A 144,179-nucleotide genomic window follows, 5' to 3' on the forward strand; every position below is an offset into this window, starting at 1 on the left:
AACTCAGTATTCAGTCCTATCACGATCTCAATTACAGTTACGTAGTCATGTATGTATTCTCATGTTTATGTTAGTCAGTCAGTTAGTATTGTTCATGCGTATGAACCATTTGCATTCAGCCTACCTCACTTGCATACCAGTATATTCAAAGTACTGACGCATTTACGCTATGGTGTCTTATACCATAGATTTAGAAGTACGAGCTCCAGAGAACTAGTAGAATCCCAGTTCAGCGATCAGAGTTAGCAGTGAGTCCTCATCCTTCGAGGATATGATGATCACATTACTATTTTAGTTTTCAGTTTATTTCAGTAGTAGGAGTTAGTTTGGGACATATCCCATCAACTCCTTATTCAGACAGTATAAAGGCTTTCATACTATAGTATGTCAGACAGTTATTTCATATTTGTTTTGGTATCTTTATACCACTTTCAGAAATTATTTTATCAGATGTTTATTCAGTTTGAAACTTATGGCCTTTCTGTATATGTTTCCGCATTTATACAGAATATTATGCAGTGTTTAGGTACAGATATCAGTCATGGGTTAGCTTGTGGTTCTTCGGAGTCATAGGCATCGTGTAGCATTCTGGGTACCAGATTCGGGGCGTTACAAACTTGGTATCAGAGCCTAAGGTTCACTAGTTTCCTAGGAAGTCTGAAAAGCCGCATCTAGTAGAGTCTTGTACATGCGTGTGTTGGGCACCACACTTATGTGCAGGATTCTATGAGATGTTTTAGAAATAGTTTCCCTTCTTTCATGTCTCAGATCGTGCTATAGAAAGGTTCTTTAAGAAACTCTTGTAGATTCTCATCATGCTTCACGCATGTCAACTTTACCTTACTTTCAAGGTAACAGAAGCAGTGAAGCTCGAGGCCTAGAGATAGGGCTTTTTCAGACAGACCCTACAGTCAGTTATGGGATTGCCCATAAGCTCAAAAATATCCCATCAGTTCAGTTATGTTCCAAAGTTGTACAGCTCTTATTCATGATCATGAGAACTCATATGTCATTAGATCCCTTCTCCGAATTCTATGATAGCATATGACCTAGAGTTAAAAGCATGAACTCAGGAGTTTAGCAGTAGTAGAGTTGGGATAACATGATCCAAGTTGAATAGATGATGTATTCATGGGGATAGTTGTACTAAAGTGAATCAATAGGCTTGAACGGTGCGAGCAAGAATTTAAGTTTATTGACATGATATTAGGCTTGAAGGTGTGGATGTGATATTAGTAGTATATGAAGAAATAGAAACAGATGATGTGTTTAGTAAGGTAAGCATGTGTCGAACAGAGTGTAAGTATATGACGATGATTGCGATTCGGTTCAGAGTTTAGTAAAGTATTTACAGACTTATGATAATGGCTTAAATCCAAAGGGGAGATGATAGATCGAGTGACCCATTTCAGGCTCCCAGATTCTAGTGGTAATGCCAGTATGTATAGAAAGTAGTAAGGGAAGACGATTCCCGACCCATCCTTATCTCAGTGCAGAGTTTTGCACTTCAGCTATTACGAAATCCACTCAGGCCTTGCGTGTCAACTCTTTGGTCACGAATCATGCTCATGCATTTTTCCGTAAATTATGTATGGTTTCCATTCCCAGTATAAGCAGTCCCAGTTTACCCCGCAGTATGAATTAGTTCCATGAACACAACCTACTTTCACGCACTTTCCACATATTGTGTGCACTTTCAATTCCCAGCATAAGGAATTCAGTTCCAGCTCCATCGGTGTTATGAATCATGTCTCACAAATTCAGAAATTTTAGACTCAGGTTACGCAGCTCATGACCCACATACTCATGTCATGCTTTACAGTATGTTCAGTCCACATGACTCATGCTCCAATTCTAGTAAACAGCCAAACTCAGATATACCATCTATATCCTCAGTTTAGATCATTTTGGTAAATCCATATTATTGGTATTCTATTCCTCAAGCTTCAGTTCAAGTATCAATTTCAGTCAGTATCTATTCATGCTTTAGGTCCTCCTGATTTAACCCTTCAATGAGCTCTCTCTGTGAAAATAGTATAGTAATTAGCAGTTGCTTAGAAGATAGAGAGTAAATGATTCATGTTAAGAGGAGATTTTTGCATGCTTACTTTACACGAAAGTGCAATTATGATGATAGGCTTGAATGCTGTAGTAGCGTGCAAGTAAGTGGCTAGCAAGAGGTTACATTTATAAGTTGGGGAAAAGTATAGAGTGTGAGTATACATTCAGATCCTTGATTTATATCAATTCTCATCATGCATCTATCCAAATTTAGCTACCATCTCAGTTATAGTTTCAGTGTTTAGTTTTAGTAATCAGCATTCAGTCCCAGAATCAAATACTTCAGCACCAATCTAAACATCAATTATCAGAAATTCAGTCTAGTTTCAGGATAGCTTGACAATGTTATAGTTATCGATTTCTCCGTCAATAGTACCTCAATACCTTAGTTTACAGAATGTTCCCAATCACATCAGACGCTTAGCCTAGCATTCTTGAGGTAATACAGTTTTCATAAATCCATGTCCAGTTATCTCATGTTACTCAATCAGTCCTTATCTCTTATGCATAATGCTCTGCAGTTGCAGTCCAAATATTCATGACTAAGTACAGTTCCGTCCTACAGACTCAGTATTCATCTATCAGTCCTTTAGTTAATTGGATAAGTTAGAATGGTTATGCATTCGTGCTCAGCACCCACGTGAATCTTTTCGGTAGTCTTAGTTATAGTGCAAGAGGCTTAGTCATTTCATCTTAAATGGTGTTCGTAGGCCTCAACTCATGTTACTGAATCTCAATCAAGTTATAATCTTCTTACTCAGCTGTCGTATACAGAGAAATTCATACAGTTTGGTTTCCATATCCCCAGCTATGTGCTCTTGCCAAAATCTTATGAAAGTATGTAATCATTCTAAGATGAACTAATCAGATAGGTGCAAGCTCAGCTCAGTTCATGTATCATGCCTCAGTCTTAGATCTCAGATAATTAGTTACGACAAAGTTCCTAGGTGCCTTGTGCATCGCCTCAGTTTTCCTCAGCAGCTCAGCCGAGCCAGTATTCCTCAAGAAACCTAGTTTCCCAAGGGGGAGATACGCTATAAACCCCAAAACTTTCATGACAAGAACATCTCATTCATTCTTCTCGAAAAAAATCCAGTTTAGAGTAGAGGGTACTCATAAGTCCAACCTCAGCTTTAGGCCAAGTATTCAGAGGCTCAGTTCAGTTCATGATGTTCAGTTCGTATATCATGTATCAGAACAGACTCAGTTATTTTCTCAATCCCCAATATGTCGGTCCCTTCAAGATTCTCAGTCGTTTCGGCAAGGTAGCTTATGAGCTCGAATTACCTTCAGATCTAGCCTCAGTTCATTCAGTCTTTCATGTTTCTTTGCTCAAGAAGTGCATAGGTGACCCATCAGTCGTAGTCCCTACTCAGAGCATCGATGTTCAAAACAGCCTCTCTTATGAAGAGATTCCAGTCGAAATCCTAGACTATCATACTCGTAGATTGAGGAACAAAGAAGTCCCTCTAGTTAAAGTTCTTTGGTCAAATCAATCTGTCGAGGGAGCTACTTGGGAAATAGAAGCAGATATGCGTACCAAGTATCCTAACATCTTCCCTGCCAACTTAGATCAAGTTCAAGGTAATAGTTCTTTTTAAGCTTACTCAGTATCATGATTAGTATGCATCACTAACTTAGTATACCATGATAATCTTGGTATCAAGTACCACCGAGTATTCAGTCATGCATTCATGTATCAGATCAGTTATATAGTTATGCATCAGACATGCATTCTCATTGTGAGAAAACTTAGTTCTTCAGAACTTTTATTTATGCATTTATGAATTAGTTACGCATGCATCAGATATGCATGTTCAGTATGTTATGTTCTGCTTGTCAGTCACATCCGTCATGAGATCATGTTCCAGTTACTCATATTCAGTTTATGTTTAGTTTATTGTTTCCCCTCTCAGTCAGTCTCATTTGAGGACGAATATTCTCAAAGGGGAGATATTGTAATACCCGTGCTTTTTCTTATCTTGAAAATCATCTCAAGGATGTTAGAACTTGCTGTGAAATAAGAATTTATTCTTATACATGTGGTATTTCCATAGATTTCACTTCCTATCACGTGAAAAATTGAATAAGCTTTCCATCGATATATAATTCGCCCAAATCCGACACCCGGGCGAAGAGTTAGAGCCTTTTTAGAGAGACAGTGCATCACCTAAGCCTTCAGCGCGTCGCGGAGATAGCTCAAATGACAATTGTCAATTTCTATTGTTGCCCCGCGATAGTGGCGCGTCGGGCCAAACTTCCTGGTCTCAAACAAGGTGGCAACGTGATAGCTCCGCGTCACGCCACCATCCAGATTCCCAATTGTCCAGTTCCAGTGACTTGGCGCGTTGCGCCAAGGATGAAGATTGGGAAATTTTCTCAAAAATTAAATACGTGTCCTAAGGTTAAAAGGGTCAATTTCCCACCCTATATAAGCCTTATAACACGAGATTTGGCCATAATTCAGCAACTTATACTATACTCTCAAAAACTCTCAAGAACAAGCCCTAGGGTTATCATAGAAGATTCAATTCCAAGGGAATTCACCGTCAAATCTCAAGAATCTCTCCGTCAATCTTCATAGAATCACGAACTAAGGTATGCGTAGTGTTCATTCATGGACTAATTTTGTCTATGAAGCCCAAGAATCTCTTTTCTAAGTTTAAGTCTATGGATTTCTTTATGAATTTCATATTGGGTTTGTTTTGTTTATGTTGAGAGTGATCAATTGAATTCAAATCCATGTTGGGTGATCAATTTTTTGTGGAATTGATTTGTATAGATGTATATTCATGTGAACCTATGAATAAACCCTAGATGATGAAATTAGAGACGAATCGTGATGATTGTTGTATAATGTTGTCTGCATGTGCTATGTCTACCATGTGTTTGATTAAATGTCTAGATGAAGGAACAATGTCCAACTAGTATGACATCATGAAATCCACATGTAGGTATAAGCTTATGCATATCACATGTTTGATGAAGTGCTTCAATACATGAATTATGAATTGTGTTGTTGGTCATGTGTTCAAGTAAGCCATGTTATGTCTATTTCTTCTCATCGAGTCTTGCGGGTACTTGTACCCGAACATTTAGTTGTGTTCCTAGAGCCATGTCATGTTTTCACGATACTCTCAGTCAAGCTATGATCCATAGAACTCAATCAGTCATGTGACTCAGAAATCTCAGTAATCTCAGTAGTTCAGTCATCTCAGTGATCTCAGTACTCAGTAATCTCAGTAATCTCAGTATTCCCAATAAGTCTCAGTAACCTCAGTACTCTCAGTCAGTCCTCAGATCTCAGTATATTTCGTCAGTCAACGGAACTTAGTAAATTCAGTTTAGCTCCGCTAAACAATACCACTAGTATCAGTTCAGTTCAGCTAATCAGTTCACTTCAGCTAATCAGTTTAGTTCAATTCAGCATAATTAATCAGTTCAGTGTCTATTCAGATAGGAGTAGGAATTAGCACCGAGTGAACCTAAGAATGGGAACTCACCTGTTATTTGAGGGTGCGATTCTTAGAAGCAATCCTCGCGTTCCAGAACTATGTAGCCAGCATAGGTTAAGACATCGTAGCCTACTATATGAGGGTAGATATGGTGGCTTAACCTGTTATATGAGGGTTCCCACTGTTCTCGCTAGAGTTACCTGTTACATGAGGGTTCCTCATATGTTGTCCTTACCAGTGGCGCGATATTGACACCCTTCCAATCAGGGCACAGATTGGACCCCATCTCAGCTGTTATAGCACAATTGGAGCATGTCGGTTAGATAACTACTTCCCACAGTCTCAGTTACAATCTCAGTCTCAGTAAAAGAACTCAGATAGTTCTTCAGATTTCAGGACTGCTAGATACAGTCAATTCAGATACAGCATGAAACTCAGATAGTTCTATCAGATTCAAGACTGTCAAATATAGTCACTCATGTTATCAGTTATATCAGTTCTCAGAACTCATGCTATCAGTATTCAGCTTCAGGACTGTTAGATACAGTCAACCAGACCAGTTCTTCATAAACAGAACTTTCAGACACAGTTATTCATGTATCAGTAACATAGTATCAGTCCCTCGGTATTCAGTAATACAATATCAGTCTTGTTCACTCATCATTGACTTAGATGTCTATATCAATAAACTTATTAGTCAGAACTCAGTATTCAGTCCTATCACGATCTCAGTGACAATTACGTAGTCATGTATGTATTCTCACGTTCATGTTAGTCAGTCAGTTAGTATTGTTCATGCAAATGAACCATTTGCATTCAGCCTACCTCACTTGCATACTAGTATATTCAAAGTACTGACGCATTTACGCTATGGTATCTTATACCATAGGTTTAGACACACGAGCTCCAGAGAACAAATAACATCCCAGTTCAGCGATCAGAGTTAGCAGTGAGTCCTCATCCTTCGAGGACATGATCATTTTACTATTTCAGTTTTTAGTTTATTTCAGTAGTCGGAGTTAGTTGGAAAAATGTCCCATCAACTCCTTATTCAGAAGTTATTTCAGATTTTTTTTGGTATTATTATACCGCATTTAGACATTGTTTTATCAGATGTTTATCTAGTTTGAACCTTATGGCCTTTCAGTACATGATTCCACATTTATATAGAATATTATGCAGTGTTTAGGTACAGATATCAGTCATGGGTTAGCTTGTGGTCCTTCGGGGTCATGGGCACCGTGTAGCGTTCCGGGTACCAGATTCAGGGCGTTACACACAACCACTGAGAGACGCTCTATTTCTTCATCAAAAGCTACACATGACTACAAAAGAAAAAAACATAGAACAATTTTTTATTTTTAAACATAAATGTATACTAACAAGAATACTATGTATATTTACAAACAACAAGAACACTATTGTTTTTTCAATTAAAAAAACTATTTGTACAAACCATTTTTATATTATGCTATGCAGGGTAGAGATTATCCCACTTTCAAATCAAATAATGACTTCAATTCAAAGTTAATTACGAACCCTAATATTCCTATTTAAGTAAAATTTGTCAAAAATATACAAAACCCACAAATTATAATATCTTGAAGATGAAAATTACCACAAGTTTGTCCATCTTTTTCTATATATCGCGAGTTTGAAGATTTGAAAGAGATAGCAACAAAGAAAGAGAGAAGTACGATGAAGAGAAAGAGAAGCAACGAAAAAGAGTTAGGCATTGGAGAGGAGAGATGCATTCAAGCGCATTAGAGAGAATAAAGATGAGTTCAAGGGCAAAATAGTCCTTTTGATATGGCAGTAAAGCAATGACGACTTTACCTAAGGGTTTTTTTATTTAGGGTCACATATACAAAGCCACCTAAATTTGGGGTCACCACATGTAATTTCCAGTTCCCATACCACCACTGTTTTGCTTGAGCTACATCATGCCTTCAAATTATAGAAGAACAGAACTTCTAACCTTTAGAGATTAACAGATAATTAACACACATCAACATTCACCATGTAATAAAAAAAGAATTAGTGGGGCCAAGAGCTTTAAGTGGATCTACGAACTCCACAACCCAGCAAGATCAAAACCTTCATTTGGTTCCTTTGACGTGGTAGATTTTCTACAGGTCATCACCTTTATAGGATTGGTTTGAACATTGATCCAATGTGCCACTTCTGTGACCTCCGAAGTGAGGATACCAATCACATATTCTTCTCCTATTATTATACTATTAGATTCCGAATGAGATTACAAAAGCACAACAGTGCAAGTGCTAAACATTAATACTCTTAACTGAGAACGAGCTCAACGCTTGATATGTTCACAAAAAGGTAAGCTTTTTAACAATTGGCCTTGGAATATCCTAACTCCTTTCTGTTTATGGAATATCTGGCTGTGGAAAAGTGGCAACCTTTTCAAAAACAACTGCATTCCAACACTATTTCTAGAGCCATTGAATTTCAACTTATGGCTACCAACAAAAAATACAATGTATATACCTACTAATTTGAAATGGAAACCACATGTTGGCGGCAAGTTTAAGCTCTACATTAACAACTAAGCACAAGGTAATCCCAGGCTTGAGAGGCTAGGAGGTGTTTAGAAATTGTAGAGGAGACTCAGTTTTGGCAACATGAAGGGCATTCCCCACACCACCACTAACTTGGTTGAGCTACTTACATTGATCTAGGGCCTTCAAATTGTAGTAAAAGAAAACTTCTGCACTCGAGAGTTTTAACACGGACCCAAGTGAAATTATTAACAAGATCACATATGGGCATTTACCATATAACAAACATCATAACATCATAGTTTCAGCGTAGATCTCTAATGCAAAAGCTAGGAGCTCCAGCGCCCACACATATATTAAAAGAGGAAAAAAAGTTGGTTGATCTGTTGGCAAAGAAAGAGGCAACGCGTAAAGTTTTTGACAGCCCAAGATTTTTGGTTATTCGTCCGGTGTTTGCCGTAGATGTACTATCGGTAGACGTTTCAGGAACTACAGTTCGTAGAGAAATTTCAATTTGTAATATTAGCATGCAAGACTAGCCATTGCACCAAACAATTGGCATGCTATACCTGAACAACGTATTTGCATGATTTTAGTAAATCACATATAAATAGTCCACTTAACCGAAAAACCAGAAAAAAGGAAGATAGGTAGGGATATAAAGTAGAAAGCTTTGTCCATGTATCTCTGATATTTTTTTTCTACTACTCAATTGTTGGTAGATTTTGCAGCTTTGCTTATTTTGTACTGCTGGTCAAAAGGCAAGTGACGTGCTAGCTGCTTCAATATTAACGTTAGCTTTGTTATGAGAAATATGTGAAGATCAATCTGTTCTTAAGAAACCAAACATTCTTCCATGCGAAGAAAAAGAAGACCCCAATATTAGTAGAGGAATTTACATCCAAACAATCAGTGGGGTAATTATAGGGGGCAACAGTCCTATAAAACCGCACTCTTCGGTCTCTAACGGGCTCGTAAAGGAGCATGCCATAGGCGATCAATAATTTTCAACCTTGAAATGTTTTATTTCCACCATCAGTTGACGACAATTTCACAGAATCTTCCATGTAGAAGTAAAGGCGACCAAGTGTAACAGAATGAATTCACTTGTTTTCGCAACTTTAATATTAAAAGTTGAACCTGTTTTTTTACATCAAAGCACACTACTGCATGCATCCAGCAGAAACATACTCGGGGGTCTTAAGAAAAATAGCACAGAATTTTTTCTTTTTTAAAAAAGGGAACTTAATAGGGTGGGGGTGCAGAGAACGCTGGCTGCTCTCTTCTTGAGAATCAATTACATACCTCATCTCGCAAAAGGTTAAGCTTCAATTTCTAACAGAAAAATAAAATCGAAGACCCAACAATGCATTTTCACTAGCCAAGAACTACAAGATCACCCTTTTCATTCTGGGGCGACGGAGGGTGTGCCATTGGTGTCATTTTTTCATGCTTTTCCCGAATATCTGGACAAAGCAGCAATCAATAGGATTTACCTAATCCTACCTTCCTGAAAGGAACAGACACACACAAAATGGAAGGAAATCTGATAGAAGATATGCAGAAGAGATGATTACAGGAAAGCAAAGTAGTCGCAGTTTCAGGATGAACATATACCTGGAATGTTTCTTCAAGCAGCCTAATTTTGAGAATCAAAGAAAGATCAGGTACATTTACAGGAAAAGGGATGATTAAATACAAAGATAGATACCAACGATTAATTATGAACAAAGACCCAGCTTGAATACAAACAAATCATTATAAACAATATAAACATATTATACGAGGAACAGAGACTACTTACACAGAGAAAACTAACAAATACTGCTAAAGCTCTGAAAGAATTGCAGGAATATAATGTGATAGTTCTGCAGTGAGAGACTGGAACCCATTTACAAGCTGAGTATGAAAATCCTGATCTTCTTCCCCGATCAACCTAAAGTGTACTCGAATAGCACGTTTGCATACAGCCATAAATTCAAGAAGAGCAGCAATAAGTTGTTGTAGCTCCTGTGAACGCAACCTAGTTGCAGGCTCACCAGAAAGGAAAGCTGTGCAGACGCTGAGGACTCCACTGTTAACCTATAAAAGTTTTAAACTTAGTAAATAAACTCCAGCAAGAAAACCAGAGATGACATAAATGCACTGTTAGACGGGAACTATCAAGTTCAGGGAGCAACTAAAGATAGACTGTTTTAATACAGAAAATTTGCAGATATATTCAGCACCTACTGGTAAGAATCAGGTGATGTACTATAAGAATAGTGAATGTACAAAGACATGAACACTCACTTGAACTGCAACTGAGCCTTGAAGAATCCTCTGTAAACTCTGCAAACGGGGAAGTTGATCACCTTCTGAGCTTCGAGGCTCTTCAAGTTCATTCCTTAATGCAGCTGTCCTAGTTTCAATCATTCCAATTGCGTTCTCAACTGGGGAGAACTCAAGGGATTCTGATTTGATAACCAAGAGTCGATTCACTAGGGCAGGAAAAGATCCCTCGGTCTGCAGAACTGTTCGCCGCTTCCATTGGTCTTCCAATCCTCCTTGGGTCTTTCCATTTTTAGTGAAAGGGGTATCAAACAAAAACCGATCAAAGACCCGAGCACGGACACTTCCCGTAGAGAGAGAGAATATTCTTTCCCTTCTGCTTCCTAAATCTTCATCCTCCATTACGGGATCAACTGCAGTTATTTGCAGGTAGCAGACTCCAAGCTGCAACTCATCTGCTTTGACTTGCCTCGAATCAGGAATTATGTGTAATGTAGTTCCTTCCATTCTCGCCTCGTAGATATGGCTCAATTTCTCCATTATGTCACCTAATCGCACATCACGAGGCTCTCTATAAACATATTCATTCCTGTCCAGCTTCCCAAACTTCTCACCATAAAATCCAACCCTATAATATGTGGCGTCTGTGAAAGGTATAGGACTTGACTCCTGCTCAAGGATGGACTCGTAGATATTAGTAAGTGTAGTGTGGCATTTTGCAAGCTGTCCATATGCCTTCCTGCTTTTATTTACCGGGATTACAAGTTCTAGAATGCTTGCACAGAAATGGAACAGCTCAGCCTGATGAAAAAGCTTATTTGCAAGCTGTAAGTACTTCACAGCCGAGTCAACTGTGAGTTTTGATGCACCATATCCCTCCACCTCAGCTGCTGAAGCCTCAGAAGTGATGTCACTGCTGACCATGGGGCATATTTTGCGTAATGCACTCACATGATCCTTGCTCCAGACACCATCATTCCTACACACAAGTGCCTGAAAACAGATACATATCAGCATCACTGCACAACATATATCTAGTCATGTTCCAACTTCTAAAAGTCAAAAAGCAATGTTGATTAGAAGATTGCTTCATGGAATCATATGCCTCTGAAGACCCGGTAGACTTGGTTCAAGCATTCAATATCTGACACTATTAACTTTTAGGGGTTGTTTGGTTGGGAAACAAGTTATGCTGGGGACTAGTTATACTGTAATTAGTTGTCCCGGGATAAGTTATCGTGGTATTATGTTTTAGTGATTGTTTGGATCCTATCTAAGAATAGATAGTTTGTTTACAAAAAATACCCTTCGCCTTATTTAGCTTAATATTTCATGTTAAATTACTTATTTTGTCCTAAATTCTATAAAATGTTGATAATCCTATTTTTTTTAAAAAGAATCATCATCAAAAAACATGAAAAAGAATTACTCTCATCTTGCATTATTTAGTATCATTATATTAATATTTGAAAAGTTGAATTGTATTTTTAAAAAAAATTAAATTTTCAAACATGTTTAACTATATATTAAAAATAATTTTTTATTTAATAATTAAGCATGTACTTAGTTAGAAAAGGAATGTCAAGATACTTTAATTACTTGTCCATGATAAATTTGTTAGGAAAAATAAAAATTTGAAGTAAGATTAATAATTACAAAATACAAAGACAATAAAGCCTTGGATCAACATTGAATTTGATTGTATAAATAGTTAAGTCCATATAATTGGTCAAATTTACCAAAATAAACGAAAATTTGTAGAGTAATTAAAATTTAAATTAGGGATAAAATTATCAAAAAAATTTAATGTAAGAACTATCAAAATTCCACGTTCTCTCTTATATATAGTAGTAAAGTAATATATATATATATTTTAAGTCCATATAATTGTTCAAATTTACCAAAATGAGCGAAAATTTGTAGAGTAATTAAAATTCAAATTATGGATAAAATTGTCAAAAAATTTTAATGTAAGAACTATCAAAATGTTGCGTTCTCTCTTATATATAGTAGTAAAGTTAACTATCAAAATGTTGCGTTCTCTCTTATATATAGTAGTAAAGTTGTGTGTGTGTGTGTATATATATGAAAAGTGATAATTAAAGGATTTGGAGGGTAATTTTTTCATTTTATGACTTTATCCCGAGTTATAATATGGTGTGATTATTTGTCACTCCTTAGGTGAGGTGGGATAACTTATTCAGGTACTATTTATTAACCCCGGGATAAGTTATCCCAAATTTGACAACCAACCATAGCATCAAAAAATTTATTCCGGGACTATTATTTTATTCCGAGATAAGATGTTTTAATACCTCACACCAAACGACAGTATCATTTTTGTGTTGCAAAAAACCAGGTTAACTGTAATTGAGTACAACAATAACAAATCTAGTATATTCCCATATAATGGGGTCTGAAAAAGGTAAAATGTACGCAGTCCATACCACTACCTCCGAAGAAATAGAAAGGTTGTTTCAATAGACTCTCGGCTCAAAACAACGGACAATAAACAAAGTCGTAGTAAAACATGAAGCAAAATGGAATAACAGAAATAGGAAGTAAGACACCCACAAAGTAATACCATGACACTAACAAGCAACAAACCAAAAGCACCTACCACACCCAAACTCTCCTAACTAGCAGCTCCAACCTATGGACGCAGCCCTAAGACAACTAGTCTGGCTACACCAAAGCTCTCCTAACAAACGGCTACGACTCACCCACACGCACTAGCCTTCTAATCTATTTCGTGTCCTCCAAACCTCCTTCCTATCTAGAGTCATGTCCCCAGTAAGTTGTAACTGCTCCATGTCACGTCTAATCACCTCCCTCCAGTATTTCTTCGGTCTACCTCCACCTCGCCTGAAACCATAACCATAAGTGTCAGGAGAAATAGATGTAGATGCACAGGCATCAGGCAGTACCAGAGGAAGACTTGAAGCACATCTGTAGAGACAAAATTCATATAAAAGTAACTATCCCTCAATCTTAAACTAGCCAGGTCGGCTCTACAAATTCTAAATAACTACTTCCCTTCAATTGTGACTATCTGTTTGTAACACAATAACTTGTCTTTTAGGACAAATTATGGATTCTTCAAAACTACACAGATATTTAAGGTCACACACTTATCCCTTCAATAACATATAATCTCCAAACAAACTACCCAAATTTCTATCAAACGTCAAGCCTAATGCAAATTTTGCTTTTATTTGGTAATTAAATTTTAAACTAATTGGTAGCACCTAAATAGATTTTTGCTCCAATAATGTAACAGAATACTTCAAGTTATATATTGAAAATTAGACAATGCTCCATGCAATTCATGTAAAACACTCCTCTTCGTCATTCCCATGGTTTAACACAGTCCTAAGTCATGGCAATTATAATAGGGACAACAACACAGCATTCAAAGAAGTCATTAAGTACTTCCATGTCTCTTCTGGGAAAGAACTCTATCACTCATTAATAACTCTATCACCCATTAAGAGTATCATCAGACTAAGAAGGCCCTCCAATCGTCAAAGGGTGTCATGAAAGACCTACTGGTTTACACCACATACAACATGGAATCCTTATCAACAATAACATATCCAGTATATTCCCACCAAGTGGGGTCTGGAGAGAGAGGGTAAGTGTACGCAGTCCATACCACTACCTCAGATGTTAGATAGAGAGGTTGTTTCCGATAGACCTCGGCTCAAAATAAAACAATCTAGACAAGAAATAGTAAAGGGATAAGATACAATAGAAATCAACATATCCAATAACACCATATACAAGATACACCAAATAATACACAAATGATACAACATCCTAAACTCATACTAACCTTCTACCCTATTCCGCCTCCTTCACAACTTCCTATCTAGGGTGATGTCCTCGGTAAGTCGGTAAGCTGAAACTGCTCCAAATCATGTCTAATCACCTCCCTTCAATATTTCTTTGGTCTACCTCTACCTCGCTTAAAATCATGGAGATATTTGCTTGCTTGCTCGATACTCCAGATACTCATTATATTTCTCTTCAGAAAACTACACCCATTGATTACGTGTGGTGTTACACTGAGCAACATGAGCATTTTTTTTAGGTGTTCGACTTTTAAATATGATATCATTACTAGATAATTTAAATCTGCGAATATCTCTATATTTAAATAGTATAGATGTGGGAATATTCTCAAATCCCCACAATTAGGCACTTAGAATATTGTATAATATTCTTATTAGTTCTTATTCCTTATTTACACTCTCTAACACTATTTAAACCCACGAGCTTGAGCGAATAATCAAGACTCAAATTCTCTTCTCTTCTCCCTTTAATTTCTCCTGGTATCATAACCCTCCTTTCTCTAATTTTTCTTATTTTTCTCAAAACAGATTCTACAAAGCAAAATTGCAGAAATAGATTCTGCAAAGCAGAATTACAGATCAGATTCTGCAAAACACAGAGTTACAGAAACAAAAAACTGCAAAACAGAGTTGCAGAAATAGATGCTGCAAAACAGAATCGCAAAAATAAAAAGATCTTTGTCAGTTTTTTGTCACAACTGGTTTCTACATCTTTTTTATCATAAATCATGCCTCCACACGATAATGACCATCCTAGATACACAACAAATATGGCTCATAGCGAAATGGTATTTTGCCCACAACAGATTTCCGGGATGGATCATCTATATCTCTCACTTTAACCACAGAAGACTATATTGACTACCTACAGTACAAAGCAAGCATCAAGGCAACAATCATCAACTTCATCAGTTGATTGCACAATGCAACCTAGTAACTCCTTTGCTTATGTTACACAGTCTTCATCTTAGGAACAATGGATTCTTGATTCTAGTACTTCAGACCATATTTATGGTAATAAAATACTCTCTCTCCTCTTACTACCCCTTCTATCCTCTCTACTGTGACTTTGGCTAATGGATCAAAAAGTGTAGTAAAAGGAATACGTATAGCTGACAGCCTTTTATATCTTTAAAATCAGTTCTTTTTGTACCTGAATGTCTGCATAATCCTATTTCCATTAGTAAATTAACAAAAAAACAGAAATGTGTTGTAACCTTCCTTGATGATTTTCTTATTCTGCGGGCCTGGGACCGGACGAATAATTGAAAAAGGACATAAGTCATAGGGATTATATGTATTATCCACCCAACAACCACATGTTACTTTCACTTCCACTACTACTAAATTGCTCCATAATCAACTAGGTCATCCGAGTCTCTTGAAACTACAGAAGATGGTTCGCAGGTTATCTAGTCTGTGTTTGTTAGAATGTGAAGCGTCTCAGGTTGGGAAGCATACTCGTTCCTCCTTCCCAAAGCGCATTAATAATGGGACCACCTCTATGTTTGAAATTGTTTATTCTTATATATGGGGTCCAAGTTGTATCAACTCTTCCTTAGGTTTTCATTATTTTGTGACTTTCATTGATGACTATTCTCGATGCACGTGGTTATTCTTAATGAAAAATAGATTTGAGTTATTCTCCATCTTTCAGAAATTTTGTGCTGAAATTTGCAATCAATTTGGTACTGCCATTAAGAAGTTAATCAGTGATGATGCCCGAGAATATTTTTCTACCCCTTTCTCTTCTTTTATGTCATCTCATGGCATATTGCACTCGTCTTCACGTGCATACTCCTCAACAAAATGAAGTTGTTGAGTGTGAGAACAAACATCTAACTGAAGCAACTAGGACATTACTTATTCACAATTATGTCTCTTTATGTTTTGGGGGTGATGCCGTTATTACTGCCTGTTATTTAATCAATCGTATGACTTCCTCTGTTTTGCAGTACTTAATCCGCCATTCGGACCATAATTTGTTTCCCCTTCCTTGCACTTGTTTTGTTCATAACCTTACCCTCGGGAAAAACAAACTTCAACTCAAGCCTTTTAAATGTATCTTTCTCGGGTATTCTCGTGTACAAAAAGGTTACAAATGCTTTAACCCCTCTACTAATAAGTACTTGATCCCAGCAAATGTTACCTTCTTTGATTATTCTCCATAATTTTCTCCTAATATGGAAAATCTAAAGACCATATCAACCATTCTTCTAATTCAACTATTCCACCACCAACTTCACCTCTTTCTCTCAGTGTTGTAAATGGCGGACGCCTCGTCGCCAATGGCGAATGGCGAGGCGAGCCTATGTTGCCACTTCAGTCCATGGCATGGCGAAAATCAAAAGGCGACACCTTTGCGAGAAAGGCGACGTGGCAGGGCGGCGACAAAGGCGTCGGCTTTTAATTGTTTTTAAAAAAATTAGGGTGTTAGCTATATAAGCTAATTTTAGGGCTTATTTACACATTTTAACACTACCAACTTACTAATTGGTGATTGTGGTTGCTACCATTCATCTTGATTCCGGAGACCAACGACGAACTCCGGCGACTTCCGAAACTCTGGAAAGCAGTGATTTCTATTTTTTTTTCTTCTTTCTTCTTCTTCTTCTTCTTAATCCAGCAACTGGATACGTCTTTTGGTGCTATTATTTTTTTCCTTCCTTTTTTTACTTTTTCTTCTTCTTCTTCTATTTTCCGGTCGGCATCATCTGTAATAGTGAAGAGTACAAGTTAGGAAAAAAGGAGGCTAAATTAGCAGTCATTTGAGAGTTTGTATAAGAGGTTAGAGAAGAAAGGTGGGGAGAAAAGGATGTTTAGGCTTGCCAAGGTTAGGGAGTTGAAGGGTCATGCTCTGGACCAGGTGAAGTGCATCAAGGGGAGGATGGCAGAGTTTTGGTGGAAGATGATCTCATTAAGAAAAGATAGCAGTCCTATTTCCATAGGCTCTTGAATGATGAGGGGGATAGAGGTATTGTGTTAGGGGAGTTGGAGCATACCGGAGAGTGTTGCGACTTTGGCTTTTGTCGGCGTTTTAAGGTAGATGAGGTTAGTGGGGCTATTCGCAAGATGCGAAGGGGCAGGGTGACGAGGCCCGACGAGATTCCGGTGGATTTTTGGAAGTTCTCTGGCGGGTTAGGGTAGAGGTGGCTGACCAACTTGTTAACAATATTTTCAAGTCAGCAAAGATCCCTGAGGCGTGGAGATGGAACACGACGATTCCTTTATATAAGAATAAGGGTGACATTCAGAGTTGCAACAACTACCAGGGTATCAAGTTGTTAAGTCACACGATGAAGATTTGGGAGAGGGGGTGAAGCGGAGGTTGAGAAAGATTGTATCTATTTCGAAAAATCAATTTGGTTTTATGCCTGGTCGCTCCACGATTGAGGCAATTCACCTTGTGCGGAAGCTGGTAGAGCAGTATATAGAGAGGAAGAGAGATCTTCACATGGTGTTTATTGACTTGGAAAAGGCATATGATAAGGTCCCTAGAGAAGTTCTTTGGAGATGCTTGGAGGCGAGGGGGGTCCCAGTGGCGTACATCAGAGCGATTAAGAATATGTATGAGGGAGCAAAGACTCGGGTAAGGACAATGGGAGGAGATTCTAAGCATTTCCCGATCTTGACAGGGTTACACCAGAAATCAACTCTTAGTCCGTTTTTATTCGCTTTGGTGATGGATTTGTTGACGCGAAATATACAAGGCGAGGTGCCTTGGTGCATGCTTTTCGCAGATGATATAGTTCCGATTGATGAGTCGCGACAAGGGGTTAATGATAAGCTGGAGGTTTGGAGACAAACCCTGGAATCTAAAGGTTTCAGGTTGAGTAGGACCAAGACAAAGTATTTGGAATGCAAGTTTAGTGACTCGAGGCAAGAGGAGGAGGTGGTAGTGAAGTTGGATTCTCAGGTGGTTTGCAAGAGGGATAGTTTTAAGTATCTTGGATCTACGATTTAGGAAAATGGAGAGATAAATGAGGATCTCTCTCACCGTATTGGGGCAGGTTGGATGAAATGGAGGCTCGCTTTGGGAATTTTATGAGATAGGAAGGTGCCCCTAAGCTAAAAAGGCAAATTCTATAGAGTTGAAGTCCGGCCTACTATGTTGTATGGAGCGGAGTGTTGGTCGATTAAGAATTCTCATATCAAAAAGTTGAAGGTGGCGGAAATAAGGATGTTGCGTTGGATGTGTGGATTCACAAGGGTTGATAGAGTTAGGAATGAAATTATTCGGGAGAAGGTGAAAATGGTGTCAGTGGAGGATAAAATGCGGGAAGTGAGGTTGAGATGATTTGGTCATGTGATGAGGAGAGGCATGGATGCTCTAGTTCGCAGGTGTGAGAGGTTGGCCTTGGGAGGTTTCAAATGGGGTAGGGGTAGGCCGAAGAAATACTGGAGAGAAGTGACTAAACGTGACATGGAGCAGTTACAGCTGACTGAGGACATGACTCTGGATAGGAAGATATGGAGGAAAAGCATTAGGATAGAGGGATAAGGGTGTGGATGAGTCATAGGCAGTATTTAGGTGGACTTTGGTGTCCTTTGGTAATGTACAAATTTTTTATGGATGTCATGTTATTTTATCATGTTCTATACTTTAGATGCTTTCGTATATTGCCTTTTATCTTGAGTCGATAGTCTATTGGAAAAAGCCTCTCAACTTTTTTAGAGATAGTGGTATAAACTGCGTACACTTTAACCCTCCCCAGACCCCACCCCAGTATGTGGGAATATACTGGGTTTTTTGTTGTTGTTGTTGTTGATCATTTGTAATAGTGAACTTGTGATATACACTGCCATAGTGTTACCGTAACAGTAACAAGTGGTCAATGTCATTGCTTAATTCTCAATTCTTATAACTTATTATGGTAATATTAATATAGTAATATACTAACTAAATTATTTGATCATTAACAGCTTTTAATTTCAATGGCGCCCCAATCTACTAGTAGCAAACAAAAGGACATAGGATGGAATTATGATATACAAGGACTGACAAAAGATGCGGTGATATGTAATTTTTGTCGACGTACCATAAATGGCGGTATTACTCGATTCAAACAACACTTGATAGGTGGAAACAAAAATGTAAGGATATGTCAAACTTGTCCGGCAAACATTAGGGATGAAGTAAAGGCATTTGTTGATAGCAAAGCCACAACAAATCCAAAGAATCAACGATATATGCCATTCTCGAGTGGTGGTAGTGTATCATCCTCGGCACATGTGACGAAAGGTCCTATGGATAATTTTTAGCCACAAAAGCCACAACATAACACCGGCTTTGAAAAGGCGAGAGTAGGAGGAGGACAAGGAATTAATGATACAAAAATTTTTAAGGGAGCGGGCGGTAAGTTCTTTCGCTGTATGGATGTATGATGCAGACCTCCCATTTAATTGTGTTAATTATGATTCATTTACTAACTTCATAGAAGCGGCAGGACAAAATGGCCCGGGAATGGAGCCACCTACCTATCATGAAGTAAGAGTTTCTCAATTAAAGTAAAGAAAGTTGATGAACTTGTTGAGAAGCATAAAGTGCAATGGCAAAAGTATGGTTGTTCCATTACGATGGATAAATGGACAACTCGTAATGGAAAAATGATCATTAATATTTTGGTTAATTGTCCGATAGGGAGCATCTTTCTTGGTTTTGTTGATGCTAGCAATGAGTCCACCACTGGCACTAGGATGTACAGCTTGTTTGAGAAGACAATTGAGGATATTGGACCGAAAAATGTTGTACAAATTGTAACTGATAATGCCAGTGAGAATGTAAAAGCGGGGGAATTTATGAGGGCTGTGTACCCACATATCTGGACTCCATGTGTTGCTCATTGCATCAATCTGATGTTGCATGACATATTCAAGATTAATCCATATGCCTTAGGTAATCCTTAACACCTCTTTTTTTTTTTTTTTAGTTATTACTTATTACTAAAGTCTAAATAGTTATTAAGCTAATGGATGAGAAAAATATGGTGAAACCGGCCAAGACAAGATTCGCAACAACCTTTTCAACTTTGGAAGCTATGTACAAACAAAGGAAGAATTTGAGAACCTTGATCATCTCCAATGAATGGACTTCTAGTAAATTTGCAAAGGAAGTTTTGGGGAAAAAGTTTCTGCCATGCCATTCTTTATTCTGCATATATTTTTGGAATGATGTAGTCAAGGCTCTTAAAGTTTGTGGTCCTTTGGTCTCGTTCCTTCGCTCGTTGGATGGGGAAAAAAGACCCCCAATGGGCTATATGCTTGAAGCAATGGATAAGGCGAAGGAAACTATTCAATGGGGGTTTGATGGAGTTTTGAGGTATTATGAGAAAGTCCTCGAAATAACTGATTCAAGGTGGACTGACCAACTCAAGCGACCGTTGCACTCCGCCGGGTATATTTTGAATCCGGGATTGTACTTTAAATCAATGATGAGTGAGGAGAAAATTGCAAAAGTGTGGGAGGGTTACTACACTTGTGTTAAGACGATGGTCCCCGATCTTTCCACACAAGATTTACTACTTGCTGAGCTTGCTAAGTAAAGAGTGCGGATGGATTGTTTGGTTCTGGTCAAGCTGTTAGAGCCAGAGACACAAGGTCACCGGGTTAGTGAATATTGAATTGGTTTAGCTATCTTTATTTTAAAGCACTTAAGTTAATTGACTTTTTTATACTTGTTAACCTTCAATTTTTTTCTATAGTTGAGTGGTGGTCCCTATTTGGCAGTGCAACTCCAAATTTGCAAAGATTTGTCATAAGAGTTCTGAGTTTAACTTGTAGTGCATCTGGATGCGAGAGGAACTGGAGTGTCTTTGAACATGTGAGAACGAGTTATTATATTCAACTTTCTATATTAAAGCGATTATTATTCAAATCTAATTAGTAACTACTTTATTATGTACAGATTCATTCCAAGAAGAGAAATGGGCTTGAGTTATCGTGTCTCAATGATCTAGTGTACGTTAAGTATAATAGAACATTAGCACGTCGCTATGATATTCGCGACACCATTGATCCTATTATCTTGGAAAATATTGAAGATGCAGATGAATGGTTACTTGTTAGCCCGAAGATCAAGAAGATGAATTGGTGTATGAGGAAGGTGATCTTAATTGGGGCACTGCTGGTATGGCAGCTGGAGCTGATGAAGATAATATCTATGGTCTAAGGAGAAAGTCAAGTCAAGGTCACATGACAAGGGAAGAGGAAGAATCCGAAGAGGAAGAAGATGAGGGGCAATATAATGAAATGCATGTCGGAATTGAAGATTATGCAAATCTTGAAGAATAATACACTTGTTTTATGGATATTGAATTGTTGAGTCATTTAAGTTCTAGACTTTTAGTATCTATCTACTATCATTCAAATATTTCCTAATATATTAGTGTTATTGAAATTTTGATCATTTATATATTATTTTAATTTTTTATACTAATTGTTGTCGTACATTCAAAAGGCGCTCGCCTCGCCGCATGGCGAGGCGGGGCCTTGTCGCCTTTCGCAGTCCAAAACACTGCTTTCTCTTAAGGTCTATTCTCAACGACCCCAGCCTCCTCCCGAGTTTGCTAATCCAACTAGTATTTCCAACTCTGATACAGGTATACAAAACATTCTTGGTGACTCGTTACCTTCTCCAACAATGTCTCCTGCTCCGATCGAGCACTCATTAGAAGATCTTCCCATTGCTCTTCGCAAAGGTACTAGAACTACGACCAATCAAGCTCTTATTTATACTTATTTAAAGTTATCATCATTTGTCACCCTCAAATCATGACTTTATTACTAGCTTAGCCACTGTCAAAGTTCCTAAGACTGTAAGCATTGGTTCATCCAGGTTGGCGTCAAGCTATGATTGAAGAAATGACCGCTTTGCATGATAATGGTACTTGGGAGCTTGTTCCTTTACCGAAAGGCAAAACCATAGTTTGATGTCGTTGGGTATTCACAGTTAAAGTAGGTTCAGATGGAGCTATTGCTCGTCTCAAAGCAAAACTGGTTGTTAAGGGATACACTCGGATTTATGGCATTGACTATTAAGATACTTTCTCATCGGTTGCCAAGATGGCTCCAGTTCGTCTACTCATATCTATGGCAACAATGAAACATTGGCCCCTTTTCCAGCTCATAAAAAATGAATTCCTTCACGAAGAACTGGCTAAAGAGGTTTATATGGAGCAACCACTAGGATTTGTTGCTCAAGGAGAGTCTGGACTAGTATCCAGACTTCGTCAATCTCTTTATGGTCTCAAGCAATCTCCTAGAGCATGGTTTGGTCGTTTTCGAGCTATTGTCCAAGAGTTTGCGATTACTCGAACAAAAGTTGATCACTTTGTTTTTTATAGGCATTCATCTAATGGCAAACATATCTTTTTAATTGTTTATGTTGATGATATTGTTATCACAGGTGATGATCATGAAGGTATTTCTCAACTAAACATAATCTTTCAAGTCACTTTCAGACTAAGGATTTGGGAAAGCTGAAATACTTTCTAGGCATTGAAGTAGGACAGACAGGTGATGGTATTGCTATTACGCAAAGAAATTATGCCTTAAGACATTTTGGAAGACGATAGTATGCTAGATTGCAAAAACGTGGACACTTATATGGATTCAAATACTAAGCTTATTCTAGGACAGGGGGAGCCTCTAAAAGATCCTAGCAGATATCGGAGACTTGTTGGCAAACTCAACTACATTGCGATCACACGACCAAACTGTTGTAAATGTAGTTAGTCAGTTCCTACAATCACCTTGTGATAGTCACTGTATGTAGTGATTCGCATTCTGCAATATATCAAAAGCTCTCCGGGATAAGGTTTATTGTATGAAGACAAGGGACACACTGACATTGTTGGGTATTCTGATGCAGATTGGACTGGGTCTCCTTCTAATTGGTGATCCACTTCAGTTTATTATGTTCTAATAGGCGGTAATCTAATATCTTGGAAAAGTAAAAAGCAAGATGTTGTGGCTAGATCAAGTGTAGAGGCAGATTATCGAGCCATGGCATTGGCTACGTGTGAGCTTCTATGTTGAGACAACTTCTCGAAGAATTAAAGATGGGAGGAGTTGACCCGATGAAATTGATTTGTGATAACCAAGATGCATCACACATCGCTTCTACGGTTGTATTTCATGAAAGAACGAAGCATATTGACATAGATTGTCACTTCATTCGAGAGAAGATTGAGTCGGGATATATCTTCACAAGTTTTGTCAACTCGAAAGATCAATTGGCGTATTTAAGGAGAGGTGTCTTGGTGCATGTGAGCATGTCACAAGTTCACTGTTACAGATGATGTGAGCCGCCGAAAAATATAAGAAAAAAAAAGATAAAAATAGGAAAAAAAATAACAACACCAAAAGGCATATTAGTTGCTGGATTAAGAAAAAGAAAGAAGGAAAAAAAATAGAAAGAAGAAAGAAGAAAAAAAAAATAGAAATCACTGCTTACCGAAGTTTCGAAAGTCGCCGGAGTTCGTCGCCAGTCGCCGGAATCAAACTTGTGAGATGAATGGTAGCAGAGTTGGTAGTGTTAAAATGTGTAAATAAACCCCACCTAATTTTTTAAAAAACAATTAAAAGGCGTCGCCTTTCTCCCGCCTCTCCTTGCCTCGCCACGTCGCCTTTTGTTTTTCGCCACGCCATGGACTGAAGAGGCAACATAGGCTCGGCTCGCCTCGCTATAGGCGACGAGGCGCTCTCCTTTTACAACACTGGGTGCAACGTGATTGAAATGGAAGCTCGCCTCGGGAGTCTTGTGTGATAAGAAGGTGCCTCCAAGATTAAAGGTAAGTTCTACAGAGTGCCAGTCCGACCGGCTATATTTTATGGAGCGGAGTGTTAGCCAGTTAAGAACTCCCACGTCCAAAAGTTGAAGGTGGCGGAACTGAAGATGTTACGATGGATGTGTGGACTTACCAGGATGGATAGGGTTAGAAATGACACAATTCGGGTGAAGGTGGGAATGGCTTCAATGGAGGACAAGATGCGAGAAGTGAGTTTACGTCGGTTCGGGAATGTGATGAGGAGGGACACGGATGCTCCAGTTCGGAGGTTTTAGAGGTTGGCTATGAATGGTTTTAGGCGGGGTAGAGATTGGCCGAAGAAATATTGGAGAGAAGTGATTAGGCAGGACATGGGGCCATTACAGCTTAAGGGGGACATAACCTTTGATAGGAAAGTGCGGAGGATGCGTATTAGGGTGAGGGGTAGCAGGTAGGAGTACGTTCGTAATAGTAGGGAAGAGTGCTCCGTTTTTATTCGTGTTTGTTGAGTCTTGTAGCTTGTTGTTCGCGGTATTTTGGTGATGTCTATGATTTCGTATTGTTAGTTTATAATATCGCTTAGTGGGTGTTTCGTTTCCTTAACTATCTAATGGTGTGATATCACTTTTTGTTGGTTGCTTTTATGATTGTTGTTTGATTATATTTGTTATTTGCCCTAACCCGGGGGTCTATCAGAAATAGCCTCTTTACTTCAACTAAGGTAGTGGTATGGACTGGGTACACTTTACACTCCCCAAACCCCACTTTTTGGGAATACACAAGGTATGTTGTTTTTGTTGTTGTTGTTGAAAGATCAATCGACGAATATTTTCATAAAATCCATACGAAGATCCAGAGTTGACTATATTTGTGGCAAGCTAGGAGCATATGACTTATACGCTCCAGCTTGAGCGGGAGTGTTAAATATGATATCACTACTAGATAATATAAAATGAAAATATCTCTATATTTAAATAGTGTAGATGTGGGGATATCCTCAAATCCCCACAATTAGGCACTTAGAATAGTGTGATATTATTATTAGTTTTCTTTCTCATTTACATTCTCTGTAACATTATTTAAACTTACTTGCTTGAGGGAATCATAAAGACACAAATTCTCAAACTCTCCTCTTCTCCCTCTAATTTCTCATCGACCATGCAAAGAATAGCATATTCCAAGAGTATTCCACCAAGCCTATTACAATGACTACATTTAGGTCAAAAATAGCATATGCCACAAGTGTGTCCAAACCTTTTACAATAACTACACCTAGGTCGAGACCTTTGAAAACAACTCCCTCATCGATTCTTCATGGACTGTGACATTTGATTATCTAATCTCCTCATTAAGAGTTCAGACTTAATTACAAGGCTAAACCAAGCAAAAAAATTGGAAATATGTTGCCAAAAAAGTTTTGGCTACAAAGTTCTGATTTCACAAGATGTCTTTTAGGGTTGATAGTTTTTGGCACCAAAATTATGAGAATACGTTGTATAAATCGAACATAAGACTGTATCAGTTGTCGGAATCTTAAAATAAAGTGCTCCGTCGCCACAAAATTAGGTTTGTCTGTCGAAACATAATCAGAATCAACAAATAACCATATGGGCAGCCTTGGACTGAAGAGGTGATCCTACTAGAAAGAGTTCTAGAGAACCTACAGGAAAAAGTGGTCGAAAACTGCCTCACGCGCCGGCGCGTGAATCTGACGCACTAGCCGAAGAACTGCTTCTAGCGGTGCGTGTTGCACCTGTTTTCGGTAATCCTGGCTTGGGTTTTGTTGCTGGAAAAATCCAAAACTAGTGGTGGGTTTGATTTTCTAGAAAAAAAAAAAAGAAAAAGAACACACTAATGGAGAAGGTTAGGTCATCGGAAAATTGCACAATGACAATTGAGCTGGAATGATGTATAGCGATACTTTTCTCACCAATGCTCTGATCACTAGAATGACGTTGTAATACTTGTCTTCCAGATATCTTCACCAATTTCCACACTAATTCTCGTATTAATTACATCTATAACAAGGTCGGTACATATTGACTTGTATGCGCCAGCTTAAGGGGGAGTGTTAGAATTGGAGTAGAACATGAATAGTATATAGAATCTTAGTTGAAAAGGGAGTGTAATGTAGTGTCCTAATCGAAAAAGAAGTCCAATGTAGTGGCAACTTCTTTTCCCTTATCGTATGAGCTTGAAGTACTAACCCTTAAACCATAAAGACGTTCATCAACTCCACTTGCCTCAGCAACAACACTCCAAGTGAAATTAGTATCTCCATCAAAAACTAATTCATCTTCAACATTCTCAATTCCAGTTAGCTATTCATTGGTATCATCAATGTTGTCCAAGCTAATTGGATCAAATCCAATTGCGAACGTTGTAACGACGCCTCAAAGTTCTATTGTACTTTATGAACACCAAGTCATTGAGGCGTTTTAGAGTTAGTCTATTCCTCTTTTTGGTATGGATCTGCAAATAAATATTGGCAAGTCAAAAGTCAAGACATTTGAAATATAATATACTTATCTCAATATATTAAAGTTTTTCTTTAACTCTTACGTGTTCGAACACGCTTCAATTTCTTTCACACCCAGATGCGCTACAAGTTAGACCCAAAATTTTGACGGCGAGCTTTTGTAACTCTGGAGTTTTTGAACAATAAAGTCTCGTCCATTCAACTATTAAAGTAAAGTAATTATTCAAAATTAGTAATCATAAAGAAAAAACTTAAAAGTGTTAATTTATTGAAAACATAACTACATAAGAGTCATTCACCTGGTGACTTCTTGCCTCTTTGTCTTATGGCGGTTGCAATACCAAAAATTCCCTCGGCATTCTGATAAGAACTAATTTGATCGGTTATTCTATCTTGCATATCTTCATCAACAACCATGTTTGCAATGCAAATATGAAATCCCATCATCAAATTCTTATTCAGTAAATCATCCTCACGCTTATAATAAAGTGTTGGATTCAAGATAGTGCCAGCTGCATGCAATGGTCAGCGGAGTTGATCACTCCACCTTTTATCAATAATCTCAAAAATCTTTGCATATTTATGCTCCTCAATGAAAAAGCTTTTAATAGCCTCCTTAGCCTTACTCATTGCTTCATAAATGTAACCCATTGATGGTTTGGCCTCACATCTACCAAACGTAGAACTGTAACCAAAGGGCCACATATTTTAAGAGCATAAGCAACATTATTCCAAAAGTGGAATGAAAGCATTATTCGTGCAGCTTCTTTTCCCAACACTTCTTTTCGAAACTTACTTTTATTCCATTCTTCTGAAATGAACCTGCTTCTCAAATTTGACTTTGGCTTGAACAATCACTGTAAGGTCAAGAAAGCAGTAGCAAATCTAGTTTTGCCAGGTTTCACTAAGTTTCTTTGATTAGTAAATCTTCTCATCATAGTCAACAACAAAGGCCTTTGAACAATGTAAGAATGTACCTTAATTGCCATGGTGAAAACACCTTGAAAAGGCCTTTGTTTGAAAATATCCCCGAATATCAAATTCACACAATGGGTTGCACATGGAGTCCAATATATGTGAAGGAAAACTCCCATTATCATAGAACCTGCCTTGACATTTTCAGATACATTATCTGTAACCACTTGAACAACATTCTCTGGTCCAATCTTCTCTATGATATTCTTAAACAAAGAGAATATTTTGATGGAATCAGTGGAGTCGCTGGTATCAATTGACTCAAGAAACAAGCTTCCTCTCGGAGAATTGACCAACACAACATGATCATTTTTCCGGTTCTTGCTATCCACTTATCCATCATAACGGAACATCTAAACTTGTTCCAATCCACTCGATTCTCCCCCACAATTTTGTGTTTCTTCCACTTCTTTATTTAAATAAATGACACTAACCTCGTGATAAGTGGGTGTCTTCATCCCCGAACCATATTGGCCTATGGCCTCGATCATGTCTGCAAAAGTGTCACAATTGACACAATTAAAGGGCAACCCTGCATCATACAAACCACCTTGAAAAGGCCGCAACGGCACGATCCCTCAAAATTCCCTTGGCCATAGCATGCAAATTTTTACCACTTTTTCCCGAATCATTTCCTGGCTTCAATGGAAGTAAGTATCTATTGGACCTTTTGTACCCGTTGATCCATAACTTGAAGAAATTGAAGCATTTTGTGTGTGTTTTTGTGATTTAAAGGAAGTGACAAATCGGCAGCTTCTCCTTTCTCCATTTCATCATCATCCAGATCAGCAACTTGTGGAGGAGAGCTAACATTTGACAATTCAGGTCCTTTTTTCGCTCAACATAGTCTTTTATTTCTTATCTCACCACATCTGGACACTTCTTACATTGTTGCACATAACTACTACTCTTAATAAAATGTTGTTTATGGGGAGAAATTCCGCCATTAAACGTCAAGCCACAAAAAATACATGTGACTTTATTTCTATAGGTCTCACTTACCTTTTCACCATATTTCCAAGCCGGATCTGACATTTTTAAATTGCTGTAAAGAAAACACAAAAAATAAATCATATAAAAATCATATTTAAAAGGAAAAACATAAAGCAGAGCATTGGTTGAAAAAAAAAAAAAGAGCAGCAGTGAAGAACAAAAACAGAGCATCGGATGAAAGACTATCACTATAGGAAAAAAAAAGAGTATAAGAAGAAGAAGCAGCTCTATTAAGTGGAGAAAAACAACAGAGCATCGGGAAAATTCAAAAAAAATGGTAGCAGTGTATGAAGAAAACAGAGCAGAAAAAGAAAAAGGAAGAAGGAGAAGAAGGAAAAAAAAGAAGGATGAAGAAAGAAGAAAGAAGAAACTCATCTGTTGGTACTTGGTCGCAGCTTCAATGGAGAAAGAGTTTTTGCAGCGTAGGTTCAGTGGAGAAGTGGAGAAGAGAGAACGAAGGTAAAAAAAACCCTAAATTTTTTAATCGGTCTTTTCTTAAACTTCTGACCCTTTTTTTTTAAATTTAAAAATTGGTCATAAAAAAAATCACTTCCAACCCTTTTTTTATTATAAAAATTGCCTAAAAATAAAAAAATCCATAATGTGATCGCGTCGCATCACGCAACAGGGCTTGATGCACCTGCAATTCTCAGATTGCGCCGCATCAAAGATACGACTCACTGGAAGCCCGCATCGCATCAGCGCATAATGCGATGATGCAGTCGCATCTCTGAGCACTGGTCTAAATTATTACATGGAGACCCTATTTATAGACACTATATTAAACTCCTTTTCCAACTAGGATTCTAAATAGTATTCATGTTTCTAATTCAATTCTAAAACTCCACCTCAAGCTGGTGCATAGAGGTCAATATATACCGAGCTTGTTATAGATGTAATTAATATAGGGACCAGTGACAAACTTAGTGAAGATATCTGCAAGAAATCTGGGAAAGAATGGTTAGGACGTTTGGGTGATCACAGTTGAAAGGAACATACGGAGAAAAAGTGGTCAAGAAAGTAGTAAACGTCGTCGGCAAGTCGATTTGTCCCTCAAAAATTTACCAAAAGCTAGTATAACATATATATCTTGAGTCTGGGGTCTATCGGAAACAGCCTCTCTACCTCTTTTGAGGTAGTGGTATGGACTGCGTACACTCTACCCTCCTCAGACCCCACTATGTGGGAATATACTGGGTTTGTTGTTGTTGTTGTTGTATAACATATATGGGTCATCTTGAAATCAAGAGATGAGTAGATCTTGAACAAGAAATTTCATCGAAAAAATGGCAAACACATGCTCACGCGCCGGATTGTTAGATTAGACAGATGAAAAGTGGTCAAAATTGGAGAAAATTTATATGGGTAGGGTAGGGTCTGAATGATGGCATGACCCTACTAGAAAAGAGAAATTATATGGAAAGGATTGGAATGAGGGCGCAACCCTACTGAAAAAGAGAAATTATATGGGTAGGATCGAAATGATGGCACAACCCTACTGAAAAAAGAGAAATTATATAGATAGGGCCAGAATGATGGCTTGGCCCTATGCAAATCAGATCTGAGGAGTCACCGAAAAGACGCAGGGAACTATGCAAACCAGATCTGAGAAGTCACTGGAAAGACACGATGCTATGCAACTCAAATGAAAAAGTAGGACGAAAAGACGCACGGTACTATGCAAAATAAATATAAGTAGTCCGGAGAGATACACAGTGCTACGCAAATCAGATATAAGAAAGTAGTTGCCGAAAAGATGCACGGTACTATGCAAATCAGATATGAGAAAATAGTCGCCAAATATAAGCATAGTGGCCCAATCTTCTGCTAACATGATCATTGGCCAGGCGGGCAGCATATATAGGTAATAGTCGTCTGTCGACAGCGGAAACTCAATGATTCTCTAACAAGATCGTAGAGGTTCTGATACAATGTCAATCTAGGATTCTATATACTACTCATGTTCCTACTCCAATTCTAACATAGACAAAGATGAATCTAAGTTCTAAATTCAAGACCAAAGTCATTGATAAACTAAGTTTGAATAGAAGTGATGAGAAATCATTTTGTTTTGTTACATCCGTCAATCAACTATTCCTTTGATACATTCCGATCTATTCAAGATATATTTCATTGGATACCAATATTTTCCTTTTAGAGCAAATTAGTTGTTCTCTAAAGCTAGATGTTCAATCTCCAGGTTATCTTTACACATATGCACAAATCTCAAAACTAGAATATAAAGAATCTATAAAAGACTCCTAAGAGAGGTAATTTCAAGTATCTTCGGAACAGAGAGATTGACAAGAATGTCACTCACAATATTGGTGCAAGATAGATGAAATGGAGGCTCGCATCAGGAATTTTGTGTGATAAGAAATGTCTACTAAACTTAAAGGCAGGTTCTACAGAGTGGTGGTTAGACTAGCTTTGTTATATGGGGCTAGTCAAGAGCTCTCACATCCAAAAGATAAAGGTGGCGACGATAAGAATGCTGTGATGGATGTTTGGGTTTACTTGGAGAGATAGCATTAGAAATGAGGATATCTGAGATATGGTGGGAGTGACTTCGGTAGAAGACAAGATGGGAGAAGCAAAAGTTGAGATGGTTCAGATATGTGATGAGCAGATGCACGGATGCCCAGTGTGAAGGGTGAGATGTTGGCCATGGATGGATTTAGGAGCGGTAGAGGTACATCGAAGAAATATAGGGGAGAGATAATTAGTCAGGACATGGTGAAGTTACAGCTTGCAGAGGACATGACCCAAGATAGAAAAGTGTGGAGGACATGAATTAGCATAGAATGTTAGTCTGTAGGAGAGCGTCTACGTTTGTTGTTTCTTGTTCTTGGTGTGTTGATGATGTCTATTGTTTCGTGTAGATCAATTATAGTATTATTTGGTCATAATCTTGTTCTATTACTATCTGTTGTTTTGTTACTACCTATTGTTTCTTGTACTTTTATTACGACTGTTTTCATCTTGAGCCGGGGATCTATCCGGAAACAGCCTCTTTACCTTAACGACTGAGTACACTCTTCCCTCTCCCATCCCAACTTTGTGGGGTATCCCTGGGTATGTTATTGTAACCTTACTTAACTTGAAGTAAATGGTACACCAATGAGGTTAAGGAGATCAGCAGAAATTGCATTCTCAGCTGCAACAAAAAATCAAGTAACTGCAGAATTAATTAAATGCTTTAACATAAAAGAGTACCCACCTACAAAACCGTAAATCCAAGTCTAGATGCTGATCTTTATGAAAATTGGACGATCAGTCGCAGTCATAAAGAAAAAATGTATGAATCCCAATTAACTAGGAAACAAATAAGGAAAGGATTTCCCTCACTAACTTGGAAACAAATAACAAAAGATAATTTTTCTTGGTGAAGCACGATTACCAACTTCCACCTCCAAACATCACTACAAGAAACAGGAAGGCTATCTAATCGAAGTTACCTGCATCACTACACCAGCAACAGCAACAGCGCATTGAGCAGCCTCAGCCCAAGACTGCATTTCCTGATGAGCTTCACAAAGATGCAGTAACCACATTATGTGAAGATCTGGCACAGGAGCAAATGCCATCGCTAGTTTATAAAAGCTCTCTGCAGCTGCATATCTGTCGACATTCATAACAGAGCCCTGCAGGAAAATAGTGCAAGAGAATTACAAGAGAGTTAATGACAAAACATCATTGAAGAATTTTAATACGTTGAAATTAGAGCAGTGATTAAGGAGGCCAAACTTACCAGAAGTGCATGTTCCAGGCTGGCATCAAGAGCCATAAGAAGACTCTCAGAGAGAAATTTCACCTCAGACCAGGACCAGCGGTTTTCTGCTGATCCTTCTGGAACAGTAACCAGTGCATTTCCTGGGAGCCCAGACTCTACTAATAAGGAGGAACTCTTAGCCTCATTTGCCATTTCCTCCAAAGAATTTCGAAGACGACGAGCTTCACCACTTTCTTCTAGTGTTCCATCAGGTTTCATTTGTGTTACTTGAACTTCAGACATTAACTCTGACAATGTAATGGTTAGCATGACTCTTAATCTTCCCGTCTGCATAAAATAAGAGAACGAGCTCTGCAAATCGAAACAAAACTAAGTTCAGCAATCAATACATAAAGATTATTGGAAACAGTAAACAAAGTGAACAGAAACAACAATATACAAACTTCCGTTACAACCCTAACCCGAATAAGTATCTGCAGCCCAATTACAGCCCTTTTCCTGATATTGTCATTTCGAAACACTGCAAGCCGGAGAAGGTGGAAAGCAATTTGCTTTAAGAAACGATCATTTTCTCTTGCCATCAATGTAGCTCCGTGAAGTTCAAAGACACTGTTGAAGACAGGAAAGAGTGCTTTCCAGAAAGAGAGCGGTTGATTTCGTGAGAATACATTCATAAATATGGATGCGATACATTCAAGTTTCCCATAATCAGTAGCAATTCGCTTCATTGCGGCAGTCCGTGAGAACTTCTCAGAAACTTCTAAAACTTGAAGACTAACAGCAGCACTCAGGTTCTCTTCCCAAAGTTCCTGAAACAATCTTACTATTACCGACGACAGAAACTAAATTATGAAAGAAACATAAAGAGCCAAATGCTGCAAATGTATGTATAACAAGGTTTATGACTTCTGACTAGCGATAGGAAATATTCCAAGGTTTCTCAGTGTAGGAAGTAAAACAAATAAAACCCATAAAAGGAATACCAGCTTTTGCCTTAAGATTGGGTGCAACGATTCCCTTAATGCTAGTGCTGAAGCTCCAATTCTGGAGGACTGGGCTTGAGCTAGGGCTTCTCTCAAAGAATATGGCTGACTAGGTGAGCTTAACTGGGAGTTGACCCTCTGCCACAAATAACCATTATCTGGAGTTCCCTGAAGATGTATAGATATTAGATGCTGAGCACCACAGAAGAGAAAAGGAAAGACAGTTTTATCACAAAAGAAACGGAGGGTGAGAGAAAGATTGCATGTGCAACACTAAAAAATTGGGAAGCTCAAACGGGTTGGTCAACTTTGAATGCATATAACGTACTCTGACTTCTTGCCTTGCTGCCTCAGACATATAGTGGTTAATTGCAGGTGAAAGTCTGTCAGAATATTTTGGGGATGAAGGTCCATCCCCTATCACACTACGAGAACTACTACCAACAAGCATGCCATCAGCAGGTTTCCTATGCTGCAAAATATGTAGAACCAACATGAGTACCGCAGAGCCAAACAGTCTAGTAACAGACAAATAACACCAAACACCAGCATTTTAGAGGGCAAAATTGCTGGTGCAAATTATTTCCCAAGAAGGTCCAATGGCATACCCTCTTCTAGAACAATTAAACGATTTAGTGGTGTGACAGAACCTTTTAATCTAAACTCCCTCTGTTTTAGTTTGTTTGTCCGGTTTTGACTTGGCACGAGGTTTAATAAAGAAGACTACTGAATCCTTTGGTCTTAAACTAAAGATATGTAGAATGTACCAAAATGTCATTCAATTTTGTGGTTTTAATGATGCCATATGGAAAGTTAGAATTAAGGAGTTGTCCGAAAAAGGAAAGAGTCATTCCTTTGAAAACGGACTAAAAAGGGAAGTAAGACGGACAAATCGAAACAAAGGGAGTACCACTTTCTCCTATAAATCACCTATAGTAGTTTAAGTTGGTTCCTGAAGCATATCACTATTCTAAAATTTGATCAGGAAAATAACACACGACATTTAACAATTGACATAATGAATTTCGTTTTTCTTGGAAGACCACATTGACAAACAAGTAAGCTAAAACCAAACCACTGCTATTGAAACACTCATCCTACGGCACGAAAGACCTAATTTATGTCATCCAACTACATTATGTTCCAATTTTCTCATGAGACGCCTATGTTTGGGCAGCATATAAGAAATTTGTATCATTAAACGCATAGAAAATCTTCTTAAATTGGCTACCGAAATCTTTTCAAGGATGCAACCACACGGGTTGTCAAATGAACGTGAAATCTGAGCTTCAAGCTGAATGTATTCTGAATGTTTAATGATTTGGCAGTTCAGATTTCAACCTCAAAATGCATCAAGCACTCTTCTAAGAGTTTAAAGAATAATCTGGTTCGGGCAATGCTCTGCTCCCAAGCTTTAATAAGTGTTTCATCATCCAAGTTGCGCACTATTTGCAGAAAGATAATCAAGACTTCACGTTTTTCAATTGTACTCAGATTGTAAAAGACAGGCATCTCATCCAGGATCTGCACACACATATAAAAATGTCACAGAAGGCGAAAAACATAGAAAAACTCAACGTTTGAACTGCATATTTAAGTGCAAAACACAAGATTAAGCAAATGACAAAAAACAAGATAATGTATATGCAATAAAAGAACAAATAACAATATATACAAACAGCAACTGAGGACCAAGAATTTCAAAAATTGTAACTGATTGGAATAAATGAAGTAAAAACCTGTCCATCAAGCTAAGGTAAAATCACTAAAATCATTCAGGCGAGTAACATTTACAAAATGTTCTGTTCTAGCATCCCAAGCTGCATTTCTGCCTGGAAATTGACAAGGAGGCTGTTCTGGGAAACCTCGGTGAAGGTGTAGCTGTTGTAATAAGTTAGGTTGTACCCATGATGCGTGCCTCTCTCTACATGGTAAACCAAAAAACTGTTAATGTTGCTAAGAGTGAATCCACTGATACTCCACCCAATCAATTGTTCTCTGTATCTGAAGTAGAATATACCGACTTTTATTAGCATCTGGCGAGTAGGCAGACATTCCACCAATAGCTTTTGTTGCTCAAACTAGTCATCTTGTTGCTTGTATCTCCTATTGCCAAAATTGGTCCTTGGCTCATGGACTAGGGCGATTCTAATCACATTTCCAGTATTTAATGTTTAATAGTGTTCATTTTCAGCTCCGTCCCACTAGCTAATGGTTCTCAAACCATAGCAACTGGAGTAGCTCTCGTCAAATGTTTCCTTCCTTTAATCTGAATAGTGTTCTTGTTATCCTTGATTGTCCCTTCAGCCTTATTGCAATCCGTCGTTTGGCTAGAGCCCCAAATAGTTTCATCTAATTCATTAGAACCTGTTTGAATTGGTTTATCTTCTACAACTCCATCTTCCTCAACTCTACCTCCATCACTATTGACTTATCATCGTCATCATCGCTTCTCATCCGTCCCAAACAATTAAAGTTCGCCGCAGACTCTTGCCTGTTGCAGACTTGTCTACACAAAGTTCTCCAATTGTCACTCCAAAAGGTATTCGTTCTACGTGCAACCCCATCCTACCTATACTTCTTTGAGCTATCATTGTTTATCACCAGATCATTCTGCCTTTATATCATTATTATCCACCGATTCAATTTCAAAGACTACAGGTGAAGCTTTCCTCATTCAGGCCGGCAATAAGCTATGATTGGAGAAATATCTTACACTATAGTGGCATTTGGGAGCTTGTTCCTCTACCCCCAGGTAAGCCTACATAGGGTTTTCGTTGAGATATAACGTGAAGGTTGGGCCCAATGAACAGATTGATCGCCAAAAGGCACGACTAGTCACCAAGGCTTTTACACAGATTTTTATCTTGACTATGGTGATACCTTCTCTCCTGTAGCTAATAAGATTGTTTGAGTTCGTCTATTTTTATTTATGGTTGTTGTTCGCCATTTGCCTCTGTAACAGTTGAATATTAAAATGCTTTACTACATGGGGATATCGGAGATGAGGTGTATATGGAGCAAACACCGGTTTTGTTGCTCAGGGCATCTAGCAACTCGGCATGTAAACAATGATGATTACTTTATGTCTTGAAGCGGTCTCATTGAGCATGGTTCAGAAAATTTAATATTGGTCATTCATGAGTTTGACATGGTTTGCTGAAGCTGATCATTCTACATTTTATCACAACTTAACTCCAGGTTTATGCATGTACTTGGCAGTTTACATTGATGTCATATTATCACATGCAATGACTACAAAGGAATAACCAAGTTGAAACAACATATTTATCAGCACTTCCAGACGGAGTAGTTTGGTTGATTGAGGTACTTCTTGGGCATTGAAGTTGCTCAATCCAAATCAGGAATTGACATTTTACATAGGAACTACAGACTTTATATTCTTGAGGAGACATGGATAACAAATTGTAGGCTTATTGATACTCCAATAGATCCAAATACTAAGCTCCTGCCAGGTCAGGGAACGCCTATCAATGATCCTGGAGGATATAGGAGATTGGTAGGAAAATTGAATTCTAACTGTAACTTGCCATGACATTGCTTTCGCAGTCAGTTTTGTAAGTCAGTTTTTAGATTCTCACTGTGAGAGTCATTAGAATCTTTGATCCACAAAATTTGCTCCCGGAAAAAGGACTATTTTACAAGCACAAGAAAATTATAAGATATACAGATGCAGACTAAGGATCCTCCGAGAGACGATCCACTTCAAGATATTGTGTTCTAGTGGGGGAAATTTGGTGTCGTGGAAAAGTAAGAAAAAAATATGTTGCTAAATTGAGGGCAGGAGCAGAATATCGAGCTATGGCAATGGCAACATGTGAATTAATATGGATCAAGCAATTACTAAAGGAGTTGAAATTTGGAGAGATTAAAAAAATGGAACTTGTGCGCGATAATGAGGCTGCAGTTCACAGTACATCGATTCCAGTGTTTCACGAGAGGACCAAACACATAAGAGTGATTGCCATTTTGTCAGAGAGATGGTACTATCCAGAGACATCATCACAAAGTTTGTGCGGCCAAATGATCAGCTTGATGACATATTCACCAAAGTCCCTAGCCGGTCCCGGAACAAGATAAATATGTAGCAAACATGGTACATATAATTTGTATGCACTAGCTTGAGGGGTGTGTTAGAATCCTCTTGAATATTCAAGGTTATATGTATAGTAGGTAGTTTAATTAACTCCTATCGTAATAAGGTAGTGATTTACTTCCCTTTTTTCAGAACATGTAAACATAGTTATTTAAACCCCATTAGCTTGACAGAAAAATCAAGTTGAGTTTTCTCTCAAACTCTCTTTATTCTTACAATTGGTAAATATGCTCACCAAAACCTTGTAATGTAGAGCACTATAGACGCTTTGCAAGGAAGTTTCTAACACGAAGTATTTTTGAACAAGATGCGCAAGAAAACAACATTATCATTCAGGGAAAATTAAAGCTTATAAAACATTGCTTAGTACAATTACCAACCTGACCAACAAGGGGAAAATATAATTGAGCAATATATAATTTATCCTCTTGCTTTTGGTAGCGAATATCAAACTCGTGCTTACACATGAGGACCACCAAGATTCTTGCAGCCTAAAAATATAAAAAGTGAACGTTTAATGTGCAGCTAGAAATCCTTAGCTAGGTAAAATAATTGCACAGAATTCCCCACAAAGAGCAAAGGACTATAAGGAGGAAATTTTGAATAAATATATCAGCATCAAGCTACGCACTCACTTTTGCCCTCATTGACAAGTCATCGTGATCCCATGTAAGGAAAATCTCTTGGATTAAGATAGATGAAAGATAATTCCTGTATATAAAAATACAACACCACAAATTAAAACAGTCTATCAGGCCAAGTGATTAACAAAAAATGGGAAAGCACAGTGAAACATTGTCAGCATTGTCAACTGGCACTACAAGCAAATCAAAAAAAGAAGTTCAAATCAAGAAGCATGCTGCTACTGCCATTCCATGTGGTTGCTATGGGAAACAGAAGGGCATTAAGCATTGAATGGTACTTTTGTTGTTGTTGATAAGTAAAAGCATTGGGGAATACATAAAAAGATGACGTTTAGATAAACTTCTTTGTCCATGAAATACTGTTCATATTTTAGGTAACATTTTATATCAGGTAAAGCAATCATATGGAATAGCAGCATGGAGGAAGACAACAGAGAGGAAGATGAATTCCATTAAATTGTGAGATCTAAACCAGGAAATGGAGCCGCAATGCAACTTTTAGAAGAAGAAATTGTGCCTTGACGCCGTCTATTTGGATGCTATTGACCTATATCGAAGGTCTTTACACAGCGGATAGCAGTAGTCGTAAAGATCTGCAAAGAGTGGGAGTCATGGGACTAGAACTTCAGTAAGAAACTTAGAGAACTGGGAGATGGAAGTGTTCACGTTACAAGAACAACCTTAAAATCATTAAACATCGAACATAGACAGATATTGCGGGAAACTGGAGGACTTGCACTTACACAGAAAAGTCTCTCTAATTGGAAAAATGAGAACTCTGTGACAGGTAGTTCCCATATTCCATAATTTGGATTCCTAAAGCACCAAGAAATGCACGGGAATCCATCCTAACAGTCGAAAATTCGATGAAAACCAAATTTACTTAATATTAGCTGGTACTTTCATGTGCAAGAATGCAGGAGAGGATGTAACTCATTTAATGCTCCATCATCTTATGAATCTAGGTTAGACTGTAGATTTGGGAATATATTTGGAATTGAATGGATAATACCAAGAATTATTAGGGAGCAGCCTTTCAGATGACAATGCAGAAAGAAAAGGAATAGAAGAAAAGCATGGGACATGACTCCTCTAGAATTCAAATGAAAAGTACTAAAGAAGAGAAATAGAAGTGTGATTTATTGAGAAACTGCTCTATGTACTTGTAGGAGCACAAATGATATTCCAATTTGCCTTGATGATCAGCTGCCATTGCACAAAGCCATGTGTGCTTGCAGATTTCTAGTCTATTTATTTTTTTGATAGCAGTGGTGACCGGGCCAGGTTGCGCGGACCTCGACGTTGCTTACGAGTTTTTGCTCTCTTATTATATTTATTATGCAAGGTTTCGCCATCATATTTCTTATCAATAAATATCTGGAATCTAGACAATAATTAGAGTTTCTAGAATCTAGTTCGTTGCAATAGGGATTGATACAATTATTGAATTATTAGACATCTTGCTATCAATATCATTCGCCTTTAACGTTATGTACCTTTTTCAACAACCACAAGAGCTTCTCGAAACTAGCCCATATTCAAGGCTTAACCCTGCTTTCTTTTAACTATGTCCATTCACTTGCACTTGCTCTAACCAGAGGGGATCTAGCATTTTAGTTGTATGGGTTCAATCATCATAATTTTTAGTATTTGAAATCATTTGTATTTTAAAAATTATGGGTTCAAACCTACTATCTATTGCAATTTTAAAAGATTTTTACACATTAATTTATCATCTGCACTGAAAGTACTGGTTAGGTGAACCCGCAGCTATATAGTTGCATCAGCCCCTGGCTCTATCACATGCATCATTTTACTTACGATCAAAGACATGAAATGTATCATCACGAATATAGTTGAATAACAAGAGCAAGCACCTCCTTTGTTACCAAATTAAAAGGAATTATGCAATTTTTAGAATAGCTTCCACATTCATGTTGTCCTAAGCTAAGTTGTGCGGACTCTTCATTTTTTGTTGCCCATATCGACATGACATGGGTGCGGGATTTGTGTGGGATTTGGTCACTCCACATCAGATACTTCGAACATAGTCCATGGAAATATCTGGGGGTAATACTGCGATTTTGATTTGTTAGAATATGAGTAGATATAGGAATAGCATATAGAATCCAACTAGGAAAAGGATTGTAGTGTAATGTCCTATTTGGAAAAAGATTGGAATAAAGTGTCTATAAATAGGGTCTCAGTTTAATAATGTTGAAACAACGATTCAACAATATCCTTCTCTTATATTTCTCACATGGTATCAAAGTCTCTACGATCTTGGCAGAGAATCAAAGAGTTTCCGCTCCCGGCGGGCGGCTATAATCCATTTATGTCACCCGTTTGGCCAATGAGCATATTAGCAAAACTTGGGTCATCGTGCTTCTTTTCAGTGGCTTATCATATCTAATTTGTGTAGACCATGCATCTTTCCGATGACTACTTTCTCATATCTGATTTGTGTAGTACCGTGCATCTCTCCGAACTACTTCTGATGTTTAATTTGGATAGTACCGTGCATCTTTCTGAACTACTTTCTCGTATCTGAGTTACATAGCACCGTGCATCTTTCCTGTGACTCCTCGTTTGATTTGCGTAGTTCTGTGTGTCTTTCCGATGACTTCTCAGATCAGATTTGTGTAGGGTCGTGCCATCATTCCGACCCTACCAATATAATTTTTCCTTTTCAGTAGGGTCTTGCCGTTATTCTTATCGTACCCATATAATTCTCCTTTTCAGTAGCATCGTGTCATCATTCCAACCCTACCCATATAATTTCTCTTTTACAGCAGGGTCGTGTCGTCATTCCGACCCAACCCATATAATTTGTCGTTTCAGCAGGATTGTTCCCACATTCCGACCCTATCCATATAATTTCTCTTTTTCAGTAGGATCATGACATCATTTCGACCCTACTCATATAATTATCTTTTCTAGTAGGGTTGAGCCATTATTTCGACCCTACCCATATAATTTTTCTCAGATTGTGACAACTTTTCCGACATCATATCTAATAATCCGGCATGTGAGCATGTTCCATTCATTTTTTCAGTGACTTTCTTGTTCAAGATCTACTCATCTCTCGATTTCGAGATGACCTATATATTTTACACCATTTTCCGGCAATTTTCTAGTGACGGATCAACTTTTTGACGATGTTTACTACTTTTTCGACCATTTTTTCATTTTGTTCCTTTCAACTGACCAGAACAATCCTTACCAATTTTCCTGCAGATATGTCCACCAAGTCCCTGATCCTCATATTTGTTACATCCATAACAAGCTTGGTACATATGCTTTCTATGCACCGACTTGAGGAAAAGTGTTAGAACATGAGTAAGAATAGGAATAACATATAAAATCTTGCTCGGAAAAGAATTGTAATTTAGTGTCCTATTTGGAAAAGAATTGGAATATAGTGTCTATAAATAGGGTCTCGATGAGCCGTTTTCATTCAAGATGGACAGGAATAGGATTTACTTCAATGTTGGATTTAAGTCATATGACATTACTAGATGGAACTCGGACAATGTAGTTTGGTACGAATTGGTTGAGAAGAGTAGAAGACTAATGAGAAGAACATCAATGAGCAGCAAGATAATAGAGTGGATTTGCTTTACTTTAAGAGAAGCTTCCAAAGATCAGAAGAAGGTGGTCAGAAGATGGAAAACCTCAGAAAGAGATGAGATAGTTTTTCACACAAGGAAGCAAAATGAACGGGAGATACATGAGTATTCTCTCAGTAAATAAGGGAGGGAGGTCAGTATTGATTTTACCAGAGATAACATTAAATGCAGGTTGATGTGACATAGCATTTAAGATTGAGAACTTCACTAAAGACCCTAAAAAGCAGGAAAATGTTGGTCCCTCAATGTTAACAGAAGCCAACTACCCCTTTGCAAAAGCAGTTAAGGAAAGTAAATGGCAATCTAGAGACATTCGAGAAGCTTAAGTGAATAGCTCGGCAGGCAGAATTGAAATTGCAGGCTCTTCATAGTCTCAAGAGGAGGGGCTGTTGAGTAGATGTCTTGTTGGTAGCCTAGAAATGATCTGCAAGGAGAAGCCCACGCTAGTTGATACGAGGGCATGGTCATCTCAAACCTGGAAAAATGTTTTTGGGATGAACATCTATGAGATGTACGGAGACATGTTCCTTTTTGAATTTCCAAATAGATACATGGCAGAGCAAGTGCTACAAGGTCAATGGACCTAGAAGACGAAAAGATTCAACCTTGAAAGATGGTCTCCAATGGCAGGTTGTGTTACCATCCACTGTAGCAAAGGAGACATGGATCAGAGCAATTGGAATACCTCTGCACCTATGGTCGCAAAAGGTTTTCTATGAAATTGGACAAATGTGTGGAGGTTGGGTGGCCACAAAAGAAGAGACGGAGCTCAGAAATCACACGAAATAGGCAAGAATTTTGGTGGCTACTGATGGAAGAAAGATACCCAGTGAAGTATCAATAGCTCATAACGGCAACACTTTTTTCATCTCGATTTGGGCCGAGAACAAACCCAGATGCAAAAGAAAGCCGGAGTTGCCCAAGGAAGCTACCAAAGATGACGATGTTGACTGTTACACATTCCATCCTTTTACCTAGAGGTTAAACAGAGGCAACAATCTACTATGAATTTGAATTCCCATCAATCTACGGATTCGATCTGCAGAAACCACATAGGTTTTCCTCAATTTACAACTGGATCACGTGAAACAGAAAGCACATATGAGCGGCACACTACCAACTTAAATGAAACCCCACAATTGGGCTGGATCAGGAAGTACAATGATATATCATCTTTTAATTCAGAAGATGGGCCTGATTTTGCAACCCATGTGATATTTAATGAGAGATCAGTACATATATCATATTTAAATTCAGAAGATGGGCCTGATTCTGCAGCCCATGTGATATTTAATAAGAGATCAGCACAGGGGCCTAGTCAAATCACAACAGAACTCTTTTGTGATAACGCGAAAGAACCTTTCTCTCAGAGCATCGATCAAAAAACCATGCAGACCAAGGAGAATAGCACGAAAAACTAGGATAAAGCAGTAGTCAATGTAAGCGAGGTCAGGGATGATGATTCTACTAAGGAATTAATGGAATTAGAAGTACAGGGGATGTCGAGAGAGGTGCCTGTGAACACAAATATAATCTCGATAGAAATAGGGGTCCAAGATGAAGCTGCAACAATGGAGAATTGGGAGATTGAAGACGTAGAGCCCCTGCGAGTCCAAACACAACTGTTGATCAAAGAAAAAAAGAAGGAAACTTTTTTCTGGGTGCGACAAAATCTGCTAAAATTAGTCAAATTACTAGGAGCTGATTTTTTGGGCCATAAGGAAGTTTTGGAACTATTACTGCAAGTAGATAGCTGCAGGATAGCCAAAAGAATGAATCATGCCAAAGTCCTGAATAATTGTGCTAAACTTTTTGAACCAGGCTCGAGGAGATTGTTTCAAACCATAGAGTGACTTGTGCAATTGACATACAAGGTTACTAGACTCCCCCTGAGCAAAAAAACCAGGTGGTTGCTCCATATAAACTTCTTCCTCAAGATCATCATGCAGAAAAGCATTCTTAATGTCCAACTGATAAAGAGGCCAATGACAAACGGCAGCCATAGAGAGAAAAAGACGAACAGATGCTATTTTAGCCACGGGAGAGAAAGTGTCACCCCATGGTTTGAAACAATCTCCTCGAGCCTGGTTCGGAAAGTTTAGCACAGTAATAGGATTCTAATATCCGAAGAATGGGATGAATGTTTTAATAACTTGAAACAAATGCCATTACAGAGGAAAACTTCTGATCACACTCCTATTGCCATTCAAGGTGGAGCTTAGAATAGGAAAAAAAGCTACATTAAGTTCGAAAATTGGTGGTTGAACACTGATGGCTTCACTGACAGAATTAGGGATGGTGGAACAACTTTAATTTTGCTAGTAGACTAGATTACATTCTAGCATGCAAGATGAAAGCTTTGAAGAGCAAACTCAAAGTGTAGAGCAAAGGTGAGCATGGGAATTTAGGTGTCCAAAAAAAGATCCTGTTAAGTAAGTTGGCAGAATCAGAATCAGTATCAAGAGATAGAATTCTTACTGAAGAAGAGAATCAAAGAAAGCAGGGTTAAGGGTTAATGCTAGAATATGAGGAATTGATTAAAAGGAAGGAGATCGCATGGAGACAAAGGTCCAGAGCTTTACGGCTAAAGGAGGGGGGACAGGAATACAAAGTTCTTCCACAAAGTTGCAAATTCTCACAAAAGGTATAATAACATAGACCAGTTGCTCGTACAAGGAGAACTCACTCAGGATTCTGCGAGAATCGAAGGGGAGATGGTAGATTTTTACCAAAATCTGTAACTGAAACAGTGCAATAGAGACCAGTCAGTCACTTCCATAATTGCCCAGTTATAACAACGGAAGAAAGGGAGCGCCTTTAAGCAATATTTAAGGAGGAGGAAGTGTTGAGAAGTATAAAGTTATGTGCAACAGATAAAGCTCCAGAACCCGACGGCTACACTATGAGGTTTTTCAGCAAGCGCTGGGAAGTGGTAAGAACAGATGTCATGAATGCATTCCACAACTTTTATGAGCAAGAAATGTTTGAGAGGAGCTACAATGCCACTTTTATAGATTTAATCCCAAAAAAGAAAGGTGCTAAAGAATTGAGAGATGTCAGACCAATTAGCTTGATTGGTAGCATATATAAAATATTTTCCAAAGTTCTCACTGAAAGGTTGAAAAGGGTGATGGGAAAACTTGTCGACTCTCAACAAATGGCCTTCATCAAAGGCAGACAAATTATAGATGCAATACTGGTGGCTAATAAAGCTGTGGGATCTAGATAGAAGCAAGGAAAACTAGGAATACTTTGCAAGTTAAACATCGAAAAAGCCTATGACAATGTCGATTGGGCTTACCTGCTAACCGTATTGAGAAGGATGGGATTTGGGTAAAAATGGATTCACTCGATCAGGTATTGCATTTCAACAGTGATTTTTTCAGTTCTTATCAATGGTACCCCAGCAAATCATAGAAGGATCTCAGACAAGGAGATCCATTCTCTCCTTTTTTGTTTTTACTAGTAATGGAGGGCCTCAATAGTATAGTTAAATCTGCAAATATTTATAGGTGGCTAAGAGGTTTTAATGTAGCTAGAGAAGGAAGAGACAACCTGGAAGTGACTCATCTGCATACTGATACACTAATCTTTTGTGATGGTGAAGAAGAACAGCTCAAAGTACTAAGGATAAACCTTGTCCTATTTAAGGGGATTTCTGGACTACACATTAACTGGAGAAAGAGTTTCTTGTACCCTATCAATAAGGTCTCAAATATGGATTCCCTAAATGCTATTCTGGGTGGTGAAATTGGTGGTTTGCCGACCACGTACCTAGGTATGCCATTAGGAGCAAAATCAAAGTCAAAAGAGATATGGAACAATGTGGTTGAAAAGTGTAAACAGAAATTAGCTAGATGGAAAAGACAATACTTGTAATTAAGGGGGAGATTAACTCTCATCAATTCAGTCTTAGACTCCTTGCCCACTTATATGATGTCCTTGTTCCCTATTCCAGCAAGAATCATTAGCAGATTAGACAAAATCAGAAAGAATTTCCTGTGGCAAGGTAATAAAGACAGAAAAGGTTATCTATCACCTAGTCAAGTGGAAGTCACTTATCTGTGACAAAAAGCTAGGGGGTTTGGGGATCAAGAATCTGGAGTATCATAGCAAAGCACTCAGAATGAAATGGTTGTGGAAATATGCTAATGACAAACAAACTTTATGGGGAAAGTGATAGAAGCCAAGTATGAAGAGGAAGATGGATGGATGACTAAAGAAGTTACAACTCCATATGGAGTTAATTTATGGAGATCCATAAGAATCCTATGGAATGAGCTGAAATGTTTCTCCAGGATCAAAGTGAACAATGGGAGAAAAACCTACTTTTGGAATGATGATTGGCATGAGATTGGTAATATGGAAACTAGGTTCCCAGAAATACACTCCATAGTGAATCACCGACATAGTACAATACCCGAACTCCGGACACAAGAGGGGTGGAATTTCAGTTTCAGAAGGCAACTCAATGATTGGGAAGTACAAAGAATGGAAGAATTCATAAGTCAAATTGAACACTTTTGTGGGTTGAAGGAAGGAAGTGATGAACTACGGTGGCTAGGCAGTGAAAAAGGCTCTTTCAAGGTGACCAAAGCTTACAGAAGGTTAAACAACTCCAACATGCAGCTAAAGGTAGCCATGGAAGAATATTTGGAAAGCCAAAATTCCATACAAAGTGGCATGTTTTGTATGGCTTTTGGCAAGGGAGGCAGTTCTTACTCAGGAGAATCTCATGAAAACGGGAATAACTACATGCCCCAAATGCTTCCTATGTGCTTCCTATGTGGTGAGAACGAAGAAACAGTTAACCATTTGTTTTTGCATTGCAAGATAACAGGACAGCTGTGGAGAGTGTTTTTGAACCTAAGAGGTGTATCATGGTGTATGTCAAGGAAGATTACAGAAGCCTTATCAAGCTGGGATCTAGTTGGAATGCAAGCAAAGCGTAGAAGCAAATAGAGGACAGTCCCAGCTAGCATTTAGTGGTCAATCTGAAAAGAAAGAAATTCCAGGTATTTTCAATGTAGAAAATAGTGTGCAACAAATCAAGTTAAATTGTATCTTGATTTTGTGTTTTTGGTGTAACCAAATATGGTCAAATGATCCTATCTCTATTACTGATGTTTTAGACTCATTATAGATATAGGATCATAGATTTTGGTAGTACGCTTGTAAATATGGTTGTGCACAACCTTGTTCTGAATATATAAGAAGTTACCAGTTTCAAAAAAAATAAAAAATAAACAGGGTCTCGATGTAATAATGTAGAAACTACAATTCAGTAATAATCTTCACTTATATTTCTCACAGATAAATCAAAAGATAAAACAAATTTAAGACATGGGAAATGGCATGCCTTCAGTCTTTTTTAGCTTTTTAGTATGTTGATTTTTCGACAATTAGTTTATGTTTTTTAACGCTCAATTGGAGAATAAACGATTGAATTCTACAACATACATGTAAGTTTTCCACATAATATCTTTATAGCTCTATTTTCTAGTGAACTTTTTTGGCTGAATCGCAGCAACCGTGGATCCATACACAGGAATCTTAAAATTAGATTTTGCGAATCAGACCCTCAGATCCACATCCATGACAGATACTCGCACTCAAGTCCAAGCAACTTAGGTCCTATGTACTTTAGGTTGTTGTCAAGAGAAGTCCTTGGACGGTGCTACAAATGGTATTCAGAAGGAGAAATAACAAGTGTGAAACAACCAGAGATGATTCAAACAAGTCTCTCCCACCTGTTGGTTTATAGAGATCTAACTTTCTTTAACCTAGTCATACAAGATGTGTATCATTGATGGATGCTTTTTGTAAATGACATGTATTTCTGGACAAACCTACGAACTAAATAAAACCCCAGAATAATGGAAAAGGATTCTGGAGAGCAGGATCTTAAGATATAGAAGGATGATACTATAAATGCGCTGCAAGTTTAACTAATGAACTACTACATGAGGAACAAAAGGTGAAGTGAGATTGGACAAGATTGTGATGCCCAAATTTAGATAATTTGGCTATAGTTAGGCAGTCTTCCAGGGAAATAGCATGTTATATGAAGATGCACAACATATAGTTAAAAAGGGATGTTTGAAATGACGAGTGCTACAGAAGTTCAATGCAATGATAAGATAAAAATGACCAATTTTACATGAGAATGAATGTCAAGACTAATCCAACACATCCACAAGATGAGAGTCGTGGAAATACACAGATTAAAATAAATATGTGGCCATTTAAGTATGGACAAATTTAGCAACAATCACAGCAGACACAACGTAGACAAAAGATTTTTTCATCATGTCCTACGCAGATCTCCAAATTCCGAAGGTGTTCCACCGTAACAACTGAAATTGCGAAAACTTAAAGAAGCAGACCTAAAATCAGCGAGAGGGAAATCGAGACCTACAATCTCGCAAAATAAATGCAAACTAAGCCAAGAACAAAACACTGTGGAAGCAAATACTTCAACACCAACAAGTTATGATTAAGTGGCAGTTGTAATATACTAATATTCACTTACATTAAACCCAATGCTCGTTTGAAGTCTTTTTATTTGATTAAAGACTAGTATGTCAAGGATAAGTATGTGACCTAGAAATCTAAGTTCAAGGAACCCTACTTTTTTTCTTTAAAAGACTAACCATATATCCATATTACCATGAAACTAAATCCAAATAAAGTGAAACGGATATAGAGAATACATATAACTGCACCAACTAACTGTAAATCGATAAATTAGTTGGGTCTTATAAAAAGTTGAAGAAACCATCAAAACATTTTCTAGGCTATTTCAGGCTTCAAATTGCTGATCACTGATTTACTCTTGTAAGGGGCATCCGATGGAAAACACTGAGCTCTACAAAGATATCTTTCCACTTGGTGGTTTTACTATAAGGTTAGACATGTGACAAACCATTCCTATATGCCTATGGCAGTTTTGTATGGGGGATCAAAATGAAGATACACACATTCAAGGCCTATTCTTTGCAGAGTTCTCCATTCTGCTTCTCTAGGTGATCAAAGCTTCATTGCCCAGCAATCTTACTTATGACAGGTTACTGCTAGTATAGACAGACTCTCTATATATAGAGAATCTTATATTTTTTAAATTCCTTGTCCGTGTATTTTAGTAGCCTTTATGTACTAGGCGGGTACCCCTTCACTATATATTTAGCATGTTCCAATCCAGAAAACTTATAAGAGAGATCATTCATGTTCCAATTCACCGTAAAAGTCTTCAATTATCCTAGTTATGATCTACTTGGTGCTCATGATCTACTTTCTCATTTAAAGGGCATCTAAATTCTCAAGGTTTTTGAGTTTGAAATATATAAGAGTTAATTGCTTGGATGGTCTCCCAAGTTACAGAAATGACTCAGTAAAGTCAATAGATCCTTTAAATTTATCAGAACTAAACATTTCTGATCTATTAAAAACAACAGCCCCCCCCCCCCCCCCCCCCCTCCTTCCCCTGCATGGTAATTAAATCCTGACAAATAAAGGGAAATTGTAGCTTTTGGAAAAAAAAAAATGAAGGTAAAGTCTACAAGATCAATATAGTGACACCTAACAAGGTGTAACAATTGTTCCATGTTCCAAAATAATGATGGTCCCTAGTACCATGATCAAAATTTTCAAATTCAATCTCAAATATCTATAATCAAATGTTTCACAAAAAACATAGTATTTACAGGTACTACGAACAACCACATCAAAGAGCTAAAAAAAACCACAATCGAAGAAGATATTATATGACTCATCAAATAGTAATAGATGGTTGTATTTTGTATCATGTGAAGTCAAAATTAATATACCTGCAATATAATTAGAAGTAACATAAGAGGAGACATAGAGAAAAGGATTGGTTTATTCTCATCTTTTTTTTTTTTTCTTTTCACTAGAATCAACAAGGGGCTTCTGTGCTTTACTATGTGTTTGTGTGGTATCTCGTGCCTTGAGCAGGGGGTCTATCGGAAACAGCCTTTCTACTTCATTAGAGGTAGAGGTATGGACTGCGTACATCTTACCCCCCAGACCCCACTAGGTGGGAATACACTGGGTTTGTTGTTGTTGTTGTACTAGAATCAACAAGGGATGTGTATGGTTTATGAGAAGAGTTAATTCTTGATGGGTAGTTTCTAGAGAAAAAAGTATTTTAAATTCACCTGCATGTTCTTAAAATAATGAAGAACAAGAGATTAGATGGTCATACGAACGAACTCAACAGCATAAGAAATCATGGGAAATCTTGAGTTGTAATATAATATCAACTCTATATTCTTCATGATCATTTTGGGATACCAACAGCAGAAATAGATATATGTTTTCCAAACAACGAATATAAAAAAGAAACTAAAATAAGTTAAGAATCTGCTACGTCTACAAATTTGTAAAGCTATTGACACTCTATACTTGCTCTGAGCTCCAACTAAAACTGTCATGTGATAAAATGGAATGGAGAAGAAACTCCATTTACAAAGGATTTAATCTGCACAAAGGTATATTTATAGGACAACTTAGACCTACCCTCAAACTTAAGGGAGACCATCTATGTCATTCTCTGGTGCTTCCCATAGTAGGAGTTATTTTGCGGGACAGTGCATAAAACATGAGTGATTTGATTTGTGACTTTACTGAGTCATTATATAAGGAATTAACTCAATATGTAATAAAATTAGAGATTTTACTTTTTGAATCATCAGACCTTGAAGATGTCTTACATAACAGGGTAACACTATAGCAGCATAAACATGGTAAACTATGCAGTATTTGAACAAAGAAGTGATTGAACATATTAGAACATTTACCGATCAGAAGGATCTCGTCCAGGCATTTCAACAAAAAGATCATGATCGCATATGATTTGTAGAAAGGTAAGCTTGCAGTCATGCAGCACTGTTTGACACACTCCAGAGAATTTATCGAGGTACAAGGACACCTGTAAATGAGAGCAATTACAAGGAAGATGTATAATTATTAAACTGTGGGGAAATAAAAATTAGAACATTTTTTTAATGTAACATCACACAACATAATGATATCAAGCAAACTCCACTTGGCGCTAAACAAAATAGCAGCTGCAGCAGGGCTGAAGAAAATGTAAGTTTGCCTTGTAAATTAAATACAACAATTGCATGAACATTTTAATGAAAATGATGTCGGTTCAGCATACCTAATCGACTTTCTTTCTGTTATTTTTCCGTGTCAAAGCAGGAGGGAAATCTTTTTTGTTAATTGATCTAAAGGAAGATTGCACTGATTGGTACATTCTGGTGAAAAGAAGGAACCATGTAAGCAGTATAAAGGTTGTGAGAATTCGGTGTAGATTTATAGGGTTTTGGTCAACTCAAGTGTCCTCGAGAAACATCTTTTTGAGCCAACTAACTAAAGGAAAATTGCAATTATTGGTATGTGCTGGTGAGCGAAAAGAAGAAATAATGCTAGCATTAGCAGTATAAGGGTTGATAACATAAATTCAAGATATGCACGTTATAAATCAGGCCCAAATGTACTTCTAGGTTACAAATATCCAACCGAACTAGTTTGGACTGAGGCTGTTATTATTGTTTTGTATGTCAGATGTAGTGTTCTGCATCTACCATCAGAAGGCATAGAAAAGATTTGTGGCTGATAGGCAAAAATAAATTAGTATACGAGTATAGGATAATACAGAACTTCAATAGGTGTGGGTGGTTTATTCTGATTGAAATAATAATGGGGGAGGGAGAGAGATCATCAGTAATCATCTTGAGATTAGCTCTAACCCTGGCCGGTTGGATGTGGTTCAAAAGATTTTTAAGTTACTAAGGAAGGCTAGAATAACAGCAAATATCCCACCTTTATGCCGATGACTAATAGATAAGTAAATGCAGTAGCACTGAATAAAGGATTGGACGTTGAACCTAAATTATTGGAAGGATCAGCAAATCTTGGGGAACACAGTTGTCATGGCAGAGGATTCTCTGAAGTAGGGGCGACATATATTAGCAGATGACTGCTTAGTACATTTGGAAATATCACTTGAGAGGTCCCAGATTTCCTAAGTATACGAATACTGGGGTAAACATTCTTTGAAGAGCCCAGTAGGAACCAAGATGATGGATTGGGTCTCACACATTGACTGAAGTAGAGAGGACTGAGAGGGCTAAGAAGTGAAGAACAGCAGTAACAGCAATTAGGGAAGAATAAATCAGAATAATGAGCAACAGTTGAGTTCAAAAGCTTACCAGTTCAAAAACTTGATGAGGCTCGATGATGGATAAAAGATCATAACAAAAAAAAGCCAAACTACTATTTAAATGCTTGGCCAAGCTTAGACCTTTCTTGCAGCGCTCATGAACTTCTGTTAAAAGGCAATCGTACAATTGAACAACACATCTAAAAACGCCTTCTTTCAATTGCATTGGCGGGACATCCTCACCTGTGCATGAAAGAACGAAACATGCAGCTTATCAATATAATGCCTCAATTGGTGATTAAAACACAACTATTCGGCAGTTGTAAATTTAAAATTTGAAAAGTCCTATTACGCACTCAAACAGATTAAAAATAATGAGTAGTCTAAGACTCCAAAACCCAACCTCTGAATTCGCATTCTTGTAATGGAAGCCATGGTTATTAACTCAAAAAAACAAAGTCGAGCAATGTGAAGCAAATGAAGGCTCATCATTCACAACGGACATAGATGAATTAGACTACCTAGCTTCAACCTTAAATGAAAATGATTAGAGACTATCATGTATAAGAGACATATGTAGCAAGGTGTGAGCAAAACTACCAACTTCCATTGTAAAATTTTCATTTTTCATCTAGCATTACACTAGAACATCCCATTCCAAGAAAATATTATCATAAGTGAGAAGAGATTCCCTTCTACAACCCTTCGTCACTCGAACGAACCCAATGAATAAATGGAAAACCTAAGAGTGGAGACAAAAGTTCTTGTTCATCACTCCACCACCTGCGCTCCCCAAGTTTCAACTCAACATCCATTTTATCAGTTGGAGTTACAAAACTCCCAAGTAAAAACATCATTTCAGTTAGAATAGGAATAGGAATAGGATTCTACATAATGTCCTGCAGGTAAAAGAGTAGTAATGTAGCTTCTATATATAAGGCTCAATGTAATAATGTAAAACAACACATCTTAACCATTGGTTTTTATCAGAGACATTGGAAAATAACAGAGAAAAAATATTAAGAGAAAAATACTGCCATGAGGCCAAAGGGAATTATTTTTATTCAGCTTTGTTGAACTCTACATTTATGAGAAAAAAAGCATTAAAAACATGATAATAAACTAGCCTAGAATATCTTCAGAAAACATTTTTAACTAGTAACTAAGAAATAGGAAAATCCAACTAACAACCTATTAACTAGGATTTATTCAAAAAACTAAAGCAGCAACATAAAATTACTGCAATTCAAAAGCAATAACTCTAACATTAACAATATTTTCAAGTCTTTTCCTCACATGGTATTATAGCCACAGTAAGAAAAAACCAGGGCTGTTCGTGTGTCTTTCTGGTGACTCCTCGGGTTTAATTTACGTCACTTAACTTTCGGGGTGTGTTGTGTGAAAACCAACACCACCCTTGGATCCAGCAAGTTTAACAAACACGGAAGAATCTCCCGCAAAAACTCATGAGCCCGCACGCGCCTGTCTAAGTTCTGACATCTGCGACGCGTCTAACACACGTACAAGCGTGTGAGGCTGTTTTCACGAATTTTTTTTTCTATTAGGGTCACGTAGTGATTCAAACCCTACCCCACTAATCAAATCCCTATCCCAACATTCTCTAGTAGGCAGATTGAGTTTTCCGGCAAAATTTTTAGCTTTTCCAACTTTTTCCATTCGTTGCTTTGAGTCGAGGCCGTCCAACTATTTCGAGCAGAGCCCACCAACCGTTGATTTAGGGTTCAATCGGATTCATTTTTCCGGTAAAATATGTGTTTTCTGATGGTATCTCAAATTTTTCTTTTGCATTGTGGATCTTGACTAAAGTGCTTACAACCCTCATTATTTCCCGACTCTAACAGCAACTACCAATCATTTCCTGCAAACCTCTGAGTTATAATTTGTGATTATTTGCTTGGAACTCTCTTCAATTCAATCATATATTTTGGATTTGTCGTTTTTACTTTAAAAATATGAGAGTTGGAAATTCAAGTTCTATGATTACCTCAAAACCCTTTATGAGAACAAAAAATCAAACATCACAATCTATGAAGAATCGATGACGTGGTCATTTGGAAAGATCTCGACCTAATTGTAGTTATTGTAATAGGTTTGGATACACACGTGAAGTATGACATTCTCTGCATGGTCGGTCACCCAAGAATGCTCATGTTGCTCAGACTAACACAGAAGGTAATCAATAGGTTTATACATAGGAACGGGAATACAACGAGTTCCTACAGTTTCAAACAAGTATGCAAACGTCTCTACAAGTAACCTCTGTTGCTCAGCCTAATACCTCCATTGTTGGTAATTCTTTTGCTAGGTGTTTCACAGTCTAATAATCTTGGACCATGGGTGGGTCGTGGACTCGAGCACCTTTGCTCCTATTAATGGTTATAAATCATTTTTATCCCGTATTATTTATTCAAGTCTCTTCCCATCATTACTTTAAAAGCAAAAGGAGTTAAACAAGCTAATCCCCTGTCATTTATCACTATAAACTTTATTCTTTATGGCCCTATTTGTCCTTTTAATCTTGCATCTATCCGTCGTGGCCTAAATTGTGCCATAATATTTCTTGATGATTATTCTATTATGCATGACCACAAAACGAGACTAACAATTGGCATAGGACATTAATACCAAAGCCTTTACTACCTTACCTATCCTGATTTCCTCCATAGCATGTCTATTTACAACCCCTCCAGACTTGATCCACCAACATTTGGAACATCCAAATTTATCCAAACTACAAAATATGGTGCCTAGTTTGTCCACATTAAATCGTGTGATGTGTCAACTTCACACACTCTAAGAGTTGTGTAGAGTCAATTTGTTCGTTAGTCCATCTGATATTTGGGGTCTCAACCTTCGGATTTCAATATTTTGTTAATCTCATTGATAATTATCCAAGATGTACTGGATTTTCTTAATAAAAGATTATTTTGAGATTTTTTTCCATAATCAAGTGTTTTGTACTGAAATACAAAATCAATTCAGCATTTCTATTTGTACTTTTCATATTGATAATGCCTTAAGATATTTATCCTAGTTTCAGCAGATTATGACTCACCAAGAAATTATTCATCAAACATTGTGACCATAAATCCTGTAGCAGAAAGGAAAAATAGGCACCTCATTGATAAGTTTACACTTTGCATATTGTTTTCCTGGTACAATAAGGACTTTACTTTCCTTGTACTTATCATTAACCTCCCTTATTTTTTGTTGTTTCCTTTTTTTATTAGAATAGGGGTTGTCTTTTCCTAACTTTATGTGATAGCTATAAAAACTTGGTAGGCTCATCTTGGAGCTGGGGAAGTGTTTTGGATGGCGAAAGGTGACAAGAGGTGACAAGGCCCAGCTCGCCACATTGCGAAGCGAGCGCCTTTCGAAAGTGCGGTGACAATTAATACAAAAAAATTAAAATAATATATAAATGATCAAAAAACAATTTTTACATAATACATATGCTTATTGTTAGTTTGTTAAAACTGTAATACTGTTACAGAGGAAGAAAAATAGAAGAAGAAGAAGAGAAAAAGAGGAAAAAAAAAACAGTATGTCAATCGAGTAGCTGGAGCCGTCGGATTAAGAAAAAGAAGAAAGAAGAAAAAAAATAAAAATCAATACTTACCAATAGCTGGAGTCGCCGGAGTAGTTGTCGCCGGTCGCCGGAGTTGAAGTCGGACTTGTGAGATGGTAGATGGTAGCAGCCGCAGTCGCCAATCGAGTAAGTTGGTAGAGCCAAAATAGGAAAATAAGCCCTAAAATTAGCCTTTAACCCTAAAACCCTAACATTTAAAAAATAAATAAAAAGGTGACGCCAGTGTCGCCTCGCCATGTCGCCTCTCGTAAAGGCGTCGCCTTTTGGATGTCGCAGCGCTACGACGACAAGAGGCGACTATGCCTCACCTCGCCTCTCCATTCGCCATTGCCTACGTGGCGAGCGTCTTTTACAACACTGAGTAGGGGGTCTATCGGAAACAGCCTCTCTATCTCACCTCTGAGATAGTGGTATGGACTGCATACACTTACCCTACCCGAACCCCACTTGGTGGAAATATACTGGGTATGTTGTCGTCGTCGTCGTCGTCGTCGTTGTATGATTACAAGCACCTTTGGAAATCTTATAATTCGGATTGAACTTGGTAATATCTTGGGCTCTTGTTGAAAATTAATTTTTTAAGTTCAATCTGGAAAAAGGATTCCCAATCTCAGGTGACTGTAATTAGAATATGCAAAATCTCCTCCCAAAGATAATTCTACCAAGTATTTATAACTATAGAAAAGAATAGGCAAACACAATCCCTATTTTGATAATGAAAAGAAATAGCTATAAATAAGGAAAAGATATAATGCAAAGAGGAAAAGAAAGTTCCTATGGGAACAATAACGGAAGTAGAAACCAACACAGAAAAGGAAACAAGACGACTACTCTTGGAAAGAAAATATAAACCAATTTAGTAAACGAAACAAGAAATCACATTTTTAGAAGAAAACATGAAACAACACAGAGATGCTTTATCTTTACAATTTTGAATTCTGTGCTTCAGTGCAATCCAAGACTCCAAGCTATCCAGTCACATCAACAACATTCCCTAGATACCTAATATGATATCACAGTTCCAGGGGATTATCTCACACCAAATAAAGTTGTGTTGTTGGGAAAAGGAGATCAGGCTAAAAGTGTACCTACCCAACCAGTTGTTTTGAGTTCAAGAATTCTCTTTCCTTAGTTGAGGCTTTCAGTAGGTTCATTTGATAAGATATGACTTGTGGGTATGGGTGGCATGGGTCCCAAGGAACTCCGGAGCGTTTGGGAGTATTTGAACCTGAACTAGTGGCCTTGAGTTCGTAGAGTTGACCAAAGTCTAACAATTTGAGTAAACAAGCTTAGATGCATGATTTAAAGGTTATGGTAAGTCCACGTGAAGAGTTTGAACTTGTCTGGAAACCAACATCATTTGGTCGGACTTCTGCAATAGTTTGTCATTCCGGGCATGTGAGGTCCAAATGAGAATCCGATAGTTAGACGAAAATTGCAATGATGTTTAAATGTGATCTGCAATTTTTTATTTCATTCCGATGAGTTTCAGGACGGGTTTTGAATGTGTTTAGTGGTTTGGTGTTGTTTTGAGCATAAAAGTGTAATAACAACTCAAAGGTCAGATTTCAATTCTAGAGATCGAAATTTAATTTTGAGACTTCTGGGAGTTTGAGAATGATTTATAGGAGTGATCTGAAAAATTTAGTGTCACTCTAATAAGTCCCACTCGGGTTTTCAACGCGAAACGTGCCATTAAATCCTTAATGAGCGGAAACAAAATCGCATCATGCAAACGAGCTTAGAATCATGGCTTGAAAGTTCCAATAGGTTTGTATGACAATTTAGAATTTTGTTGAATGAATTGGATGGATCCCGAGGGGATTGGGAGTGATTCAAACATTTTAAGTTGAAAACTAGTTATTTTGAAGATTAAGAGTTGATCACGGTCAAATATGTGTCTCCGGACGACCTTGAAATGGTGATTTGAGAGCTCCAACAAGTGAGCAGGGTGATTTCAGAGTAATTTGCATGTTTAGGTTGCATCTGAAGAGGCTCGGGTGAGTGTCAGCGTGTCGGGAGCAAGTTTTGAAATATTTAAAGTGCTGAAATCTGAAAAGTTCGGAATTGGTTTGCCTACAGGTTTGGGTTGTAGATGACATCACGGTTTAGGGGAATTTGGGTCGTAACAAAAAGACCATCCAATTAAGATCACTAATATAATTACAAAACACCACAACTGCTTTTCCTTGATCATATACAAAAGATCAGTTTTCTTCTTTTTTTTTCCTATATTGTAATTTCCCCATTTTTCTTCTTTATTGCAACTTGCCACTTGTGGGAATATACTAAAAAGTGATTGAAACATTTGAAGGACTTCGCAGTAACTTCCCATGGGACTCAATGGAACGCATTAAAAAGTTTCATCTTATGAATTGGAGAGTTACCACACCTCCAACGGAATGGGAAGGGGGCTTGGAGTGAAAGATCTTCAGGTGTACAACAAATCTTTGTTAGGAAAGTGGATCTGGAGATTGGATGGAGGAAAATGCTTTTTGGGGGGCGGTGGTAGCGGACAAATATGGTACAATGGATGGTGGATGGAGAACGAGAAACATTGTAACTCCATTCGGGTGTGGTTTGTGGAGGGGTATCATGATGGGGTGGGAAGCTTTTTATCAATGCATCTCGTTTAAGGTTCGGGGTGGAATTAGGATTATTTTTTGGGTACATAAGTGATGTAGGGAGGTCGAGTTGAAGGAAGCTTTTCCTAGTTTATACCGCATTTCTTGCCATAGAGAGATGACAGTCCAACAAACTTGTAGGTTTCATGAGGGTGCTATTCACTGGGATTTAAGATTCAAAAGGTACCTTCATGATTGGGAGATGGAAGGAATTCACAGTCCGTTAGAGCGTTTGTATTGGCTAGACACATCAAACAACTTGCTAGATGCATAAAGGTGGCAGGAGAGTGGTGACAGCTTATTCACTATTAGCTCTTCTTATAAGAGGTTTAATAGTGAGAGTGGAAGGTACCTTTCCTAATGAATTCATTTAGATAGAGCACCAAGGAAGGTTTGTTTCTTTTTATGATTGGCGGCAAGGGGATGATATTAACAACGAAGAATCTGAGAAAGAAGAAAATCACTCATGTCAATTGGTGCTTCGTATGTAAAAGTACCGGCAAAAGTGTAGATCATTTTTTCCTGCATTGTAAGGTGGCTATTCGGTTATGAAGGGTGGTCCTAAAATTGTTTAGGACGCAATGGGTCATAACAGGCACAGTGAAGGAGGCTTTGCAAAGTTGGACTCTCAAAAGAGGGAAGGAAAGCAAGAGAGCATGGAGTGTTGTCCCCTTGGTAGTCATGTCGATTATTTGGAAAGAGACGAATAGGAGGGCTTTTGAAGGGGTAGAACTTGATTTCGTAAAGTTAAAGAGTAGGGTTTTGTACCTAGTTTACTTTTGGTGTACTTGCGAGGTCCCTATTTGTATAGAGGATTGGACTTCTTTTATTGAGAACCATATTTTGGTGTAGGTTCTCTTCTTTTGGCATATGTATATCGGGTTTTCCTCCAAATGTTAATAAGTGGCTTTGTTGTTATTGTTGTTGACACACAAAAGGAAAACAATGAATATAGTTGTTATAAAGACCTTATTTGAATGCACTTTTCAGGCAAGGGGATTTAAGAAGAAGCAGGATTAGATGATTACAAAAACATATGATAATAATAATAACGAAAATAGTAACATGCCCAATAGGCAATTACCCGATGGAAGATTGTGATAAAAGGATCGAGCCTGCTCCAGCGCCATTGACTTGACAATTAGCTCAAGAAAAAACCAAGCCATTGCCAGGACATCATCATAGACAGGCCCAACGCGGTACCCTTTTGCCTGTAACAGAAACCAAAGTAGTTAAAACAATAATACAGAAAACAAAAAGAAGTGAATAGTTCTGTTGTTTCCAAACATCAGACATCATGTACATGAGTCCTTTCCTATGACACTAATGTTTTTTTTTATAAAGGTAAAATAAATATTTATTATTCAATATCCAGTAAACTAAGCTAGCAATGACATGCAGACAACATGATATATGAGGATCCAACAGATACCTACTAAATAAGACTAATGATGCAGGAGAATCTTGAAGAGAACTTTCTGATTTGATAGACCCCTGCTAACTCCCTTTTGAGTATTTTGTGTTTTCCCTGATGCTGTCAATGTTATGTCTAACTAACAAACCTTATCTTTTTTTGTCCTAGTTGATTAGTATAAACCATGTAACGGTGCTAGGTCAAGACTAGGGCTACGTATCACTTATGAATACACTGCCACAGGGTTCTTTCTGTTTTACTGGATGAAGAGTTCTATGCCCTATAGGCTTCTGAACCTAGAAGCAATTATTTACCTTACAGTTTCTCTTCATTTCCTTAAGAAAGTTGCTTTATCCTTTCGGATTCTGCACTTAAATCTCTATAATTCAGCTACTATTAAAGAAGATTTTCAAACCTGGAAATCCAGCAGCTCCACCCAAACAAATGACAAATAATTATCTGAAACTTATGTGACGAGCTAGCTATGCTACTTTACCTCAACATCCATTCAGATCACAGTTGAAAGACCGGATACATCATACCTTACATTGAGTATTGACAGTTGAAAACAAAAGGATGGCTGGGCCAAATTATTGTGTGTTTGCTGCTGTACAGTGAGTGGAGAAATTTTCATTCACCAATTTCTCATCATCCACGACAGTATCCAATCTTTCTCCTCTAGATATAACTTTCTATTCTATTTAGTATATAAAGTGATTGATAATAATTGCAGAAGGATGGTGAGAGATTCGAGAACAAAACAATGACCGAAATACTTGTTTGTGAACATTTCCCTGAAGAGGATCATGAACGGTGACTAGATGGGAAAAGGTAGATAACAGAAGACTAGTTGTCAGAAACCCAAGACAGAACTCTCCGAGACTAACAGCACCAACGCTGCATAGACAACCAACTAGCAACAAGCAGCTGCCTCGAACCACAAGGGTTACAAATTACAATATCAAAATTCACCCTTTTAAGCATTGAGAGAATTATCAGTTTCCATCTCTTGCCAGCTTTCCTGCCCTATTTCTACAAGTTGGAGTGCCAGAAAACACACACACACAAAAAAAAAAAAAAAGAGAAAAGGAAACGCGTTAAATAAATTAACTAATGACGTAACAGTCCCTGAGATTCACCACAAACATATTCTCATCAAAACATACTCCATCTAAAATTTGTATAATATTACGTATTTTCTTTTAGCAATAAAAGTAAAGCTTAAATATTAACTCTATGACACATGCAGCATTGCAGCTAAATTAAGATGAAGCAGCACAACAATTGCTCTCTTTATATTTGAAGGTTCCTTATTTTATATTTGAGTTTTTGCATTGTATTATATGGTCTAAGTACAAGAACACTAGAATCACATTACGAGAGCTTCTTCTAATTGTCGGCTCCAATACGAATATGGACACCGGGAGGGAAACCAAAGAAAATAAAGTTCTTTTGAGTTTCTAATCCTTACATTGCCATTAGCTTTCCAGTAAGCATCAACTTGAATTTAAGGCTAAACACCTCACCCACCCACACCCACCCACCCACACACACCCCAAAAAGAAGTGCATGTCACTAATTTTACCTTACTGCGAGCCAAACTTCCCCACACTGTGGACAAACCAGGATAGACTGGCGTCTGGTGGCCCCCAAAATCATCAAAAGCATAATCAACAAAGTTAACTAGGAAAGCATTTCTCTCAGCTTCATCAACCGACTCTTGATGCACCCTACAGGTAGAGATCTAATGTTATTAATAGAGGATAACCATGTTAACATAGCTGTGTGAGTGCAATATAATTTCTTACTCCTGAAACCTTTTTACTATCTTTTAAACCAAGCCATAGAGAAATTATAAAATATACCTTGTTAAAATATTAACCGTAGCTCTAAAGGCAGCAACCTGAAAGTAGAAAGTGAAAAAAGAAACCTCAGTATTTACCATTTAGAATTGTGCTGCAGAACCCAACAGATGAAAACAATTGTGAAGGGAGAAAAAGAGGTACAGTATTTGAGAAGCAAGTGAAACAAAAAGGCGGGTATCATGATAAGCACCAGCAATGATTGTCTCAAACCTGAAGAGTCTCTCCCCCATTACCAATAAGATGGAGAAGCATGTTTAAGATTGGATAAAGAAATTGAAGCAAAGCAGTGGAATCAACATTCTTCAAACTATTGATAGCCTGCAAAAGTTGGATAACTTTAAGTACCATTTCATCACAATGCATAGTTGAAAAGCAACAGGTTCAGAGCTTCCAATTCTTTTCAGCGACTACCAAGCAGAACATTATCAGGGATAGAAGATGAATTTCACCCTACAAGCTGAATTAGACATCATGACAGCTTTGGAAAGAGAGAAAGAGAGAACTTTTACTGAACTGGTCATTAAAAACTAACAAGAGCGCTCCTTATGCAGGAGGTACAAGTTATATGAAACAAGCAAAGCTTCCAAGTTCTTCGGGTTCCTAATTAGAATATCTTATTCTTAGTTATTCTCTTGACTTCATCAATGACATAACCATTGAATTTGTATATTAAAATTTGAACAGGAGGTCAGAAATAAAGTTAGCTTAGTACTTCCCTGAGACAAAACGGACTTGGCATTGCCGAGCAACTTACTTGGCCATGGTGGGACAGTTAATCGATAAAAAATGGTTGGATTAAGGATATGTATGCTACCAGTTTGAGCACATTGCTGGCAATCCATGGTGCCAACTAGCCGATTATGTGAGGATGATATTTCCCTAACGAAAAATAGAGGTAGACCAGACAAATCAACTGATGCAAACTGCTGGCTTGATAAATTATCTTATAAGATTGAGGAATACTCAGATTTCGAGTAGTGATTTGACAGGTCAGCTAACTTGGAGTAATATTGTCAAAATATTCCATGGGTGTGAGGCACATAGGACTGAAACAGAGATGGAGTTGAAATTTCAGATTGCGTGTATGAAAGACAAAGGACGAGGTTATAACCATTGTTTTCATCTCGAAAAAATGAATCAAAACCGAGCTGAATGACGAAGAACATGATAGATGGACGAAGAAAAGTGACGAGCTGAAGCCAGAATAGTCGTGGCCCATGGGGAATAAAAGAATAGTAAAACAATAAACTAATTTAAAAGAACAGCCAAACTAAATGGAAGCTACTTAGATTTTAAGAAGAATTTGGCCAAGCTAAGAGGAAGCTAATTGCCAGATGTACTTATTAATGTGCCAGTTATAAAGGTTGTAAATAAATTAGCATGTTTAAAAGATTCTAAATACCATTAAGACTCTTTTCTAAGGCTGCATTTGTTTTTATTAATATTAAGACGTCTGAATCTGAATGCACATTTGATGATTAAGATGTTGTCTCTAGATATGAACACTGGGTGATTAAAACGGCTTGATTTTAGCATCTGAATGTAAATATTTTATTTATTTAAAAACATAATAAATATACAATTCAAAAAGAACCTAACTAATATGAGAAATATAATTTAAAAAATAAATTTGGTAATTGAATAATACGACAACAATAACATAATTGATATAGCCCCTCAAGATAAAATTTTAACAATATACTAGTAATATATATTACATCAATAATATATTTATAGAAAATATAATATAATATAATATAATAACATCATTATCTAATAAAATATATAGTTGATAGTCCCTCCGTCCATTTTTATTTGTCCACCATCAACTTGACAAAAATTTTAAGAAACAATAAATAATAGATATAATTTTACTACATCGCACTTTGAATATATATTTAGTGTTTTGAATAGTAGTATTAGCAATAGGGACAAAATGGACACAAATGATAAACTATTCATTGCTCTTTAAAATTGGACAAATATTCTTGAACACCTATTTTTAGTGTACTAGACAAGTAAAAATAAACAGAGGGAGTAATATTCTAAATTATATTCAATAATGATATTAAAACAATATGATTGTTGTATCAAATGGTTTGCCGGGGAAGCGTCATCAGTTATTAGCATTTAACATTACTGAATGGGTCTTTAGACTTTAGCGTAGGTCTGACCGGTTCAAACCTAATAAGACCCATTAAATGGTAAAAAAAATTAAAAAACAAATGAACTTAATGGCTATTTAGATTCAAACCTCCGTTAAGTGCAAAAACAGAAGGTCTTAATGGGGTTTGAATCTGATTTATTCAGACTTTAGCACATAAAGTTAATTTATTTTTTTACCACTTAATGGGTCTTATTAGGTCTGAATTGGTCAGACCCGTGCTAAAGTATGAAGACCAATTCAGTGCTCTTTATTACGCAAAATGTTAAATACTAACAACTAATGACGCTTCTTCGGCAAACCATTTGATACAACAATCATATTGCTTTAATATTAATATTTAATATAATTTAGATTATTCCTCCATCAGTTTATTTTTACTTGTCCATTATACTAAAAATAGGTGTTCAATAATATTTATCCAATTTAAAAAATAATGGATAATTTCTGATTGTGTCCATTTTATCTTTATTATTAAAAACTATTCCAAACACTAAATTTATTATATTCAAAGTGTGATATAGTAAAATTATATCTATTATTTATTGCTACTTAAAATTGTGTCAAGTCAATAGTAGACAAGTGAAAATGGACGGAGAAACTATTAACTATACATTTTATATTTTATTAGTTAATGATCTTATTATTTTAACATTTTCTCAAAATATAATATTGATATAATACATATTTCTGGTATATTGTTAAAATTTTATTTTGAGGGACTATATTAATTATCTTAATGTTATCGTATTGTTCAAATACGACATTTATTTTATTAAATTATATTTTTTAAAATTAATAATTGTTTTATTTGAATTGTATACTTACTATGTTTATACATTAATAAATCATTACATTCAGATGTTAAGAAACAAAGAGTCTCTTAATCATTCAGTGTTCGAATCTAGAGACAACATCTTAATTATCAGATATGCATTCAGATTCAGGCGTCTAAATCTTAATAAAAACAAATATAGCCAAAAGTCCAAACAAATGGGGCCTTAGTATCTGATTACCAAGATAGTTCCCTACTACCAATTTCTCTATATTTCCGTTGATTTTTAAGTTCCAGGAATATTCAGTCCTTTTCAGTTAACTTTTCAAATAAATCAACAAACAGAAAAGGGGAATGAAGTCCCAACTTTTGTACAGTACGGTCAATGCAACACTAGTTATGTTACCTCAAGAAGCTCAGATCCCCAAGGGGGGCTTGTCCGTAGAGTATGCCTATCATACTCGAGGAAAAAGTCCCTAATGCGCTCACTCACTGGGTATAATGATGAACATAGTCGTAACCGAAGCTTGAAGATATTCTTTCCATCCTCCAAGTAATCCAGCCTCTCCTACAAGAAAGGAAACATAAAGAAATTATCACGTCATCAGGACTATCATGCGAGTTACCTGTCAAAAATAAAACGAACATAACCAAAAGAGTAAAATCCAATGGGAGTTGACCAAATGGCTAAGTTCGGACGAAAACTAATCATCAGGTGGAAGCTGCCTAAGAAAAAAAACAATTATCTATGGCTAGGAAGAGAAAGAGCAATATAGCTGTTCCAGATATTATCTCCGCTGAAAAAATAGTGATTCAAGATAAAACATCAACAACATGCTGAGTGTATTCCCAGAAAGTGGGTTTGGGTTTATGGGGAGGGTAGAGTGTACGCAGTCCTTGCCTCTACCCTCAGAGGTGAGGTAGAGAGGCTGGTTCGGATAGGCCTCGGCTCAAGGCAAAAAGTGTCTAGAAAAAGACGTAAACGAATTACAAAGAGATAATAAGTTTAGTAGTAACAAAACACCAGATGGTAACAGAACGGTACTACAACAAAATAAAACTCAATTGATCTACCCAAAACAACATATATCAACAAAAATCCAAGAACAAGAAACTACAAGCGTAGAACTATGACTACTAGTAAGGAAAACAAGACAAAGCAATCTTACATGTTAGCATGGACGCACTCCCACCTACTAACCTTCTACCATTAGTCGTGTCCTCCATACCTTCCTATCTAACGAATTTTAATTCAAAAGATACGAAAGGAAACTAAAGAAAAGTGTAGGCTATGTCTGGTTCACAATCAAAATGATCTGACAGAAGTTCTTCAAAAGATAGAGACAGGAAATTCGAAAATAACTCATTGTTGAAGATTGGCGAGCATTGTGATGCAGTTGGTACATCAGGTTTAAAAAAAATAGGAAAAGGGAATCTGGAAAGAGAAAGATTAAGATTTCATGTGCAGGACGAAAGCAACAGGAAAGAGAAGGTATGGCATTGAAAGTTCAACAAGTTCATTTTTTTTTAAATAACCGTGGTGTCCAGGTCTGCTTTCGGGCACCTCGATTAAATCCACGGGATACCTGTCACCTCCCATCAACAACAGATACCAAGATAACTCTATCCACCAAGGATACGGCACATGGAACAAACCACCTATTCAAAAGTTCATAACACCCATCAGATGCTTCAAAACTATCAAGTCAAAGATTACTGGCTATAGTAGGCTTGTTGAGTCTACGACTCAATATCACAATGAGTAAACAATAAAGAGCATACTGATTCTTAGAGTTCTAAGATTCTTCTAGAGCAGTTAAGGAGTCAATTAAGAGCACATAGGTTGAGTATGTCTCCATAAGAATAGGTAGGTTGAGTAGGTTCCTTTAGAGATTGTAAGAGGTGTTCAAAATCTGTAGAAATATGGACGACATGTTCGTCAAAAAGAAATCACACTAAGAACAGATTGCAGTAGACCACTATAAGTCGCTTAAACCTTGAGGAAAAGTAGGACAATCTATATCTTTTGGTATTCACATCTTCATGGCAAGATTAAGGTGGAGGACGTTCCGCACTTATTGCTTTCATTGCACAATTGCATACAAGTGTTAATGCAATGAACGTTTGGGATTGGCATTGAGAGGGTAATGCCATTAACAATCACAGAGATGTCAGTCTAGTGGAAGTTCAAAAGAAGGAGCAAAAGAGAACATCTCAAGTAGCACTTTTGGCGCTCAGGTGGCAATTTGGAAAGAAAGAAAAGGATAGAGTATGAAGGAAGTGAAACAATTATGTAGATATTAGCATAATCTTCATGATTTTTTCCATATTTCGATTATATATACTTTCCAATCAGTGTTGGTGATTGGATGCTCCAAGTAAAATATCATGTTCCTATAGGGCTCTTTACTTCTTTTATTTTTTGTGAATACCTTGATGCAGTGCTTTCCTCATCATACCCAAAATAATCTTCGTGAAAAAGTGTGTAAAAACTTTTCCACAAAAAGCAAAATAACTTGGAATATTCAAATAGAGAAGATTTCAATCTCGAACACTGACGAGCTACCCTAGCCCTAGTACTGCAGCTATAAACCATCAGTCTAGAAGGAAAAGAAATTGAACTCCCAGAAGAAGAGATGAAATAAGAAGCTGAACAACGAAATAAACTCCCCAATGAAACATTAGAATATCAGTTCATACACCAAGCACAACTAGATCATAAAGAGTATGGATGGAAGGTTAACGATATCAAACATGATTTGAAACAAACCTTGCCACTTTCTTGAAGATAATGCGGAACCAATTCTTTCATGATTGGCAAGGATATCTCAGATCTGAACCTGCATGAAAATCCAGCAAGTCAAAATCCCACACTTCTCAAGAGAATATACATTGGCAAGATAGAGCTTTAATTATCATCCCAAGAAAAGTAAGCAGAACAACTAGTACAGAACACGCACACGCCCCCCAAAGGGTAACGAATAAGTAATTGTCGTAACAATAAATTGCAAAAGTAGCAGGTCTAAATGTTTTCCCAGAAAGGAAAATAAACAAATGATTGGCAGTGATAAATTACAATAAGTAGCAGATCTAAGAGTTTTCTCATACATGTTTTTTTTTTGAACAAGGTAAATTGAGTTTTCTCATACATGTTACCCTAATTCATGTTCTGTTGGATGGGATGGCCATGGAAATAATCTACACAAAAGAAATCCTGTTATCCCAAAAACTAACCCAGAGCTGCCGCATTATGTATTGACATTTAAGCAGTAAAAGAAATCGACTATGCATCAACCCAAGATCAGTTGGCGCAGCTAAAGAGCATAATGACATAAGAAGGTTTCGAGCTCAAGCCACTCACGACAACTAGCAACTAACTCTAGAATGCTACATTTATTTATGCAGCAAATAAAGCTAAAAGCAACTAAATCTACCAGAGCTGTTCTTCAATATTCTTTTGTTTGTTGCTATAGTAAACACTGTTCTCTGTATCTACCATCATTCTCATTTGAGTGACAATCTCCTTTTATTATAGGGCAAGGATTTTATTGATGTATGATAGGAGGAGAAAACTCTAGTATACAACACACAAAAACAAAATATTAGACAAATATGACACCCTACATCGATAACCCACATCAATTGGGACCTGAACACACACCAAGGATGTGGCAAATAAAAATATTCTTTAAACAATATGAAGCAAATCAGTATGCCTTCAAAAGCTTGCCAGTTTCTTTTTCTTCATGTTGTCCTGATATGTGCCAAAGGGACAATTTCCCATGGCTCTTCTCCTTTCTATGTTGAAGCCAAACTGTGAAATAACTCTCTAATCGCTCTTGACATACCCTCTTTACGACGAGGACCCAAAATTGTAGTTCATAGTCATGCACCAATTGCAATGAAGTAGAACATGATTCACATGTTTCCTTGTGCTTTTACTCATGAAGCATGGATTGACATAAACAATGTTCCAGTTTCTCATGTTCTCTTAAGTGAGTATGGCTTTCCACCAACCAGACCAAAACATAAAAGCTTTCCGGGGTACTATGGAAGTCATGTTGCTCTGGGGGGAATTTATATCATCAATTAACAAGTATGAGATGGAATGATTTCACACTAACCGCCTATTGCTTTGGCCCTTCCAATTTCTTCTCTATGCGAGAACTGGTTGAAGAGATCCTGGAAATTTTTTTCGCTGAGGAGTGCACTGAAATTTCAGTTTCTAGGTCATATATTCATTAATAAAGTAAATAAAGCTTTCGTTAGTTACAAGAAACTCCGGTATATAAGTCCCATACCAGAAAAGCAGAAAACTACAAAAATGCATGGTTATCTACAAATGACACTTCATTCCTTGATACAAACAAATCCATGGGTGCATCAAAAAGATGAGAGATTAAAGGCTATTCTTAAAATGTACAAAATCATGTCCAGTTCCTTCAAAAGCTATGATATTTCTCTCTTCACAGTCCACACAACACACATAAGAGCCAATGAAACAATATGCCATTCCCACTGAATAAACATCGCTTCTCGTCCCAAGCATAGTCCGCATAAGACCAAACCATCCTAGAATCTCTGACCATAACCGTGATGCTACATGGCAAAACTAGGAGGTGTTCCACACCCTCGCGAATTTTTGTGCAAGAAACACCATCCAACGTAGGATGATCCTCCTTTGACTCAGGTTGTCGGCTGTCAAGATCACTCCTCTAGCCGCCAGCCATATAAAAAACACTTTAGGCAACCTGGAAACCAAACAGCGAAGTGCAGGGAGGTTCTCCTCTCTGGCTAGCATCTTAACATAAACACATGTCATTCTCTAACTTCCATCTCTATGAATTATGTGTATCTTATGACAAGTTTTGTTTATAAAGCATTTCTTGAAACTAGAAATTCTTTTCTCTCCCAATCCTGAAGGTTTCTACTTAAATGGAGATGCTACAGTTGTGATCTCCGAAAATTTTGGACTGTCAATTCCTTTTGGCATGAAATTTTTAAAGATGCTTTGGAAACTTCCTCTCAAAATGTTAACCCCACACCACTAGTATCTCCAGGTACTAACCAACTCCTATTCCCAGCCTTGGAAGTTATATAGCCCATTAAGCTCTTTTAATACCCCTTTAGTGTAATTTTCCAAAGAGCCACCCATAAAGGAGTAATAATGTTTATAGTTCATCAACCTCTTTCCATAGTTCCATATTTTTTTGGTATCCCCTCATTCCATAGTGCATGTTCCTCTATTCCAAATCTCCATAGCCAGGAGATGCTCAAGATTTGAAATAAGACGGAATGTGCGGAATGGAAATTCTGACACTAAAATGAGAAATTAAAGATAAAAGGATAGAAAGGTAGAGACACAAATTGAAATCAAGGCAACCAATACTATATTAAAGTAACGACCTCCATAATATTCAAGATAAATATCTAAACCTCAAAAACAAGACACAAAAATGGGACTAATAGGCAACCATGGTTATGCTAAAATCAAGACCTCCTATTAAGAACATCAAACAAGCACTTGTACTATCGAGACATAACAGAGGAATGATATCCTCAAGCAAGCAATCCCATCAACATTTCCTAGCAACTATGGTCTTAGCCTCAACTCTCTCAAAAGTTTCACCCATCAATTCATCATATCAAAATAGTCTATCTAAAATGAGTTATTCTCCCTTATTTATAGCCTATACTAATACTTACAAAAATACCCTTAATGAATTATGAGTCTTCTGTGCATAAGACTTGCATGTCAAGAATAGTCACTTTGCCTCCATAGCCCTTTTCTATTTTTTTTTTTTGCCTTTATTCCTTGTACTTCCACTTTAGCATATTCTCGAGCTTCAATTCTTCAATCCATGATATTGATGAAACTTGACTTGCATTAGTCTCCCTTTTTGAAAAGGATTCGTCCCCGAATCTAAACCTTGAAGCTCACATGAAAGATCTTCTTTACCTAGGGATGAGAAACCCCCAAACATTTAAATGTTCTTGTTCCAACTCCTTTGTACCAAGATTTGAACTAAAAAATTCATTTGGGAAGAAACTGAGTTGAAATCTAAGGAGAAAATGCTCAAACAATGTGGAAAAAAATCTTGAAAAAGAGCTGAAAATTATCCCAAAATGCACAACAAAAGAAAACTTGAGAAGCTGCCAAGAAATTGTACCCTTGTACTTCCTTCCATGTCTTTTTCCTCTCTGTTTGGATCAACAGCCAAAACATTTTCTCTCTTTCTTTTTGGATCTAACACAGATTTTTGAATATTCTTCTTCAAGACATGAAGATTATGAAGAAAACTCAAGAAGACAATGAACTTTAAAATTTACAACTTGTTCGTTTCAACTCGAAATTTGATAAATTTGAAATCTAGGCTCCCTTCATCGTGGAAACCCACCTCCAACACCTTTTAACCTCCAATTCCAAGCTAAAATTTTCAAATCTAGAAACTCATTTGCAATTTCTTCAAGTCATGAAGAACTCCATGAACAACACCCAAATCAAAATCCTAATGGATTTCTACTCCTTTTCCACTCAAATTTCAGATTTGAACTCCAAATGTGAAGAACAAACCTCAATACTAAAGAGCCTCCAATTTCACCTAGATCTACAAATCCACTTCACCTTCTTCAAACTCAACAACGGTGAAATTTAGAAACACCTCGAAATCAATCCAAATTTCAAATCTAAACACAAAAAACACTAGAGAATACGAATCTAGTGTCAAAAACAACAAATTAAACACAAAAGTTTTTAGATTTGTGTTTTTGATGAATTTTATTTTATTTTTTTTGAATTTTTGACATTAAGAACCTAGGATTGAGATCCATAAAGTGAATCACTAATTTGGCTCTGATACCAAATGACACAAGACGAAATGTGCGGAATGAAAATCCTGACACTAAAATGAGAAATTAAAGAAAAAGGCTAGAAAGGTAGAGACACAAATTGAAATCAAGGCAACCAATACTATATTAAAGTAAAGATCTATCAAGATAAATATCTAAACCTCAAAAGCGACACACAAAAATGGAACTAATAGGCAACCATGGTTATACTAAAATCAAGACCTCCTATTAAGAACATCAAACAAGCACCTGTACTATCGAGACATCTCAGAGGAATAATATCCTCGAGCAAGCAATCCCATCAACATTTCCTAGCAACTATGGTCTTAGCCTCAACTCTCTCAAGAGTTTCACCTATCAATTCATCATATCAAAATAGTCTATCTCAAATGAGTTATTCTCCCTTATTTATAATCAATACTAATACTTACAAAAATAACCTTAATGAAATAAGAGTCTTCTATGCATAAGACTTGCATGTCAAAAATAGAAACTTTGCCTCCATTGCCCTTTTCTGTTTTTTTTTTTTTTTGCCTTTATTCCTTGTACTTCCACTTTAGCAGATTCTTCTTCAATTCATGATATTGATGAAACTTGACTTGCATCATTCTTTGTTTTTTGAAAAGGATTTGTCCTCGAATCTAAAGAGAGAAAAAGGCTATGGGCACAAAGTGGCTATTCTTGACATGTAAGTCTCATACTTAGAAGACTCTTATTTCATTAAGGGTATTTTGTAATTATTAGTGTAGGCTATAAATAAAGGAGAATAACTCATTTGAGATAAACTATTTTGATACGATAAAATTGATGAGTGGAACTCTTGAGAGAGTTGAGGCTAAGGCCATAGTTGCTAGAAAATGTTGATAGGATTGCTTGCTTGAGAATATCATTCCTCTTGAGAGTGTTGATAGTATAGATATTTGTTTGGTGTTCTTAATAGGAGGTCTTGATTTTAGTATAATCATGGTTGTCTATTAGTCCCATTCTTGTGTCTTGCTTTTGAGGTTTAGATATTTATCCTGAATATTAAGGTCTTTACTTTATTATAGTATTGGTTCCCTTGATTTCAATTTGTGTCTCTACCTTTCTATCCTTTTATCTTTCAACAACAAACCCAGTATATTCCCACATAGCGGGGCCTGGGGAGAGTAAAATGTACACAGTCCATACCACTACCTCTGAAGAAGTAGAGAGGTTGTTTCCGATAGACCCCCGGCTCAAGACAAAGGACCGTAGACAAAAGTCGCAGGCACACAACATAATAACAATAACAGAGATACAACAACCACAAAAATAAAGTACATTAACCAACAAAGGACACCCCCTCCCCCCAACCCTAGCATTACTAACCAAGCTACACCAAACTCTCTTAACTACAGCTTAAGACTTGACCACACACCTAAGCCCTCTATCCTAATATTCTTCCCCCAAACCTTCCTATCGAGCGTCATGTCCTCAGTGAGTCGTAACTGCTCCAAGTCCCGTCTAATCACTCCTCTCCATTATTTCTTCGGTCTACCCCTAACCCGCTTGAAACCATCCAAGGCCAACCTCTCACACCTACGAACTGGGGCACCCATGCCCCTTCTTTAATTTCTCATTCTAGTGCCAGGATTTCCATTCCGCACATTCCATCTTGTATCAAGATTGCTGCAAAGTTTCTACCTAGAAATACTCCGTGTGCCACTTGCCGCTTGAAAATTCGACTATCACTATTTTGTGCATTATCTTATAACTGAAAAGTTTGGCGCATAATTCAAAACTCATTGAATAAAAAGCTTGTCTTGGCTCCATTATGTTCCTTTAGATTAACGTTATCACTATTTTATCATATATTCTCATTATTCTCCTCCATCTCCACCTTCATAATCCAAGTTAATTATCATAGTCCTTCACCCTCTCATTGAGTGCTTCGTATTTGTTTCGAACTCTCATCTACAATGCCTGGTGCCTAGTCCACAAGACCAAATTTACATATTCACTCCCCATTTGGTCCTAGGTGAAAACCTTTATTGGATTGAATAAGCGTTTAAAAGAATGATCTCCATTGGATTGACCCAAAGCAATAAGGGACATTCGGCTCAACAAAATGAAAGTAACTTTTAAACTTCAATCCTAGGAAATGATTATACAAATAAGGCTACGTGTTTGGATATAAGCATTGAAACAAAAAATAAGTAGTTGATGCCTGTCAAAATAACTAAAATGTCTTTAGAACTCTTAATACTAGAAGTAGGTAAGTACAATTCCAAAAATACTAGAAGTGTGTAAGTTATTAAAAGATCTCCCATTCTAACCTATTTGTTGTATCCGGGCCTTCGTGCATAGCATGGACATATAAATCGAATGGAAAATTTTCTGCAAATAGATTCAATTACAAACTAAATTGTCTTTAAGTTCTAAATTATTTAGACAAGCTTGTTTTTTATTAATATAAATTATTTGATTAAATAAACAATAATAAATAATGTTTGCAAGGGAAAACATACTTAAATAGTGCAAAATATTCACATGAAAACTACACGTGTCTTGGCTGCTTCCACCAAAAAGAAAAGGCAACCATACCAAAAAGAAGTACCTCACCAAACATTTTTGGGAAAAGCATAGTTTCTCCTTTAAAAATTACCATCTTACAAGCATTATTAGCAATCAAACCACATATAACCGTACACAAATCATTACTTTGATTTTCCACTTGATATGCCAACATCAGGATTAAGAAGTGGAACATATCTCACTTTCACAGTTCAAAGTGCATCATCCACCTTTCATTCCACTTTAATGTAATTGTGAATGGCAATAATAGCAAGTATGATATCCCTTTGAATTCAATGTTACAGCAGTGGATGTCTTCAAAATCATACCAATTGCCTTCTCAAATATGTGTTCTACAATATTTCTAGAAGAAGAATGCAAATACTTAATTATTTTTATGTCCTCTTAGAGCTTGCAGCTATCGTGCCACATCTCGATGGAACTTTGTTGGGTGGTATCTCACAATCTTCCTCTTTGTAGGGAGCAAAATACACCTGCATATATGTATATTTTGCATCACACAAATAGTACTTGTTCTCCAATGGATTGAGAAAGTTGAGCTCTAGCCTTAGGTGCAAGGACCTTACCATATATAGCACTAATAGCCGCCCCACCCCCCCACCCCCCCCCCCCCCCACCCCCCCCCCCCCCAATTCTTTTCAACTGGGGAAAATGTAACATACATACATATTGAAGCTAAGAACAGCAAGAATATTGTGTGTTTGACAAACCATATACCTTGGGGTAATCTTGCTTTCATATATATATACACAAATGAATCTAATTTAAGTTTGCAAAAGTGAAAAACTTATGTTACAATGTAAAAATTCAATAAAGTTAAATTATATAAAAAATTGTTACATATTGCAAAGAGAGGAGATATCTTGTACAGTTGTACCATCATTATGACTTGTGTGTGGTTATAGTATGTCTTGCAAGCTCATAAAAGACCTCTAAAACATAATGAAAGCGCAGAACCCAAGGGGGTGTGGCCTAGTGGTCAATAAAGTGGGTTGAGAACTTGAGGTCACAGGTTCAAATCCCAGAAGAGACCAAAATACTGTGTGTTTGCATAAATAACCAAACATTTACCACCTCAAACGATAGCAAAGAATCTCATTTTTCATATTATCTCTTTGATAGAACATTCCTAGAGGATCTTAGATATGCAGCAAGTTACCTTACCTAGTATTTGTATTTTTCACAATACATCAAAGATAGTTTTGTTGCTTTGTTTTTTTTTGGGTAAAGGGGAGTAGTGTATTTCATTTATAAACAAGGCCAAGTTGGTCATATACAATGGAAAAAGACAAACTACAGAACACACAAAATCTGATTCTCTACAGAGTCCACCCATTCTTCTATACAAGGCACCAAAAGAAAATGAGAGGCGGAGGCTCTTCCTCACCCGAGAAAAACTAGATTCTACCCCCTCAAAAGAATGCATTCCTATTTCTCTCTAAGCAAATAACCCACATCAACGCAAAAGGGATCAAATTCCAAGTCCTATGTCTTCTCCTAATCCCTCTTTTTCAACAAAACGTTATTCAAATTATGTCTCATGGAAATATGACGTCCTCCCAGATAGGAGTTTCACGTAGAAAGATTTACTAGAGAAAGTTCATTGTTCATCAAACCCAGCACAAAGCAGGTGAAGGGTGGTCGTCAACCTTTGGGGGTCAGTCACCTCCAATCGTGGAAATGCCTTCTAAATCTCAAGTCTCAAAAAGTCTCAACATCATGAATCTCCCTAATCTGTTTGGCCGACATGTCTCTTTGGCACGACATTCAATACAAAATCTGAAAATCATCTTTCAATAAGCTATCCCCACACCACCTGTCCCCAAAAGTAAACTCTCCTCCCATTTCCAACCTTGAATGAGATATTTCTATTGAAATCATCTCATCCTTTCATTATATTCCTCCACAAACTACATCCAAAAGGCATAGTGACATCTCTAGTTCTCCAACCCCCCCTTCCATTACACCATATTTATCAACTATCACCCATCTCCAAAAGGCTTGAACCTCCAACCGAAAAGCCAAAGCCATTTTCCCAACAAAGCTTTGTTAAACACCGCCAAATCTTTAATTTTAAGATCTCCCCATGTTTTAGGAGAAGTGACATTCTTCCAATGCACCAAGTGAAATTCCTTTTCCCATCCGATCCATCCCAAAGGAAATTTCCGCGCAACCTCTCTAGTTTTCCTATGACCGAAGCCGGAGCCTGGAACAAAGACATGAAGTAAGTGGGTATACTCAATAAAGTGCTCTTAATAAGCACCTATTTTCCTTTTTTAGACAAGTGTCTCTCCCGCTGATCTCTTCTCAACCCTCCGAAGAACCGAATTCCACACCAAAACATCCTTTTTTAAGGCACCCAGCGGTAGTCCAAGATAGGTAGTCGGGAGCTCCACCACCCTGCAGTTCAAAACCTAAGCAAGCATCGCAATTTCAACCACGTCCTCGACAGGAAAAATAGCACACTTACTCAAATTAATTTTAAGGCCCGACACCACCTGAAACCAAGTAAGCGTTTGTCCTAAATGATCCAGTTGGTTCATATATGCATCACAACAAACCACAATATCGTCTACAAATAATAAGTAAGAAAACAGCACTGTTCCAACACCCTCAATCACTGCATTAAACCCCATTAAAAAACCTCCCAAGACAGATTTGTCTATCATCCTACTCAAAGCTTCCATAACAAGGATGAACAGGCTCAGAGATAAAGGATCCCCTTGTCTCAGGCCCCTAGAACTTCCAAAAAAATCCGCATGGATTGCCATTCACCAAAACTGAATCTCACGGAAGAAATGCAAAAGTTGATCTATTTTCCCCCAAATCCTATTTGAGTTGTGATGTAATCTAGGAAACTCCCGCACACATGATTGTAGGCCTTCTCAAGATCAAGCTTGCACAACACACCCGGCACTCCTTGTTTGGCACTCCTAGCTTTCTCCTTGAATCAACCACTTCATTTGAAACCAAAATTGCATCCAAAATCTATTTACCCTGTAGAAAAGCATTTTGCAAAGTAGATATAATCACATCCAACACCTTTTTAAGTCTTATGGACAACACCTTAGAAATGATCTTATAAATGTTGCCCACTAGACTAATAGGTCTATAACCCTTCGTGCACGAAGCTCTCTCGCGCTTAAGGATAATGACAACAAACGAAGCATTCAAGCTCTTTTCAAATTCACTCCTCTCTGGAAACTCAGCAATAGTATCCATCACATCAGTTTGACTATCCCCGCAATTCTGGAAGAAAGCCAAAGAGAAACCATCAAGTCTGGAGGTTTGTCACCCGCACTCCCTCCACCGCCCTTTACTCCTCTTCCTCTTTGATTGCCCTTTCCAACCACTCACACTCCTCCTCGTCAGCATGACTAAAACCCAATCTCCCCCAACTTCGGCCTCCAGTTTGTTTCTTCCTAAGCAATCGTCTATAATAGTCTACAATTGCCCTTTCTACTTCCTCCTCCCAACGTGCACCACCCTATTAACCTCCACTAATTCTATAAAGTTGCTTCTTCTATTTGCGACCGTTACCCAGTGAAAAAACTTTGTATTAGAATCCCCTACCTCCAACCATAACGCCCTCGATTTTTATCTTCAACTGATCTCCTGATCTCCTGAGCTAAAACCAACACCTTTAGCTCTCTTTTCAACCTCACTTTTCTTTCTCCCTCAGTTTTAGCTCCTTCTCCACTTCAAACCTCTTTAACTCCCCCACTTCAAACATAATTTCTCTCATCTTCACCGCCACCCCACCAAACACTTCTTTATTCCACCCCTTTTAAGTCTTTTCTTAAGCAATCTCAGCTTTTTGGCAAGCCTAAAAGAAGGCCTCTCCTCTAGCGCATAACTGCTCCATCATCCGACCACTCTTATCGTTGAAATCATCCACTCTTAACCATATGTTCTCAATTCTAAAAGGAGACCTCGTCCATCTCCTTCTGCTACAATCCAACAAAATAGAATAATGATTTGAAACCAATCTTAGAAGAGAAATTTTGATCAAAGGCAAAATAGACAAGAGAATGATTATCAATAAACTCCGAGAACTCCTCTATTATCCTCGAGACCACCCTACCCTTCATTCTCTCTTCTGGGAAGCTAACGGTATTAAAATCCCTACCTAGCACCCAAGGAATCCCCCCTCTCCAAGCCATCTCCTCCTAATTCTTCACAAAAACTAAGATGCCCCCAAAACCCCACTCTGACCCATTGCCAATGTTTCTAAAACGCGCCCCTAACATGAACTCCCCCTCGTAGACCTCTAGACATTCCACCTTTCTATCATCCCAAAGCAAAAGAATTCAACCAGCACTTCCCCGAGCTGAAATATTATCACACTTCACCCACCTTCCCCATACACTCTTGATCTCTCAGTCAGTCTTCATTTTTGTTTCTTGGATACATATCACATCTACCCCCATTCTCTAAACCCTACTTTAATTCTCTAAACCCTACTTTAATGGTGGCCCTCTTATTAGGGTCGTTCAAGCCCTTTACATTCCAAGAAATAATTTTAACATCCACGGATACCAGAAGTAACTTCTTCCCCACCCCTCTCCTTCCCAAAAACCCCATCATTTTTCTTACTTTTATCTCTCCTTTTATAAACTATTAGTTTTCTTTCTCTCATTATCCTTAACTGGACCCCATTGCCTCCCCTTCCTGGGCCCTTCTTGCTTCTTTTCTCTAACCCCTCTTGCTTCTTTTTCAATGCCTTGAAGCAAATCTAGCACCCTATTCTCTTTTCCTCCAAAAATTCCCTAAATTTGAGATGTTTCCCATCCACCCATCTAGACATTCCTTTTCCTACCTGAAAACACGCCAGAGGTATTGCATTTACTCCTTGAACATCACTACAATCATCTTTAGAACCAACTGACAAGGGAAGAGAATGTAAAAGAACCCTTTCACCCAAATTTAAATCAAAATTGAGATAAGTGCAACTCCACCCAAGCCTTTCAGAATAAGTAGGGTTGAAATCCAAGCGAAAGGCCACCAAATAAGATCCCCCAACGGCAGAATCAATTTCCGACACCGGCGAGACAACCAAATTACCTCCAAACCTTAAACCAGTCAGAATAGCGTCGCCCGACGTTGCTGATGGCCTAGAAACACTGTTCCAACACACCTGACAAGAAATCGAACTCGATATCTCTGTTGTTAGGACAGTGTTTTCGGCCGAAAGGCGGTGACATTAAGCTAGAAATCTCCCGTTGCTTCCCCCCTTCGCCGAAAATAGAGTCCATCTTCATCGCTTGGCTCTTTATTCGAACTCAAACCTCGATCTATCGATTTTAGAGGCAGACCGTCGAACTCCGACGCAAGCCATTTGGGAGTATGAAAACACGTTTTCTTTGAGAAAAAAAATCGGTCGGTTCATTAAAAGAGTTACAGTTCACCTCTCTATAATTATTATTAAACCTTTGTACTCTTCCTTTCTAACTTTTTACATTTACCTAGAGGTAGGGATGTTTTTTCCCAACATTAGGCTTTCGCCTCCCTTTTCAATTTTCAAAAAAATCATCCCTCCCTTTCTTTTTCCCCATATTCGTTTGCCTTCCTATGGCTTTTGACCTCATCAGCCCCCATACCCTTTGTCAGCTCTAAACTCTTCTCTTCTCTCACTAGAAACTTCATTCCTTACTACTTGCAGCTTCATAGGACAAAAATCTATTGCAAGCCAAACTTTATACTCCACTTCACCATCATCCACCTTAATCGAAACAGGAACCTAACCTCATTTTTCATTAAAATTTTCACCCTAGACATAATGTAAACCACAAACTACGGTCACAAAATCCCCACAAAGTTCTCCGACCTTTCTAAAGAGATCAATACACCAAATGCACGGGAAATCCCACCAGATTAACCACCACCGAGTTACCTGAAAAGCGTGGATCAACACAACCTTTATGCCCCAACCACCACTCCCGCAGCATAAAGTTATTGTCAAAGCACCTTCTGCCTTCATGAAGACCTTTCAAAGCTTGTTCTTCATCCACAAAACGAAATAAGAATTGGGTATCATTCAATTAAATAATCTTCAACCCCTCAGCTACACCTCATCCTTCAGCCGCCCAATTCCTAATCGCCTCCGGAGACCCAACCCATTTAACGAAGGAACCAACCAAGCACAAGTTCAAAAAACACTTTTTCCTCAAAATATATTCCTTCGACAGCACTCTTTCTTCCGGCATCTACCACCTAAATCTAGAGATGGCAAGCTAAGGCTTTTCTTTGAGACATCTTTTCACTCTATCTAGATATTTTTTTATCATTTGACCCTTGATTGACACAAAACATTCATTCGACACAATACATTCATTCCTTGTCGTGATGCTCCTTCAAAAATTTCTCTAATTTTTCTTGATTTTCCCATCATTTATATCATCACTACCAGATCATTTGACTAATTGAATGCTAAGTTTCTAGTACCCCAACTTCTCATTTAACTAAAAGAAGAAAATACATGCATAAGTTACTATATAAAGGCAATGCACATGGTAAATATTATATTTCATTTGATGTTTAAAATAAGTTTGACCAAAATATGTATATATTCTTCTTGTATGTATTTAATGTTAATCAATAAACGTGACATTTTTGTTATTTCAATGAATATAATATTGCATATATTGTAACTTCAATTGCAATATTACATACTTCATTCTTTTTGTATGCGATCTTTTATATAAACGTGATACACAAGTTCAGAGCACATACACTAAGCTAGTAAGAAATTAAACAAGCGAGTGAAAATGCCTTTCCTTCACTTATTGCCTATTAGATTTTGATCATACATATCCGTATTGTTTCCATCGTTTGCCAACCATATATCACCAATATGAAAAAATGACTTCCTAACTCTCTCCACTATAAATAAAATGATATCAAATGTTCAGGCATTTTCAGGTGAAGCTCATCTTTGTCTTCATTCAAGGTTTCTAACATTCCATGAGCTTTGTCTTTTGTTTGATTCGCATTAAACGTCGTTAACCAAGCCAAAATATGTTGGTTTTTTTCTTATTTTAGTCTTCCCTGTTTATCAAGTCTATCACTAGTTTCTTTTGCTGGCAAAACCTATCCATCTCAAACCAGACATTTTTACATCACTTGTGCTTGGAAAATGTTCCTATTTCAACCTTTTAATTTGCTGTCACATATTTATAAGACGGAAAATTCATTTGCTAGAGTCAGGACGAAGATTACTACTACATCATACCATTGGACAAGCTTTTAGTGTATGGCTGAAGATCATGGCAGAGATGGTCACGACAGCTCGACTGACATGGATAATAAATTTGAATGCAAAATAAGTACAGGCACATACAATATCCTATATATTTTCCTAAAACCTCATTTGGAAACTATGCCCATGTTGCCATTACAAAAGATTTTCTTCATAGTGAGGACACATTGCAAGCAAAGCTGAAATCAAACATTGTAATTACGGTACTAACAGAGAAAAAAATCCAGCTAGATACTGAAAAACATGGATATTAAAGTGAAGGGGAAAAAAAAGACACTTTAGTCGAAGAATAGAAAAACATACTGCGCATGTGTTGATAATGGAAGTGAAGCGTATCCAATTACCACCTGACAGAAGTAAACAAAGAAAAGAGCAACTTATAAGGAGCCTACCATCAACAAGTGTACCAATTCTTAACATGTGGAAATACGCACATGCAGGGTGAAGAGAGGAAGGTTCAAACTGCCAGTTTAATTGTCACAAGAATAAGAACTTAAGCATACTAACCAAGATGGTGCAACCCTCAAAGGCCAATTAACATCGACTTACCGGCTTTGGTGCTTCAAGTTTTGTCTGAAGATCAACATGATAGAAAGTAAACAAAAGGTGATGTGATGGTGTCCAAATAGCAGGCAAAGAAACTTTGATCTCATCATGGTAGCTGGCTACCCTAGCCCCAACAGCAACTTGTGTGTGAGACCATTTCTGAAGTGGTACACCTGGTTCCTTTGGATGCATAGCCTAATGATAAACAGTTAGATAGGGATTCAACCACATGGAATCTACAAGATAAACTGTTCTGTAAGCAAAAATACAGACCTCTAGAGGTGGTTTTCGAATCTCTGTGTCATCCTTTCTCAGCTCAACTCGTATAAACATGTTTCGTTTCCGACTCATACTAACAGTCAATGGGTAGACATATAAGCAGTGAAAGAGCTGCAAGAACGGTTCGTTCCTTGTCGTCGTGCGGAAATCAAAAGCTTCAAACTGTACACACAAATACAACTTATTCTGAATCAGTCGGTAAAAGAATCAAACCTCATCGAACAAGTCCACAGGCACAAGACCAACAGGCCAAGTGATCTATATCGCAAGATTTGGAAAAATCATGTTGCTCTACAATTAAGCCCTTGCAATAACTGAAAGGTGATTTGGTCACATTATATGAGCACAAATTTAATTTAGTATCCAATCTTAGATGAGCATAGTATCATCTTTAGACAAAGAAGTACCAGATCATCAAAGCGACTGCTGAGGGTTCCCTATAAGAGAGTTTAGACTATAGAACTAAACAAACAACAACACTGAAACATGGCTGATAAACACTTAACAGTTCAAAGGTAAAAATTGTTGAACTAAAACACAAAAAACATTGATCTGAAAGACCATACTTACATCATCAACAGTATTTTCCATATTTTCATGAGTAGCTGAACCATCCCTAATAAGCTCTTTCATCGCAGAGGATTTAGACTTGGAAAAGGAACCATTAGTAGGGCATTTCATAAAAGTCGAATCATTCAAATGATCACCATGATCAAGAGAATCATAGATCAGATTCCCACTCTCCAAAGCATTTTCAGCTTCAGCAGAGCTAGCTGGCAGCTTTTCGATTTCCAATTTCAAGACACCTTTTACTGGTTTATGAACCTTTCTCTTTGGATCCTGAAATTTAATCAAATAAAATATCAACCGACACAAGGGATGTAGAATTAAAATGTGTAAATTAGTTAGTTAAACAAAAGAAACCAGAAAAACAAGCTACTTTAATCGAGTAATGAGAGGAAAAACTCATGCACAGGGATAGATATTGTTAAGAGTCCCACGTCGAAAAAGGAACAGGTAGTTGGTTTCCTTGTATGGACACTCGGGCATCCTCCCCTCACACGCTAGTTTTTGGGGTCAAGTTAGGCCCAAGATCCATTTCTTTACGATGCGTGACGGGGCAGGATGGTTGAAATGGAGGCTCACTTCGAGAGTTCTATGTGATAAGAAGGTGCCTCCGAAGCTTAAAAGTAAGTTCTATAGAGTGGAAGTCCGGCCGGCTATGGTGTATGGAGCAGAGTGTTGGCCAGTTAAGAACTCCCACATCCAAAAGTTGAAGGTGGCGAAGATGAGAATGTTGCGATGGATGTGTGGGCATACCAAGAAAGATAGGGTAAGGAATGAGATTATTCGAGAGAAGATGGGAGTTGCCTCGGTGGAGGACAAGATGCGAGAAGTAAGGTTACGTTGGTTCGGGCACGTGATGAGGAGGGGCTTAGATGCTCCTATGCGGAAGTGTGAGACACTGGTTATGGATGGTTTTAGGCGGGGTAGAGGTAGACCAAAGAAATATTGGAGGGAGGTGATTAGGCATGATATGGAGCAGTTACAGCTAACGGAGGATATAACCCTTGATAGGAAGGTGTGGAGGAAGCGGATTAGGGTAGAGGGTTAGGGGTGGGAGGGCGTCGGTAATAGTAGGGGTGCGCTCCTCGAGGGCTGGAGTTTTTTGTTCGTGGCTAGCGGTGTTAGTTTATTTTGCTTACCGTACTAGTTTATATATATACTTATCTTTTGTGTTTAGTATTCTGTTAGTTTGTCTTGTGTACCATACTAGTTATATACACTTATATTTGGGTTGGTATATGGGTATTGGTCCTAAGCCGAGGGTCTATCGGAAGCAGTCTCTCTACTTCTCCTGAGGTAATGGTATGGTATGCGTACACTCTACCCTCCCCAGACCCCACTAAGTGGGAATACATTGGGTATGTTGTTGTTGTATCAGAGCCAAGCCCATCCCAACTTTTTGTTCGCCGATGTTGGGTCCTATATTACACTGTCCATGCTCCAGTTAACTAGGTCTGGGAGTGCCCCGGGGGAGGGGGGTTATCTGTTAAGAGTCCCACACATCGAAAAAAAATTGGGTAGTTGGTCTCCTTATATGGACTTGGGCAATCCTCACCTCACAAGCTAGCTTTTGGGGTTGAGTTAGGCCCGAGATCCAATTTTTTTACCGATATAACATTAAATTCCTCTACACCAATGCTTTATGGTGAAGGAATGACAACAATAACTATGCCTTGTCCCAAACAGGTTGGGGTCGGCTATCTAAATCCTCACTATTTCCTTTAAAGCCCAAGTCATGTCATCATAGCAAATTAAATAATTAAATAATTAAATAATAATAATAATAAATGTGAAAATAAGTTAAATGTATGTAATAATAGTAAAAAACAATATTAGAAGTCATCTAACATGAGAAGAGTTTGTTAGGCCAAGCTACCAAAAGCAACTTATTTGGAGAAGCATTTTTTAAATAAAATCACTTTCATAAAAGTACTTTTAAGGAAAAGCAATCTGCGTTTGGCAATAACTCAACCCTTCATTTGAGATTTCCTGCTCTGTTTCATGTTTTGAGATTTTTGCAGGTTCATATGGTGATTTTTTTTTTTGGGATAAGGTAAACAATTTTATTAACACTTTGGGGGGAAACCCCGTATACATATACCAAAAGTGGAGAACCTACGCCAAAATATGGTTCTCAACAAAAGAGGTCCAATCCTCTATACAAATTGGGACCTTGCAAGTACACCAAAAGTAAACTAGGTAGTCCAAAACACTACTCTTTACAACTTCATGTTTGAGAACTGGTGGCTTAAGGTGGAGGGGTTCAGTGAACCGATAAGCGGTCAGTGGAATGAAATAGTGGTAGAACCTAGTCCAGACTACAAGTTTACTGTCAAGTTAAAGAGGATGAAGCGAAGACTTAAAGACTGGAGTAGAACTACTTTTGGAGAGAGAATCAACAAAAAGAATAGTTTGTTGAATGAACCAGCAGAACTTGATCTAGCCTTAGAAAGCAGGGTCTTGACTGAAGAGGAGACGATGGTTGGAGCTACAATCATAGTAGAACTGGATGACTTGGCTAAGAATGAGGAGGCAAGCTGGAGGCAAAAGTCCAGAGTACTATGGTTGAAAGAAGGGGATAATAACACCAGATTCTTCCAAAGATCAATACACATGAGATAAAACACTATTGACACGTTGGTGGTACATAGGAAGAAATCCAGGAGTCCGAAGAGATTAAAATAGCCATGATAGATTTTTATAGCCAGTTGTATTCGGAATCAAAAGCCTGGAGACCAACTTTCCAGATGGTGAATTGCACCCACAAACACAATGGAGGAACGGGAATGGCTCCAAAGGTCAAGCACAGAAGCAGATGGGGATAAAGCTCTAGGGCCGGATGGCTTTGATATGAAATTCTATTTCAGGTGCTAGGACATCCTGAAAAAGAACCTTATGCAGACTATTCATAACCTCCATCAAAATGAAGTCTTTGAAAAGTCTGTCTGCTACTTTCATAGCATTAATTCCAAAGAATCCAGGAGCACAAGAGACTGGAATAAAGTTGAAAACTCCTAGCTGAAAACATAGAATTCCAGATAGCCTCATTGCCAACCAAGAATCTGGGTATGCCTTTGGTTGCCAAGAACAAGGAGTTAGAAATTTGGAATAAAGTCTTGGAAAGGTGTGACAAGAAGCTAGCAAGATAGAAAAGTCATTACTTATCACCAGGTGGTAGGTAGACCGACTCCCTACATACATGATGAGTCTGTTCCCAATCCCCAAGAGTATTGAGAGGAAAATTAACAGACAAAGAAGATCTTTCTTATGGCAAGGAAACAAGGAGAAGAAAGGTACAACCTGGTGAAATGGGAAACCTTAACTCTCAATATAAGCCAAGGGGATCTGGGCATTAAAAAACTCCATCTCCGGAATGAATGCTCACTACAGAAATGGCTCTGGAGATTCTGTATGGAGGACATGGCTTTGTGGAGAAGATTCATCACTGAGAAGTATGGGTTACTGAGTCAATGGGTAACTTGAGGAAGCCATGGGTACATTTGGATGCAGTGTATGGAAAACTATAAGAAGGTTGTGGCCACTTTTCAACTCCAACATCTCACTCAAAGTAGGAAATGGAATGAAGGTGAATTTTGGAATGAACATTGGGTAGGGGATGACAGCTTAGGAGTCTTATTTCCTCATCTCTATACTCTAAGCTTACAAAGAAACTCCTATGTAGCACAAGTGTGGAGTCTCCAAGGGTGGAACCTACTATGCCGGAGGGTTTTGAATGACTGGGAAGTGGATGAAATTTCAAGGTTACTATAGATGTTGAACCTGTTTCCAGGTACTTCAGCAAATGCAGATAACCCAGTGTGACTACTTCACAGTATAGTTGTCTTCACTGTTAGATCATGCTACTTGGAGAGGAATAGACGGGACTTGATAAGAGACTAGCCATGGAAACAAATATGGAAGGTAAAAAGCCCTCTAAAACATTGTTGTTTTGTTTGGTTGGCGGTCAGGGTAGCTTGCTTAACTCATGCAGTGTTACAAAGTAGAGGTCTCCAAATTTGCTCAAGGTGTTTTACGTGTGATCAAGATGTAGAGGTCAACGATCATCAATTCTTGCATTGCAAGACAGCTGTACATCTGTGGAATATGTTCCTTCGTATCCTATGAGTTAGTTGGGTAATGCCAAGTGTACTTTGGTCTTCCTTAATAGCTGGAAAGGAATAGGCAGAAGAGGGACTAGTGAAGAGTGGTGGAAAACCACTCAAGATTGTGTCTGTGGACGCTGGAAGGATAGAAACTCCAAATGTTTTGGAGACATGAGGAGCAACATTCAGAGGATCAAGATGCAATGCCTTAACATGCTATATGTTTGGTGTAAACAAGATTGGTTGGGGTATACAGTAGAATTAGTAGATTTCATAGGAAAATTTTAAAGTCTAGTTGCAATCCTTTCGAGGAAGATTTCCACATTTTGTGAGTTGTAAATGCCCGCCCATCATCATTTGAATGATGGGTTTTTCGTGAATATAAAGTTACCATTATCTCAAAAAAACTTTAATTAGAGCCCGTTTGGGATTGCAGTTAGAAAACTGCTTATTTGAGAATCACTTTTATAAAATAGCTTTTCAGAAAAGTGCTTTTAAAAAAAAAACAATTTGTGTTTGGTGAATTCATTTGAAAAGTGCTTTTGATAAATATATTGTGTTTGGATAATCTTTTTCAAGAAGTGCTTTTTTGAGAGAAATGACCAAAAAGGACATGTATCAATAGGCTTTTACTACTAAAATTAATTTATAGAGAAAATTTATTTTAAATATCTATGATAATATTTTTAATTAAAATTTTACTTTTATTTAATTAGACGGCAGCATTTGAGAGCTTGTGTGCAGGGTTAGAGGAGAGAGGCGGGGGAAAAAGGTTGTATAGGCTTGCTAAGGCTAGGGAGAGGAAGGGTCGTGACCTTGATCAAGTGAAGTATATTAAGGGGGAGGATGGAACTGTGCTAATGGAAGACGGTCATATTAAGAGAAGATGGCAGTTGTATTTTCATAGACTCTTGAATGATGAGGGGGACAGAGACATTGAGTTAGGGGAGCTGAAGCACTCAGAGGGGTATTGTGATTTCAGTTATTGTAGGCGTTTTAAGGTGGAGGAGGTCAGAGAAGCTATTCGCAGGATGCGAAGTGGAAGGGCAATGGTGCCTGACGAGATTCCTGTGGATTTTTGGAAGTTTACTGTTGAGGCTGGTTTAAGGTGGTTGACTAAATTGTTTAACGGCATTTTCAAAACTGCGAAAATGCCCGAGGCTTGGAGATGGAGTACCATGATTCCTTTAAATAAGAACAAGGGTGACATCCAGAGTTGCAACAACCATAGGGGTATTAAGTTGTTAAGTCACATTATGAAGATTTGTGAGAGATTGGTCGAGCGGAGATTGAGGAGGATAGTGTCTATTTTGGAGAATCAGTTTGGATTTATGTCCGATCGCTCGGCGACAGAGGCAATTCACCTGATGCGGAGACTAGTGGAGCAGTATCAGTATAGGGAAAGGAAGAAGGACCTACACATGGTGTTTATCGACTTGGAGAAGGCATACGACAAAGTCCCTAGAGAGGTTCTTTGGAGATGCTTGGAGGTAAATGGAGTCCTGGTGGCCTACATCAGATCGATTAAGGACATGTATGATGGAGCAAAGACTTAGGAGAGGACAGCGGGAGGAGATTCAAAGCATTTCCCTATTTAGACGGGGTTGCATCAGGGATCGACTCTTAGCCCATTTTTGTTTGCGTTAGTGATGGATATGTTAACAAATGCCAGGTGAATCATGTTACAAGATTAAATTGTATTTTGACAGTACTTGTAAATTTTTTCTCGAATATTTAATTTTAAATAAATAATTCATGAAAAATTAGGGATGAAGAAGGAGATGAGCATCTTCTACTAGTATAGAGACATTACGTGATAAAACCAGGGATGAAATCATTGAGAATTTTTATGATGTATGAAAGACTATAATCCATGTCAACATTAAATTGTCACTAACGCATAAAAATTCCAAAATACAATTTAATCTTTTGGACTGGGAAACACATATGCAAAGTTGAAATTCCATATAAGGTGGCTTGTTTCGCTTGGTCAGTAGCCAACGAAGTTGTTTTTACTCAGAAGAACCTTAGAAAAAGGGGCATACAACTCTCTGTTTTTATAACTATGGTGTCGGGGCTAGCTTGTGCGCACCTCGACTAATTCCACGGGATATATATCACCTCCCATCAGCATTAAATACCATGTTACTCGATCCACCAAGGCTAGAGCAAATGGAAAAGAGGGGCACACAACTTTGTTCAAGATGTTATCTATGTGGATGCAAAGACAATTAACCATCTATTTTTATATTGCAAAATCACAAGCCAGCTATGGGATATGTTCCTAAATCTTAGGGGTGTTAGAATTCAAAGGCGACTCTTGGATTTTTAGAACATGGGTGCCCCACTAAAAGAAAGAAGGATAAAAATGCATTAAGTGGGAATTGATCTCTAGTCCTCTGGGTAAATAACTTAGCATCTAACCAAGTGCACCATTTAGCCTTCTTATATAATGGGTGCCAACATATAATATTATACCAATTTTAGAAAATATATACACATAAATACCTAATTTTATGGAGAAACCATGGGTTCACATGCCCCATTTTTAACATGTAAAATCCACCCCCCCAAATGTTTGATGGACAATGACAGGCAGCATTGTTGAAGTTCAAGCGAGCTGGAATGAAGGGAATGTGTAACAAAGACAGAAAGCATCCGGCGGACAATTTGGAATAAAAAAAACTCTAGTCGTTTTGAAGATACAAGTTGCACTTCACAGAAGATCAAACAAATTGTATCGTTCTTTTTCAATTTGGTGCAAGTCTGAATAAATAGATATAATGATGTAATTTTATAAATGTTAGGATCCTCGTAAGAAGAACAAGGCTGATGTAACAAATCATTTTCATTCCACCACAAGTTGTGATGTGTGTATTTACAAATTAAAGTTGTGATATGTGTATATACAACTAGTGGAGCATGGCCCGTGTCAGTACGGGCCCAACATTAAGATATTTTGACTATGAACGATAAGTTAGACTAATATAAATTTGAATTATGGATTATAAAACATGAATACACAAAACATATAACTATTTGATAGTATTTTTCAAGAAGCCAAATTGCCTCACAAGATAATTATGTATAAGTTACTCATATAAATAATAAAATTTGATGCATTTTGAAGTTTAGATCTTTAATTATATGACTGAGATTTGCTACATTAAGTATAAAGTATGAGATTAAAATTGATACATAAGACTTGACACTAGTTGTATAAAAAAAAAAAAAAAACTGTTGAAAAAGATAAAGGGTTATCTAGTCATTGCATATTACATCACATATGAGTTGCAATTAATAATTCAAAATTGCATTGTACTCCCCTACTAAGCCGACATAAACATCCTTTACTTTCATTTCTCCTTCTTTTTTATTTGTCAACTTGTTTTTTAAAGTTTAAATTAAATTAATATTTTAAATTTAAATTTTAAGTATTTCAAAAATTATATAAAAAAGAAAACTATAAGCTACGGTTTGTCATATTAATTTAAGTTATTTGACATTGAGAACACGATATATCATATTAATTTAAGTCATTTGACTATAAGAACACGATATGTCATATTAATTTAAGTTATTTGACTTTGAGAACATGAGGGATGGCCTTGGCTCAGCGGTAAGCTTGCTTACCGTGGTGTGCCAGGGTCGGGGGTTCGAAACGCCCCTCCATCGAAGCTGGGGTGAGGGCGCGTAGGTCAGGCCCGGAGTGGTCCCCCCCTCCCCGACACCTACGGAGTAGGTATGAACCGGGTCGTCCCTCCCTTGACTTTGAGAACATGATAAAATATACTTCTGTAGATGTTTTATGTAATTTTCAAATAATATATGTTACTTTTCTTGTCCAAACATTTATGGCATTGATAGTCAATTATATTTTTAGAATAATTTAAGTTTTTAATTATTGTGATTTATAATACTTTTCTTCTGTGTCAATTTAAGTGACAACGATATAATTTCGAGTCAACCAAATATTTTATATCTTTGAAATTTTTTAAGTTGTTAATTATTGTGATTTATAGTGTTTTTTACGTATTTTTTTGAAATATGTAACAGATTAAACTGTTTTTGGATATTTTAAGTTGTTAACTATTGGAATTTATGTTACTCCTTGTACAGAGTTTTGTGTCAGCGATAGTCAATTGTATTCTTTAAATAATTTAAAGTTTTAATTATTGTGATTTATAATATTTTATTTCAATTTAAGTGGTACAATACTTAGATGACCACAATAATTAATTAGGGGTGATATAGTAAAATCACGATTGAAGCGGCAAAGCATAAATGTCTTAAATGACTTGCAACAACTAATTAGAAGTGACATAGTAAAATTACTATAAAAATACTTGTGAAAAAAATTTAAGTGGACCTCATATAGGACGTCAAGTTAATTTAAAACATCAAAAGTTAATTTATCATTTTATATCTATTTTACCTTTTTATTAAATATTATTAATTTTTTAATACTTAAATGACTTATAATAATTAATTAGGGATGATATTTAGTAAAACTATGGTTGCTGCACTAATAATACTTAATTAGGGATGATATTTGGTAAAACTATGGTTGAAGCAGCTGAATCAGACATGTCATAAATGCCTATTTTACTTTTTATTTAAATTAAATATTTTTAATTTTTTAATACACAAATGACTAACAATAATTAATTAGGGGTACTACAGTAAAATCACGGTTGAAGAAGCTGAAGCAGACATGTCATAAATATTTATTTTACCATTTTTAATTAAATATTATTGATTTATTTAATACATAAATGACTTGTAATAATTAATTAGGGATGATATAGTAAAATCACAAATTGGATATTATCAATTTTTTATTACATAAGTGACTTATAATAATTAATTAGGGGTGATGTAGTAAAATTACGATTGAAGCAGCTGAAACAGATATATCATAAATGTCTATTTTATTTTTTTAATTAAACATTATTATTTTTTTAATATATAAATAATTTATAATAATTAATTAGGGGTGACATAGTAAAATCACGGAGCAAGCAGCCTAACGCCGAGACTGGCTCTTCTATAATATAGAAAATTACAAAATACATTACCTTTTCAAAAAAAAATATGTGGTCCAAAAATAGTAATTGTATTTACATCACTACATCTTGCAGCTAAAAGGAGAAGTGTCAACATACTATACATACTAAAAAAAAAAGAAATGGCAAAATTGAAGTTAGATTGCATCAAAGGCCACTAAATTATTCTTTAAACCAATGAATAAATATGAATCATAAAGATAACAAATGGAGAATGAAAAAGACCTGGAGAGATTCCTCAGTGTATCCTTCTTTGACTTTGTTTAAGTTCGACACTTCAACGACGATGGAGCTTCCGTTTGAATATCCAAGCTTTCCATCTGTTGTAATTTTTGAAAGTGGCTCAGTGATACCCTCTTGAGAACTTGAAGCAGAGATGCTTGGAGCAAGAGGGCTGCTGGGAGAAGCAGAGCCACCCACAGAAGCTATGTTACTATCAAAGAGTGGAATGATGGCCCAGGAAAAGGAATCCCTATAAGGCATGATCCGTGACCATAGTTGTAGTTTCTGTTTCTCCCTCTCTGTCAGATGAACCTACTTACAGATAGAGATATACAATTATAAAAAAAAAATGTATACTACTACATGCAAGATGTCTGCATAAACGAAACATATCCACACAAAAAAACTGGTGTGCTTCGACATAAGCAAACAACATCTGCAGCAATACAGTAAAGGTATATTCTTAGCACTTGAGAAGAAATAGCATAGTTAAACCTCAAGAATAGCACATCTTCAGAGTGTACTTGGTAGAAGAGCTGGTAAAGTAACATTATACAATCACCACAAACCAAATGCAAGAAAGTAGCAAGAGATTTACTTCTCACAGAAACTAAAACAGATGGGAGTCCTTTCCAATATTAATCAGATGTCTCAAGAAAGTCCATTCCTCTTTTGGAAAGTACAAACAGACTAGACATACTTAAAGCTGCCAGATTGACAATTCAATATTTTAAAGGGGAAGTCCAAATGTAACAGCAAGATAATGTGGCTTATACAAGGTAGTTATATAAAGGATAACATCAAACTTGAGCAACATTCTATCACCAAACAAAAAAAAGGCGTCAAACTTACTGGCTCCTTTCGTGAGTAAACAGAAGGAGACACTCCACCTTCTTCAGTGGCAGGTTTTTCTAGTTGGATTAGCAGACAAATAGATGCTGATGGAGCATCTAGATGGAAAATACAACGCCTTTCATAGGAGCTGCTTGCCTGGAGATGGATCCACAATAAACAGAGATTACAACAGGCTAGCATCAGAAGAAACTAGCGAAGTAAAAACGAAAACCAAGAAACAGAAAAGCAAAACTGAAGCAACTTACTTCTTGCATTTCGATAGGCAATACATGGAAAATAAAATCCTCTGAAAGTTTTTCTCTTCGCTCCCTATTATATAAACAAATTGTGCCATAAAACGGCTCTACAAAAAAACTCCTGAAACTCAGATAAGGAGTCCTGGAAGCTCAAAGGCTCAAATGAATAGAAAAATCTTAAGCAGACACATCTTTTTAACAATCAAGATCAGTATTCAATAATCTAAACTCACCAACTAGTCCAGCTTGAAATGACAATGATAGGACTTTTACGGCAATCTTCAGACCGCTATAACCACAGTCATTTAATTGATAAGAAAGATTTCAAGGATGGAGAGGACAAAAGGAATAATAAATGAATTACAACCTCGTATACTGGGACATATGAGCTTCAGGAATCCTTTGCCCAAATATTAATGTCCTTTCACTTTCCCAGTCAAAAACTGGTTCATAAGTCGGTAGAGGGGATTCACCAAAATGCTGCCAGTTAATGATTTGAGTCAATTCTAAGGAAAAAAGCATTTTAAAAGACCTGCATCTACGTTGCTAGACTCTCCAATTTTTGGCACACCCGTGTCAGATCCTCCAAAAATGCACCACTTTTGGAGGATCCACACACAACCAACTGCATTTTTAGAGAGTCTGAAAACATAGTCCTGCATTTGTGTAACCGGAAACAACCTTAGAGACTTCGGCATTTGAGAGGTCAGAGAAATTATCTTCAGAGAGTTGTGTCCCGGAAGTGCTAGGCATTTCACCATCAATTGAATCCTCAATCTTAGGCCGCCTAGCATTTGCAAGATGCATCTCTACGGACAAATCAGCATATAACCATTATTAGTACCAAGAAAGGTGATAATATTGCAAAGTGGGCAGTGGGCTGTAGCTATATTTTTAAATGTTTAACTTTCAGCTAATCAAAAAGGTGCAATTAGCTGAAAGCACAACTCCATAGTAGCTATAATCTTTAGTAGATCCTACCATGCGAATTTAACAGGAGGCATGTCAACAATTCTCTTGATAAAAGAAAAAATATTAGAAAGGAACTTTAATGTCAAACCCTTGGCAAAGATGTTTTGCCTGTTAACAAGACCAGATGTATAAGAAAACAATTCTCATTAGTTTGCATGGTGGGAAAGAATTGAAATGCTTCATAGGTGTCTACTTATATTCTGGATGTTCAACAAAAGAAGAATATGATTGAATGAAATGCGAGATGCTTATTAAACGATATGTAAACTATTTTCACGAGGACAATTTTAGATATTCAAGGATTGAAAATTCTATACTAGACCAGTGTTTTGGACGGTGAAAGGCGACAAGAGGCGACAAGGTCCCGCCTCGCCGCGGCAAGGCAAGCGCCTTTTGAATGTATGGCGACAATATATATAAAAAAATTAAAATAATATATAAATGATCAAAATTTCAATAAAACTAATATATTGAGAAAATAGAAGAAGAAGAAGAGAAAAAGAGGAAGGAACAGCACCAAGATACAAGTCCAATCGCTGGATTAAGAAGAAAGAAGAAAAAAAATAGAAAACTATAGTTGACTGCTTACCGGAGGCCGGAATACGTTGCCGAAATGAGTACCCGGTCGCCGGAATCGAACTTGTGAGATGAATGGTAGCAGCCACAGTCAGCCACAGTCACCAATAAGTAAGTTGGTAGAGCCAAAATGGGTAAATAAGCCCTAAGATTAGCTTATATACCTAAAACCCTATTTTAAAAAAAAAAAAAATTAAAAGGCGACGCCATTGTCGCCTCGTCGCCTTGCCTCGCCATGTCCTCTTTCTCGCAAAGGCGTCGCCTTTTGATAGCACTAATATATTAATCTATATTAAATAAGTTATTAAAGAAAAGATTTTTTTACATAATACATTTATGCTTACTGTTACATTACAGTAACAGGGATGAAGAAGAAGTACAAGGTAGGAGTAAAAGGTAGCTAAAAAGGAGGCTAAGTTGAGTATAAGGATGAAGAAGAGATGCGGGTGAGCACGGAGGAGTACAAGGTAGCTAAAAAGGAGGCTAAGTTATCTGTTACGGCAGCTTTTGAGAGTTTGTACAAGGGGTTAGAGGAGAAAGGCGAGGAGAAGAGGTTGTTTAGGCTTGCCAAGGTTAGGGAGCGGAAGGGTCGTGATCTGGATCAGGTGAAATGCATTAAGGGGAAGGATGGCAGAGTTTTGGTTGATGACGCCCTCATTAAGGGAAGATGGCAGTCGTATTTCCATAGGCTCTTGAATGATGAGGGGGACAGAGGTGTTGTGTTAGGAGAGTTGGAGCATGCCGGGGAATGTCGTGATTTTGGCTTTTTCGTCGATTTAGGGTAGAGGAGGTCAGTGAGGCTATTCGCAAGATGAGAAGGGGCAGGGCGACGGGGCCAGACGAGATTCCAATGGATTTTTGGAAGTTCTCTGGCGGGTCAGAGTTGAGATGGCTGACCAACATGTTTAACAATATTTTCAAGTCAGCAAAGATGCCTGAGGCGTGGAGATGGAGCACGATGATTCCTTTATATAAGAACAAGGGTGACATTCAGAGTTGCAACAACTACCGGGGTATTAAGTTGTTGAGTCACACGATGAAGATTTGGGATAGGGTGGTGGAGCGGAGGTTGAGGAAGATTGTGTCTATTTCAGAGAACCAATTTGGTTTTATACCTGGTCGCTCCACGACTGAGGCAATTCACCTTCTGCGGAGACTGGTAGAGCAGTATAGACTTGGAAAAGGCGTATGACAAGATCCCTAGGGAGGTTCTTTGGAGATTCCTGGAGGCGAGGGGGTTCCGGTGGCGTACATCAGAGCGATTAAGGAAATGTATGAGGGGGCGAAGACTCTCGGGTAAGGACAGTGGGAGGAGATTCTGAGCATTTCCCAGTCTTGACAGGGTTGCACCAGGGATCAACTCTTACTCCGTTTTTATTCGCTTTGGTGATGGAAGTGCTGACGCGGAATATACAAGGCGAGGTGCCTTGGTGTATGCTTTTCGCGGATGATATAGTTTTGATTGATGAATCGCGACAAGGGGTTAATGATAAGCTGGAGATTTGGAGAGAAACCCTGGAGTCTAAAGGTTTCCGATTGAGAAGGACCAAGACGGAGTACTTAGAGTGCAAGTTTAATGACTCAGAGACATGAGGAGGAGGTGGTAGTAAAGTTGGATTCTCAAGAGGTTTGAAAGAGGGATAGTTTTAAGTATCTCGAGTCTACGATTCAGGGGAATGGAGAGATAGATGAGGATGTCTCTCACCGTATTGGGGCAGGTTGGATGAAATGGAGGCTCGCTTCGGAAATTTTATGCGATAAGAAGGTGCCCCCAAGCTTAAAGGCAAATTCTATAGAGTTGCAGTTCGGCCTGCTATGTTGTATGGAGCAGAGTGTTGGCCGGTTAAGAATTCTCATGTCCAAAAGTTAAAGGTGACGAAAATGAGAATGTTGCATTGGATGTGTGGATTCACAAGGGCAGACAAGGTTAGGAATGAAATTATTCGGGAGAAGGTGGGAGCGGTATCAGTGGAGGATAAAATGCGGGAAGTGAGGTTGAGATGGTTTGGTCATGTGATGAGGAGGGGCATGGATGCCCCAGTTCGTAGGTGTGAGAAATTGGCCTTGGAAGATTTCAATCGGGATGGGGTAGACCGAAAAAATACTGGAGAAAAGTGATTAGATGTGACATAGAGCAGCTGACTGAGGACATGACCCTGGATAGGAAGATATGGAGGAAAAACATTAGGATAGAGGGCTAAAGGTTTGGTTGAGTTGTAGTCAGTAGGCAGGGGAATTCTGGTGTCCTTTGTTTGGCAATATACTTTTTGTGGATGCCGTATCTATGTTATTTTATCATGTTCTATGCTTTTGATTTTTTGTATACTGCCTTTTGTACTGCCTTTTATCTTGAGCCGGGGGTCTATCGGAAACAGCCTCTCTACCTCGTTAGAGATAGTGGTATGGACTGCGTACACTCTACCCTCCCCAGACCTCACTATGTGGGAATAGTGGGAATATACTGGGTTTGTTGTTGTTGTTGTTGTTGTTACATTAGAGTGACACGTGTAACACTGTATTACTGTTACATAGAAAGGAAAATATAGGAAGAAGAGAAAAAGAGGAAGAAAAAAAAATCACTATGCCAAAACTCAGTTGAGTCATCGGAGTAAAAAGAAGAAGAAAGAAGAAAAATAATAAAAATCAGTGCTTACCGAAGTAGTTGGAGTCGCTGGAGTCGAAGTCGAACTTGTGAGATGGTAGATGGTAGCAACGCAGTCGTCAATCGAGTAAGTTGGTAGAGCCAAAATAAGAAAATACGCCCTAAAATTACCTTTTATATCTAAAACCCTAATTTTTAAAAAAAAATTAAAAAGGCGACCCATTGTCGCCTCGCCTCGCCATGTCGCCTTTCTCGCAAAGGCGTTGCCTTTTGAATATCTCATCGCCACGACGACAAAAGGCGACTATGCCTCGCCTCGCCTTGCCTCATCATTCGCCATTCGCCATTGCCGACGTGACAAGTGCCTTTTATAACACTGTGCTAGACTAAGCCGGTCAACGGAATTTCCATATTAATAGAGTATTTCTTCTTTTTAATATTTGGAAACAAAAAAATGGTACTCGAATTTTTTAATATATTTTGTTTTATTGAAATATACTTCAGAAAAATAGTTGTATTTAGTACGATTTTGCTATACTATTACTTTATTTTCTTAATTTAAAGATAGTATGCACAAAAACGAGTGGTGGACAATTCTAAACTTATTGCACGACTAAGATGTTTAATTTGGAAGAGATGAGTACAAGAGCTTCAGAATGCAAGGAATCATCAGGTTCTGTAGGATTGGATGAATGAGGAGCATTGAAGATGTCCTGTTTGAAAAAGAGTGGCATAGATGCACATGAAATGTTATACTTCTCCGTTCAAGTTTGTGCCTCTTTAAAACATGTTTAACAAAATCTACTCACAAATACACACAGATACATCAGAATATGAGTGACCCTTAACCTTTAATCTTCACATACACAGAAAACAGTTATACCAGTAGAGTATAGTATCTCACCTGTTTCAATATCTGTATCAGGACCCTCATATATTTGACTCTGAAATGAAGTCGGGCTCACGCTTTCATAGTGACCATACTTGTTCTCATCTTTTACCCAGTCGGTTCTGTAACACTGCACAAGTTCATTTAAATGTGGCCACTGCTCCAAATTTTCATCAAGCTGCAATTAAAAGGAAAGAATAATGAGAACAAGATAATAGGACAAAGGAATTTATCAAGTGGTCAATAAGAATGACACGGTTGTACAGATAATTTTTGAATAAACTGTCAATATACTATAATATTTATATCAAAGTGGGTATACACATTATCTGCCTCCACGTTCAATCAATCAATCAACAATCCAAAGGGACCATACATGAATTGCACGATGCAACAATCCAAAGGGACCATCAAGTTATATGCTAAACTGCAGACTGTAAATTCTGCACAAGGTTTATGAAGGAAGGCTTTTCAAGCGCTTAATAAGGAATATGTATATGTGCTACCCAAGTTAAACTGAGATTTGGCGCCAAAAATACAGGAAATGTAACTTTTTGGTCATTAGGGAAAAATCTTGCTACAAGATGTATTTCCATACAGAACATATATTCTACAATGGGGAAATAGACGGTGATGTCATACATCGTATTTGTGCGGAGTGGATGAGAAGGAGGGTTGCATCCGGAGTCCTGTGTGACAAGAACAAGCCACCAAAACTTAAAGGTAAGTTCTACAAAGTAGTGGTTGGACTGGCCCGTGAAGAACTCCCATGTTCAGAAGATACAGTTGCGGAAATGAGGATGTGGGATAATTGTGTAGACACACTACGAGAAATAGGATTAGGAATGACGATGTCCAAGACAATAGGAGTGACCCCGTGGTGGACAAGGAAAGGGAAGCAAGACTGAAATGGTTCGAGCATGTGAAGAGGAGAGGCACAGATGCCCCAATAAGGAGGTGTGACAGATTGGCAATGGCGAGTTTAAGGAGAGGTAAAGCGAGGCCAAAAAAGTATAAGGGAGAGGGAATTAGACGGGACATAGCGCAAGTTTAGCTTACCGAAACCATGACCTTGGAAAGGGGATATGGAGGTCGCAAATTAAGGTAGAAGGGTATTAGGTAGTTGAGCGATGTCTTGCTTTACGGTGGGATAGGCCTGGTAGTAGTTTGCAGCATCGTATCCACTTCTCTTTTCATACCAATAGTATTAGTATTATTCTCGTAAATTTCTACTTCTTTAATCACTGGTACTACATGGTTGCTTCTTGTACTTCGATTATCGTATTTGTTGGAATATGAGAAGGAACTTACCGGAAAGAAAACTCAATCAGACAGTTACTGTGCGTCAATTTGGAAGATCTCGACTTAGGCGTAGTTATTGTAAAAGGCTTGAACATACGCGTGACGTATGTTATTCTTGACCTAAATGTAGTTATTGTAATAGGCTTGGACATAAACGTGGAATATGTTATTCTTTACATGGTCAACCACTTAAAAACGTTCATGTTGCACAGTCTAACACCACAGTTAATCAATGGGTATATTTATTTGACAAGAAATATAATGAGTATCGAGCAAGCATATATGTCTACCAATAGCCTCAATTGCACAATCTCGTACCTTTGAATCATGGGTTGTGGACTCAGGTTATTCTGATCGTATTTCTAGTAACAAACCACTTCTGTTTGGTATTGTTTATTCATAATCTCTTCTTGCTATTACTTTAGCCAATGGGATCCGAACAAAACCAATAGAAGTTGGATAAGACAAACCCATCTTTTGTCACTGTAGACTCTTTTCTTTATGTCCTTGGTTGTCCTTTAAATCTTTGTATATGTTAGTCGTTTGACATATGCCCTTCATTGTAGTATAACTTTTTTTAAGATTCTTTTTCTAATGCAGGACTGCAGTACGGGACAGACGATTGGCACAGGACATGAATCAAAAGGCCTTTACCATCTTGCCTCTTCAAATTCATTCACAGCATGCTCCATTATAGACCCTCCAGACCTTATTCACAAACGCTTGGGACATTCGAGTCTATCCAAGCTACAAAAGATGGTGCCTAGGTTATCTAGTTTATCCACATTAGAATGTGAGTCGTGTTAGCTTGGGGAACACATCCGTACTACAATTTCACGTAGTATTAAGAATCGTTCAGAGTTTATTTTCTCATTAGTTCATACTGATATTTGGGTCCTAGAAGAGTTGAATCACCCTTAGGATTTCGTGTTACTTTGTTAGTTTCATTGATGATTTTTCAAGATATACTTGAGTTTTCTTAATGAAAGATCGTTCTGAATTACTTTCTATATTCAAAAGTTTTTGTGCTGAAATACAAAATCAATTTGGTGTTTATATACGTACTTTTCGTAGTGATAATGCCTTAGAATATTTATCCTCCCAGTTTCAGCAGTTTATGACTCACCAAGGAATTATTCCCCGACATCATGTCCATACACCTCTCAGCATAACGATATAGCAGAAAGGAAAAATAGGCATCTCGCTGAGACTGCTCGCACTTTTCTCATTGAATCCCATGTTCCATTGCGTTTTTTGGGTGATGCAGTCCTCGCATCTTACTATATCATTAATAGAATGTCATCATCTTCGGTTGAGAATTAGGTTCCCCATTCAATACGATTTCCTCGGTCACAGCTCTACTCTATCCCCCCTCCCCCTTGTGTTTTTGGGTGCACATGTTTTGTTCATAAATAAATTATCCCCTCATGCTCTCAAATGTATCTTCCTTGGTTACTACCAAGTTCAAAATGGGTATCAATGTTATTTACCTTATCTTGATCGCTACCTTATGTCCGTCGATGTCACATTCTTTGAATCTCAACCTTACTACAAATATTCTGATCATCTTGATAACTTTGAGGTCTTACCCATACCTCCGGTCTTACCCGCACCAACCTTAGAGAAAAATGTGGTTACTTCAACATCTCCCACTGTAGTGCCACGAATTTTGACTTATCATCGTCACCCGCGTCTAGCATCATGCGCCTGAGAAGATAGTGAAACCTCCTTTTTGCAAGACTTGATATGCACCATGAATGTTTATTCACCTTCCATGGCCAGCTATCTTTTAAATTTGATAAATTTGATGATCTGGGCATAAAAAACGAAGAACCCAAAAAAACGAGAATTAACTCAGTTCTTCGGTTCAGTTTCGAGTTTTTTTTTCGTAGTTCAGTTATTCAGTTCAGTGTTTGGTAAAGGGTAACAGTTCTTCGGTGCACCAACGAACCAAACTTTTACTAATTAAATTTTTAAGAAATATTTATATTAAATTTAATATTTAATATATATGCTGGCCTGATAAAGACCCAAGTCCAACGGTCCAAGCCCTAAAAATCATACTTCCTTCATTTCAAAAAGAATGACCTACTTTCCTTTTTAGTCTATTTCAAAAAGAATGACCCCTTCCTTTTTTGACAATACTTGGCATGTTTAGAACCACAAGATTAAGGGATATTTCGGTACATTTGACACAACTTTAATTTAAGGCCACAAGATTCAAAAGTTTCTTTATTTTCTTAAACTGTGTGCCAAGTCAAAGTAGGTCATTCTTTTTGAAACGGAGGGAGTAATATCCCATCAGGCGCAAGTTCGACACCCCGACATTCCCTAAGTCTATGATCTTTAGCTCTTGATATCTTGTATAGATTACATAATGCAATTGTGCAGATGATGATCGATTTAGCAAACTTTCTTTGTCATTGTTTACTATTACTTAGTAGTTGTAAATGTGCTGATGTGAACTACTAATATTACTTAGTAGTTGTAACTATGCAGAAAAACTATTAGTAGTGCAGCCTAATATTACTTGTTGCCTAATTCGTGACGTTGTGTGAGACGTGAGTCGGTGAGGGTCTATTAGTTTTATTCGTGAGTGGCCGGCCTGCTACTGCCTAGTGGCTTAAGTTGTGACTCGTGATATTAGTTTTACTGCCTAATGCCTAGTTTTAGGGACTGGGTATGTTTTGAACTTTTGATAATTTTGTTTCTCACTTGCACAGAAAAAACTGACTTAGAAACACCGAACAAACAATAACATACCTAGTATATTCCTATATAGTGGGGTCTAGGGAGGGTAATGAGCATGCAGTCCATACCACTACCATAAATGAAGTAGAGAGGTTGTTTCCGATAGACCCCCAACTCAGGACAGATAATAGTATAACAAACAAAAAAACATAAAAGCACACAACAAAATAAGATAACACATTGCTAGCTAATGCAGGAAACAAGACAACCACGAGAAAATACTATAAATTACATATTCGAAATCATAGACATCACCGAAACACCGCGAACAAGAAACTAGAAACTCCAAACACAGACAAAGCACTCTTCCATACGGTTATGGACGAACTCCTACCCACTAACCCTCTAACCTAATCTACATCCTCCACACCTTCCTATCAAAGGTCATGTCCTCCATAAGCTATAACTGCTCCATATCATGTCTAATCACCTACCTCCAATATTTCTTCGGCTTGCCTCTTTTCCGCCTAAAATCATATAGAGTCAGCCTCCCATACCTCCGTATTGGAGTATTCGAGCAACTCCTCATCACATCCGAACCAACTTAACCTCAATTCCCGCATCTTGTCCTCCACGAAAGCCACTCCCATGCAATGTTCAGGGAAGCGTGATGCGAAAAAAACGACAAGGCTCCACATCACGCACTACGCGGAGTGTGAAGCAATGCGAGCGCATTATTGAAGTGAAGCAGCAATGAAGAAGAAGTCACAGTGGTGGTAGTTGCACAGTGAAGAAAAAGAAGGCGCAACAGCGGACTTCAAAGTTAACCTCAAAAAATTGTAGCAGTGGTAAGTGGTAGTCACTACAAGAGAGACTTTTTCTAAAATTTAAAATTGACCCTAAACATAAAATCAACACAAAGTGACTTCTTTTTAATTTGAAGTTGACCCTAAAAATAAAATCAACGTGAGGGGCTCACATCGCTTCGCATCATCGCATTATGCGACGATGCGAACACATTCATGAACACGGCTCCCACCTTCTCCCAAATAATCTCATTTCTAACCCTATCTCTCCTGGTAGGCCACACATCTATCGCAACATGTTCATCTCCGCCACCTTAAACTTTTGGATGTAGGAGTTCCTAACTGGCCAACACTCTGCTCCATAAAACATAGCTGATCGAACTGTCACTCTGTAGAACTTACCTTGTCAACCACCTGCACCACTACGATGCGTAACATCCTTGTCAATCTCACTATTCCCCTGAATTATAGACCCAAGATACTTGAAACTCTCCCTCTTTTGAAAAGCCTGAGAATCCAGCTTCACTACCACGTCAGCCTCATGAGACAAATTCACTAAACTTACATTCCAAGTACTCCGTGTAGGCACTGCTCAACCGAAATCCTTTACACTCAAGGGTCTGACTCCAAATCTCCAACCTAACATTAACTCCTCCCCAAGTCTCGTCAATCAATACAACATCGGCAGCAAAGAACATACACCAAGGCACCTTGCCTTAAACACATCTCATCAAAACATCCATAACCAAGGCAAATACACAGAGGCTAAAAGTCGATCCCTAATGCAACCCTGTCAAAACAGGAAAGTGCTCTGAATCTCCTCTTACCGTCCTCACACGAGTCTTCGCGCCGTCATACATGCCCTAAATCGACCTAATGTAAGCCACGGGCACCCCTCTAGCCTCCAAGCACCTCCACAAAATCTCCCTAGGGACTTTGGTTCGAAAAAAAGAACCGAAGTTCAAAAACCACAGAACTGAAGTTCAAAAAAACCGAACCGATGTTCAAAAAACCGAACCAAATTAGTTTGGTTCGGTGTTCGGTGCTAATTTTTTGCAAAACCAAAGAACCGAACTTTGATAAAACCAAACCGAAGAACTAAACTTTGATAAAACCAAACTAAAGAACTGAACGCCCACCCCTTATCTAGGCGGTTAGTTAAGTCACCAGAAGATTCCAATAAATTAAGCAATGTAGATAATATTCCAACTTCCCAATCATTGAGAGCAACTCCAAAAATTAAATCCCACCCTTGTTGACTCCATATTTGATTGGTCATAACCTTTTTTGAGTACATATATTGACTACAGAACAGGAAAGTTGAACTTCATGCTATTCTGGACAATCCGTTGATCTTCCCAGAGATCAATTTTTCTTCCATCTCCCACCACAATCTCGATGAAGAAAGTTGTAAGCAAAAAAGTAAGAAACTGTGTCGGGGCAGGCTGCTTACACCACACCTTATTCGGTGTGGTCCTTCCACGGACCTTGCGTAACGCACATCGGTTTATGCATCAAGTTGCCTTGCCCGCTTGATTGTTTACCCTCTATTTTTTGACAATAAACCCAGATGAAACTAAAACCTTGTTCAAAAACTATTTGATGTAGTAGTCTAGATACACTTGCAACCACATTCACGACCATTCTATGAACTAAAATGTTTCGTTGCTTCCTTCCTCAAGCAACCTCTAGCAGGAAAATATTATCTTTGAATTTTTCTTTTGTGAGATGAAGGTAACTCTCTTATCATAGAATTTTGAATACTGATTTAGCATTTCACCCATATATTCCTTTTGTCGATATATCAACTTTCTCTCGTACCCTACCAATCGAGAAAAATCAACGACTCAATTCTACTCTCAAAGTGATTCTATCTTTGAATTTACGGCCCTTCTCAAACATAGAGAACACAATCTCTCATCACTCCTTTACCTCAAGAATTTCTCATTCAATCTAAGCTATTATATTTTTTTGATAACCAATCTAAGCTATTATATTTACAAGCCCAATTAGAGATTTCTAGCCTAATTGTGTTCCTATTACCCACTGCAACTTCAAAGCAAGCTTCAAACGCTTCAAAAAAAATTTGTGCCAAAAAAGAAATGACCCTTGTTTTCTCATGTGTTGATCACAGTCATTGATGACATAATAGTTTTTAACACTTATTAAAGCCAATAGCATTCCTTTGTTAAGTAATGTGAACATCTAGGTCCTCAGAGCGTTCTTGAAAACAAGAGTGGATAACAATCAAGATGCATATATCGATCCTCTTCAATATGAATAAGCTTGGGTTCTAGAGCAACCAGAGTTTTTCACTTTGAGTCTTTAACAGTAAGAAAGCATCAATCTCACACCTTATCATCATCTATAAAGAGAACACATCCTTTTCCAATTAACTACAGTATTTTCATTGCATTGGAAGGACTTTCAATATGGAAGGACTAGCCAAGAAAGGCCTTCCCCTGCCTATGTTAATACGAAGCAAAATATCATTTTATTTTTAAAGAAAATACTAATAATGTGGGATACACTCTTGTATACAAGTCGCATACCAAAAGTACAAAACCTATACAATATATAGCTCTCTATAAATGTCACTCAATCTTTTATCCAAATAGAAACCTCATAGGTGCACCAAAATCTAAGAACAAGAGGCTATGAATTAAATATGCAAAATCACTTTATAACACCTCAAAAGCTTTGTTATTTCTCTTTCAAAAAGACCCATTATAATGGATAGTAAGGAAACGTCTCATGTCTTGAGTCTTCTCTATCTTCTTCTAGCGACCCAACTATGCGTGCATCCTTCCCTTAGCATGTGCCGGCCATTATCCACTACCATGAAACAGGTCAACCACCACGTGTGAAGCCACTTGGCAACATTACAAAAGGTGATAACACGTCTTCTCCTAAACATCTATACATGAAGCATTTACTGCTCTTTCTCATGATCTTTGCTAGAGTCGTCCTTTTTGTTACCCATGAGTAAAGAGAGGACCTTACTAGGTGCTTTAAAAATCAAAAAAGACACATACGACAAACTTGACACCTCTCACGACAAAAGTTTATGGTAGTATAAGTTGACTTAAAATACATTAGCACACTCCCCCACCACCACCACCACCACCACCAAACCCTCCACGAGTCCTCACTAATGAGTGGCATCCCGTTAGTATAGTAGTACAATCAACATTAAGAATTAATTCACATCATTCTCTTGTAAATTCCTTTTGAATCTCAAGTCCCATGAACTCCCCTTCTTGCACCAACAGAATTTGTTACACCATTATCTCTTTCTATCCCAAACTCTAAGTAAATTATGGGGAAGAACATCCTCAACATACTCTTCTCACACCATCTCTGTTTTTAAAAAAATTGACACTACTTCTATACCCTACTCAACAAGTAAATAAGTCATTGAATCTTTTCCCATCCTCATGATATTCCTTCAAAAAAAAACTAAAATAAATCACATCCATACGATAATTTGTTAACTTCATCCCTTCTACACAACTCCATATTTTTCTGCTATCACCTCCCTCCATAATTTTGGCTCCTCAATCTTGATTCTCTACAACCACTTCCCAAGTATTGCCTAGTTGAAAACTCTGAGGAGGTCTTTCATCCTAAACGCTCCTCATATTTTTGGGGAAGTAACTACCCACTAACTAGGTGAAACTTTTGTGTTCCATCGGCCAACTCTCACAAGAAATTCCTATGGAGCATTTCCAAACTTTTTATCACACTAATTTGGAGTCGAGAAGAGAGACATGCAATCTAAAGGCATGCAAGACAATGTGCTTCTACCTAGTAGTTGCGTCCTTGTTTTTGACAAGTAAATATTTTGCCATTGTGCTAACACTGAAAATTTTTTTTGATAACTGTGGTGTTTGGGCCATCTTTCGTGCACCTCAACTAAATCCATAGGATACCTGCCACTTCACCCACTAAAATGATCTTGCACTTTCTCAAGTTGCTTGATTCCTAGCACCACCTGAAACCACATGAGAATCAATCTCAACTGAGATGCTTGCATCAAATTACAAATATCATCCGCAAACAATAAATATGTGACTAACATAGTTATTTTTCATGATTAAGGCCTCGAAGCCCCTCAAGAAACCTCTTGCCACAGCTTAATCCATCATCTTACTCAAAGCTTCCATCACTAAAATAAATCATAGGAGATGTTCATCCACCTTTTCTACTTGTTCCTAAATTCCAGATCTTTTTTCTTATCCTTTTTTCTTAAGAATGTCATTGTCCCCAAATTCATCCTTCACCAAACGAAGTCCAAAAACTTCCAATTCTATTGGTCATAAACCTTCACAAGGTCCAACTTATATATCGCATGATTGACATATACAAAGAACCAAAAACAATGGCCAATGTTATTCCTTGACAAGTATTTCCAGCGCAAAAAACCTATTTATGTTATGTTTTCAGTTGTCACCAAATGAATTAAAAGGCAAGGAAATTTCTTGAACACTTGTGGGAGATTTGACCACTAGATGGATCCTTAAAATGATTATGATGGTGAAGCAACCACTAGATTAGACCTACTTCCTATTTTTTCAATTAACAATTAAATCGAGGTCAAACGGTGTAAAAACAAGAGGTCAATAAATGTATAAGCCATTTCTTTTTGCCAGATGGTGATCTTATCCATCTGGGCCCACTGGATCTAGAAAATTATTCCTCTCCCCATTCATCTATACTGCATGGAATTATTCTGGCAGATGGTGATCTTATCCATCGGGGCCCACTGGATTTAGAAAATTATTTCTCTCCCCATTCATCATCTATAGTGCATGGATTTAGTCTGGCAAGTTGACGATCTATGTGATGGCTAAACCTGAGTACACTCCAAATGAAGCTAGTTGTAGAGCATCACAGATAGGTATCATAATCAATCTTTACGTTGTAGGCAATACATATTTAAGCAAAAATAATTGCTACAAATAGGTGTTAGAAAGACAAATGATTAGAGCAAAGAGAATGGCAGGCGCAAAGATTTTAAATATCAAAAGATACCAAATACGCAAAAGAAGTAGGCCTAATGCAAAAGACCCACAAGTCTATTAAACAGAATAGCTCAAATACCCACACCAAAGGCAACCACAGTTCACAAAAGTGTGCCCCCAATATAATTGGTAGACTTTCCAAGAGAACGAGAAATAAGTTGGATAGAAACCCAAGCACAAGGCAATTTGGTATCCAAGGGTACGCAAAAGAGACTACATCAATGCAAGCATTTTCCAGAAAGAAGGAGGTAAACATTTAAAGGGGAACTTTGAGGACAATTACATCAATGTAGGGAATACAGAGATAAATGCATGAAGAAGCTGGTTAGGGAAGCAGTGATCCTTTTAGCATTTTTGTGGGCCAAACAAAGTGGCTTCCTTAGTAATTTGGCCATCACTAACTTGCAGCACAAAAAGGATCCCTTCTGTCTTAGTTCTTAGGAAAATTAAGCTTAAACATCTCGTCCTTGTAATTCTTTATTCACAATGAAAAAGACTAGAGTTAAAAGAAAGATAATAAACGAGACTAAGGATCATTTCCTTCCAATTTCTATCCGCTTCTATCTAAACAAAGAAGCCTTAGTAAGTCCACACACTTGAATACCAAACTCACCAGTGGATCTAAATTCAAGGAACCAGCAATAGAGTGGTGTGGTATTCTCCGAAATCGATTTCCACTAGATGAAATCTCCATCAACTGCAGAAAAAAAAAAGGCATAGTGGCAAACATCTATCAAAAATATACTAATCATGCATTTCAAACAATGTAGAGTAATGCCAAGTCAAAAATATGTTATAAAAACAAACAATTTAAACATATCAACAAACAAAAGAAAGCTCATTCTTTAACTACAAAATAACAAAACCCTTTAATAATTTATTTTCTTTCCTTTTTGAGAGAAATGCTAAAGAAAAATTAGTTAGTTATTGTAGTCTACCACCACAACTTTGGAGGCAACATCCGATGAAACAAATAACAACGCAAATCAACAACATACACAGTGTAGTCCCACAAAGTGGGGTCGAGTCTGAAGAGGGTAGAGTGTATGTCAAACCCTACACTGTTTCCAATAGACCCTCGGCTCAAGACAAAATGTAATGGAAGTACAAAGCACAATAGATGGAAACAAAAACAAGATAGTAGCAGAACGGTACTACAATAAAGTAACAACAAATAACAATGCAGATCAATTTGGGAAAATCACAGAAGAATATTTACACATTGAGAACTGTAGCTTTCTTTGTGCATTGTAAAAAATGACAACTGCTTTTTCTATGCCTTACAACAACAACATACACAACGTCGTCCCACAAAGTAGGCTCCAGGAAGGAAAGAGTGTACGCAGATCTTACCTCTACATCAGAGGTGAGCTACTGAGTTTGTTTCCAACAAACCTCGGCTCAAGACAAAAACAGTCTAGAAAAAACACAAAATGGAATAGATAGTAACAAAAACAACCCACAGTAGCAGAGCAGTACTACAACAAAATAACAACACAGATCAATATGGGAAAATCACGTACTGTAGATTTCTTTGTGCATTGGTAAAAGCAAAGACAATACGACTTGCAATTAGCATTGTACCATAGTTAGGGTTTTTAGCTTAGTGAGAGACAGAAAGTAGCAAATCTGGAGAAACAGAGAAAGAGGAAGAGAGAGAAGGATATGAAAACGTACAGATCGATTTCCCCGGAGAAGGTGACCGGCGGGGAGTTCGGCAGAGGAAAGGCGATGGAGAGGAAGAAAGCTCACAGAAGGGAAACGGTGAACTTTGTGTAGGTCAAAATTAGTCAAATTAAAAGGGACACTGGTCTAAATCAACTATTTCAGCAGATCCTCATTTTTTTCCATGTACACCCTGACTTTTTTTTTCATTTTCTTTTGCTTTTCTTAATCTTTTCTTTTAGTTTTATTTCTTTTTTTAGCTTTGGGACCGAGAAGAGATTCACTAAAAAGTTGGATGTATTGGGTAAACAAATTAAATAGTAGGTGGCTTTGTTTGTTTTATTGTTCCTAGAAAAATTACATAAAATTAACTTTTTTATATAGAGAGATAATTTTTATCTATTTGTCTTTTTATACTTTAAATAATTTTTCCTACTTATCTCTTTCAACTTTTATTTTCTTTTATTTGATTTTAATTTTTTCTTTTCTTTCCCTTTTTTTAAGCTTTTCTCAATCTCTACTGTTTTTCACTTTTCTCCTCTCAATTTTTGTTTTTATTCTCTTTTTTATTTTTTTATTTTTTCTTTTCTCTTTTAAAAAAAATCTCAATCATTATTTTTCTTTTATTTTTTGTTTTGTCTTTGTTTCTTTTTTCTCAACCTATTATTTCTTTTAGTTCTTTTCCTTTTCTCCTCTTAACTTACATTTTCTTTTTGATTTTTTTTTCTTTGTTTGAAAATATTTTTCTTCATCTTTTTATTTTTCCTCAACTCTTATTATTTTTTTTATTTTCATTGATTCCTTCCAAAAAATAAATTACACGCAATGGAAAAGAATTAACACTACTGTATAGTGTCTAGATTTATGAAATGTTTTAGAAATTTTGTCTTAGAGACAGAAGTTATCTCAAGGACTTTCAAACAATAAGTTACATCTCATAGGCAAGAGTTGACACTACTACATTGTGTTTAGATTTGTGAGATGTTCTATGACTATTGCCTTAAAGGCAAGACTTAACGCAAGGACTTTTAAATGATAACTCATGCCCAAGGAAAAAAAGTTGATACTACCACATTGTGTTTTGATTTATAAGATGCTCTATAACTCCTTCCTTAGAGGCAAAACTTAGTCCAAGGACCATCAAACAACAAGTTATGTCTCATGGGTAAGAGTTGGCACTACCATATTGTATATTAATTTATAAGAAGTTCTATAATTCTTACGGTCTTACGTTAAAGGCGGGATTTAGACCAAGGACTTTCAAACAACAAGTTACACTTCATGGGCAAGAACTGACATGTAATACCCCGTATTTTCCTAGCCTAGATTAACCCTCAGTACATGGGTTATCCTAAATAAAATTTTTGAAATACTGCGTAATTTTTAGATTTGAGTCTGCCATTGCGTAGAAAATTCAATTAGCTTTCCAACGATATAAAATTTGCCTAAATCCGATAACCGGATAAGAAGTTATGACGATTTTAAGTTTCAGTCGTTAAACATCATCATTCAGGCCAGTCGCGCATTGCGGAGTGTATTAAAATAACAATTGTCAATTTTTAGTGTACCAACACGATTTCACCGCATCGCGGTGCACTTTTAGTTTACAAACAAAGTGGCAACGCGATACCACTGCGTCACGTCACCATGCAATTTCTCAGTCGTCATTTTCCAGTGGCCCAACGCGATAGTGGCGCCGTCGCGCCAGGGGTCCAGATCAGGAAAATTTCTCAAAAAATTAAAGTTGCGTTCAGGGTTAAAATAGTCCTTTTCTGTGATTTTACTCCGCCCAAATGTGGGATTTAAGCCCTAAAAACGTGTAAAACCCTTTATTATTCACTTTTCTCCAAAATCAAAAGATAATTCTCTCTCAAGAAAACAAACCCTAGCTCTCAAGAATTAAGATCAATCCCAAGAATTTCTCCAAGAACTCATCAAATTAAGGTATGTTAGATGTTCATCCATGGATCCTTACTTTCCATGGAGCTCAAGAATCCTTTTTCAAAATACAAGATTTATGATTTCCATGTTTGAATTAGATTGAATTCATGTTCATGATGTTGTTTGAGTTTTAATCCATGATTTAGATCACAAGTTCCAAGAATTGATTCTAGTATGTGTTGAATTACATGATATTCATGATAAACCCTTCAATTTGCAAGTTGATTGTTGTAACCATGTTAACCCTAAGTGTTTATGATTTGATGAACCAACTATGCTTCTTATGTGTTTGATAAATTGTCTATGAGAATGAAATAATGCCAGTATAGCATGCTAACATCTATTCCCCCTTCATGTACAAGTTAATGTATTACAAGTGTTTGATGAAATGTCTCTATGAATGAATTATGATCAAGTGAACATTATTATGTTATTCAAGATTATGCTTTTCTTTACTTTTCATGCTATCGAGTCCTGGAGGTATTTAATACCGACAACTTAGCTGTTTATTTAGAGTCAGTGTCAGTTACAGAATAGTATCAGTCATGTCATGGTCAGTAGTACTCTCAGTCCGTTACAGAACTCAATAGAATTCAGTTAGTTACAAAACTTAGGAAAACTCAGAAATCTCAGTGAGCTCAGTCTAGTTCAGTCCAGTATAACAGTTTAGTGTTTTTTTAGTTGAGAGTAGGATTCACCACCAAGTGAACCTAAGGAAGGGGGCTCACCTGCCAGCAGAGGGTGTGATCCTTAAAAGCAATCTTTGCGTTCCAGAACTACATAACCAATGTAGGTTGAGACATCAAACCTGCCAGTTAAGGGTTGATGAGGTGCTCTACCTGCTAGTAGAGGGTACCACCATTCTCGTTTAGGGAACCTACCAGTAGAGGGTTGCTCTTCAGCTTGTCTTTACCCGTGGCACGGTACTGACACTCTTCCAATTGGGGTTACAGATTGGACCCCAGCTCAGTTATCTTATTTTATTTGTGGCGTGTCGGTTAGATGATTACCTTCCACAGTTTCAGTTTCGATCTCAGTCTTCAGAATAGAACTCAGTTCAGTTCTATAGAATCAGGACTGTCAGATACAGCTACTCAGTTAACAGTAATTCAGATTATCAGTATATTCAGTTATCATTTATCAAATTCAGTTCCAGTATACTCAGTCACAGTAGGCACAGTATGTTCAGTAGTTACAGGTCCTCCATGTATGTTAATCTAGCTTTTGCATATCATTTAGTTAGTTATTGATCATGCATATAAACCCATGCATTCAGTCTTACCTCATTTAGCCTACCAGTACATTCCCACGTATTGATCGCATACCCGTTTCTTGTGCTATGATGTTTCATATCATAGGTTTGGACGCTCAGGTTTCTGACCGCGCTTAGCCAGATTCAGCCAGCAGTATCAGATTTAGCACTGAGTCCTTATCTATTGAGAATATGCTTTTATTTCAATACTTCAACTTAGCAATATTTTAGTAGATAGAGTTAGTTGGGGAATTGTCCCATCAACTCCACTTTCAGACAGATTTAATTAGAGGCTTTTCAGACTAGATTTTCAGACAGTATCTAGTTTTGCAGATTTTATATTTAATCAGTATTTTAGATATTTTGAACCTTATGGCATTTCAGCCTATTATTCCGCATTTATGTCAGTATTATTGTTCAGTGCTCACAGTGGATATCATTTATGGGTTAGCTTGTGGTCCTTCGGGGTCGTAAGCACCATGTGACGACTAGGCGGTAGTCCCGGGACGTTACATGACACCATCACATTGTGTTTTGATTTTGATGCTCTATAACTCTAGCCTTAAAGCAAGACTTAGCCCAAGGAATTTTAAACAACAAGTTCCATCTCATGGCATTAGTTGACACTACCACATTGTGTTTTGATTTATGAGATGTTCTATAAATCAAGGACTTTCAAACAACAAGTTATGCCCCATGGGGAATAATTGACACTGCCACATTGTGCCTTGATTTGTGAGATTTTCTTTAACTCTTACCTTAGAGACAAAGACTTAGCCCAAGGACTTTCAAACAATAAGTTATGTCATATGGGCAAGAGTTAACACTATTACATTGTGTCTTGATTTATGAGATGTTCTATAACTCTTGCCTTAGAGGCAAGAATTAGCCTAAGGATTTTCAATTAACAAATTACACTCCATGGGCAAGAGTTGACAATACCACATTAAGTATTGATTTATGAGATGTTCTATAAATCATGTCTTAGAGGCAAGACTTAGCACAAAGACTTTTAAAGAACAAGTTACGCCCCATGGACAAGACTTGACACTACCACACTGTGTCTTAATTTATGAGAAGTTTTATAATTCTTTCCTTGGAGGCAAGACTTATCTCAAAAAACTTTCAAACAACAGGTCACATTCTTAAATTTACTTTGATGTCAAAGAAAGAAGATCCGCTTTGCGAATTATCCAACTTTCTGTACATTAGCAAAATATAATAGAAGTTGGAAAAAAAAAAATAAGAAAAAAAAGAGAAAAACATAAAGATTGATAAAAAAGAAAAAAAGGAGAAAAAAAAAATAAAGGTTAAGAAAAAAGAAGAAGGAGAAGAATAAAAAATAAAGATTGAGAAAAACAAAAGTGAGAAGAAAAATAAAAATAAAGTTTGAGAAAAAGAAAAAGTAAGAAGAAAAAAACGAGAAATGATAAAAATAAATAAATAAAAGAAAAATAAAGGTTGAAAGAAATGAATTTTTTAAAAGAAAGAGAAATAAAAAACAAATAATGTTTGAAAAAAATAAAAATTTAAAGAAAAATAAAAGTCGAGACAAATGAACTAAAACAAGAAAAAGGAAAGAAACAAAAAAGAAAAATCAAGAAAAAAATACAAAAGAGAAAAAAAATAGAAGTTCAGAAACAAATGAGCATGCAAAGTATAGAAATATTTGAAGTGTAGAGGGGCAAAAATGTACTTGTTCTATAAATAAAATAAAAATAATGTGAGTCTTTAAAGACTTTTCTTATGGGGAACAAAAATTCAAAGTCACCCATTATAAGAGTTATCCCATGTAATTTCCTGGAGTATAACTAGGGATGGGAGTTTGATATTTTTAAAATTCTATTTTGATAATCAATATCAGACTTTTAAAATTTACTAAAGTAACAGTAAATTATACTTTAGTAAATTTTGATAAAATATTTGGTGATACGTATTAATACTACTAAATGTCGAAGGCTCGTACTAGCACGGGCTCAATATATGTTATTTTCTTGTCTCAATTTATGTGTCACAAATAGAATTTAGAAAATTATATTTTTAACACATTTTAGATATTTTAAATTGTTAATTGTCGTAATTTATAATATTTTGATGCAATTTTTAAATAATTCATGTTACTCTCATTGTTCAAACTTTTGTGACATTGATAGTCAATTATATTTTAAAAATAATTAAATTTTTATTGAGATTTATAATAATTAGATTAGAAAGTATTAGATATTGTATAAACTATAGGAATTTTAGAATACAGACAGTTAGAAAACAGTGTAGTAACATTACACCCTCTTTAGGATAAAAAAGAACAGTAGTATAAAAATAGATAATTTAAAGAAGATAGAATATTTAGATCTAACAATCTCAGCTGAAAAGAAATATAGATGTTTAAAAGATAATTCTCTTATTATAATTTTAATAACGGTGAACATGCTTTACATGAAGAAAATCCACAATTAAATACTATTACAGATTTTATAATAAACCTAGGAGAAAAGACTCAACAAGAAAATACAAAAATATTAAAAACTCTAGAGATATTAGAAGACCTGCAAAACAAACAAAAGAATTTGTTAGATAAAATAGAATTAAATTTTGATTTCTTAAAGAACCAACATGCAGAATTAGAAAAGAAATTCAAAGATTTAATTAATAAAGACAAAGGTAATTTGGAAAATCTTGAAATAAGGCTAGTATTACAAGAAGTACAAAAAGAAATTAATAAAATAAAAAATATAATACTCTCATGAATGATATACTCCAAGATAAACTTTATCTAACAATATTAAAAAAGTCAGCACAGATCCAACCAAATCCCGAAGGATTATCAGACCATCAACCCCAGGGAAAAGCAGACTCGTTAATCATAAAACAAAATAATATTATAATTTTGTTACTATTAGAACTAAATAAGAACCTAGAAAAAAAATCCTAGAAAAATAAAAATAAAAAGATAGTCAAGATAAAAATATAGAAGAATTAATAGAACAACTAAAAAAGATAGAAATAATCCCTCAAAAAGAATTAAAAGAAGCTAAAATAACTATACCAACTAAGTCAAAACCATGGACCTTTTTTCAGCATCCCTAAGTAGACAAAGATCAAGTTTTACACAAAACAGTTTAGCAAATAATGTGCTATCAAAAATAATAAATAAACCAAGAATGACTTCAAGACAACAGGTAGAAGAGGTAATAGACGTAGATAAAGAAATACAATTATTCCAAAAAAAAAATTAAAATTGTTAAATTCAAGAACATTATATAATGAAGGAATGTTTTCAAGAGCACAACTATATAGGCATTATAGAGAAGAACATATGTGTGTTAATCTAAAAATAGATGATGTAGTAAGTCTAATGGGAAATAAAGGTTTTAAACTACTGAAACCTTTAAAAATAAACCCAGAAAAATATGCAGGATTAGAATGGAACTTAGAAAAATTTAATAAAAAAGAAATATTAAAGCCAACCGATCATTTAATGTATATAAACAGTAAAAAAAAAGCTTCAGTAAGATTCACAAACTACCAATATACAAATGAAAAAGAAACTGATGAAGAAATTGAAGAATGTGAAAATACTAATTTTATAAATATAGAAATATTAGAAGAAGGTTTTGAAGTAAATAAAGCTAGAATAAAAACAGAAGTTCTATATGAAATAAATAGCAATAACGTATTTAAATGTACAGGTTGTAAATTAAGGAATTTAAAACTTGAAGAAATGAAAGAACATTTTATAAAATGTGAATTAAGAACAGATAATTATGGTTATACACGAAAAAAAGAACTAAAAGGTGAAGACGAAGAATCAAATTATAGTATAGAAGAGAGTATAAAGGAATTTATAGAAAGCGCAGCAAGTTCCTCAAGCCCTTTCTAAAGAATAACCGGTATGCAAAACGTACCATTAACAACAGAAAATTTACCAAGACGTAGAGTATTTAGAACAAACCCAAACACTCTAACAGAACAAGACATAAAACCTAGAGGAAAAAGAATGTCAATAGAAGAACCCATTAGATTACAAGAAGGAAGTAGTAAAGAAAAAATTTTAAACTTGCCAGCCCATGACCCTCAGGCATGGAATTATGTAATAGACATATGAAAAAATATAGTTGTAGAAGACTACATACAACATATACAGGGTAATCAAGAACCAGATGCAGAAATTATGTATAGATATTTAGAAACATTTCTAGGAGAAAGTACTAAAGCACTTTGGGAAGCTTATAAAATAATATTCCCACAAGACTTTCAAGAATTAGTAGAACTAGGCTCAAATCCATACAATTTTGTAAATAAAGTACATACTCTACTAATAGGCCAGGATACCAATAGTGGATTGGTAGTGTTACAACAAAGAGCTTTAATAAATTTAGAACAATTAAGTATTAATCATTGGTCAAGAATTAAAGAATTTTTAAATGCTTACTTTTATTATTGTACAGTTAATGGAAACTTATTTGATCAGACTCTAGGAGCTAGATTATTTAATAAATTACTAGGAGCTTTAGGAAGAGAGATAGAAGAAAAATGGTCTAAAAGAGAAGGAGTAATACAAAACCCAAACAACCCATGGTCAATAGGACAAAGAATACAACATGTAATTGTTATATTACAAGAAAAATGTACAAATATACAAATACAAAAATAATTAAAAAGAAGTGATGCAGATTTTTGTAAGACCATATATACTACTCAACATTATGACCAAGATTATAAAAAAAAAATATAAAAAGACATATAAAAAAGACTATCACCCTAGGAAGAAATATTACTTAAGAAGATCAAATGCGAGAAAACCATACTTAGATAAGAATAAATATGTGAGAAAATATAACACTGGTAGAACCTACAAGAATAAATTAGAATGTTTTACTTGCGGAAGTATAGAGCATTTGGCAAATACTTGTCCAAAAAGAAATAATAATAGATCTAGAAATGCACAATTAATAGAGGATGTTAATGGAAATTTGATAAATGTAGATAAATATATGTCAGATAATAAAAGTATATACTCTATCAGAAGTATGGAAGTTTTTGAAGAAGAAAAGGATAATTTTGATTCTTCAGACTTTGGGGAAGACGAATTTATAAATGAAATAGGACTAGAAAGAACAGACAGAGACTATCACTTAGTCAATAACACAGACTATCACTTAGTCACAGCCTATTATGATTTAGTAAATCTAATAGAAGAATGTGAACACGAATTTGAAGAAGGAAAAAGATTAGACAGTAATCAATGTTGTTTCTGTAAATGGTTTCCAAGTAAAAACAACAGGGCAAAATGTAGGAAATGTTATAAGGAAGCATGCATTAAATGTATAGAGAAAGCATCAGAAATCTTAGAAACTCCAAAATCAAACCGTAATTTAAATAAATTTTACAACAAGGAATCAATAACCAGAACAATAGAAGATAGAATATTAGAATTAGAAGAAAGACTAAAAAGACTAGCGATAAGAATATGCAGTAAAAATATAATTAAAGTAGAAGACTTAGTAGAGGTAGAGTTATTAAATACATCTGTTGAAAATAATAAAAAATCAACGAATGTACCATTTGAAGGAATGGTATGGAATGAAGAAAAGAAAATCAGTACAGTCAAGATTTTAGCGAGAATAAAAATTCAAGACTATGAGTTCGAGAATTTAGCTATAGTTGATTCAGGATGTACAAGGAGCATTTTAAATAGTAGAATTTTACCAGCAAAATTAATTAAAAAATTACCAAAACGTCAAGAATCCATGCAAATGGACGGAACATATAATACCTGTACAAACTATATACCAAAAGCAAAAATAAGTTTTATTAATACTTGTGTACCAACCATCATATACACTTAGTGAAATACTAGTTAGAGATTTAAACATAAAAGCAGACTTTGTGTTAGGATTAGATTTTATGGTACAAAATAATGGAGGATGTCTAGTTACAAAAAATTGGGTAATATTCGCCAGTAATATCACTCACTTACCAGTACAGACACAACCTACTTTAAATAAATATCGCCTTCTTAAGAATAAACTAGAGGAAAACTTAGATAACCAAATAAAACCCAAAATATCACTAGAATGTGATAAAGGAGAAAATTGTACATGTAATGATAATAAAAAGGCAACAATGTACGAGGAATTGCAAGATTTATTAGTAATAGAAGAAATAAAAAAAGATTATACTTTAACAGAAATGGATACAGAATTACACAATTTTAAGAAAGGTATACAACAGATAGGAGTAATAAAAGATCAAAAAGACTTAGAAAAAATAATACAAATCCTAGATAAGCTAGAAATAATCGGAGAAAAACCCTTGCAACATTGAGACTCCAATCAAATTACCTGCAAATTAGAAATAATTAATCCAGAATATACTATAAAAACAACATCTATAGAAGCTACAAATGAAGACCTTAAAGACTTTAAAATACAAATAAAAGAGCTACTAGAATTAGGAATAATTAAAAGATTTACATCAAGACATAGGTCAACAGCTTTCATAGTAAGAAACCATAGTGAAATAGTGAGAGGAAAAGCTAGAATGGTAATAAATTACAAAATACTAAATGATAATACTGTAATGGATGGATATAAGTTACCAGACAAAACAAAATTGATAAATAGAATACAAGGAAGAAAAGTAATTAGTAAATTTGATTGTAGATCTGAATATTAGCAGATTAAAATGCGTGAAAATAGTATAGAATGGACAGCTTTCACATGTCCAGAAGGACATTTTGAATGGCTGGTCATGCCTTTTGGATTAAAGACAGCTCCTCCAATTTTTCAAAGAAAAATGGATATTATTTTTAGAGACTATAAAAATTTTGCATTAGTTTATGTAGATGATATTTTAGTTTTTAGTAATAATATGAGAGAACATTTAGGACATCCTTATAGTAAAGTAATAATCCTTATATAACGTGCATTACATACTACAACATGATACTACTCATAATTAACATAATAAAATGGACTTAATGAAATTTTTGAATCTATTCATTAAGGTGAAAAAAATCAATCCTAACTCATTAAGTTCTTGGATTTCCTAGAACATTCTCTTATATAATTAGAGTGAATAAAGCAACTGAAGCAGGCACGAGGTCGACGTGCCTGCTTTAGCTGCTTCAACTGTGATTTTACTGTATCAGCCCTAATTAATTATAATAAGTCATTTACGTATTAATTCATAATATTTAACTAAATAATTAAAATAGACACTTATGTCATGTTTGCTTCAGCAGTTTCAATCGTAATTTTACTATATCATCCCTAATTAATTATTATACCCTTAATTAAATATTATAAGTCATTTACATATTATAAAATTAATAATATTTAATTAGAAAAAAATAAAATAGACATTTACGACTGTTTCAGCTGCTTTACCCGTAATTTAACTACATCGCCGTTAATTCATTATTATACAAGTATTTTTTATAGTCATATTTCTACGTTGCTTCTAATTAGTTATTTCAAGTCATTTAAGACATGTGTGCTTCGTTGCTTTCATTATGATTTTACTATATCAGCCTTAAGTAATTAGTATTGTCATCTAAGCATTGAAATTCGTAAAAAAAGGTAAAATAGACATAAAATGATATGTCAATATAAGAAATTTGATTGACTATTGAAATTATAGTAGTGCACATAAATTGGGATGTGAGAGAGGAAGACATAAAGTAACATATATTATTTGAAAACGTGATAAAGAGTATTACAAATCACAATAATTAAGAACTTAATATAAAAGTATATGCGTAAAAAAATATAAAAAATATTTGATTGACTGTCGAAATTTATCTGTGACACATAATTGAGATAGAGAGAATATTCAAAAATTATTAAAAAATTATGTAAAAAAATATTGTAAATCACATAATTAACAACTTAAATTTTTTTAAAGATATAAAGTATTTGTCCGGCTTTTGAAATTATATCGGCATCACTTAAATTGAAACAAAAGAAACGGATATTATAAATCACAATAATTAAAAACTTAAATTATTTTAATAATTTAAATTTAGATAAAAATAACATATATTGGACCCATGCTAGCACGAGCCATCGATATTCTTTAAGATTTAAAATATATTAATCAAATGCGAGCATGTTTATCAAGATCAAACAACAATTACGATTTTTCTAGCATTTCTTCATCTTTGAAGTCCATATAAAGAGGTTAATAGTGATGAATCATATTTGGATGTGTATTTATGTCTTTTATCATGTTTGTATTATTGAGTTTTAAGTATTATTTAATGTAATTCATTACATATTTGTATTGTTTTAATAATAGATATGTAACAAAGAATGAATCAAACCAATGCAAAACGATTTACTTTTCTCCACTATAAGTGATCTGCACCTTGACCGCCTTACCAGTCATTGAAACACACTTTTTCAACAATCTCAGTTGAGTGCTTCAATCCTCTTAAGGCGAGGAGGAAATACAAAGGATTCAAGTGAAAGAGATGCAATAAATGAAGACTAAGTAGTTGAAAAATATTTGCAAAGAAATAGCCTCGGTTATCGCTACAATCAAGGCTATCAAGATTTGATTGCTATAACACTTCTTCAAGAACTTCTAAACAGTCCCTCCATCGCAGCGATAGAGTTCTAATCGTCGCAATGACACGAACCTGGGTGTAATTTTTGGGTTCTTAATTATTAGGGTTATAAGAGGGGAAATAAAGAGGAACTTCGGGGCTACAGATTGAAGAAGGTCGCACCCCTTATAAATAAGCTCATCTTTTAAAGAACGAGGAACAGGTGAGAAAAGAAGAGAACTTACGATTTTCAAGAGATTTATAGTTACTTCTAAACTCTCTTCTTCTCTTAATCTTTTATCATGAAGATGAGGATTTTAAACTTTTCTATGATTCATTTTACTCCATTTATGGAGAAACCTTTTCGTAGTTGAGTTTTAATGAAATCTATGATTGATTTATTGCTTGATTTATCTTTATCTCATGTGTTTATTTGATTTCTCTAGAAGTTTATTAATTTATTAATTGCGAGAAATATGTCAATTTATCGACTTATTTGACTAGGTGTATAATATTATTTTATTGAATATTGATTCTATTCATGAGAAGGATTATTATTCTAACATATAATTGTCACATAGTTATTCAAGAGAAGTCTATATGTTTTTATCTATAGTGAATTATTTAATACTATTTTTTCAATTACATACATCGTTTTCTTTTATTAATTGTATAACATGAATGAGTACAATTATTAGAAAGGATTAAGCGAGCGAATGTATTCGTGAGGAACGTTCATACTTTAACAAGGGTTGATAAAAGGTATTGAAAATTGCTGGTTATGCCATAAGTGGATTCTTGATTCAACTCATTTATCTTCATGAGTTATAAACGTTTTTTCTAATTGTGTCGGTTATTTCTTCTTATATTCATTACTAATTGTAAAAGCCATAGCTTTAAAATTATTAGATTTCTCCATTAGTAATCATGTCATACTAATTAGCATATTAGAAACTCAATCCTGAGGGATCGACATTATCTATATTATTTTTGACAAATGCAAGCCAATATACATAACGTGTGGTGTCTTTACGGCACTTGTGATGCCTAAAACATTAGGTTGTTATATGTTCTTAAGTTTTTTTTTAAAGGTGTGATGTACGCTTGTGTATTTTTATAGGAAAGCAGGTTTTGAAATGAAAAAGTTGAAGATTAGTCTAACTAGACCAAATTGACTCAAATGACTCAGTACCGTCCGTACTCAATAATTACGGATTATGATTTACACCATAGAATAAAGTCCAAACTAGTGAAATTATTTCTTACAGTACGAGGTCTCTCCACGGGCCATAGAAAGAAGTTCATGGGCTCCATATGTATGTATTAAGGGTCATGACAAGTAAGACCTAAAAAGAACAATTATGGAGTTTGATGTCACAATTTACAGGATGGTCCATGAAGACACTCTGCAGGCAGTAGAGATAGGCTGCCGAAACTTGAGGAATCTTATAGACTATGAATTCAGATTTTATATTGTGAGGTTGTGAAGTCTTTCCACACACCGCAAAGAAACGCCGACACTAGTTGTTTCAAAATAGGTTTTGTAATGTCTATAAATACCTTTCCTAGGTTTTTGTTTACAGTCTATGCTCTATTACTTACACTTAAGTCTTAGAAAGATACAACATTATTTGTTCTTGAGTTTGAAATATTAGTCATACATTGATCCTTGATTATTGATTATTGAGCTTTATTTAATAATTCATGATTCTGAATTTTTCTTATACATCTTGTAAGTTTATGATCATGAATTCATCATCTTTTTATGGTTATTTTCTTATACCCATAACTAAGGTTGTGGAAATTATGAAGAATTAACAAAGTAGGCTAAAGTACTTAGTGATTCTTAAGTGGTATTTATGTATGCATTATCCTTCCTTTTGTATTGATTGTTTTTTAATGACCGATAATGTTAGAACTCGCCTTAGTTCTTTACTTGTTGAACCAAAGAGGTAGAGAATAAGAAAATAAATTAGCAACAAAGATTTAAGGCTAGCAACTCTCATCTAATATCTTGAGCTCTGTTCAAAAATAACTAATCCGGGATCTAGAATAAGGATTAGTAAAGCAAACACTTATAGACGGATCAAGTTGCATAGTGATATTCATCTAAATAGGGGACCAACTATTTAGGTGACCTTAACTTATCAATTTTTTATAGCAAGCACCAGGACGGATCACTAGTATGATATACTTACTAAGTTATGAAATCATGAAGAACAAATCCTAGTCCATCATTCTGACTATTACATGCAACATCAACTTATTGCTTGTTACATATTAGTTGTTACATTGATTCTCAATTACTTGTTACTTGAAATCCTCACCTTCCTTTAAAATAAATGATTAAAAGTTTAAATAACCACATTAATCTAAGTCTTGATCATATTCCATGTGGGATCGATCTCAATCTCAATTGGATTCCTTATTTGACCAATGACCATTTTATAATTCACTTTGGAGTTATAATTTGAAAACATCAATACACCAGTTTTATGATCGTCAAATAACTATCATCTTTGGAAAAAAAATTTAAAAATGAAAAAAAATTAGAGCAAATGTTCAAATCAAATTTATACAACTTTCCCGTCCGCTCAAAGAAACAACAAAAAATAAAATTAAAAGAAAAAAGAAAATCAACCTTTGAAACGAACGAGTCTCATTGAGGATAAAAGAAAATCAAAGTTTTAACAAATTTCTCGAACTATATATCAAAATTTGCCAAATAAGACCAAAATGATGAAATTTTTACAAATATATGACACAAAAGAGAAAGAAATCAATCAAAAATGAAAAAAAGAGTGTTTCAGATTGTTAAAAACTTTAGTAATGAGATTCATTTATTACTTTATAATTCAACCACAAAAAATTTCATCTCTACCAAATAAAAAAATAGTATTCGGTATATGCTGGATATCAAATGATACTAATATCTCTCATACTGAAATCAAATTTGATGTATTCGTGAATTTTTAAAATTGATACAAAATAATTTCCAGTTATGTGATTTATTCGAATTCATGCCAAGTGAGATTATGAGATTAATAAAGTTATGAAACATTTATAATTAACATTGATATAGCTTAAAATAAATTACAACTTGATGATATAATTTGTTGATGAATTAATTGAATGAATCGGTGTTATCAGTAGGCAACTAATTATCAATGATTAAATGATAATTTATAGGAGTGATTATTTTTCACTGATTATCCATTGATATGTTATGAAAACAAAAATACTAGTTAGTATATGTAATAGAACAAAGGACTAAAGAATTGGAAAAAAAGTATGCTACGTGTCAAGTGATCAAGGGTTTGGTCAACTACAACACTAAGACCTCGAGGGAACTGTATATTCAAAAAACAAAATTAAAAGTAAGGATTTTAGCTTGTCAATGATATAAATGTAGATTTTATAAAGGAGCATAAGAGATAGATGTCAAGGATCTAAAATTCTTTACGTGGCTAAATTAACGAAATAGGACAGTGACTCTTTGCAATTATGCTAAATAATACATGATACACTCAAATTACATCTCTCTAATGAGAGAGTAAGCGGTCATCGTTAAATATATAACCTAACTAGGTTGTGGTTGAATCCCATAGGGAATATGGTGTTAATCAAGACTGTTTATGCTTTATTTGATTAATAGTTAACAGTTCCCTTTGATTGGATTTTTTTTATCAATCAGTCAATTGTTACTGTTTACTTTGTTTTAGTAACTCAAAGTCAATATTTCAATGTTTCAAATCAATGATATAATAAAACTAGAGTTGTGATCATTATGAGTATTGGTTCTTATTGAATAATAGTTGTAGCATTAGATTTTCATGACATGTGGGAAATGACAAATTATCATTATCGATAATTGATCCAAACGTCTTTCAGCCTACTTAGATACTAGATTTCTTAATTCTTTTAAACTTAGGAAAATCTTCTATTCACACTGATTTTATCTCGAGTTGATTAATCTTGTTACAACATTAATCATTAGATGGAAAGTTGGTATTTCCAAATCCCCATTTCACTTTAGTTAATTGATTTCTCAATTCAAGCAAACCAACTTAAGGCTAGATATATTATTTGCAACCAACAGAAAACATTCATTACAATAAAATTATCAAGATGTTCCCTCAGTCAATTGAATCTTAGCCAACTATTAAACCAGTAAAACAAAACTCATAGATCTCACAACTCCAGTTATGGGATTTAGTTCCTCATAAGATAGAAAGAGATAGTATATATTAAATCCATAATTCAAAAATAATTAACTTACAAAAGATGGAATTGAAGATTTTTCTCCTTCAAGTTCAAACGAGAGTACCAAAAACTAAAACAATAATTCGAGTACTAAATTCAAACTTAAGAGATCCAAATGTACAAGCTGTTGTTTTTGAGTAAGTTCGAGATGCCAATGAAAACCTAAGATTTTTTTATAAATATGCATAACCTTCAGGATTTGAATTTCAAACTCCAGATTTTCCGCACTATAGCTGATGACTTTACTTGATGGCTTATCAGCAAGTTAACGACCTATCACTCAAGTCGTTAAAAACTCTTTCCAACTCATGCATTCTGTCTACACGTGACGACTTTCTCTAATGACTTATCATCAGGTTGATGACTTATCAGACAAGTCGCCAACTCAACTTCTTTAGCATATAAATTCTTGTCTATGGTTGACGCCTTTCCTGATGACTTATCAACAAGTTGATGACTTATTAGACAAGTCATCAACTCAAATCTTCAAAACTTAGCTTCATATCCGTTTCACCAAAAATGTCCTTTTTGACATAGTTTTCATAGGTTGTCATGCATCTTGACTTTTCCTGCAAAATTACATAAAGCACAATAAAAAAACTACAATAGTTACTTAAGAACTTACAATTATTTCAAGATAAAAGCCTTAAATGTCCTAACACAAAGCTAGGACCTCAACACCCTCAACTTAAAACACTTGCTTGTCCTCAAGCAACTAACACAACATTATGCACCCACTAAGAGCATCGATGAAAAGAGTAGCACTTGTTTTCTATATTTTGAACCCATTAAGAAATATGTGATCTTTTTTTACCAAGCAACATCAAGATTCCATACATATCTTTAAAGTTCAAACAAACAAACCACTACCTAAACTTAAAGTATTTAACAAAATGCTTAGCAATTTCCACTACTATTCACATGCCCTTACATCAAAGTAAGAAGTTTTTTACTTCACATATTTCTTTGTTCTTTTCGGAACTAGACATCAAAGGTCTCACCCTTAGAACGAAGTTTCAAATTGTGCACCTACAATGCCATAAGCTTGCCCTTACCATTCCCTTTAGTTCATCTAGTAGTCAGACTAAGATAACTACAGGGCTTTCTCGGCTTGAAGTGATGGTTTAAATGCTAGGAAAGTTGATTTAGGATTAGTGACTTAGCCTCTCTTTGTTCACTTACACCACTTGGCTACAACCACTTATTCTTTTGTATTCTTCTCCAAATAAACTTTTGTATCCTTCTCAGCATTCACATTAGCACCATTTATTTACTTATTATTACAAAATTAAAAATTTTATTTTTTTGAAGAATGCTAACTTTCACAACATCTTTTGCACCTTTCAATTATCTTCCCCTCTACTTTATCCACCCCCCACTTAGGCAATTAGCCTAAGTTAATGTGTAAAATGTCCAAAGAGAGGACTGACTAGAACAAGACTTAATTTAGAACTTTAGTGAAATGTGGTCCATTTGTTGAAACAAAGAAAATATTCTAATGGCTCAAAAAGGAATAAAAAGGGATATATTCTATGCCTAAAGGTTGTTTGTTTTGGTTAAATGGCTTACTCATAAAAAACGGTCTGTGATCACTTCTCACATGACTACTTACAATCCTGATAGAATGATTTGGGCAAGTTCTAGATGTATTCACACAATAAGAACATATTCACAGAAAAACCTTACTCTCTCATGGCGTGGAATTATGCGGACATCACCAATTACTCAATCAAAACCCAAGCTCAAACAGGGAATGCCATATTTGTATAGTTTCGTAGACAAAAATGGTTTCCCATGCACCTAGCAATCAATCTCACAAATAATTCTTTTTTAATGGCTCATAATTTTTAAATCATACTTTTCAAGCTCTCAAACTCATACAGTTGCCACTAAGTCATATTTACTATTCATGCATACATAACACACAACTAAAAACAAACAACAAACCAAAAACAAATCCTAAACATGTCGGTTCCCTAGATAGTACTCAAGGGCATAGAACACAGACAATATACCCTTGAGGTTGCAAGTACTCCCACCCCCACAAATAAAAATATGCATTATCCTTAATGCAAATATATCGAATTATAACAACAAGGGTGAGAAAATACCTGCAGCACCTTAAGCGCTTGTATCATGAGACGCTGACTTTGCTGCTGCATCATCAATGGGAAGAGTATCATCTATGTCATCAGGGTGCACTGATGCATCAACAAGGATAGTTGGTGGAGTAAAGAACTTCGCAACAGTTTCAGAAGGTTCACTAGCAGAGACTCCCACAGCTCGGACCCTCAATGCTTCTTCTAGTGGTTCACCATACGCTTTTGACTTCCTCAATGTTTCTTTTAACTTTTTCTTGTCCTTTTTTCTCTTTGATCTCTTTTCAAGTATCCTTTTTTCATCACTGTTACTTCTCTTTCTTTTGCCTTTGTCTTTTTATCCACTGGTTTCCCTGTAATGTCAAACAGTGCAACTTCTTCCTCTTTCGATTCTCCCTCAACAGGAACTTAGAATGTCAATATTTGATGGCTCTGCAAAGCCGTAATATCATCTTTTCTTCACCAAGGCTGCCTCAAATACTGTAAAATCAGGTACCAATATCTCTTTCAGCCTTTTATTCACTCGATGTTCCATCTTGTCAATGTGTCCATAGAGATTCAGGAAGGGTGCAACAATAACTTTTACTTTCTTATTGATAATCAGCTTAATTTTGTCAGCAAACAACCTCAACTTGGCTTCAAACCTTTTTCCCTGCTTAACTATCTTCTTGAAATTTTGTGCTGTCAATGTATACTCAGACACCGATTTTGTGATTACGATATTTTCTTCTTTTTCTGGAATAGGTACAACACATACAGAAGACGTAGCCTGAGCAGACTCTGGTAATGACAGTTGCACATTTTACATAGAGCCTGTGGTAGTTGCAGGTGTTTGAACTCTCTCTGAAAAAACAGTGTCACTCTCCATACCCATTTCTTTATCCAGACCAGCGCAAGCCTACTCTCATCAAATCTATTAGGATTCTAAGTATTCTTGGACTGGACTTTATTATCTATACCAGTGATGCCTGAAGCATGGGCCGCTTCGCATAATATTATAATCAGACAAAGGAATAGATATGCTGTATCGGGTCGTGTTGCCCAAATTTTGATCTCATCTGCGATGATTTCCCTAAAGTTTAAGTGGAAATTGGATAATAAGCTTACTATGAGCACTGCTCTATCCTCACCCAGGATATTGTCTCCCACAGTAGGCATTAGCCTGCACCTTACCACTCCCCTAAAAAATATTGCTTCTTGAGATAATGAAGCCTTAAAAATCCTCGCACTTAGATTGTTCAACCATTCTAGCTCCCCATCTGCTGTGACCTGTACTAACCAAGGGCGTTGATTTGCCCTATCAGTTATTTTGTGATAGAACTCTAAAGAGGTAACTAGAGGAATAAAGTCGGGACCTTGCAAAAACCTATTGATCATACGGCCAGATAAATCTACCATCACTCCTCGAACTGATATCTGATTCATGTTGGGTTTCTCTGTAGGTTTTTCTCTCTTTTTGGATATGTTTTCCAAGGTTGCTGTGTACTTGGAGTAAAATTCTCTTACCAACATTAAACAGTATATTTTGCCTTCCTTGGTGGTCCATGATAAATCATAATCTCTGAAAGCCCTTTCTAGTTGTAGGTATCTGCTCAACCCGAATGTGATTATTTTAACTTCTTCACATATGGGCCTCTTAATTTTTGGTCTGCTTATGGGTACCAATCCCTCATGGTAGATCTTTGAGGCTCTTTCAATCTTTTACCGAACGTTGTATCAAATGCCAGGGTTCTTAATCTTTATCACATCACCCCGTATCTGAGTGTCTTCTTCCATTGGTTGCTCATAAGAAGGTTGCTCAGAGGATAAAGAATCTTCTTCTTCAAAGCTTTCTTCCTCAACCTCCCTCTCTTCAAACTGGGGAAGTGGTTCTGATAGATGGATACTTTACTGTGTACGGTAGCCTTATTGCTGTACTACCTCATGTTTACTTTCAGACTCAGTGAACAACCTCCGAGTGTAGGTGTTCTTGCCAGTTCTCTTGCTGGTCTTCCTAGCTTAACCCTTTGGAGACATATACTTATCTAAATCAAAAGTAAGGAATCAATTTGCATCCAAGAAGAAACAAATACAAAGAATTATAATCTTAAATAACATATTGGTTTACGCATCAAATTCTTTTCATTGCACTTAGTCAAATATTATCACTTTCATTATCAAAATGAAAAAGGGACCAAACACACTTATCATGTAGGTGATGACTTGGTTGATAAGTCATCACTTAGGTGATGATTTATTAGCCTTGTCATCAGCCTTTGGAAGAATCAAAACATACTTCAGAATGATAAGTGACGACTTGGTTGATTAGTCGTCACTTGGGTGATGACTTATTAGCCTCGTCGTCAGCCTAAAGCAGAATTCAAGACTTTTTCAACTTAGGTGACGACTTGGTTAATAAGTCGTCACTTGAGTGATGGCTTATCATCCTTGTCGTTGGCCTAAAATAGAATTTTCAACTATTCAAATGTTTGAGTAATGACTTAATTGATAATTTGTACCTTGCCTAACGACTTATTAACATAACAATCAACCCAAATTATGCTTACAAATTCATTCATTGCTGATTTATAGGCTAAGAATTCGAACTTGATGCCCAGTTTTCAACTTGTTAACCCTAATTATCGGTTCCCAGACAAGACACTTCACCCATTTTTATTCAATAAAGCTTGAAAATTGTGGGTACAAGTGATTTTTACTCAAGTAAAACTTAAATCTTCCACCAACAATGATGAATTTCATAACTTGATGAGAAGTTATTCATGAGCATCTTTTAGCAATACAACATTTTGTTGATTTGGGCGACCCAATCAACTTTGTATTACTTAAATTTATTCATGAACACTTCATAATATTTTATGCTTTGAGTTGCATGAAATTCTCATTACCTTCCACTAGAGAAAAGACAAACTTTTAGAACATACCTTAAAGTCGACTTGAAATTGCACACTTTTCTTGAGAATACAAAACTTTGATCCAAACAAACAAGAACTTCAAACACTCAGGCTTTATATGTCTCAATGTTTTACACAAAAGAGAGAAGTCCAAGTGATTATCTACTTTGCTTTGAGAACTTGAAGAGGAGAAATGAATGTTAAGAGTTTGAAAAAGGAAGTGACGGGAAATATGAAGAGTTTGCACTGATATAGGCATCTTTTTTGTTTTCTAAATTTTCTCTTATTGTTGTTATTATTATTATTATTAAAGACTAATTAATACTAAAATATTCAAAAAATAAAAGTGGGGAAATAAATTTATTCATAGGAGTTTGAAAAGCCAAGGGTTATTGGTTTGGATCGGTTCATGGCTTTGGATTTGGGTTAAAATGACTTATCTAGACCCAAAATTTAAGTGAAGACTTATCAATTGGTTGATAGACCATCACTTAGCTCGTTAACTTAAGTAAAAATGCTGCATAATTGTGTTTCAACTGATGACAAGGAGTGACGGCTCGTCACTTGGGTGAGGCTTATCAGCCTTGTCATCACCTTTATCTAAAAAGTACCCAATCTTTGCTTTAGTTGACAACTTCAAATGATAGGTCCTCAACTTGTTGATAAATTGTCAACTTGGTAGTCAAATCTATCCAGTGTATGCACCTTTCTTTGCTTCAATTGATGACTACGGGTGATGGGCCATCAACTTGTTGATAGCCCTTTAATTTTTGTCGTTAATTTCATCCATCATCAATATTTAATCCCAACTTTATTCCTACACATATTAGCAATATATGACTTAAAAATTAAACCTTAAATTAAATGAAATACTCACAACACAAAAGTTGGGTTGCCTCCCAATAGCACCTAATTTAACGTTGCGGTACGACTTAGTTATCTTGACTACTTAGAATTCGTCGAGATACACCTTAGACGATAAATTAGCTTCATACATTGGGTCAATATAACTTTTCATTCTTTTCCCATTAACCTTAAACAAACTTCTTTCTTTATTTTCAAGTTCCACCACCCCTGATGGAAAATCTAACTTACTTTGAAGGGTCTCGACCATTTTGACTTCAGCTTGCCTATAAAGCGCTTGAGTCAAGAGTTTAACATTATTTCCCAATAACCGACACGAAAGTCCCACTTCTCAATTCTTTGATCATGGTACTTCTTCATTCATTTTTTATACAAGTCAACCCTTTTATACGCACCAAGACGAAATTCATCCATCTCATTCAGCTATCCCGATCATAATTCTACTGCCTCCTTCCAGTCCATGTTCAACCGCTTGAGCACCCACAAATATTTGTGTTCCAGCTCTATTGAAAGGTGGAATGCTTTACCATAAACCAACTGATATGGCAGCATCCAATGGGTGTCTTGAAAGCTGTTCAATACGCCCACAAAGCATCGTCGAGCTTCCATGACCGTCATTTCTACTAGCATTCATTGTCTTGGCCAAGATTACTTTGATTTCACTATTTGAGACCTCCACTTGCCCACTAGTTTATGGGTTATATGGAGTGGCCACCTTGTGTTTCTTTACACCATATTTCATCAATGCCGTCTAAAATATCTTTTTGGAAAAGTGAGATCCCCCATCGCTTATGTTTGTTCGAGGCACCCTAAAACGCGAGAAGATATTATTCTTCAGGAATGCTACCACTCTTTTACCTTCATTGTCAGCTAAAGCAATGGCCTCAACCCATTTGGTCACATAATCCATAACTACTAAGATATACTTATGGCCATAAGAGCTCACGAACGGTCCCATAAAGTCAATACCCCAGACATCAAGTAATTTAACCTTTATTATCTTTGCCATTGGCATCTCATGATGTTTTGAGATCGAACCTTGCCTTTGGCACTAATTGCATTTCTTTATAAACTCATAAGCATCCTTAAAAATAGTTGGCCAATAGTAACCACTTTGTAATACCTTCCTCACCGTACGATCGCCTGTATGATATCCCCCAACTGGGGAAGTATGGCAGACTTCCAAAATGCTTTGCATATCAACTTCTGGGATGCACCTTCTTATGATGTTGTCTGTACAATGTCTGAACATGTTTGGCTCATCCCAGAATATCTCGTAGCATCATGGAGAAATTTCTTCTTCTGATGGAAAGGTAAGTTCTCCAAAATAATGTTTCTGATAAAAAAGTTAGCAATATTAGCATACCAAGGCACCATTTTAAGAGCAACCTCTAAAATTTGTTCATCTGAAAAAACATCATCAATATCAAGCTTCTCTATAGTAGACTGTTCTCTCTCTAGTCTGGATAGGTGATTCACAACCTAATTTTCATACCCCTTTTGGTCTTTGACTTTAAAGTCAAATTCCTGTAGCAATAATACCCATCTAATAAGCCTTGGTTTGGCATTTTTTTTAGCCATTAGGTATCTCAAATCCATATGGTCGGTATGGACCACCACCTTGGTTCCTAACAAATAAGCCCAAAACTTCTCAAATGCATAAACAACTGCTAGAAGTTCCTTCTTAGTGACTGTGTAGTTTATTTGCACCCTATTCAATGCTTTGCTGGCGTAAGAGATGGGGTGAAATAAATTCTCTCTTTTCTGACCAAGAACTGCCCCAAGTGCTACCCCGCTTGCATCACACATTATTTTGAATGGTTTAGACCAATCTGGAGCAATAATAATAGGGGAAGCAACCAGCTTCTCCTTAAGGCATTGGAATGCCTTCATACAATTATCATCAAATAAAAACTTCATCTACTTCTCCAATAATTTGCAAAGTAGATGTGCAATCTTGGAGAACTTCTTTATGAATTTTTGGTAAAATCTTGCATGGCCCAGAAAACTATGAAGCCCTTACATTGATATAGGAGGAGGTATATTTTCGATAACTTCTACCTTAGCTCGATCAACTTCTGTCCCCTTAGCTGAAATTTGATGTCCCAGCACTATGCCTTCCTTCACCATAAAGTGGCATTTCTCTCAATTCTGCCCAAGATTGAATTCTTCACATCTCTGTAGTGCCCTGCTTAAATTTACCAAGAATAATTCAAATGTGTTGCCCATTACAGAGAAGTTATCCAAGAATACTTCCAAAGTGTCCTCAACTATATCGGAGAAAATCAACACCATGAACCTTTGGAACGTGGCCGGTGCATTGCGTAATACGAAAAACATTCACTTGAATGCAAAAGTTCTATATGGGCATGTGAAGGTCGTTTTCTCTTGGTTCTCTGGGGAAATTGAGATTTAATTATATCCTGCATACCCATCTAAGAAGTAGTACCAACCCCTTCCTGCTAATCAATCAAGCATTTGATCCATGAAGGGCATTGGGAAATGATATTTTAGCATCCACGAGTTCAGTTCCTACAGTCCATACAAACTCGCTACCCAGTCACTGGTCTAGGAGAAATCAGCTCATTCTTTTCATTTGCAACAATGGTCATGCCTCCTTTCTTAGGCACACACTGTACTGTACTCACCCACTTGTTGTCGAAGATTGGGTACACTACCCCTGCATCAAGTTACTTTATGATCTCTTTTTTCACCACTTCTTACATTGGTGTGTTCAGCCTACGCTGATGCTCAATTATAGGTACACATTCTTCCTCTACCTGGATCTTATGTGTGCAAATGCTCGGTGGAATACCTATAATATCAACAATAGTCCACCCATTGTAATACCCTGATCATTTGTTAAGCCTAAATCCGTCTTTTGAGTGGATATATATGGCTTCTCAAGTGATCGATGTTTATATCGTATAGTATTTCTCTAATTTCTATTTTTTGTCATGTAGAGCATTGAATAAGCTTTCTATCAATACCAATTTAATCAAAATCCAACATCGAACGAGGGTGTTATGGCTATTTTGCTAAACGTTATCGGATCGCCCAGGTTTGACGGTCGACCTGGCGGACCGTCAGGTCACTGGTAGACCGTCAAGTGCCCCGTCAAGCCAAGGCAGTGACTTTTTTTTAGTCTTTGTGCGATGGCCAAGTTGGTGGACCGTCAAAAGTTGACAGACCGTCAATGGGTCCATTAGGTTGAGACAGAATGTCTCATTTCTGGACCTCGAGTGATAGATGACTTGGTAGTCCATCAGGTTTCTGACGGACCATCACTTTGACCATCACGTTGAGGTAGAATGGCCTAGATTTGGCACTCGAGTGACGGACGACTTGGTGGATCGTCAGTTTCCTGACGGACCGTCTCTTCGACCGTCACGTCGAGGCAGAACATTCCAGTTTTGACACTCGAGTGACGGATGATCTGGTGGACCGTCAGGAGACTTGATGGACCGTCAGATCGACCGTTATAGGCCCGGATCAACGAATTTCAGCTTTTTCAAAAGGGTATTTTGGTCATTTCCGCTCGTTGCCTTATATATACATCAAAGTAGTAAAGAGATCATTTTATCCTATTTCTCTCCAATTTCTCCAAGAATTTTCTAGAAAACTAGGGTTCTCTCAATCCAAAAATCAAAACTCCTTCCAAGAAATTCAAGGATCTTCCATAGATTTCTCCAATTTGTCTAAGAATTAAGATCCCCTAGTCATAGGCATCAAGGATCTTAGCTCAAAAGTGTAAGGAAAAAGTTCCTAACAAGTTTCTACATTCCCAAAATTATAATCCAAGGTATGTGTGGCTTGAACAAGAACACTCCTTTCGTTCTTGTGCCTAAAGATTTACTTTCTATTATTGATTTACATGATTTTGCAAGTGGGTTTATGCCCAAATTTCTTTATTTATAATTTATGAGATTTGAGTTGAATAAGTTTGATATTTATGATTATTTCACCATCATGTTTCTTAAATTGCGAATTTATTCCATGAGTTGTATATTGTCATTATGTATTGATGATTTTTAAGTGATTTAAGACAAGTGTCATGAGTTATGCCTTTTCATGAGAAATTTGACTATTGAATATATATCGATATTTGATATTGAAAGTAAAGAATGAGTCCTACGATGTTTCCTTGAAGCTTTTGATATTTAAAAATTATTTGAAAAGCAAATGTACTTGATGTTGTGAAAGATTGTGTTGAGTTGAGTCGGGTTAGGAATCCACAAGATGTTTATGATTTATAGATGAGATATATATTTATGTTTTGGTCTTTAAAATAGACCCATGAGTTGATATTGATTAAGGTGGATTTCCTAACGCGTTATGAGCTGAGTCTAGGAGGAGTATTTAGCACCGAGCGGGAAATGTGGTATTTCCCCGAAACTACGTACCACTGTAGGATTGATGTTGATAATTGTGGGAGAAAGGCTGAGTATGGGATTGTGATAACGAGATTGAGGTTGTACTCCCTGGCAAGAGTACGACACCCCCGCTAATGTGGGGTTCTCTCCTTAGGAGGGCAAAACGCTGGACTTCATGCGGCTCACATGGTGTAGTTATGTCGATTATAAGAAACTCCCACGTCCATAATGATCTACGTACCATGAGTTACCGAGTCACTCTAAGTTATGAGTCAAAGAGTTTGAGTTGAGTTAAATGATTAAAGAGATTTATGAAGCATATGTTATTACTAATGACTTACGAAAATGATGTTTTAGATAATTCAAGCGAAGAGAGTTATTATTGTCAGAATGAATGATTTTCTTATACACTTATGATATTATTTAAAATGTTGCATCCACCCCCACATACTCAGTACATTCCTAAGTACTAACTCCTATACTCTTTTGTATTCTATATTTCCTCATGATATAGGTTCAGGTGCTCAGTTTCAACAGCGACAGTGATCTTTGAGTACCATCATCTATATTTCTGCGGTTGGTAAGTCCTCTTTGTTGGAGGACCTATGTCTCCAATTTTGTCTTGTTAATAGATGGTTGTTTACTTTCAGTTCAGTACGAGTCAGTTGGGGATCTATCCCAATGGCTCCTCAGTCCTGTGTAGTAGAGCCTTTGTCAGACTAGTGTACCAACGTGTACAAAGATTTCAGTAGTTTGTTTGTACAAGGCAGTCTTACTTCGTATTTCAGTATGTTCATAACGTGGTTATTCCTCTTTATCTTAGCATGATTTGCGCTATAATAAGTTCTGAAAGTGATGACAGGCTTAGAGGATTAGCTTGAGGCCACGTGTGGGCTTGAGCACCAAGTGATGTCTCGGGATAGGTTCTTGGGGCGTTACACCAATAGCCCTCTTGTATTGCTTAAGCACAAAAATAAGAGCCTCAACTTGTTGCTTAACCAAGTCTGCTGTAACAATAACCGATAAGGTGTTTCCACTGCCTAGAAACACATACCGCAAATATCCTGGAAACTTCTTCAGTTCCAACACCGGTGGTTCCTCGATAGAAGGTTTGGCTAGTGATATTGCAGGATTCTTAAGGTCCAAGTGTAGGTTCTTGGGGGCATAAGAATACGACCCCATCCCTGTCAAAGCACACACAGTTTTGTCATACTCTTCAATTCCCTCACTATCAAAGTTCATCAATACTGTAGCTAATGTCCCCACAACAAATCTTTCCTCAACCGGTACTTCTTGATCATCTTCATAGAATGCATCAATGATTGAGAAAACATTCATCTCTTTTTGTTGCTTTATCAATTGACAGATATCAAAACTAACTACTTCATCATTGAACCTAAATTTCAACTCATTTGTCTGCAAGTTAATTAATACACTCCCGATTGCTAAGAACGGTCTACCCAAAATTATGGGTACCTCAAAATCCACCTCACAATCTAGGATTACATAGTCCTAGGAAAATAAGGCTGGCCACCTTGACAAGAACATTATAAAGAATCCCAAATAGCCTTTTCATTGATCTATCCACCATTAGAACCCATATTTTGGTAGGTGTAGGATCTCCTAAATCCAGCTTCTTGAGAACCACCAATGGCATAGTATTTATACTTGCCCTAAGATCACAAAGGGCCTTAGCAAAATTGAGTGATCCGATGGTACATAGAAGAGTGAATGCTCTAGGATCCACCTTCTTCTGCACTAAAGATCTTATAGCAATAGTGCTATAGTGGTGAAGATTATTCACCGGTTTATAGCTCACAATTTGCTTCTTTGTCACAAGATCCTTCATAATCTTAGGATAGCCTGGCATTTGATTAGCGCCTCAACCAAATACACGTTTATCGTCAACTGCTTCAGCATGGCCATAAACTTGCTAAATTTAGTCTCATCCGCCTTCTTCTGCAATCTGTGTGGAAATGAAGGAGGTATTTTTGGTAATCTTGAAATAGCCTTCTCTCCTTCCTTTTCTTTGTCTTTCTCTAAATCATCAACCTGCTTCTGTTTAGATGGATCTTCCATCTTTTCTAGCTTTTCAGACTCTACTGGATGATCTCCATCTGCTTCTACTTTTAATTCCACCACATCATCTGAAACTGGTTTGCCTAAACAAGGGCTCAATAACATTTTACCACTTGTAGTGGTAATAGCCATGCATGAGTTATCATTTCTTAGGTTTTGCACCATAGCACTAGGTAATGATCCACTCTTTCTCTGATTGAATGCTGACGACAACTGATTCATCCGTTTCTCTAATTACTTATTAGATGTGGAATGTAAGTCTACTAATTGACTCATCATTGATAAGTCACTGTTATCTCCCTGACTCCAATATCTATTGATTCCACTTCTTTCAGTAATTTAGCCTTTATATCCCCCATCGATATCTTATCAGAACTAGTAGCTACAGTGTCACAACTCCCAGATGGTACATACAAACAACTCTTACCAGTCTTGTTATTTCAGCTGTGTTGGTCACGATCTCTATAACCAGCCTTGTCGTAGTAATTCCAACCTTGATTTCTTTAGTCATTGCCTCGGAAACCCCCTAATTATTTAAATAGTTAGCCTCCTTCTTAAAATTTGATTTAGCTCCTCTATTATGTGACCCCATAGCTTTTATATTTTCTACCTTCCCTGATAACAAATGCTTTGTAAGTAAATCTATCTGCGTCTTCATGTAAGCCATGTCCTGATCACGCTTCTCTTCTGTCCTGTGCTGTTCTATTTACATTCCACTTGACCCAGTATTGTTCGTTACTATAGGATCCTTGGTATGCTAAGCCCTACTTGTTTTAGTCATTCTATCTAACATCTCCATAGCTTCAATGAAAGTAAGATCCATGAACGCTCCTCCTACAATATTATCCACAGTTAGCTCTGTGATAGAGTTTAAAGCCCTATAAAATATCTCCATCAAGTGATAATCAGTTATCTTATGATTAGGGCATTGTGTCAACTTTTTTTTGGAATCTCACCCATGTCTCATGAAGTGCTTCATTCAGCAGCTGCCTGAAATTACTAATCTTATCCCTCAACTGTAACATTCTGGTAGGTGGAAATTTTTTTTCTAGGAAAGCTCCTTTCAGTTTCCTCCTGTTTATTATAGAATCGGGTGCTAGCTCATTCAACCACAGGGTTGCCTCCCCAGACAGTGAAAATGGAAATAGTCGCAGACGAATTACATTCTACCCCACTGCAGGATTATCAAAGGATTTGCAGATGTTGATAAAGTTTACCAGATACATATTTGGGTCATCCCCTGGAAGTTCACCAAATAACCACTTGAGTTTTATCAACTGTATCATAGTGCTTGCGATGTTGAACTTCACTCCTAGTGCTAATGGTGGTGGTATAATTGCTCCTATGGCACCAACTTCATCCAAATCAACGTCAACCTCGTCATCCAGGTTAAACTACACAGTGTCCTGGAGGTTTGCTTTCCCTCTAAATGGCTAATTTTGATTCACCGATGTAGCTATATTCTCTGCATGTCTTCTATTCATAGGTTCAATCAAGTCATCATCCCCTAGGTCATCATCATTTGCATTAGCCACTCGACCTAGGTTATCAATATTTTGTTGACTGAGTTGTGCATTAGCCAAAGCGACTAATCTTTTAGCTTCTTGTTGGTCAACCATTCTCCCGATTAGTTGAGGTTCTGGGTCAAAAGATAATAGTCCTCTTGACCTTCTAGTCCATGGAATATATAGTAAAAAGCCTGTAATGATCAAAAACTATGAATAAAAGTAAAATTAGGGAACTTAACTAAGAGTCAATTATCACAGATATACTCAATTGACAACTGTATTCCCCGTCAACGGCGCCAAATTTGATACACTCAAATTACACCTCTCTAATGAGAGAGTAAGCGGTAGTTGTCAAATATATAACCCAACTAGGTTGGGGTCGAATACCACAGGGAATATGGTGTTAATCAAGACTATTTGTGCTTTAATCGACTAATTGTTAACGGTTCCCTTTGGTTGGGGTTTTTTTATCAATCAATCAATTGTTACTGTTTACTTTGTTTTAGCAACTCAAACTCAATATTTCAATATTTCAAATCAGTGATATAATAAAACTAGATTTGTGATCACTATGAGTATTGGTGCTTATTGAATAATTGTTGTAGCGTTAGATTCTCATAACATACGGGAAATAACAAATTATCATTATCGATAGTTGATCCAAGCGTCTTTCAACCTACTTAGATACTAGATTTCCTAATTCTTTCAAACTTAGGAAAATCTCCTATTCACACTGATTTTATCTCGAGTTGATTAATCTTGTTACAACATTAATAGTTAGATGGAAAATTGGTCTTTCCAAATCCCCATTGATAATTCACTTCCGTTAATTGATTTCTCAATTTTAGAAAACCAACTTAAGGCTAGATCTATTGTTTGCAACCAACAGAAAATATTCATTATAATAGAATTATCAAGATGTTCCCTCAGTTAATCGAATCTTAGCCAACTATTAAACCAGTAAAACAAAACTCATAGATCTCACAACTCCAGTTATGGGATTTAGTTCCTCATAAGATAGAAAGAGATAGCATAGATTAAATCCATAATTCAAAAGTAATTAACTTACAAAAGACGGAATTAAAGATTGTTCTCCTTAAAGTTCAAACTAGAATCCCAAAAACTAAAACAATAATTCAAAAAATGAATTCAAACTTAAGAGATCCAAATGTAAAAGCTGCTATTTTTAAGTATGTTCGAGATGCTAATGAAAACCTAAAGTTTTTCTATAAATACGCATAACCTTCAGGATTTGAATTTTAAACTCTAGATTTTCCGCACCATAGCTGACGACTTCACTTGACGGCTTATCAGTAAGTGGACGACCTATCACTCAAGTCATCAATAGCTCTTTCTAACACATGCATTCTGTCTACAAGTGATGACTTCCTATAATAAATTATCAATAGGTTGACGACTTATCAGATAAGTTGATAAGTCGTAAACTCAACTTCTTCAGCATATAGATTCTTATCTATGGGTGACGGCTTCCTCTGAAGACATATCACTAGGTTGATGAATTATTAGACAAGTCATCAACTAAACTCTTCAAAACTTAGCTTCATATCTATTTCACCAAAAATGTCCTTCTTGACATAGTTTTCATAGGTTTTCATGCATCTTGATTTTCTCTGCAAAATCACATGAAACACAATGAAAAACAACAATAGTTACTTAAGAACTTACAATTATTTCAAGTTAAAAGCCTTAAATGTGCTAACACAAAGCTAGCACATCCATATATTAACTTTTTTTAGAGTCTGGGATAGGATGGATGTCACGCCTCGCGCCTATCACCACATGCAGGCATTAAAGCTTTTAAAGATCTTAATGGTGAGATGTTTTTTTAGTCTGGTTTAAGTTCTTGGGAGTTAGAGAGAAGAAAATACTTCTACTACATAAACTACTACTTTGAGGTGAGTATTAAATACATTGCTTGGTACATTTGGTTCTTTAAATACTTTTCTTAACTCTTCATCATCATTAACATTATAGATTAATGAAAAAAATCACAAGAATGTCTCAAGAACTTAAGTCTTAAAGTTTTTGTGATTTGAGAAAGAGATAATATCTTCTCTACAATCTTGTATATTATGCCTCATGGGCATCACAAACTACACTTTCAAAAAAAGATTTGAATTTAGTCATCAATTCATGAAATCCCAAAGCTAGTTTTGAAATTGAAAAGTTTATTGCTAAGAGAGATGAATAGTGTTGGGTTAACTTGAATGATATCCATTTTGAATTTTTTAAAAAACAACTAAATTTCATAACACGTGTTATAAACAAATTAGAGTTAAACCTCAAGAATTTAACTCTCTCTCTCTCTCTCTCTCTCTCTATATATATATATATATATATATATATATATATATAATGAGAGAGAGATTGTGAATAGTTGATATCATTGGATTCATCAGGGTAATATTTAGGGAAATTCGAGGTCTGTTGAAACTTATATCTCTTCAAGATTTTTTCAAAAGTTCATATTATTGAATTGATTTTAGAATATAATTTAATATGAATCTTAGCTTTTAGGGATGAGCATATTGAAATTGCGCAACTCCTTAAATTATTAGTAATTTAAGTACTATTTTGTCATATTTTTTAAAGTATGAAGTGCAAATATTTTTGAAAACTTATGCAATTGAAATAGAAATTGTTGAATCTTTAAAGATGATTTTTGTTTGTTAATATTTCTATCATGAATTGTGAAAGTTTTTTTTTGATTTTTGGTCAAATGGTTGAACTATCTATAAAGGTCAAGGTTGATAAATGTATGTATTTTGGAGAGTTACTTGAATTCATTATAATTGATTTCGGACATGATCTGTGTGATGTCATGAAATTACATGTATTTGTGTAGGCATATTACCTACGTTATAGTTCTAAACTACAATAGTGTCCCATAAGAAGGTACTATTATGCTACATTATTAGTATGGATGAGTCTATTCATACAACACTATGATGAGATGATCTGTACAAGTAGGGTGTATGATACTCTTTGTTAGGTACATAACCTAATTTATTCTACATATTGTGTCAGTGACGGTATAGTAATCTAGTAAAAGATGAAATCTCACATGATTTTGATTAAGCCTTTATGTTAAAAAGTTAGGATTTCAAAATGAGTTTACTTTGACAATTCATTTCACTATCTAAATAGAGAATTGATATAAATGCTTCTTTATTATATCATATTTGCATACTACTTGATTTCTTTAAATGTTGTCTCATTTAGTTTAAAAAAACAATTGTATGATGCATACTAGTCATGTGGAGCTTAGAACGTGTAGTCATTCAATTTTTTATTTTAAGATTATAATTGACCATCTTGAACTGTGTAGTTAGGACAACTCCACTTCTTTCAATTGAATATTTTTGGTGAGACTTAACTTTCTTATTGTGAAACTTATGCTATTGTATTTTATTTTTGAGTCATTGGTAAATGTCTCGATTGACTATCTTAATCTTTAAAGTTTTCACAGATGATAGTAATTTTTTCATATTGTAGTTATGATTATTCATATGACATACATGTATGAGACTTTATTACTTTTATAAATATTTTATTCAAAATGAAATATGGTTAATATATGATGATATTCATGCGTAATTCTTAATGCTTAATGGATTTAGATTCTTTTAAAAGCTTCTACATTCATAATTTGGGTGCATAAGTAGGAATTATTACTTTATGTCGTTAGCTCAAATAGGTTAGAGTTCCATATATCAAGAACTTTTATTTAAAATGTAACAAAATTGGTATTAGAACACCTAGATTATAAATACGAGTCCTAAGAAGTCTATAAAACTGTGTCTAGTAGAGTTCTCCTTATTGATGTGCAATGAAATATATTTATGTCGAGAAGGCTATGTAAATATTAGAATTGTCTCATTCATTCTTCTAACTCTAGATCATGTGTTAAAACTTGATCAATGAGTAAACTTCTATTTCATCTTGAATTTCAAACAAAATTAGTGAAGAAAAATAACAAGTTTAAGATGTGATAGTCGAGTGATGACACTAGTTGCTTGAGTGATAGCTAGGAAGGTCCAATGGCCTCGATATTAATATATAATATTAGATTGAGAATGAAATGAAATGAAATGAATGCATACCAAATCAGGAACTTTAGATTTGGAATAGTTAGCGAACAATTGATAACTTGTGTAAAAGAAAATAAGGTGGGATATCGTTGGATATTGATATTAAGAATCATGAAAAGTTTGTTCTATGAAAACCAGAATACCTTGAGAAGTCATGACACAAGGAAATTCTAAAACTTTCTTAAGGTAATAAATGGCCAATCATTATGACTATTATATATTATGATGGACAATTAGAGTATTACCAAGTAAAATTCATATAGTTTGCTACGTTAATGTTGCGTCCAAATGTACATGCAAGTGTATGCGGTCATACAGTTAATATAGTGGATCTTTTGAGCTATATGTCGAATCCACATGGATTAGCAAATTCCCAATTCAAGTAATACTTAAGATTGAACAAGTGTAATTTATTGCAAAAAACATGTTGATTTCTATATTTCTAAATGAACAATAAAAGCAAAGGTGTAATAAAATGGGTTGTAAAAAATATTAAGGAGGATTGTAAGGTCAAGGCATAATTCACAATCATATGTAACAATTCTTTCTCTTTAGTTAATTGTATATATTTGTTATTGATCCATGGATTTAATAACATGATTTGAAAATTGACATCCTCTAATCGTTTATTTAAACTAGTCTCACAACTACACGTTGAGTGGGGATGGAATGATTTTACTCAAGCACTTTTATATTTCTTACCCTATAGCAACCAAATGAGTCGAATTAGGTATATTCCTATCTAAAAAGCTAATCAATTCCTTAATTATTGAAGACGAGATCTCATCTCTCACATTTTTCATTCTAACCATCAGTTCACTTCCGGCTCAAAGATTTATGTTAAAGTCCATGAATCTTTCAAAATAGTAAAAGCAAGAATGTAAGAATAATTAATACGTGATAAACAAATCCAAAGCAACTAATATTAATGATACCCATCCATGTTATAGTCTTAATCCTGAAATTAGGGATTTTAGCCACTCATAGTTTTATACAAAATCACAAAATCATAATTAAATACGTGACAATAAAGAGTGGTAAAGAAAAGAAATAAGAACCTT

General features: G+C 36.4%; 1 protein-coding gene across 10 annotated transcripts; it reads right to left on the reverse strand.

The window, feature by feature from the left end:
• Nucleotides 1-9,125: 9,125 nt before the first annotated feature.
• Nucleotides 9,126-109,438, reverse strand: LOC107846697 (guanine nucleotide exchange factor SPIKE 1). Of its 10 annotated transcripts, none has more exons than XM_047395421.1 (34): nucleotides 109,198-109,438; nucleotides 108,134-108,217; nucleotides 97,713-97,875; nucleotides 93,340-93,467; nucleotides 93,026-93,138; nucleotides 92,892-92,947; nucleotides 92,668-92,765; nucleotides 92,420-92,557; nucleotides 91,571-91,879; nucleotides 82,180-82,449; nucleotides 81,604-81,771; nucleotides 81,334-81,525; nucleotides 81,088-81,131; nucleotides 66,892-66,961; nucleotides 64,528-64,689; nucleotides 61,393-61,500; nucleotides 61,183-61,220; nucleotides 60,903-61,047; nucleotides 58,988-59,114; nucleotides 55,310-55,363; nucleotides 51,719-51,912; nucleotides 50,300-50,430; nucleotides 37,843-37,918; nucleotides 37,588-37,698; nucleotides 34,432-34,614; nucleotides 33,419-33,562; nucleotides 33,091-33,258; nucleotides 32,563-32,916; nucleotides 32,126-32,458; nucleotides 31,833-32,018; nucleotides 10,328-11,299; nucleotides 9,840-10,117; nucleotides 9,653-9,674; nucleotides 9,126-9,501 (listed from the first exon to the last, which is right to left on the reverse strand). In XM_047395421.1, the coding sequence occupies exons 2-32, from the start codon at nucleotides 108,212-108,214 to the stop codon at nucleotides 9,863-9,865; spliced, it is 5,571 nt and encodes a 1,856-aa protein (XP_047251377.1). In that variant the 5' UTR covers nucleotides 108,215-108,217; nucleotides 109,198-109,438; the 3' UTR covers nucleotides 9,126-9,501; nucleotides 9,653-9,674; nucleotides 9,840-9,862. The 10 variants fall into 10 exon arrangements, with proteins under 10 accessions (XP_047251377.1, XP_047251376.1, XP_016546506.2 ...); XM_047395420.1 differs by having other exon boundaries at nucleotides 9,126-9,541; XM_016691020.2 differs by having other exon boundaries at nucleotides 9,126-9,545.
• Between the last annotated feature and the right edge of the window lie 34,741 nt (nucleotides 109,439-144,179).

Source organism: Capsicum annuum, chromosome 8 (assembly GCF_002878395.1).
Source record: "Capsicum annuum cultivar UCD-10X-F1 chromosome 8, UCD10Xv1.1, whole genome shotgun sequence".
NCBI lineage: Eukaryota > Viridiplantae > Streptophyta > Magnoliopsida > Solanales > Solanaceae > Capsicum > Capsicum annuum.

Excerpts from the sequence above, each read along its gene's own strand:
- LOC107846697 (XM_047395421.1), bottom strand. The coding sequence starts at position 108,214 with ATGGAGATTTCATCTAGTGGAAATCGATTTCGGAGAATACCACACCAC. Across the intron at positions 91,880-92,419 it reads TTTACTCACGAAAGGAGCCA|GTTCATCTGACAGAGAGGGA; the intron begins GTAAGTTTGACG and ends ATCTGTAAGTAG. Across the intron at positions 32,019-32,125 it reads GCCTGGAACATGCACTTCTG|GGCTCTGTTATGAATGTCGA; the intron begins GTAAGTTTGGCC and ends ATTTTCCTGCAG.